General features: G+C 36.6%; 1 pseudogene; it reads right to left on the bottom strand.

The window, feature by feature from the left end:
- Window positions 1-59,608: 59,608 nt before the first annotated feature.
- Window positions 59,609-123,847, bottom strand: LOC132424387 (large ribosomal subunit protein eL18-like; annotated as a pseudogene).
- Window positions 123,848-144,179: the final 20,332 nt, after the last annotated feature.

Here is a 144,179-nt window from a genome sequence, read left to right as displayed (position 1 = left end):
CAGGCGCTGTGTCCTGGGTATCAGTGCTATGGCCTCCTTAGTGCTCTTGTCTCTACCCCAGCTGTAGTTCTCGGTATAGGATGCATTTCTGCTCCTCCTCCAGACGTCAAGATTTTTTCCCTCCTTCCTTCCCTTAGCTGCAGTGGGTCTCTGCCAGTCCACTAAAAGTGACAGATTTTGTTCCCCTTTCCCTACAAATTAAAGCTTTTTTTCTACAGGGATGATGGGTGGAAGGATCCCAGTAGAGATCTGTACCAACCCCACTCCCACTTCATGAAGGACATCTTCTTAGGACTCTCAGCAAGTGAGGTCAATGGAGCAAAAGTCAGCAAGAGAATACAAACTCCTATATCTGCAGCCTGATGGGCTCCCAAACTCTCTTAGCAGCACACATTCACTCCCCCAGTTTTTTAAAACTATTCTAACTGAATTCTAACTGGTGTTGAAATGTGTCTGCTTCAGACAAGCAAATGTTCACAGGCTGTCTGTTCCTGCAGGCTCCTGTCTCTTTGCAGCTATGCATCATCCTTCCCTACCTGTCCCAGCAGAAACTGGAAGCCCATCTTGATATTTAAAAAATATATATTTTTTCTATTCTTGAAGTTCAGATGCTCAATATAGTATATATCTTGGTGTGATCATTCTGTTTCTAATTTTCCTGTTTGCTCCTGTAGTCTATAGTCTTTCCTATTTTTTTTTCCCAAGGAAATTTTCTTGAACTAACTTAGTTAATAAAGTCTGTTACTTATTTGTTCATTTTATGAGTGGGTTTCTTACTACAGAAACAGCAATTATTATTATAATGGAGCATCTTTTTTTAATCATTTTCTTTTCTCTATTCTCTTGACACTCATTTTCTTTTAGTTTTATGATAACAGTATTTCCTCTGTCTCAGTTCTTCAAATTCTAAGGCTCTTTATTCTGCTGCTTTCTTTGTTCTAATCTAATTTATTTTGCATTTGTGTAGAGATGGTTTTAGTCTTCAATTGTTTTTCTTGGGTCTTAAGTCACCCTTTCTATCTTATCCTTTTATTATCCACCTTTGATTTTTTGTTTTACTGGATCAATGGGTTTATTAAATTTTTATATAACATGGAGCAATTATGAGGAATTCCCATCTTTCCTGTAAGATTTACTTTGTTCTAGTTTAGGTTCTATGTCTATTGCTTGGTACATTTTTTCTCTCTTTTTTTAAATATGATGTACTTTTATAGTATATTGTGCTCTCTAGAATCCAGAGACCACATATACCTGCACCATCTTCCTCCACGCCACAATGGCCAATACCTATTTTCTTTCTATACAGATATCTTGGTTAAGAGCACTACCATTTATCTACATTCCCAATGCAGAAGCCTAGGAGTCGTTCATGAATGTTCCCTTCCAAGAAGCTTTTGCTGTCATTTTGGCAAGAGATGTTGGGGTCTGATCTTAGGTAGCGATAGTCTGGATGTACAAGAAATGTAAGTTTGGGAAGGATTTGTGACTTATTTGTTGCATGAGCTTGGTCAGTTAATTAAATTAATTTACTTTTTTATTTTTGCTGTATTGCGCCTTTGTTTCTGTGCGAGGGCTTTCTCTAGTTGTGGCAAGCGGGGGCCACTCTTCATTGCGGTGCGTGGGCCTCTCACTATGGCGGCCTCTCTTGTTGCGGAGCACAGGCTCCAGACACGCAGGCTCAGTAGTTGTGGCTCACGGGCCTAGTTGCTCCGCGGCATGTGGGACCCTCCCAGACCAGGGCTCGAACCTGTGTCCCCTGCATTAGCAGGCAGATTCTCAACCACTGCGCCACCAGGGAAGCCCGGTCAGTTAATTTAAATACACTAAGCTTTATTTTCTTATTTAAAAATAAGAGGTACTGTTAATCCACATATCATATTATGGTGAAGTTTAAATTAGATGATAACTCTGGGCTTTTCATAGTGCCCTTTTTGTAGAGACCAAGACTTCATAAAGTGTTTCATAAAGGAGAGTTTTTGTTATTATATATTTTATGTGGATTAATACAACAAAAAGTTGCATAGCTCAGAAGTGGCAGATATGGAATTTGAAACCAGGCCACCTGAGTTCCAACATTAAACTTTTTTTTTTTCTTACCATGCCACACTGTTCCAGAGGTAAACTGGAGGGGGCAGCAGACTAGAGGACAGACAAGTGCCGGTCCAGCAATGGGTCAGTGTACTTCTGGATTGGGCACACAGGGCTTTTCCCTTTGTCACAAACCATAGGAGGATTCTATCATTGAACTTCTGAGCTTTTTCTGGTCGAGACATCTGAGTTTTTGATTTACACTTTGTCTTCTGCTTCTGTGCTATCCACTGTAAGAAAGCTTGTTCAAAATGCATCCCTTTCACCTTCATCCATATTGATAAATCAGGAAGCCAAGGCTTGTTGTGGTCACACATTTTATTTGTCCCACCTGGATTAGTGGGCAGACCATCAAATACACAGTGCTTTCATGCCCAGGAAGCCTCCAGAATCATAGAGCAGTTGGCAGACAGACTGAAACATGCAATGTTTATGATGATCTATGTTGTACAATCATATGAGATCGATTGCATATGTAATGCTCATCAGTGTGGAGTCATCTGGGGAAGCATCTGCTGAATTTTGTTTGCCAGCTTGAGGAAAAGATATTGCCAAAAGGTTGGCAAAGGCATTTATGTTCTTAACGTATGAAGCAAATTTACACTTTTTACTGTGACTCCTGGAGTGGAAGTGAAGCAGCTCCTCACCTAACGATGATATCGCACCTGCCATTCTATCTTCTGCTGAAGATGTGCCGTATGCCAGCAAATCCTCAAGGGGTTCGATAGCAGAGAGTTTTATATGACTGGAATCATTTTCTTTAATGCAAAAACACAACTGGAAAACATTCTTCTTAAGCAATAAGAGCATCAAAGTGTGCTTATTACATATACACCTAAGGACATGAGTCTACAGCTTTGGTACTTGCACTGACTTTTAGCGGACCACACAAATCTATTGATAAAAAGAGAAAGAGATTATTAGATAAAGACTAGGCTAGTTTTTTTTTTTCCTGTTCATCTTTCCCATAAATTACATACATCCAAAATAAATTATTCATTGTAAAAGTGTATGTCTGGAAATGTATTTTTAAAGAACCTTATCAAAGCATAAACTCTCAAGCTCAGATAGAACCACAGCTCATTATAAATTACTAAATTATGGCTTCTGTTTCATCCATATGATTTAAAGAAAATGTCCCATCCCCTTATGGTTCTTAGTACAACATAGAAAATAAATATTCTTTTTTGTCTGGCTATTTTTATCTTGAAAATCTCTCACACAGTTTCATCAACTTGGAACAAGTCAGGATCTTAGATAGGAATCTCATGTTTCAAAAATGTCAACGTTTTCCCTACTTGGGAAGCACCATGAACTAGGGAAATACTCTTTAAACCATATTATAACTTAGTATGTGCCATGAGGACAGTAACTTTTGTTTATTTATTTGTAGCAGTGAATTTCCACAACATATTAAGCCAGTGGCCTATTTATGGCCTCACAATTGGTGTCCTGATCAGATCAATTCAAACTATTACTGTATATTCATCTTAGTACAAGTGTACTTTTTCTTTACCTTGTAGGATTTTTCAAAGCTCATTGAAATGATCTCCTTTAATAACCATTCCTGTGTTCCTTACCAGGCCAGGGAATATAGTTTTGAGTTTCTCAATGTTTTCAATATTACCTCATTCTTCTTTACATCAAAATTTAGAGGAAATTTGCTTTTCCCTTGGCCCTTATTGCTTTAACAGAGACCGTAAATTTTCCCATTCTCTTTCCTCTCCTTAGTGATGTCTCTAACCATATTTTCATCATGAAATCCACAATCAAGATTCTTATTTCCCGTAATAGTATGACTCAGTTTGGAAACTTCTTGGTCATAGATGAAATAGGCAAATGTTTCTTCCAGGTTTATCATTGTGTTATAAATTTCTTGTCATGAGCCAATTGTTCATGGCATAATTGTGCTCTACCAGTGTTTTCATTGTATTCATCTTTCTTATTACTGCAATTTACACATAATACAAGGTGATGTCATAATTAGTTTCATCTTTCTTGTAATAAACTTAGGCTTTATAGAATCTGACTTCATTTCTGAGAGTTTCATAGAAACATACGATATTAGGCATAATACTACATTATAAAATTCTCTTCTTGTTCCCATATACAATCTCTTTTGAGTCAATTACTATTTAATTAAGTATGTTTAGAAGTTAAGAATTTTAAAATTGCTATATATATGTAAAAGATTGGCATGTACATTGTATTAAGTGAAAGATTTAGAGACACGTTTTGAGTAAGAGGCTAATTAAATGACTGGAAAATACCAGATAGTTCATCTGCAGTCTATCAAAACATAAATGCTTTGGGGCAACTTGAAGGTCTAAAGAATTTTATTTTAAATATGACAAGGTCAGCAGATGCCAAATAAATAATTTAATGTTTTAAAGAATTGTAACCTTTTGGTCAATTTGTGGAGAAAAGTTGAATTGTAAACCATTTGGTAGCAATTAGTAAATTACATCTTAAAGCTTATTCAATGATAACTAAGTAGTTAGTCTAAAAGCAGCAAATTGCTACTAATATAATGGTTTAACCTTTTACTTTCCTGCTCCTAGATCATTATTTGCATGATCTATTATGCAAAGGTACTTATTTGTTAATGTAATTGAAAGTGCTGTAGATAAGGTGCTTAAAGAGTGCTGGATATAAATATATATATGTGTGTGTGTGTGTGTGTGTGTGTATAAGCTAAAAGAAATCCAAAATTAATACTCACTGGGAAAGAAACCTGTCTAGTTTGTAGTGTTTTCATTCAGATTGGTTTGATCTAGAAAGTTTTTAAAAGATGAAGATTTCTTTTCATTTCCACTACATTAACTTCCGGTTCAGATGGATTACAACTCAGCTTCTTTGTTGTATTATGTGGCTATGATTTCACCCAAAATAAAAATGAATTTATAAGCAGTTGTAGAAGTCAAAGCTTCAAAGATTAGAGGATTCATTATATAGCCCTCAATAGGTTAAAACAACAGCACGATGACCTTCTATTATAGAAAGAATAGTTCTTAAAATGTATACCATGTGGTTATATTGCCAATGAGTATACTAACTAAATACAAAAAAATCAGATGACATCATCAGGCAGAATCAGTGTATTTAAGATCGTGGAGGAACATGAAACCCTTAGAGAAGCTCATGTTCCTGATGTTCCTCTTAGCCTCCTTACAAATTAAATTTTTCTTCACCAAGCACTCTTCCCATCACTCCTCCCTTCAAGCCAAAATTAGCAGTTAAAAGATTATTGTTTTCTCCACTCTCTAAGCAAAAATGAGCAGATAAGGGATTATTATTTTCATAAAAGTTCTAGGTTTAAAACATTTTTTTTCATAGTACCCACTCTGTATAACCCTGTGAACCATCTGAAGAAAAGGCAAGGAAAGAATCTGGTGACAGGTTACTCTGGGAAATCCTTGTTGAGTGTCCATCCACTCTGTGCTAGTCATGGTATAATGAACTGTAATATGCAAAAAGAATAAGTGATAGTTCTTTTTTTTAAGGAACTTACAATCCATTTCATTTTGCAGAGTAATCCTACTTGTATGAGCAACTTTATTTGGGTAACAATATATAGGCAGCAAACCAAAAAACTGTATAGTCTAAATGAGTAATCCTGTCAAAATATTCCATAGGAATTCATAAGAGCAGTGGGTTCAAATGATAATAGAAGACATCATGGAGGTATAACTGGGAATTGGCCCAACGAAGTGTCATTTGCTGGTTTTCCAAGGGCAGGGCTTGACAAACTCTAGTCTATGGGCCAAAATTGGCTCACTCTCTATTTTTGTAAATAGTTTTATTGGACCCAAACCACACTCATTCATTTATGTTTGTCTATGGCTGCTTTCATGATACAACAGTAGAGTTGAGTCCTTGTATCAAAGACCCTTTGGTCTGCAAAGCCTATAATATTTACCATCCAGCCCTTTTCAGAAAAAAATGACTGATCCCTTTCCTAGGGGATTAAAATATTAAAATAAAAATCTGATTAGTCAGGAAGCATAAGTTTAGGTTAAAAATGGGTTCATTTCTTGACATAATGGCTTTGAAGTAATTGTGGGACATCCAGGTAACATATAATTGGTAGTTGATGGGGCTGTAGAATTAATAAAAATGTTCCAGGTTAAGTCACTTCCAGTAGAAGTGCTGTAGTTGACGTTTTGTCAAATAATATATATATTCTGATTTTGTAATGATAAAAAAGAGAAAAGAAAGACAGACATCTAAGGACTGTTGAAATATTCTTTAAAGTATATTTCAGAATACTGAAAACAGCTTAGATTATAGGAGGTTAAGGAATGAGAGTTGAGAAAAACATGTTCAGGAAGTTTGGTTGTAAATGGATAGAAAGAAATATGAGTGTAATTTTAGGAGAGTCTCATAAAGATTTATTTCAAGTTAAGGGATCCAGACAAATGAATATTTCAAGGCAGACAGAAGAAGTCACTGAAGTAAAAATGATGAAATATTTTGGTGAGAGGAAAGGAAAATTGAGTGTGTATACATGTGTGTGGGAGATCCCAAAGGAATTGGTAGTAGATAGTATTTAGGAACACAGATGGAGGAGTGTATTAGAACTCTTTTGGTTACGGTGACTGAAACCCAATTTGAACTAGCTATGATTCCTGTAACCAAACTCTCCTCTCCTCTACACCCATATCTTTGCTTCTGTCTATGTGTCAGTTTTATTCTTGGCGACTAATTCTATTTAAAAAATGTAGCAAACCAGGAACTGCCAGCTACTTTGGGGCCCAGATATTTGCAAAGTCTCATCCTAAGAGGAAAGACTCTATTTGGGAAGATTACAGGAAAATTCTGTTTGGCTAAACTTGATTCACATGTGAGTATCCTAGAATAAACACCTAGACCTATCCCCTAACTAGTAAGGATATGATACCTTCTTTGTCCCATCTTCAATCACATGTTCACCTCCCCCCCACCTCCGGCCCCCAAACTAATCACTGTTGCTAGGACAGTGAGGCAAATGATTGGCTCATCTTGGATCAGGAGTCCTCCTTAGGTGTATCATTGTGTCCAGGACAATGGCAGAGCTACAATTCAAAATCCTTCTGAGAACAATGTGGATAACACAGTCTGGGAATTGAGGGAATTGTTATGAACTGGCAGCCACTGTGATCTGTGACTCTACAATCAAGGCTGCTAGTCACTAGTATGTACCTGTTTGGCTGGACTGATTGATTGGGGCTGATGTTCGTACTAATTGGTTGTGGCATCTGTCATAACTGGTTGAAACTGTGTGTTAAATACTTTAAGTATTACCTCTCCTTATGAGAGGATAGTCTTAGAAGTAAATTTTGTCATCTTATACGCTGAGATAGGAAGGAAGGAAGGAAGGAAGGAAAAGAATGACTATTGAGGCAAAGCTTTAAAGTGGGAGAGAAAATAAAATGACAAACTTCACTGGATTGGACTAACTGGCAAGATAATGTTATTTTAAAGATAAACTGCAAAATTACAAATGAATACAAGACTAACACTTGGCAGTTACTGCTTTAAGCACTTTACACACTGTATTTCATTTAAAACTCATCAGAATCTTTGAAGGTATTATTATTATTATTTTATAGACAGAGGACCAGAGGTTTGGAAAGCTCTTGTGTCAGGTCACTAGGAAGTGGTGGTAACCTGAGCTCTTACCGCTGTGTTCTTCTGATTTTCCTAAAAGCAGAAAAGAAAAACATGGTACTTTAGGCAAAAGCAAGAAATAATCATTGCTATATTATTATTAATGAAACCACAGACTTTATTTGGATTTTACCATTTTCCCAGTAATATCCTTTTTCTCTTCCAAGATCCAACACAGGATACCATGTTGTATTTCATTCCTCTTCATTTTTGCTCTTTTCTCTCTCTCTCTCCCCCCGCCCCTTGTGCAAACATGTGTGTTCATTTTGCTCCAACTTTCCCATCCTCTGATTGCATCAGTTTTTTTCCTTTTCCAGTTTTCCTTTCCTATCCTCCCGTCATTGTTTTATTTTATCTGATTATTTCCTGCCAAACTGATACAATTATAAAAAGGAAATTTTTGGAAGTGTATTGAACTTAGCTCAGGCAGTTTCATAGTGGCCTGGCAAAGGGTTCTTTAACACAGAGTTTTTGTTGTTTTATTATAATAAATTGAGAAAAAATGGATTTCAAATCTGTATTGGTTCATCTCCCTTTAGAACCATGACCTAGAGGAGTATTCTTGCATTTGCTATCATTAGTTGAAATCCAAGTCCCTGCAAAATAAAATGTATATTTAATAAAAGCGAATTTAGAAACCAACTTCTAGAATGTTACAGGATTTTAAATGAAACTCTATACCTTTGAAGATATTAATGCCTGTGGTTACATAGAATGGCTGTTGGACTAGGGTATGTTTGTTTTGGTACTTTGTAAGGAAGAAGCAGAATGCTGCAATGCTAAGAGACGGTCTTAATGTCAAAGCAACAGGCATGAAAGTCAAATTCTGAGAGGAAAGTGAAGGCAGGAAGCATAGTGTATGTATCAGTAAGCAGATATAAAAGATACTGCATGCAATCAGCTTGAAGATGAAAGACAATTTTTACTGGAAATGTTTTTGAATTTTCCAAGATAGAGAAAGGTGTCAATGTGAAAGCGATAGTGGAGAGAAGGTGAAGAGTGGAAAAAAATTGTAAGGAGAGAGGTAACTTCTAGAACCAAATCTCAGTTGAAAATAAGAATGAAGACTAGAGAGAAATAAGGACAAGTGGGTGGAGAAAAAGAAAAACTATATTGGACATTATAGAGACCTTTAATTTTAATTATGGTTTGTTATGATCAATGTGAAAACTGAAGAAAAGGGATCCCGGAAACTTTAAAAAGTAACTATCACCAAAGGAGCAAACATTTTAAAGCAACCTTATTTTCCCTTAAAGACAGTGGCAAAATCACAGTTAACTTGTTTAAGGTGACATACATAAGGGATGATGCAGCTCCCAGTGAGCCGGGAGGGACGTGGTGAACTGTAATTAGATTGGCACCTTCACAAAGTCGCTTTCTCGCTTTCTTGCGCTCTGAATCTTTTAATTCGGTTAGCTTATAAGTTGTCTAAAAAACCCCACACGCATTAAAAATTTCCTCATCCTGTGAGCCCAGCAATTTAATACACATGAAAATTACCCCTATCTTTTGCTTATGTTGTTTTACTTTTTTCCAAGACACTGATTTTCCTTTGTTCACGCTGATGGCACTCACAAACTGCTCTACCATTGAGTATACCACATTTATTAATTTTATGGATGGGTTTCTGTGACAGTGTGGTTGCTGTTAGTTTTGGAAGGTGCACACTTCTCTTGGTGTGATGTATTTCAAGCGCTATTAGTGCATAGCAGATAGAGAACTTTTTTTCTTCCAGTTTTATTGAGATATAATTGACGTACAGCACTGTTTAAGGTGTGTAGCATAATGATTTAATTTACATACCTCATGAAATGTTACCGCAATAAGTTTAGTGAACATCCGTCACCTCATATATTAAATACAAAGTAAAAGAAAAAAACATATTTTCCTTGTGATGAGAATCCCTAGGATTTACTCTCTCATCAACTTTCTTGTATAACATACAGCAGTGTTAATTATCTTTATCATGTTGTACATGACACCCCTAGTACTCATTTATCTTGTGACTGGAAGTGTGTACATTTTGACCACGTTCATCCAACACCCTTCCCCCCGCCCAATACCTCCAGTAACCACAGATCTGATCTCTTTTCCCATGTTTGTTGTTGTTTGTTTTTTGAAGTCTAGTTGACCTACAGCACTATGTTAGTTCCTGTTACACAACATAGTGATTCTATGTTTCTGTATGTTACAAAATGATCACCATGGTAGAGAACTTTTAAATATACAAGGTGAGGGGTGGGTGACAACAGATGCCTGAGAGAGACACAAAGAAGCTTTTAGGTAGACAACAAAGAAGCTTTTAGGTAGGCTGAATATTTACTACATAGGATCAAAAGGCAAGCAAAATTCTGAAGAAAAAAAATGGAAAGTAATTCATCTGGCTGTACCTTACTTACATTGCTCTCTATATGCAAGGAAAGGATGCGGAATAGCACAAGACTTCTAGGAAGTGAAAAAAGGTTTTCCATTTGATCTAGATGTTGTTTAATGGAAATTGTCAGTGGTACCACTTGGGAATGAGAATGTGTGGTATCTGTTGGCAGCATCTGAAGGGAGACAGCTTTCATTATGCAAAATAGAGCTGCCTGTTTCCCATCAGGCTTGCAGCTTTTATTCTAGTGAACTCTTTTCATCATGTTGGCAGTCTTTAGCATTCATTGGGCCAGTCTCCAGGGGGAAATGACATGCTTGAGGCTAGGGGTCAAGGCACAGGTAGTAGGAATTGATCCTAGGAGCTCACTTGAGCTTAGAGAAAACTTCATAATAGAAGTTATAAAAATATCTATAGCAACATCCTAGTAACCAGTTGTAGTATGGCATAATAAGAAATATAGTTGGTCTTTCCCCTGTTCTTGGAACAAGTCTTCTAAAACCCTTGGAATTCCTTGAGTGATAGGAGTGCCCTTTGTTATACACAAGGAGTCCCTTTTTGATTATTCCTGATTTTATGCTAATGAGTTAGCTTAGAGTAGGTTCCCTTGATAGCCTCAAAACAGGGCTAGTTGCCTCACTCACTGACCTCTGGGAATGGGAAGAGACAACTGGAGATTAAACTCTGTAAAAACCTTTGAGGGCTTCCCTGGTGGCGCAGTGGTAGAGAGTCCGCCTGCCGATGCAGGGGACACGGGTTCGTGCCCCGGTCCCGGAAGATCCCACATGCCGCGGAGCGGCTGGGCCCGTGAGCCATGGCCGCTGAGCCTGCGCGTCCGGAGCCTGTGCTCCGCAACGGGAGAGGCCACAACAGTGAGAGGCCCGCGTATCGCAAAAAAACCCCTAAAAAAACCAAACAAAAAAACCCTTTGAACAACAAAACTTGATGAGCTTCTAGGTTGGTGAACACATTGAGGTGCTGGATGGTGATACAGCTGGAAAGGGCATGGGAGCTCCACACACCACCTCCCCCATCCCCATGCCTTTCGCTATGCATCTCTTCCATTTGGCTGTTCCTGAGTTCTGTCCTTTACAATAAACTGATAAAAGTAAGTAGAGTGACTTCCTCGGTTCAGTGAGCCATTCTAGTCAATTATCAAACCTTGGGAAGAAGTCAAGGCAGCCCTCCACTTACAGCCAGTTGATCAGAGATACAGGTGACACCCTGGGACTTGCAACTGGCGTCTGAAGGGGGGCAGTCTTGTGGGACTGAGCCCTTAACCTATGGGGTCTGCACTAACTCCTTGTGCTCAGTGTTAGAATTGAATTGTAGGATGGTTGGTATCCAGAGGATCAGATAATTTGTTGTTGGTGTTGGAAAACACTCCAGACGCGTTTTTTGTTTTTCCAAATATCTACCACATGCCAAAATATAGGAGATATTAGGACTTGGGTACTTAGATCAGTAGTATCAGTCTCAGCTGGAAGCTTCTAGAAATGCAGAATCTCAGGCCCCACCTCAGATTTACTACTTCAGATTCAACCTTTTACCAAGATCCTCAGGTAATGCATCTGCCCATTAAAACTTAAGAATCACTGTGGGAGAAACTACAAAATTCACCTTAAGATTTATTACCCAAATTAAGAGCCCACATTTATCCCTAGAATGAAGACTAAGCAGGTAAGTCTCTAAGAGATTCCAAAGTAGAATTGAATTCACTTGTGAGACTTGGAGATTTTGGTCTGTATCCTCATTACTCAGAAAAGCATGAGCTGTTAAAATTTGAGGATGCTTACTCAGTATTCTGATCTCGTACTTAGTGTAATATTCAGAGGTAGGGTATAGGCTGGGTAGTATAGGCTGCTCTATCCCTGTGCTTGAATATTTTTGTACAGGCAAACTTATGGGAAAACAATGAACTGTGGATAGAATCCCAGAAGGAGAGATTGAAGGGAAGGCAGCTGAAGTGAGAGGGAACAGAGAAGATACATTATTTTGTTTTGGAGACAGTAATGGGTTTAAGAGCAGAGTATGTACATCTGAGACTGCAGATATATTTTAATACTAGCTGGCAAAGCCATTATTCCCCTTAGTGACAGCGTGAGTCACTGCTACTTCTATAGCACCTAGTGAGTGTGAAATGGTAGGTGGGAGGGAGGAGGTGCTCTTACAGAGAAAACAACCTGAGTGATTTTGTTTGTTTAATCTCTGTCTCCTCTGCAGACCAGGCTGGTTGAGTATATCTATTCTCCATCCAAGCTGAACACCTTTAGATTTGCAAGAAACAGATTTCTTACAGTGCTTAGTAGTTTTTGAAGAAAAAGAGAAGGAAAATTCTCTGCTACCTCCTCGAAGATATTCTGTTTCTACAGATTTAATGTTTTGTTCACATTTCCAAAGTCTCTTGGGTCACTTCTTTCCCAATAATGAGACCATTTACATATATATGCAGAAGGCAGTAACAAAATCTCACTCTTATCTTCAGGTACAAGCCCTGGGGGAGGTGGTAGGAGGGCATTGTATGGAAGGAAGGAAGACAAAATGATATTAGAAATGAAATGAGGTGAAGAGACAAGTAATGAAAAGGGGCAGGGATATTTGTCATCTTAGCTGAGGGAAAAAGAGGCTACAAAAATTGGTATGTGTTCCCAACATTAACTCTTTCATATCTGAATGTGTAAGGATTTGCATGCCTACTTCTGCTTCCATTCTTGTCAATGGACAGAACATAGAGTGCTCTTACATTGTAGCAGAGATAAAAGAATATTCTAGGGCTAGTTCTCCTTGCTAACAACCTTCTTTCTAAAGAATAAGCTGAGCATCACTACAAAGGCGATTTTGGGGAGGGGTTTATCAAACACTTTTGTTCTAACTGGACTCAGGCCTGTAATTTGGACTTCATGCTGCCATTAAGGAATGCACAAAAATAGGGCCAAACTGAGAGAGAATTTGACTAGTCAGCAAACCATGATAAGCTCACATCTTCACATTTATGAAATGAAACCATTTTCTGCATCCTGTCTGCCCTGATATAGTGTCATAAATTTGGATTATATGTCAATTATCCAAATTTACTTCTCTATACTTTCTCCTTTGAATGTGAATGTGAATTTTAATTTAAAGCTTTCTTATGCACGAAAATTCCCATCAGAACTATATTTTAACCATCATCCCGGGCTATTTCATATTTGCCAAACATCTTCTCTTTCCAAGGTTATCTGTTTCACTCCATCACTGGAAATGAAGTGGGACGTATGGTTCCGTTTAATCAAATTTCATGCCCTACTGTCGCTGTCTTATGGCCTCTCTGCTAATTGATCAAATTTTCAGTTAAAGTCTTCCATCTTTGTTTTAATTCTTTGTTAAGGTCTTTATTCCATTAGATGATTTCATGAGATCTGAGCTGCTCAAAGCCCTGTGATCTGCCCCTTTTATCTGCCCAGGAAGGAGTTTTTTCCATTGAGGAAACATGGTTCTCTTTTCCTCTCTGACTTCACCCCATTTCCCACAGGTAAATTTGTCCTTGGACTGGGTTTATCGACTAGATTCAGAATCTTTAAAATTTTGGTTTATTGTTCAAGAGGGGACTCGTTTACTTTGTGTGTTATCAGGGATTAAAAAAACAAACAAACAGCCTTTGTACCTTTTCATCTGTCTCTTTCAGTAACAATTTAGCAAATTGGAAGTATAGTCTCTTAAGCAGCAGCTAAAAGATGACTGTATTAATAAGTGGCCAGCACGTGACATTGTCTTTTATGTGGGGCACTTCTCTGTGAGGTCTTTCTAATGAGCTGTAACACTACTTGATTACCAAACGCATTTATTGTTTCTACAGATCAATTAAGGTGCTAAAACAACAAATATATGTAACACTGAATCTCTCGGGCTACACTGATTCCTCCTTTTTATACTTGATAAGCAAAGGGTCATCCCCAAAGCTGCAGTAAATCAAATCTGCCTTGAAATTCACTAACCAATGTTATAATAAAATTTAATAGTTATTAAAATCAATATGTTTAACAAAAAAACAGGAAAATATGCTGACGGGCTCAATGTAAATATGCTTTGTCTGGGAGGGCTTTGCTCATTGCAAAATAATTCTTAATTTCAAAATGTGGAATTTTAACTCTGATATTTTCAATGCTGTGGGAGACATTCAGACAACACTGTTTCCTAGAAGCCTTTGCAAAGCATGAGAGGCTGTATTAAAGGTTTAGTGTTTAGAGGTTTTGCAATATGAAATTCTCACTTTATGGTAATCTTTAAATAAGGTGCGAAAGCCCATAAAATGTATTTCTTCTGCTTTCTTAAGATGCAAAGAGCAGGTATACTTTCTCACCTTGGTTACCTGCATCTTAAGAGCAGAACTCAGGCTTAGATTGGGTCAGTGGCTCTTGGCAGTCTCTCAAAGGCTTGCTGTTCAATCCTACAAGCAGTGGTTTCTGGAGCACAAAATATTTTGCTCCTACAAATATGTTTTAAAGATTCAGAACCTAGTAGTAACCTTAACAAGATTTGTTTATACTTTCAGAGCTTCTTTATTTCCATTCACTGCTTGAAAATGATGTAACTTCTTACATGGTTCAAAATGCCACAGAACAATTTTTAGAGTGTGTTTGGGTGCATGGGATATCACCCGCCTTGCAAGTTGAAAAACTAAGAACTCCAACGTGTGAAATAATTTTTAACCACATTTGAGTTTGCTGAATCCACAAAACCCAATCCCAAGCCAGTGTGCATTTAAGGATATTTTCTGAAAGGGGCATAGAAATGTAATTAAGGAAGATGTTGTTTAACCTTCTCTGAATCTTCCCTATATTTTAGGTAGATAAGCCCTTAGAAAATTAAAAAACTTTAAGTGAACATTTTGCCAAGAGTATAACTGCCAGTTTTACATGACTATTCTAGAGTCTCCAGATATAAAACTCCTCAACTGTCCCAGTGGTTTCTTGTCTTAACAAAAATCATTTTGTTTTAAAAATTTATGATGTGTTGTGGCTGATCAAATTGAACTATGCCAATATCATAAATTCAAAACCAATGTTGTCTAAGAATGCACACTATCAGTTAAATGGCATTTTCCCTTGCTTCTTTTAAGGCAGGGGCTTCCCACATTGAGGGTGTAGGAGAATCACTTGGGGAGACCACAGCCCTGCAGATTCAGATTCAGTTGATCTGCAGTAGATTCAGGAATCTGCATTAGTCATTCCCCCCTCCCCCATGTCATTCTAAAGCCGCTACTTTTTTTTTTTTTTTTTTTGAGGTGCGCGGGCCTCTCACTGTTGTGGCCTCTCCCGTTGTGGAGCACAGGCTCCGGACACACAGGCCCAGCGGCCATGGCTCACGGGCCCAGCCGCTCCGCGGCATGTGGGATCTTCCTGGACCGGGGCACGAATCCGCGTCCCCTGCATCGGCAGGCGGACTCTCAACCGCTGCGCCACCAGGGAAGCCCAAACCATTACCTTTTAAAAAGATCCTTAGAGCACACTGTGAGGAACATTTTTTTTTTTTTTTATCATTATGACTACTACATCTACCATTGTTATTTGTTTGCCATTTGTAATATTAGGATTAAATGTTTATAATAACCAGGAAAGGTGGATAAAGTGCATGGATTAGAATTATTCTAGTTTTTTTTCCTTTTCCCTTTTTTTTAAACATCTTTATTAGAGTATAATTGCTGTACAATGGTGTGTTAGTTTCTGCTGTATAACAAAGTGAATCAGCTATACATATACATATGTCCCCATATCCCTTCCCTCTGGTGTCTCCCTCCCAAGGAACATGGTTTTAACAGGTCAATACTTCAGCTTCTTATGAAGACCTCGAACTTTACCTGTTGGCTGGAAGGTGTCAGAACCTCAAACATTTTAGTTATTTTTGGACTGCATGGCCAAAACCTGCAGAACGTTATCTCTCCTTTTCATCATAGTTCCATTTAGTATTTGTTAATACAAATCTGGAAAGGCAGCCTAACCTGCATATATTTATTTGAAAAATGTCTGGACAGCCATCTTCTCTAATTTTAACTTAAGCGAATCTGTTTTGGGGGGCTAAATAATCTGTTTTCTGGGTTGAGGTGATTTCTTGCAGTGATCCTCATTAGATAAAAAATGTTATACCTCGGAGTGAAACTACTGAATTTTTCATCATTTAATCTCATCAAAGGAACAAATAACACTTCTAAGACTTATTTAATGTTAGCTGTAACTTTGTTTCTATTCCACTAAGGCAGGCTCTTTTCCTTATGTGTTTCAGTTTAAACTGAAGTGACAAAACTGGAGATCAGTTGTGTTAAATCTGCTGGGTTCTCGTACTTGCTATTTCATTGTCAGTTGGGGAGGTAGCAAATGCTACCTCCTTCAGTGTCCATGGGTAACACTGGATCATTGGAAGCCCAAGTTTAACTGGAGGGTAGAAATGAGAGTGGTGGTTAAAAGATGGCCCTGATTTGTGTCCAGATAATACAGAGTTGCATTTAGTAATAGCTGGAAAATTCCAGATTCTTATTCCTGATAAAATTCCTGACTCTGACAGTGCAATGCATTCATGTTATCATTCTGTTTCTTTACTGCTGTATACAGGTCAACCTTATAGAAAAGTCTATTAGCGTAGGTCCAAATTGCTCTGTGCATTCAAGTACATGGCCATTTATAGTCCTTATCTGTTAGCTGAAGAGTGCACATGGGAGCTTCCCTACAGTACTTTTTTGGTTGAGACTTTATTTATTTATTTATTTATTTAGCTAGCTAGCGGTACGCGGGCCTCTCACTGCTGTGGCCTCTCCTGTTGCGGAGCACAGGCTCTGGACACGCAGGCTCAGCGGCCATGGCTCACGGGCCCAGCCGCTCCACAGCATGTGGGATCCTCCCGGTTCGGGGCACGAACCCGCGTCCCCTGCATCGGCAGGCGGACCCTCAACCACTGCGCTACCAGGGAAGCCCGAGACTACCTTTTGAAGATCTTTTTCTTCATAATAGTATTTCTGGTTAATTATGTTCTTTTAGGGAGATTTTTAGATCTGTGATGGCAGGACACTTCAAGGGAGAGTTTGATGATAAATCCATTATGTACCCCTTTTCTCCCGATCCTAGGACAACCAACATGATTTTTCTAATTCTAGCCCCAGGCATAGCAACATGAATCTTCAAATCCCAGGCTGGAGTGTTTCTTCACAGTGGAAAGGGGGCGAAGCATGAATTTGAAAAGGAATATGAAGCTTATTCATTTAAATGCTCCCCAAGAGAAGATGTGCTCAAACCTTCATTTCCTTTTGAGCTATTGCAACTCTTTGAACTTCCTCGAGAAAGGAAAATATATATATTGTTGGAGGAGAGCAAGACTAAGAGAGAAAGAAAATGTAAACATCAGAGAGATTAGAAGACTCTCAGAATAAGGCTCTCTGCCTTTTTAAGGACGGTGGTTTATTTCCTTCCATAGTTTCCTGCTTGAAGTGATATGGGAGAAAGGTGTTGGTAAATAATAACATTCTTCAAAAGGGGTTTTTCATTTAGCAGCTTGGGAAAAGCAACGAGATTAAAAGCTGTGTTACCTACATAACATAAGTAAGATCAACTTGTCCTATAATGCAATGGAATTAGCAATGAACTTGGAATTGGAATATAGTCAAGGCTGACTATATGGGAACAGAGTGGGGCAGGTCAATTTATTTATGCAAACTCCCTTTCTTATCTATAGGAATGTACTAGCACGATCTCTCAGGGTTCTTAGGCTTAAAATTCTAAGATTTTAAGTAAGGACTGATTATATTTCTTCTACTTCTGGAGTTGGTAAATGTTTCTCCAGGATAGGTGCTTGCTTACATGTTTCCTCTGAGGGGCCAGCCCTAACACAGAGTACATGCTAAGCTTCAGGTCGTTTGTGAACCTAGGAGATTTTGTGCAAATTTAATGGACGAGTTCTTGTATATATTTTCTGGAGATCACAGGGCTTTGGTGTTTTTTTTTGTTTTTTTTTTAAATCAGATTTTCAAAGGACTTTATGACCCCAAACAGTTGCCCTAAGGAAGGGAAGTGTAAGAGAAACTATACTTGTACAAGTCCTGAGAGAAACTTGCAGAAAAGGTTGGAGGGAACTGTAGGCAGCATACACTTCCTACCTCCTTTCCAGGATATGCAAGTATTTAAAATAATGACTTGGGACTTCCCTGGTGGCACAGTGGTTAAGAATCTGCCTGCTAACGCAGGAGACACTGGTTTGAGCTCTGCTCCGGGAAGATCCCACATGCTGCGGAGCAACTAAGCCCGTGCGCCGCAACTATTGAGCCTGCGTTCTACAGCCTGTTAGCTACAACTACTGAGACCGCATGCCCCAACTACTGAAGCCTGTGCACCTAGAGCCCATGCTTCGCAGCAAGAGAAGCCACCACAATGAGAAGCCCCTGCTCACCACAACTAGAGAAAGCCCACGTGCAGCAACGAAGACCCAACGCAGCCAAAAATAGATAAATAAATAAATACATTTAAAATAATGACTTAATGGGAGATATCATTACTTTAATAGAAATTTAAAAACATTGTGCCAGAAGTAAGAAAGTGTTCAAAAGAAAACAAACAAAAATAAAACAAATCTCACAATGATGGCTGTGTGTCAAAGGGACACAGAAGCCAAGTGAAATAGCTTCCAATGGCCAAAATGAAACCATTTTAGCAACAAAATAAACGAGTATTGGATTATAACCCAAAGTATAAAATAAATATCCACAAGTCCCATACAGACTAAATAAATGATTGAATACATGAATAAATTGGGAAGAATAGACAAATATTCCATACAAAAGAATTCCGAATAATTTATGTACATGCTCTGCTCTTGAGGAGATAGACAATATCTCGCTACTCCTTAAGTGTGGGCTATGCATAGTGACTTCCTTCCAGAGTGCAGTAAATTTGGCAAGGTTGGGAAAAAATGGTGACTTTACAGTAGAGAAACCTGACAAATACTCTTTCAAGTCAGATAATCAAGGTTGATTTCAACAGTGATAAATCCTATTGATAGTTTGGACCCTTGATATGATGTGGTGAGAATGGCAATTTACCTCTATGATCTTCCTCCCCAAAACGCATTTTTCCTGTCTAACTATGAGAAAACATCAGAAAAATCCCAATTGAGGGATATTTTCCAAAACACTGGGCTAGTAATCTTCAAAACTGTCAGGATCATAAAAAATATGGAAAGTCTGAGAAACTGTCACAACCAAGAGAAGCGTAAGGAGACATGACTACTAAATGTATGTTGTGTCCTGGAAGAGAGGAAGGACACTATGAAAAACTCAGATAAGCTGAATAAAGTATGGACTTTAGTTTAAAAATATATGTATATTATGGATTGTTTGTACATGTGTGTGAACACATCCTTGCAATTGTAACGGAATTTGGGGGGAATGTAATACTGTACAGTCATTAAGAGCAGACTCTAGAGCTTATTTCCAGTGTTCAAATCCAGGCTCCGCCAATAATTAGAAGCTGTGTAGCTTTCAGTAGTTATTTAACATCTCTGATCCTCATTTTCCTTAACTCTAAAATCAATACATGTAAAGCCCTTAGGACAGTATCTGACCCACAGATACATAATTACTATTAATTGGAAAAACGAAATGATGTAGAAACATGAGCTCACATATTAGCCTATGCAGGTATACTTGTGTTTAATGATAACTGTTATAACTGACATTTGTATAGTGTTTTACAGTTTATAAAGCTATCACGTGTACATAAATTCATTGGAGCCTCACAACATCACTATGAGCTATTTTGATATATTATGATCCCCATTTTACAGATGGGGAAATCAGTTCAAAACAATTGAACTTGGAGTTCATAGATAAATGCCAGAACTGGGATACAACATATTCTAATCTCAAAACCTGTGTTATTTCAACAGTATAAAGCTGTCTCTTAGGCATTTTCTATTTGCAAACTCTCCAGAAATGTTAAATTTTAAAAAAAGGTCCGGAAGATATTGCTCTAAAGTTTTATTCTCAGCATTTTATTACATTATTTCTCACAGTATCCTTAAGGAGCTAGAAGAATAAACACTGAATTCTATATTTTGCAGAGGAAAAGGCAAGGCCCTAGGAATTTTCTTCTTTTCACATCAGGCATTTGTTAGATTCTGGGAGAAGATCCACATTAAATCAACCTAACTTTTATTTTTTGCTCCAGTGTGATGGTCTGTGCTAGATGTTGTGGGCAATACAGTGATGAATACATTAGGATTATTGCCCTCAAGGATTTGGCTATCTATTGTCTATATCTTCTTTTCATTTAAACCTAAATTAGGCAATATACTCCTCATATAGGCATTTCATGCTTAAAAGTTAATATGTCATAGCATGATCACATTTTACAGCCAATTAGACAAAAGATAACCATAAATTTTTCTTGCGTTTTACAAAAGACACATCCAATTTAAAAAGTGAACAAATTAGTGTTATTAAAAATAAAATTAAGTTGCATAAGTTTGGATTTTATGGAATTATATATGTTAGCATACATGTATAAATTCAATAAAAATATACGTGTATGTAGAGACATAATCCTGCAGGCATGTGAGTATGGATATTTTGCAAGGGGGGATAAAGGGATGATGGAAGGCCAAGCTGGCAATGTCACAAGTTTATTATTGTAAAACAAATTGTCCCCAAACTTAATGATTTAAAACAATACATATATCACAGTTTCTGGGGATAAGGAATCTGGGGGCTTCTGGCTCAAGACTTTTCAGGAGATTTCAGTAAAGGTGCTGGCTGAGACTGTGGTCTCACCTGAAAGCTCAACTCATTTGCTTCCAAGATGACTCACAGGGTTGTTGGCAAAATCAATTCCTCACTGCTTGTTGGATGAAAACCTTAGATCTTCCCAGCAGTTGGTCAGAGACCTCCCTTGGTTCCTTGATCCGTGGGTCTTTTCATAGGGCAGGGCACAACATGGCAGTTGACTTCCCTTAGAGCATGAGAGCAAGTGAGGGCCCGGGGAAATCAGTCTTTTTATAACTTACTCCTGGAAGTGACATTCCATCACTCTGCCATTTTCTTTTTATAGCAGTTAGTCACTAGGTCCAATATACACTCAAAGGGAAGGAATTACACAGGGCATACATAGCTGGAGGTGGGGAACTTTTGGAGTCATTTTATGGTCTATTATACAGCATAATTTTTATGAGAAACACTGAAGGAAAGTTGCCTTATTTTAGCCCAGGGATAGATGAGGTTAAGGGGCAGGCCTAGCTCTATGGGCCCAGCTGGTGTGTTGTATCTCAGATGTCTAGGGGAATGTGGGAAGTACTGCCTCTGTTCTGCAGTTGCAATATAAGGAGTTGACAGATATTTCGATTGTATATTTATCAAACTCATTTTCTCTTCTCCTGGGCACACAGCTAGACCATATTTGCAAGCATTCTTTGCAAGTAGGTGTGGACGTGAGACTGAGTTCTAGACAAAGTTATGCAAATAGAAGTTATGTGAATCACATCCAGGTGGGACACAAAAGACTCCCATGCATAATCCTCCACCTCCTTCTCCACTTCAGGCTGTATAGGATGGGGACAAACTCAACGGTGACTTTGTAAAGCCCACGTTGAACATGACAGATCTCAAGATGAAAGGAAATATGGTATATGAACACATAACTGGAGGGAGCCACCCACTGATCAAGAATATTCATTTTGAACATTATGTGAGAAATAAACTTCTACTGAATTAAGCCTCCAAGGATGTGGCGACCATTGACTCTAGAAGCTAGCACTACTGTAACTACTACAAGAGCCAGATATCTGAAGTAGTTGTCCTGAACCAAACAGTTAAGCTCTAACAATGCAAAGGCAAAGCAGAAATGCAAGACCATAACTTAATTATTCTTTAAACAGGATGCTTAGCACAGTTCTTGTTACAAAGTGAGTTCTTTGTATTTTTGGTTAAATGGTAGATGCTGACCCAAGTTAGTCAGAAAATAAGGGAGCTGATGTACGTAGGTTTTTTTTTTTTTTAAATCCCAGATCAAGAGGGCATTGTTTATTAATTCCAAGCTAAGTTTTTTTTTTTCCCCACATCTTTATTGGAGTATAATTGCTTCACAATGCTGTGCCAGCTTCTGCTGTACAACAAACTGAACCAGCCATATGTATACATGTATCCTCTATCCACTCCCGCTTGAGCCTTCCCCCAACCCTCCCTATCCCATCTCTCTAGGTCGTCGCAAAGCATCAAATTGATCTCCTTGTGCTATGCAGCAGCTTCCCACAGGCCATCCATTTTACATTTCGTAGTTTATATATGACAATACTACTCTCTCACTTCATCCCAGCTTCCACTTCCCCGCTGTGTCCTCAAGTCCGTTCTCTGCATCTGCATCTTCATTCCTTCCCTGCCACTAGGTTCATCAGTACCGTTTTTTTTAGATTCCATATATATGCATTTGTTTTTCTCTTTCTACATTACTTCACTCTGTATGACACATTCTAGGTCCATCCACCTCACTACAATAACTCAATTTCATTCCTTTTTATGACTAAGTAATATTCCATTGTATATATGTGCCACATCTTCTTTATCCATTCATCTGTCGATGTACATTTAGGTTGCTTCCATGTCCTGGCTACTGTAAATAGTGCTGCAATGAACATTGTGGTACATGTCTCTTTTAGAATTATGGTTTTCTCAGGGTGTATGCCCAGTAGTGGGATTGCTGGGTCATATGGTAGTTCTATTTTTAGTATTTTAAGGAACCTCCGTACTGTTCTCCATAGTGGCTATATCAATTCGCATTCCCACCAACAGTGCAAGAGGGTTCCCTTTTCTCCATGCCCTCTCCAGAATTTATTGTTTCTAGATTTTTTGATGATGGCCTTTCTGACCGGTATGAGATGATACCTCATTTTGGTTTTGATTTGCATTTCTCTAATGATTAGTGATGTTGAACATCTTTGAATGTATTTGTTGCCCATCTATATGTCTTCTTTGGAGAATTGTCTATTTAGGTCTTCTGCCCATTTTTGGATTGGATTGTTTTTTTGATATTGAGCTGCATGAGCTACTTGTATATTTTGGAGATTAATTCTTTGTCCATTGATTCATTTGCAAATATTTTCTCCCATTCTCAGGGTGGTCTTTTCATCCTGCTTATGGTTTCCTTTTGCTGTGCAAAAGCTTTTAGGTTTCATTAGGTCCCATTTACTTATTTTTGTTTTTATTTCCCTTACTCTAGGAGGTGGGTAAAAAAGGATCTTGCTGTGATTTATGTCAAAGAGTGTTCTTCCTATGTTTTCCTCTAAGAGTTTTATAGTGTCTGGCCTCACATTTAGGTCTTTAATACATTTTGAGTTTATTTTTGTATATGGTGTTAGGGAGTGTTCTAATTTCATTCTTTTACACATATCTGTCCATTTTTCCTAGCACCACTTATTGAAGAGGCTGTCTTTTATCCATTGTATATTCTTGCCTCCTTTGTCATAGATAAGGTGGCCATATGTGTGTGGGTTTATCTCTGGGCTTTCTATCCTGATCCATTGATCTATTTTTCTGTTTTTGTGCCAGTACCATACTGTCTTGATTACTGTAGCTTTGTAGTATAGTCTCAAGTCAGGGACCCTGATTCCTCCAGCTCCATTTTTCTTTCTTACGATTGCTTTGGCTCTTCGGGGTCTTCTGTGTTTTCATACAAATTGTAAAATTTTCTAGTTCTGTGAAAAATGCCATCAGTAGTTTGATCGGGATTGCACTGAATCTGTAGATTTCTTTGGGTACTATAGTCATTTTCACAATATTGATTCTTCCAGTTCAGGAGCATGGTATATCTCTCCATCTCTTCATGTCATCTTTGATTTCTTTCATCAGTGTTTTATAGTTTTCTTAGTAGAGGTCTTTTGTCTCCTTAGGTAGGTTTATTCCTAGATATTTTATTCTTTTTGTTGTGATGGTAAATGGGATTTTTTCCTTAATTTCTCTTTCTGTTCTTTTGTTGTTAGTGTATAGGAATTCAAGAGATTTCTGGGCATTAATTTTGCAGCCTGCAACCTTACCACATTCATTGATTAGTTCTAGTAGTTTTCTGGTGGCATCTTTAGGATTTTCTATGTATAGTATCATGTCATCAGCAAACAGTGACAGTTTTACCTCTTCTTTTTCAATTTGTATTCCTTTTATTTCTTTTTCTTCTCTGATTGCTGTGGCTAGGACTTCCAATACTGTGTTGAATAAGAGTAGCAAGAATGGACATCCTTGTCTTGTTCCTGATCTTAGAGGAAATGCTTTCAGTTTTTCACCATTGAGAATGATGTTTGCTGTAGGTTTGTCATATATGGCTTTATTGTGTTGAGGTAGGTTCCCTTTATGCCCACTTTTTGGAGTTTTTATCATAAATGGGTGTTGAATTTTGTCAAAAGCTTTTTCTGCATCTATTGATATGATCATATGGTTTTTATTCTTTAATTTGTTAGTATGTGTATCACATTGATTATTTTGCCTATATTGAAAAATCCTTGCATCCCTGGGATAAATCCCATTCAATCATGGTGTTGGATCTTTTTAAGGTGTTGTTGGATTCTGTTTGCTAGTATTTTGTTGATGATGTTTGCGTCTATGTTCATTAGTGATATTGGCCTGTAGTTTTCTTTTTTTGTGACATCTTTGTCTGGTTTTGGTATCAGGGTGATGGTGGCCTCATAGAATGAGTTTGGGAGTGTTCCTCCCTCTGCTATATTTTGGAAGAGTTTGAGAAGGATAGGTGTTAGCTCTTCTCTAAATGTTTGATTGAATTTGCCTGTGAAGCCATCTGGTCCTGGGTTTTTGTTTGTTGGAAGATTTTTTTTTTTTTTTGTGGTACGCGGGCCTCTCACTGTTGTGACCTCTCCCGCTGCGGAGCACAGGTTCCGGACGTGCAGGCCCAGTGGCCATGGCTCACGGGCCCAGCAGCTCTGCAGCATGTGGGATCCTCCCAGACTGGGGCACGAACCCATGTCCCCTGCATCGGCAGGTGGACTCTCAACCACTGCGCCACCAGGGAAGCCCTGTTGGAAGATTTTTAATCACAGTCTCAATTTCATTACCTGTGATTGGTCTGTCTATATTTTCTAATTCTTCCTGGTTCAGTCTTGGAAAATTGTACCTTTCCAAGAATTTGTCCATTTCTTTCACATTGTCCATTTTATTGGCATATAGTTGCTTGTATTAATCTCTTATGATCTTTCATATTTCTGTGGTGTCATTTATAACTTCTCATTTTTCATTTCTAATTCTGTTGATTTGAGTCTTCTCCCTTTTTTTCTTGGTGAGTCTGGCTAAAGGTTTATCAATTTTATTTATCTGCTCAAAGAACCGACTTCTAGTTTTATTGATCTTTTCTATTGTTTTCTTCGTTTCTATATCATTTATTTCTGCTCTCATTTTTATGATTTCTTTCCTTCTACTAACTTGGGGTTTTCTTTGTTCTTCTCTATCTAGCTGCTTTAGGTGTAATGTTAGGTTATTTATTTGAGTTTCTTTTTGTTTCTTGAAGTGAGCTTGAATTGCCATAAACCTCCCTCTTAGAACTTCTTTTGCTGCATCCCATAGGTTTTGGATTGTCGTGTTTTCATTGTCATTTCTACCTAGGTGTTTCTAAATTTCTTCTTTGATTTCTTCAGTGATCTCTTGTTTATTTAGCAGTGCAGTGTTTAGCCTCCATGTATTTGTGATTTTTATGGGTTTTTTTTCCTGTAATTGATTTCTAATTTCCTATCATTGTGGTCAGAAAAGATGCTCGATACAATTACAATTTTTAAAAAATTTTCAAGGCTTCACTTCTGACCCAAGATGTGATCTATTCTGGAGAATGTGTGTGCCATGTGCACTTGAGAAGAAAGTGTATTATTCTGCTTTGGGGTGGAATGTCCTAAAAATATCAATTAATTCTATCTGGTCTATTGTGTCATTTAAAACTTGTCTTTCCTTATTTATTTTCTGTCTGGCTGATCTATTGGTGTAAATGGGGTGTTAAAGTTCCCCCCCTATTATTGTGTTACTGTTGATTTCTTCTTTTATGGCTGTTAGCATTTGCCTTATGTATTGAGGTGCTCTTATGTTGGGTGCATTAGTATTTAGAATTGTTATGTTTTCTTCTTGGATTGATCCCCTGATCATTATGCAGTGTCCTTCTTTATATCTTGTAACAATCTTATTTTAAGGCTGTTTTAAGACTTTAAGACTCATATCTGATAAGAATATTGCTACTCCAGCTTTCTTTTGATTTGCATTTGCATGCCATACCTTTTTCCATCCCCTCACTTTCAGTCTGTATGTGTCCTACGTCTGAAGTGGGTTTTTTGTAGACAGCATATATAAAGGTCTTGTTTTTGTATCCATTCAGCAAGTCTGTGTCCTTTAGTTGGAGCATTTAGTCCATTTACATTCAAGGTGATTATCTATATGTATGTTACTATTACCATATTCTTAATTGATTTGGGTTTGTTTTTGTGGGTCTTTTTCTTCTCTTGTGTTTCCCGCTTAGAGAAGTTCCTTTAGTATTTGTTGTAAAGCTGGTTTGGTGGTGCTGAATTCTCTTAGCTTTTGCTGTAGAAGGTTTTGACGTTGCCTCCACCACAGGAGCTCAGGCCTGAGCTCCGGCTTGGGAACCAAACCCTGCAGGAGCTGTATCTTTGTGTAGTTCAGTCTAGAGAATTTAAGGAAAACAGGTTATCTTTATAACATGCTTTAATGTGTAATATCTAAGGTGTAGCATTAACAACATAATACTTGCAAAGAAAATATAAGTAGAATACTGCAAATTGATATTAACATTAACCTAAATGTCCTCTTCATTTTTGCATTCCTTGCTCCCAAACTCTATACGTTCACATACATCAGATATTTTTTTCCTTTAGAATTATTTTCCAGCATATTTTCTCATACATTTTTCCACTTGGCTTGTTGCTAAAAAAGAAGGAAACTAATGCATGCTACATGCAGCAACCCTTTCTATATCATTTGGATAAAATGTTACAACTCTACAGTCAGCAGGATATTGCTTTCCTTTCTGTGGTAAGTGATAAATCTCAAGGGGCAAAACATCTGGCTGGCAGTTTGGAGTAGAGCAGGCCGCAGGATCTCTGTAGCCTGGGAAATGGGGGACAGGGAAGTGGGACACTTAAGAAAGGAAGGCTTCTCTCTGAACTTAAACATGTCCTATGGGTTGGCAGAATAATCAGAATCCTGCTGAGGACTAAGGTTTAATGGAGTGAAGGAAGGCAGGCACGGTTTGAGGATTGTTTTTCTGCGTTTATGTCAATCTTAATTTTTTTTCTTAGTGCTACTGTTTCCTTTGCTGCTCTCTTGCTTGCACTCAGGTAATAGCTAGTGCTCTGTGCACTTATGCCATACCTGGCACTGGTCTAAGTGCTTTACTTAGCATTATCTCGTGTAATACTCAGAACAACCTTATGGGGCAGGCATCACTGTTATCTTCATTTTATCAAAGGAGAAAGAAAGTGAATGTAAGCCTAACTGTTGCAAGTCTAGTAAACGATGTGGCAGTCTGACTCTAGTGGGCTGCCTGTTGATAACTTTATTTTATGAATATTATGAATGCATGTAGCTGACATCCGCTGGGCCTCTCTTATATGGTAAGTCTTACAGATAGAGAATGTTGTTAGATTCCTTCAAATTTCAAGTCACAGATATACATTCAGGCTAATTCAATTGATGATGTTTCATGAATGTGTGTAGAACACCCGTAATGGATAGAGCTCTCCTGTCAGGTTACCTTCAGGTAGGGTGAATTTATCTCAGATTTGCTCAGATAGTTTTTGTTCAAGCTTATTGATCCAGCATAATTATTAGCAGCATCTTTTCTCACTATTAAAATTTTCCCAGTTTGGATGATAAATCATATGATTATCTTGTTCGAGGCCACTGACAAGCCAGTAGAGGACTGTCAAGTTAGCCAGTAATAGTTCTCAGAGATAGAAAAATAAGCGAAACTGCCATAATAAGATTCTCCTAATTAGACTGATAAAAGAAAAGCAAATAATTAAAAAAATTCTGCCTGAATAACATGATAAGTAGAATAGAATTAACCATTATTTGGAGAGAACATAGAGGCAGAATATGAAAATGCTCTTCCTTTTCAAGTGTACTAGGATTGTTTTCAAAAGGATCACTTGCTGGAACAAAAAAAAAATGTATGCAAGAAATTTTTAAAAGCTGATCTCCTACAGATTACATTTTAGGCTACAATACATGAAAAATAGAAACAAATAATGAGAATGGAATTAAAATGTGCCAAATGCATAAAAACTTCAAAAAAAGTGGTTTTTAAAAGTGCCTAGGTCAGGGAAGGAATCCAGAATGTAATAGCAAGAAAATGCAATGAAAATATACATACAATATATAAAAAAGTATGGAATGTTGCCAAAATAGCACTTAGGAGAAAATTTATCACTTAAAATACCTCTTTTTTAATGGAGGAAAAGGGAAAAACAATGAACTAACTCTCTACCTAAAGTGTTTAGGAAAAGAATAAACATCATGCCAAAAGAAAATAGGAAAAAAGGAAATAAGTAGAAATATGTGGGAACAGTAAAAGGAAAGGAATATAGTTCACAATAAAGCAAACATTAAATAGTTAGGAATAACTTCAAGAGCCCAAAAGGATGCATAAACTACCAACGTTTATTGAGAGAATACTGAAATAAAGGAAGAAGCAAACTGTATTTCTGAATATGAAGACAATAATATTCCAAAATGTCACATGTTCCCAACTTCCCTTACAGCTTTGATATAGTCTCAGTTAAAGCATCAACATGATATTCTTATAAGTTGAACAAAAAAAATTTCTAAGAATGCATCTGAGAGAATTTAATAGGTCAGAATAGCAAAGATTTTTCTGAAAAAGAGAATTGAGAGTTATTAACTCACGTGTATTAAAGTCCAGAGTAAAATGATAAAAATAGAAACAAGGTTTACTTTTTGTGGAAATAAAACAAAATGAATAAACTTCAAATATATTAGAAATTTAAATGTAAAAATTCATGTTACAGAAAATAAGAAAAAAATGACTAGTGACTAGAGCTTTGGAGTGGTCACTTTGTAAGCAGAGGTGATAGGAAATATCAAAATGGAAAAGAGCCACAGATTACACTATAATTTTTAGCTTCTGTACAAAGGAAAGATTGCAGCTAAATTAAAAGAACAAATGCAGAAGCAGTTTCAGAGAACGTGAAAACATTTTAAATAAGTCCAATATAAAATCTTCATTTAGCATTTTAAGAAAATTTTCAACAACAGAGCAAATAATTAGAGGATATTTAAAAATAGTTACTTAGTTCAACAGATATTTATTGAGCTCCTAGGTTCTCAGGATACTTATAAAAATATTATCACTGCCCTCAAGGAGCTTGCAGCTGCTAACCATATAAACATATGGTAAAGAAATGCAAATTAGAAAACTCTTAAACCATTTTATACCTACTAAATTGGTATAATTAAAGCTAAATATAAATCCTTAGTATAGACGATTTTTTAAAAACTAATTCATTCAAATTGCAGGTATCAATTCTTAAAATCCACGTACATTTTGTACTTTAAAAATTTTACCATAATTCATGTTAACTTTTGAAATATTCAGAAACTTATATTAGTGCAAACATCACTTATAACATCCAGAAATAACTATAGTTGATATTTTAAGGTACATTCTTCTCAACTTTTTTCTATTCATATTTATTTACCAAAATAAAATTAAACAATATTTGTAATCTCTTAGTATTTAATTATATACTACACATATTTTCCATATTAATAGTATCCTTTCAAATTATAATTTTCATTTATTTCAAATTCCATTGTAAAGATATACCATACTGTATTTGACTAATCTCCTTGTTTTGGCTTTCTGTTTCTAGGTTTTCACTATTATCTAATTCATTCATTCAGTAGATAATTATTTCATTAATTGATGTCTTAGGTTCTGTGGACAGGTTGATGAGCATAGTAGATGTGGTGCCTTTTCCCATGGGGCTTGTATTTTGGGTTGCTGTGTTGATCATGCTGTTCTCTTTGGGCTCCAACTTGATAAGGAATGCCAACATGAGGATTACATCCTACTGTTGCAGTATTCTACCTTCTGAAGGATAGAATGCTACAAACAACTCCCATAATATGCTGTTAAACCCTGCTCCCTAGCTGATCCTTGCTGCACTCCTCCCCATAGACAAAGGGAAAAAAATCTGACCCTACATTAGAGCCAACTGTCCTTTTATTCCAGCCTAGAGTTGAATTCTATAAATGTGGATTGCTTCCTATCTGCAGGATACCGTTAAGGCCAAATTCATCATGCTTAACTTCTTTTTATCCTTGGGCATCACCCAAAATAAGAATTCTTGCAGGCATCTAGCTGATTCCTACATGTATATCTCAAATGCCTAGATAAGCCTTTCTCTTAAATTTCTATCTCTCTGTATCCTCCCAAACTTTCTCACAGTGCCCTGTGAAATTTTCCCTGTATACAAACAGGTTTACCTATATCTACAAACATTTTTCCTTATTAAATCTTTATGTCCTCTGAGGAAATCGCTACTAGCCTTTTGCCTCTCCCGTTGCGGAGCACAGGCTCCGGACACGCAGGCTCAGCGGCCATGGCTCACGGGCCCAGCCGCTCCACGGCATGCGGGATCTTCCCAGACCAGGGCATGAACCCGTGTCCCCTGCATCGGCAGGCGGACTCTCAACCACTGCGCCACCAGGGAAGTCCACTACTAGCCTTTTATAGGCTGCTCATTTTCTTCAATACCCAACTACCTTAAGGTTGGATAAGAAATTCGTGTTTATAGGGTCATTACCATGTATTATTTTACATTTTCTTTTATATCTCTTCCCCTAGGCAGTTGTTCTAGTTTGTTTAATTTGTATATTTGTGTTTGTAAGTATTCTTCCAAACATATGCTTTTTGTGTGCATCAATTTTTAATACAGGCATGCCTCATTTTCTTGTGCTTTGCAGATATTGTTTTTTATTTGTTTGTTTTGTTTTTGTTTACAAATTGAATGTTTGCAGCAACCCTATGTTAAGCAAGGCTATCAGAGCCATTTTTCCAACAGCATTTGCTAACTTCGTGTCTCTGTGGCACATTTTGATAATTCTCAAAATATTTCAAACTTTCTCATCATTGTATTTGTTATGGTGATCTGTGATCAGTGACCTTTGATGTTCCTATTGTAATTATTTTGGAGCACCATGAACCATGTGTAAAGAGGATGGCAAACAATAAAATATTATGTGTGTTCAGACTGCTCTACTGACCAGCCGTTCCCATCTCTCTCCCTCTCTTGGCTTCCCTATTCCCTTCCCTATTGGGAAGACACAGCAATTTTAAAATTGGGCTTCCCTGTTCCCTGAGACACAGAAATATTGAAATTAGGCCTATTAATAATCCTAATACAATGGCCTCTAAGAGTTCAAGTGAAAGGAAGAGTTGCAAGTTTCTCACTTTAAATCAAAACAGAAATGATCAAGCTTAGTGAGAAAGGCATGTCGAAAGCTGTGATAGGCTGAAAACCAGGCCTTTTGTGCCAAACAGTTAGCCAAGTTGTGAATGCAAAGGAAAAGTTCTTAAAGGAAATTAATAGTGCTACGCCTGTGAACACATGAATGATAAGAAAGCAAAACAACCTTATTGAAGATATGGAGAAAGTTATATTGTTCTGAATAGATCAAAGCAGCCACAACATTCACTTAAGACAAAGCCTAATCCAGAACAAGACTCTAACTCTCTTCAAGTCTATGAAGGCTGAGAGAGCTGAGGAAGCTGCAGAAGAAAAGTTTGAAGCTAGCAGAGGTTGGTTCATGACGTTTAAGGAAACAAGCCATCTCCATACAACAAAGTACGTTGTGAAACAGCATGTGCTGATGTAGAAACTGCAGCAAGTTATCCAGGAGATCTAGTTAACCTACTTAATGAAGGTGGCTACATTAAACAACAGCTTTTCAGTGTGGGTGAAATAGCCTTATATGGGAAGAAGATTCCATCTAGGACTTTCATAGCTAGAGAGGAGAAATCAAAGCCTGGCTTCAAAACTTAAAAGGACAGCCTGACTCTCTTGATATGGGCTGTGCACCATTCTGGAAATCTTAGGGCCTTTAAGAATTATGCACAATCAGGGGAGATTGGTTCAAGACAGCAGAGTAGAAGGACGTGCTCTCACTTCCTCTTTCGAGAACACCAGAATCACAACTAACTGCTGAACAATCATCGACAGGAAGACACTGGAAATCATCAAAAATGATACCCCACATCCAAAGACAAAGAAGAAACCACAATGAGATGGTAGGAGGGGCACAATTACAATAAAATCAAATCCCATAACTGCTGGGTGGGGGACTCAAAAACTGGAGAACAGTTATACCATAGAAGTCCACCTACGTGAGTGAAGGTTCTGAGTCCCACATCAGGCTTCCCAACCTGGGGGTCTGGCAATGGGAGGAGGAATTCCTCGAGAATCAGACTTTGAAAGCTACTGGGATTTGATTGCAGGACTTCTACAGGACTGGGGGAAAAAGAGACTCCGATCTTGGAGGGCACACACAAAGACAACCCTCAGAATGGGAGAAAATATTTGCAAATAAATCAACGGACAAAGGATTAATCTCCAAAATATATAAACAGCTCATGCAGCTCAATATTAAAAAAGCAAACAACCCAATCCAAAAATGGACAGGAGACCTAAATAGACATTTCTCCAAAGAAGACATACCAAGGGCCAAGAAGCATATGAAAAGCTGCTCAACATCACTAATTATTAGAGAAATGCAAATCAAAACTACAATGAGGTATCACCTCACACTGGTCAGAATGGGTATCATTAGAAAATCTACATACAACAAATGCTGGAGAGGGTGTGGAGAAAAGGGTACCGTCTTGCACTGTTGGTGGGAATGTAAATTGATACAGCCACTATAGAGAACAGTATGGAGGTTCCTTAAAAAACTAAAAATTGAATTACCGTATGACCCAGCAATCCCACTACCGGGCATATACCCTGAGAAAACCATAATTCAAAAAGACACATGCACCCCAATGTTCATTGCAGCACTCTTTACAATAGCCAAATCATGGAAGCAACATAAATGCCCATCAACAGACGAATGGATAAATAAGATGTGGTACATATATACAATGGAATATTACTCAGCATAAAAAGGAATGAAATTGGGTTATTTGTAGAGGCGTGGATGCATCTAGAGACTGTCATACAGAGTGAAATAAGTCAGAAAGAGAGCAACAAGTGTAGTATATTAACACATATATGTGGAACCTAGAAAATGGTACAGATGATCCGGTTTGCAGGGCAGAAATAGAGACACAGATGTAGAGAACAAACGTATGGACACCAAGGGGGGAAAGCGGTGGGGGTGGGGGTGGTGATGTGCTGAATTTGGAGATTGGGATTGACATGTATACACTGATGTGTATAAAATTGATGACATAATAAGAACCTGCTGTATAAAAAAATAAATATAATTAAATTTAAAAAATAAATTAATTACAAAAAAAAGGATTATCCAAAATCAACTCTTCCTGTGCTTTATAAATGGAAAAACAAAGCCTGGATGATGGCATATCTGCTTACAATGTGGCTTACTGAATATTTTGAGCCCATTGTTGAGAACTACTACTCAGGAAAAAAGATTCATTTCAAAATATTACTGCTCATTGACAATGCGTCTGGTCGCCCACGAGCTCTGATGGAGATGTGCAGGGAGATTAATGTTGCTTTCATTCCTATTAACACATCCATTCTGCTTCCCATGGATGTCAACTTTCAAGTCTTATTATTTAAGAAATACATTTTGTAAGCCTATAGCTGCCACAGGTAGTGATTCCTCTGATGGATGTAGGTAAAGTAAATTGAACATCTTCTGGAAAGGATTCACCATTCTAGATGTCATTAAGAACATTTGTAATTCATGGAAGAGGTCAAAATATCAGGAGTTTGGAAGAAGTTGATTCCTACCCTCATGGATGACTTTGAGGGGTTCAAAACTTCAGTAGAGGAAATAATTACAGTTGTGGTGGAAATAGCAAGAGACCTAGAATTAGAAATGGAGCCTGAAGATGTGACAGAACTGCTGCAATCTCATGATAAACTTTAATGAATGAGGAGTTGCTTTTTGTGCATGAGTATAGAAAGTGGTTTCTTGAGATGGAATCTACTCCTGGTGAAGATGCTGTGAAGATTGTTGAAATGACACTAAAGGACTTAGAATATTACATAAACTCAGTCGATAAAGCAGCAGCAGGGTTTGAGAGGATTGACTCCAATTTTGAAAGAAGTTCTAAAATGCTAGATGCTGTAATGTTCTAAATACTCTCAGGTAAAATGCTATCAAAAAGCATTTCATGGTACAGAGAGATCTTTTGTGAATGGAAGTGAATTGATTTGGTGAACTTCATTGTTGTTTTATTTTAAGAAATTACCATAGCTACCCTAACCTTCAGCAAACACCACACTGATCAGTCAGCAGCCATCAACACTGAGGCAAGACCTTCCATTAGCAAAAAGATTAGGACTCACTGAAGGCTCAGGTGATGGCTAGCATTTTTTAGCAATAAGGTATTTTTTAATTAAAGTATGTACATTGGTTTTTTTTTAGACATAATGCTATTGCATACTTAATAGACTACAGTATAGTACAAAAGTAACTTTCACCTGTACTGGGAAACCAAAATATTCATATGACTCACTTTTATTGTGGTATTTGCTTTATTGTGGTGGTCTGGAACCAAACCTGCAATATCTCCATGGTGTGCCTGTATATTAAAAGATATTGAACAGTGACATCAGTAAGATGGCAGAATAAGATGTCCCAGGCATTGTCCCCCCTTATAAACACACATAAAACAATGCTATTTGAGCCAAAATACTTTTCTGAGAACTCCGGAGACCAGTTAAGAATTTGCAACACCCTAGACTGCACAAAAAAACCAGAAAAACCACTTTGAAACAGGTAAGGAGAGCAGTTTCACTTTACCCATGTCAGTCCCTCCCCCGAGTACGCAGAGTTCAGTGCCAAGAGAGATCCACTTGGCCCGAGATTTCTCCCTTGGGGAGAAGAGTGAGTTAGGCATGCATTTGATATCCCCTGCCTTTTGGGATGCTGCCCAAGAAATCTACTTCTGTATGACCTCTCATACAGACTGCTGCTGAGGCAACCAGCAGTTAGAATGCCTGAAGGCAGCTGAGAACAAAGAAAAGGGGTGGGCGGCTCCCTGGTAGCCTGCAAGGCCCTGTGGGATTGAGAGAAGGTGCACAATTATGAGATTTCTCTTTCAGGAGACTAGGAGAAAAGTGGAACTGGCACCCAGCCTGCTGGCATTCCAGCCCAGTGCCTTAGTGAAAAATGGTGAGTGGTTCTCAGCAGCCAGCATGGTGCTGCAGGATTGAGAGAAGGTGTGCAATCTTGAGACTTCTCCATTAGGAAGGAGAGAGAGAGTGGAACTTGCATGCAGCCTCCCACATTCCAGTTCACTCCCCCAGAGAAGAGGAGTGGGTGGAACTCAGCAGACAGCACAGCTTTGCAGGACTTAGAATAGGAGTGCCATTCTGAGACTTCTCCTTCAGGAAGAAGGAAGAGAGATGCAGCTCACACCCAGCTCCCCACAATTTCAATGCACTCCCCTAGGGAAAGAGAGTGATGAACTTTCAGCAACCAGCACGATTCTGTGGGGTTAAGAGAAGATGCACAATCCTGAGATGTCTCTTTCAGGAGGCAGGGAGAGAAATGAAGCTAGCTCCCAATATAATGGCATTTTAGTGTATTGCCCTAGGAAAAAGGCCTGGGTGGCTCTGAGCAGACAGCACAGCTCTCCAGGGTACGGAAAAGCATATAACCCAGCATCTTCTCCTTAAAGAGGAAGGAAAGAAGTGGAACTTACACCCAATATCCTGGCATTTTTGGAATGAAAGAAAATATTTGCAAAACATAAATCTGATAAAGGGATAATACCCACAATAAAGAACTCATACAGAGGAGATCTTCAAGATAGCAGAGGAATAAGACATGGAGATCACCTTCCTCCCCACAAATACATCAAAAATACATCTACATGTGGAATAACTCCTACAGAACACCTACTGAACGCTGGCAGAAGACCTCAGACTTCCCAAAAGGCAAGAAACTCCCCACGTACCTGGGTATGGCAAAAGAAAAAAGAAAAAACAGAGACAAAAGAATAGGGATGGGATCTGTACCAGTGGGAGGGAGCTGTGAAGGAGGAAAGGTTTCCACACACTAGGAAGCCCCTTCGTGGGCAGAGACTGCGGGTGGCAGAGGGGGGAAGCTTTGGAGCCACAGAGGAGAGCACAGCAACAGGGGTGCAGAAGGCAAAGTGGAGAGATTCCCGCACAGAGGATCGGGGCCGACCAGCACTCACCAGCCCGAGAGGCTTGTCTGCTCACCCGCCGGGGCAGGCGGGGTCTGGGAGCTGAGGCTCTGGCTTCGGAGGTCAGATCCCAGGGAGAGGACTGGGGTTGGCTGCGTGAACACAGCCTGAAGGGGGCTAGTGCACCACAGCTAGCTGGGAGGGAGTCAGGGAAAAAGTGTGGACCTGCCGAAGAGGCAAGAGACCATTGTTTTGGGGTGCATGAGGAGAGGGGATTCCTGCTCTGTGTACCCACAGAAGGCAGAGCACTGCCTAAGCAAGCTCCTGAGACAGGCACAAACCATGGCTATCAGCTAGACCCCAGAGATGGGCATGAACTACTAACACTGCCGCTGCTGCCACCAAGAATCCTGTGTGCAAGCACAGGTCACTACCCCCCTCCCCACCCCCTGGAGCCTCTGCAGCCCCCCCACTGCCAGGGTCCCATGATCCAGGGACAATTTCCCTGGGAGAACACGCGGTGTGCCTCACACTGTTGCGATGTCATGCTGGCCTCTGCCTCCACAGGCTTGACCTGCATTCCAGTTATGACTACTGTACTCCTCCCTCTCCCCGGCCTGAGTGAGCAAGAGAGCAGTAATCAGCTGCTGCTTTAACTCCCTCCTGTCTGGGCAGGGAACAGATGCCTGAGGGTGGCCTACATGCAGAGGCAGGGCCAAAACCAATGGTGAACCCTGGGAGCTGTGTGAACAAAGAAGAGAAAGGGAAATTTCTCCGTGCAGCCTCAGGAAAGTGGATTAAATCCCCACAGTCAACTTGATGAACCCTACGTCTGTGGAATACCTGAATGCACAACAAATGTTCCCAGAATTGAGGTGGTGGACTTTGGGAGCAACTGTAGACTTGCGGTTTGATTTCTGCATCTGTTTTGTTTCTGGTTTTTATGTTTATCTTAGTTTAGTTTTTAGTGCTTGTTATCATTGGTGGATTTGTATTGGTTTGGTTGCTCTCTTCCTTTTTTAAAATTAAAAACATTTTAAATTATTTATTTTATTATTTACTTTTTATTTTTTAATTAAAACAATTTTTATTCCTTTTTCTCTTTTTGTGAGTGTGTATGTGTATGCTTCTTTGTGTGGTTTTGTCTGTTTAGGTTTGCTTTTACCATTGGTCCTAGGGTTCTGACTGTTCATTTTATTGTTGTTTATTTTCTTTTTATAAGTGTGTGTGTATGTTTCTTTCTGTGATTTTTTTCTGTTTAGTTTTGCTTTTACCATTTGGTTTGGGATTCTATCTTTGGTTTTTTTTCTGTTTTTCTCTATTTTCTTATTTTACCTCTGAGCATGTGCTGGCAAGGTCTTGGTGCTCCGGCTGAGTGTCAAGCCTGAGCCTCTGAGGTGGGTGAGCTGAATCAAGGACATTGGACCACCAGAGACCTCCTGGCCCCACGTAATATCAATCAGAAGAGCTCTCCCAGAAGATTTCCATCTCAACACCAAGACCCAGCTCCACCCAACGGCCAGCAAGCTCCAGTGCTGAATGCCCCATGCCAAACAACTAGCAAGACAGGAACAAAACCACACCATTACCAGATAGGCTGCCTAAAATCATACTAAGTTCACAGACACCCCAAAATGCACCACTGGACATGGCCCTCCCCAACAGAAGGACAAGATCCAGCCCCACCCACTAGGACACAGGCACCAGTCCCCTCCACCAAGAAGCCTACATAAGCCACTGAACCAACCTCACCCACTTGGGGCAAACACCAAAAACAATGGGAACTATGAACCTGCAGCCTGTGAAAAGGAGAACACAAACACAGTAAGATAAGCAAAATGAAAAGACAGAGAAATATGCAGTAGATGAAAGAGCAAGGTAAAAATCCACCAGACCAAACAAATGAAGAGGAAATAGTCTACCTGAAAAGGAATTCAGAGTAATGATAGCAAAGATGATCTAAAATCTAGGAAACAGAATGGAGAAAATACAAGAAACGTTTAACAAGGACCTAGAAGAACTAAAGAGCAAACGAACAATGATGAACAACGCAGTAACTGAAATTAAAAAGTCTAGAAGGAATCAGTAGCAGAATAACTGAGGCAGAAGAACGGATAAGTGACCTGGAAGATAAAACAGTGTAAATAACTGCCACAGAGCAGAATAAAGAAAAAAGAATGAAAAGAACTGAGGACAGTCTCAGAGACTCTGGGACAACAGTAAACACACAAATATTCTAACTATAAGGGACCCAGAAGAAGAACAGAAAAAGAAAGGGTCTGAGAAAATATTTGAAGAGATTATACTTGAAAACTTCCCTAACATGGGAAAGGAAATAGCCATTCAAGTCCAGGAAGCACAGAGAGTCCCATACAGGATAAATAAAAGGAGAAACACTCCAAGACACATATTAATCAAACTATCAAAAATTAAATACAAAGGGGCTTCCCTGGTGGTTGAGAATCTGCCTGCCGATGCAGGGGACATGGGTTCGAGCCCTGGTCCGGGAAGATCCCACATGCCGCGGAGCAACTAGGCCCATGAGCCACCTACTGAGCCTGCGCGTCTGGAGCCTGTGCTCCGCGACGAGAGAGGCCGCGACAGTGAGAGGCCCGCGCACCGCGATGAAGAGTGGCCTCCGCTCGCCGCAACTAGAGAAAGCCCTCGCACAGTAACGAAGACCCAACAAAGCCATAAATAAATAAATAATTAAAAAAAAAAATTCCATACTTGAGACAAAAGGACAGCATCAAAAATTTCCCTGATAAAATGGAACAGTTCCCTGTATTTCTTCACACTTTGTTTTAAAAAAAGAAAAAAAAAGAAAAAAAAAATTAAATACAAAGAAAAAATATTAAAAGCAGCAAGGGAAAAGCAACAAATAACATACCAGGGAATCCCCATAAGGTTAACAGCTGATTTTTCAGCAGAACCTCTGCAAGCCAGAAGGGACTGGTAGGACATATTTAAAGAGATGAAAGGGAAAAATCTTCAACTAAGATTACTCTACCCAGCAAGGATCTCATTCAGATTCGACGGAGAAATTAAAACCTTTACAGACAAGCAAAAGCTAAGAGAATTCAGCACCACCAAACCAGCTTTACAACAAATGCTAAAGGAACTTCTCTAGGTGGGAAACACAAGAGAAGGAAAAGACCTACAAAAACGAACTCAAGACAATTAAGAAAATGGTAATAGAAACATACATATTGATAATTACCTTGAATGTAAATGAACTAAATGCTCCAACCAAAGGACACAGACTGGCTGAATGGATACAAAAACAAGACCTGTGTATATGCTGTCTACAAGAGACCCACTTCAGACCTAGGGACACATACAGACTGAAAGTGAGGGGATGGCAAAAGATATTCCATGCAAATGGAAATCAAAAGAAAGCTGGAGTAGCAATACTGATATCAGACAAAATAGACTTTAAAGTAAGGACCATTACAAGAGACAAGAAGGACACTACATAATGATCAAGGGATCAATCCAAGAAGAAGATATAACACTTGTAAATATTCATGCTCCCAATATAAGAGTACCTCAATACATAAGACAAATGCTAATAGTCATAAAAGGGGAAATCAACAGTAACACAATCATAGTAGGGGCCTGAACACCCCACTTTCATCAATGGACAGATCATCCAAAGTGAAAATAAACAAGGAAACACGAGGTTTAAATGACACATTAAACAAGATGGACTTGATATTTATAGGACATTGCATCCAAAAACAACAGAATACACTTTCTTCTCAAGTGCTCATGGAACATTTTCTACAATAGATCATATCTTGGGTCACAAATCAAGCCTCAGTAAATTGAAGAAAATTGAAATTTTGAATCGAAAGTTTTTTTTTGTAAAAGATAAAAGAAAATTGGCTTTCAAAAGACATAATTATGAAAGTGAAAAGACTAGCCACAGAAGGAGAGAAAATATTCCTGTTATATTTATCTGGCAAAGAACTTGTGTAAAGAATATGTAAAGAATTCTCAAAGCTCAAACCTAAGAAAGCAACCTAATAAAAAGTAGGCAAGTTATTTAAATGAACATTTCACAAAAGAAGATACAGAAATGGCCAAAAAGCACATGAAAATATGCTTATCATCTTTAGTCATTTGGAAAATACAAATTAAAGCCATAATGAAATACTATTATATACATATTAACAGAGCTGTAACTAAAAACCCTAACAATAGTAAGGTTGGTGAAGATATAGACGAACTGGAACTCTCATATACTTCTTGTGGGAATGGGAAATGGCACAAGCACTTTGGAAAACTATTTTATAGTTTCCTTATAAAGTTAAACATATGCATATCATACCATCCTGCAGTTCCATAGTGAAAGCATATGATATGACCACACAAAGACTTGTATATCAATGTCTGCAGCAGCCTTATTCAAAGTAGCCCCCAAATGAAAAACACTCAAATGATAGTACTATATTGAAGCAATGGAATACTATCAGCAATAAAAAAGTACCAGGCTACCGATACACAAACATGTATAAATCTCAAAAATATTATGCTCAGTAAAGACCCAGACAGATAAATGTATGTACTATATAATTTCATTTATACAAAATTCTGGAAAATATAAACTGATTTATAGTGACAATAAGCAGATCATTGTTATTCTGGAGTACTGGGTGAAGGAAGGAGTTGACTGAAAATGAGAAAATGCTTTTAGGAAAAGGAAATGTTCTGTATTTTGATTGTGGTAATGGTTTTATAAGTGTATATAACTTTCAAAATTCACTGAATGGTACTCTTTAAATGAATTCAGCTTATTGTATAAAAATTATACAGCAATAGTTTAACTGAAAATAATCTTTGGGAAAAAATTAAATGTCTAATAATAGAGGAATGTAAATATATTGTGGTATGTTCAAATATGTGTTTGATCATTATTTTACTATTAGAGTTGTTTCTAGGGAAACTTTATTCTTTTATAAAATAAAATTTAAAATATATAAAGGAAAAGTTAGTAATCTCCTCTTATAGAAAAGATCCAGAAGGATATACTAATAAATGTAAATAATCTGATGGCCTATTAAAAAATGGTCAAGTACTGGTTAATCATTTTAATGGAATACTCGTGGTGCAATTTCAAGTGAGTAAACAGGCAGGTCTTAAACATATATGATATTTTTACATATATTATTTTCTATATTTATTACAATTCCACAAAATTGATGTCCTTTTATTTTTACAGATGAAACATGAAAAATTAGAGTTAGTAACTTTTCTCTGAATTGATGCTTTTATATTTTCAGTTGGAGACTCAATTGCTACAGCCTTTTTGGAAAGGTCTTTTTAAAGAACTATCTATTCAAATAAAATAATACATCAAATCTTTTATCAAGCAATGCCACTTTCCATGAATCTATAAATATGAATATTTTGAGGATAAATGTACATGAATATTTATTGCAGTATTGATTATAGTGGTAAAATAATTGGAATAACCTGAATGTTTAAAAGGGAGTATCGACATAGTGCAAATATGTATTCAACTACACTTGAATGTGGTGTATTCATACTATGGAATATTAAACTCTTGTTAAAATGTGAGTTAGTTAGCTCCGCCTGTGTGTATATAAAATGTAAAATCCGTGAATAATGAGGATCGACTATATATAATCAACTCAGTATTTGTGAATTCTCCTCCTTGTTAAAATGTATTTAGAACACTCAAATCAATACTCACGGCACTTTCATAGTCATTTGTGGACACATGCATGTGAAGAGCAGTAAAAAATTTGAATTGCCCAAAGCACATGTTTCTAGTGGATACTAAATAAGAGGATAGTTCTGCCTTATTGTTTAAGCTCATACTGTAAACAAGTGTCTTTTTTGTGCTCTATTTAGAGCCATGTTTTTGACAGTCGTGTATTTGTGCTGTATATTGGTTTCGATCTTTAAATGGCCCCCAAGTGTAGTGTAGAAGTGCTGTGTAGTGTTCCCAGGTGCAAGAAGTTTGAAATGTACCTTATGGAGAAAGTACCTGTGTTAGATAGGCTTCTTTCAGGCATGAGTTACAGTGCTGTTGTCTGTGAGTTCAGTGCTAATGAGTCACTAATATATGTATATTAAATAAGTGGTCTTTAAACAGAAACACACATAAAGAAAGGTTATATATTGATTGGTTGATGAAAATTTTGAGATTAGAGGCTTTCAGTAACCTAACTTGTATTGCACCTAGGACAATGATTCAGTATTAGCTAAAGCAACATTCAGAGCGACATTATAGAATGTAACTACCGTGAATAATGAGAATCTACTGTATATATTTCTGGAAGGTTGACTAAAGTGTATTTGTGAGATAAGCAAATACAATCAATTCTTTCTTTTATTTTAAGTAGAAATAACACAATTTCTGCCAATGTTGTTTATATATTAGTACATATTTGTATAACTATGAAGAAAAGCATGGACAGATATGCATGAAGATATTAATATCATTTGCCTCTGAACAGTGAGAATGGCGTAGGTGAGGAAAGATTATTAAGTTTAAAAAACATATACATTTCGGGCTTCCCTGGTGGCACAGTGGTTGAAAGTCCGCCTGTCGATGCAGGGGACATGGGTTCGTGCTCCGGTCTGGGAAGATCCCACATGCTGCGGAGCGGCTGGACCCGTGATCCATGGCTGCTGAGCCTGTGCGTCCGGAGCCTATGCTCCGCAACGGGAGAGGCCACAACAGAGAGAGGCCTGTGTACCGAAAAAAACAAAACAAACAAACAAACAATATACATTTCTGTAAATTTTCTTACCACATATTACTTTTACTATAAAATAGAGGAAATTTTAAAAAATTACTTGGCCAAGGTCAGAAAACTAATAACTAAAAGCAATATGACTATTTTCTTTTAGTCACTAATTTATGATTCCTAATCTAGGATTCTTTTTACTGCATCATGTTGTCATTAACATTAATACATGTGTGGATTGTATTGATATCTAAATACAATGAACAAAAAATAATGTTATGTTCTGATGTTCCATAGGTGATATGTAGATATGCCTGTAAAAGGGAATTTTAAGTTCAGTTATATATTCATCCATTTATTTTCTCCCCTCTAAAGTTAAATATAGAATAATAGTAACAGTATACCAAGGAGAATCTGAGGAGGGTAATGCGATATCATTATATGGATTCCAAAAAATATTCTGTCCCTTTGTATAATACACTAGACTAATCAGTATAATAATTTATAATGAATACTTATTATTGGGTACTTATTAAGTCAGCTACTTGACATATATAATTCCATAAGACGCTAACTTAAGCTTCATTTCTTCCTGAATTTTCTTCTATATCTATTGGTGGAGGAGGCTTTGTTCCTGTTTAGTGCCTCAGAGGAGATAGGAAGAAGGGCAGGAGGTAGAAATTGTCTACATACCTTTCTGATTTTTATGTTCCATTAAGTCAAAGCCTTGAGGAATACTTAGATACTTTTCAGACTAGGTCTTGGGTCATATCAGATACTATTAATTCTCCCCAATATCTCTTTTTTCCTTCTTCCACAGCAAGAGTTCCACTTTTAGTTCTAGATATTTCTGCCCTCCAAAATAACTGTTTCCTAGCCTTATTTGCAAACCAGGTGTGGACATGCAAAGAAATTTTGTCTAAGCTAGAGTGTCATACCCCAGATTTGGGCCTCTTTCCTTCAAAGTAGGTCTGTGTATTGCCTCATTTATCTTGTCTCTTCTGTCTTCCTGACACTTGGAATGTGGCCCTGAAGGCTGAAGCCCGTGCAGCCATCTCAGACTATGGCAATGGTGATGGTGGCTATGGACGATGGGACAACATGATAGAAAGATTCAGTGTAGCAGATGCGCCTTTATCACTCCTGGACAGCCCACTTCTGACTTTTGCATGAGAGAGCTTGTACTTTTACTTAACCACTGTCATTTTGGGTTTCTGTTATCCACAGCTTAGCCTATTCCTAACTGATACAGGGGTGTGTGGGGGGAGGAGGGTAATGGGAAACAAGCAGGGAGAGCAGGCACTTCTCACACAGACACCAGAGATATTTTCTACAGCTAGGAACTCAAGGGGGAGCAGATGGAACCTGCATTCTTTCTAAGGCAGCAATGAATGACTGCATGCTATACCTATGAGGGTGGAACCTGGGCAGCCTCACAATAGTTGCTTGTGCTTGACAAAGAACAGAGAAACACTATAAAATATGTACGCGTTCTATATGATGTAATTCTGGGAACAGTTAGTCAAAGACTTTTAAGTATTCAACTGATAGTGTTTGGTAATTCTTTTCTCTTTTAACAGAATAACATCAACCTAGTGCTACCACCTGCTAGGTGTTTTGCATAAGCTATTTCATCTAATATTTATAATCCCTATAAGATAGGACTTAGTATTAGTAAAGAAAACTGAGGGTTAGAACTTCACTGGCGGTCCAGTGGTTGGGACTCCACGCTTCCACTGCAGGGGACATGGAGCTAAGATCCTGCATGATGCGTGGAGCAGCAAAAAAAAAAGGAAAAGAAAAAGAAAGAAAACTGAGGGTTAAAGAGTTTAAGTAACTTGCCCAAGGTCACATAGCTGGAAAAATCATAAGCAAGCTAGCTTTCAAACAGAGGTCCAATTCTTTCTAAGCATCTACTATAGTTGAAAATGTGAAAACACAAAAACCAAAATTAGTTTCAACATGTTAGAAATTATTAAAGGAAAATACTAACAAAATTCTAAATCATTGAATTTTGAATACCCGATTGAAAAATGAAATAACGTATCACTTTATATTAAATGTGTATAATGTGTATGAATACAAATCACTTAAAGAAATCTAAAGAAGTAAAAGTATTTTAATATTTTACATGCATTTTAGCAAGTGAGACTCTAGTAGATCTAGTAGTCTAATACCATTAGTACCAGGGAAAATAACACTATATATCATATTTAGACAGATACCTGGTAGGAATATACTCTGTAACATGATAATATGTAGAAAGAATAAATATCTTATATCTTGATGTTTTTCTAAATTAAAAATAATCTGACTAGATTCCCCATTTTTTCAGTTTTTATAGGAAATAAAATCTCAGTCATGTCTGTTGGTGGGTACTGTTCCTTTTCCAGGATTATTCATGAGCTCTGAGAGATTTACCTAGTCCAAAAAATTTGGGAAAAGACTTCTAGTTTTCTATATATTTTGATTGCCACTGTGATCTTCATTGCCTGTACCAGTGTGGTCCATTCTGGGGAAGCAATTCTGCTCCCACTTGCTCAGGTAGTTACTTTCTATTCCCAGCTCACAAAGCTGTTCGACTTAGTGTAGACACCCTAATGCCAACATATTCCTCCCAGACCTCATTATATAGCAATATTATCTCCTAGTTATGACCAGAGTCACTTGCTTCTGGTATGATAACTCCTTTCTTTGACTGCTGATCTACTAGAATAAGTGTCCTAAGCCTGGTAGCAGACATGGCTTTTTTTAAGCTGGATTCCTACTGTATGCTCTGGTGGAAGATTATTCCTCTAGAAACCAGGGCTTCTAGCTTTAAAAAAACCAAATTTGAGAGGATGGAAAGCATCAATTCCAAATTGGTTGTTGAGGCTAAATATGAGTAAGATGAGTGATGTCACTCCTAATTCCCCATCTTGGTTCATGAACCCATGCATTCTATCTAACGGGGTACTGTACCATACGGTGACCATTGGGTTATGCATCCTGAAGGATATTTCTCTATCCTTGCAGGGTGTTATTTCTAAGCTAATATATCACCTGCAACTCTAAGAGTCCACTTCATCACTCTTTCTGGCCAGCCACTTAGGAATGGTATTTGATGTGTAATCCCTCCATGTGCCATTTCCCCTAATCCACTTATATCCAATATTCCCATCTTTCTCCTTCAGATCCCAGACCAACCAGTCAAGTAATGAGGCACTGCCCATGAATCTATGCAAGTCCTTACCATGGGACAGTTTTACTTTTACAAAAATAGCTGATCAGGTACACAGACGGAAGCTCTGTGCCTTGATTTGTCTTTCAGGGTTACTCCTCACTGGGGCTACAGTACAGTAGCAGTCATCATTCAGCTCGGACTTGTATGTCCAGAAGACTCAGTCCACGAACGAAGCTTGTGTTTTTTCTTCCTCTGAGACGTGATCATAGGGAACTCTCTATGAAGCTATAGGTATGAGCTAAGGAAGAGACAGAGAGGTAAAATTAGTAGGCGACATGGAGATCTGGACCACTTATTTGTGCAACTAACTTAAGCTCTTTAGACCTGCTTAAGCTCAGTCCTAGATGTACTATTTCTGTTTTAGGATGTATTTCTTTTTGGCTTTTGCCAATTTATGACTTTGTACAATTTGGGAGCGCTCAGTTATCCTGGATTCCAGTGTAAGTTTCATCAACTAATGGCATACCCATTCTGACTTCCCAGTCAGAAACTAGAAAGCAATTATAAGTCTGTGTAAAATAGTCTTGGGTCAGGGCTCCTTTTATTACATAACCCTATATACCCTCACCCTAACAGATGGGTCATGATGGAGCTTTGGATCTTTGAAAATCCAACAATCTTCCATAGGAAATTGGGTATTCTTCTTTATCCAGTTATATTTACTGAATAAAAAGTAGGAGGACCCTTTGGGAAGGGCTAGGGACTGTATTTGGCTTTTCCTCACCTGGTCTCTTTTATGATTACATGATGACTGCTGTGATTCCAGGCCTTAGATACAGATATTACAAGGTCAACATATATGTCCTCATTTATATCAGTAAAGAAACTTTCCTCAGAAGTCCCCAGCAGACTTTCCTTCATGTTTTATTGGCCAGAATTGTGTCAAATGCCCTTACTTAAACCAGCTATTGAAAGGGGAATGGGGGTTTCATGATTGGCTTAGTCCAATCAAGATTTATCCCTGGAGTTGGGGACAGGGCCAGTTTCATCTGAATTTTAAAAGATTAAAAAAGAAAAAAAACATTTTATAACACATCTAACTTTATTCAAGTCTTCTCAATATTATCCTTAAAACAACACCACAAATCACCAGCCAGTTTTTATATCCATATATGACCTGGGATAAAACCACAAGACTTTTTACCCTTTTATGCACCAGTATATACTAGAAGGCAGGATAATGAATATTTCTGTGAAAAGAAAGAAAAAAATAAACCTGACCATGTTTTAATGCTCGTTAATATGAGAACAAAATGATAAAATAATAATCATTTATATATTTGATGGGAAGTTTATTGCAGTAAGCTTTTTTAATGCTGTTCCCAACAAGTGAAGCAATCTAGTTAAGAAAGTTAATATATCTGAGTGGATCTGTTAGCATCATTTGACAGCAAAACAACAACAAAAATTGTCTGGAAATTGCTCAGAGGGTATTATTAATACACTCTCCACATACACACATGCACACACTCTATTGCAGGAAAGTAAATTTTCTGTACGAGACTTAGAGACTCAGCTGACCTGAATGTGTTATTTTCACATGGACTTAGAAGATAAGGACACGATAATAAAGTGGCTCAGCATCCTTAATACTGACTGGGTGACTGTACAGCTATCAGGCATCCTGAAGACCAAGTTTCTTTCAGCCTCCTTAAAGTGGAAAGGACTCTGGTATTGTTTTTATAGTATTATTTAGCTTAAACCAGGTGCTAAGTGCATGAATTTGTCAAAGACTGACACTCGAGAATATTATATTTTAGAAATACTATGTTCTGCCTTTATGAATAGCACAGTCATATGACTGGGTCTTTGTGAACCTTTTCTAAAGACATAAATAAACCGTTTGTGACTTCAAATTACAACCATTTTGAAAAACCTGAAAGCTCTTTCAGAAAGGAAATGCCAAATGTATTGCAAGTCAGCACAAAAGGAAACACTTGTCTTTTGAATATGTTTCACAGAACTGAATAGTTAGTAGTCTTTTCAGGTATAAAATAATAGCTTGATGTTTTTGTACATTTTATCTTGATGGCTGGTTATCTGTGGAGCCAATAGAAAATCAAATAAGGCTTTGTGAAACCGCAGGTTTTCAAACATTCTTCTATTGGATGACTGAAAACAAACAAATAAGCAAACAAATAAACACACAAATAAATTTAAAAATGAAGTGATTTGAGAATTGCGGATAGTAGTTAATGCAAGTTATTTTCCTTCTTGCAATAGGGTTTAAAAAACAACCTACAAGTCCACAGTTTTATAGATTTCATTTGCATTATACAAACGGATATATTATTATTAGGCAAACAAGTAAATTGTTACCTATATCCCAGGTAGGGCAAGATTCGCTTTTTCTCTCATATAATGCATATCTTGAAAAAAAATCAGTTAACAAATTCAGTGTAGGCCCCAAAGTATCTGCGTTACTGCAGGCTACATCAATTAAATGAAATCTTTCTAGGTTTGTACCGTGAACCTTTATTCACATGATTGTTTGTAAATTGATGATTGCTAAATGAAAGTAGAATGGGTGTTCAAGATTTATTCTACTTGGTTTTCTTCATGAACTGTGGAAAATATGGCCTCTGTGGCTTGAGAGGGAAGGATACTTTCCTCTGACTTTTGTAATATCTTTTCTATGGAAATCTTGTAATATCTTTTCTATGGAAATCTTGTAATCTTGTAATATCTTTTGTAATATCTTTTCTATGGAAATCTTGCCGGATCAAGGAGGTTTAAAATGATTTATTTTCAGGGCTAGTGTCCAACTAAGTTTCTGTAATACCCCATTTTTTTCTCCCTGTGAGAAGGAGAATAAAGATGGTGAGAAGAGGATTATAAGCAAATTAGCTACCTTGAAAAATGAATGACCATTCCTGTGATTTGGGGGTAGACCATATTAGTACCAATTGGCAACTACTGCCATGGGTCTTCTGAGAGAGAATAACAAAATTTAGCATGTGGTTACCTTATGCATCATTACGGTGGTATATCAGAATTAAAATCAGCGTGAGATGGAGGGTCTCGGTGAGCTTAAGCCACAAGACAAGAAGGTGAAATAGTAAAGGACCGAAAGATTAATTAAGGGAAATCTGGCCTTTTTCTCAGTCTCCGGTAAACTTTCCTCACTCTCCCACCTTTGCCCTCCCCTACTCCTACTCCACACTCGGCTAAAGTAAAGCCATCCGTCATTTCTTGCAGGTCTGCTTCCCAAATCTAGTCATAGGTGACCAAGATATCTTTTTGTGTGTGTGAGCAGCAACATTATCAGTCCAGAAGAGCAGATGGACAGCTCAGTTTGAACAAAATGTCAAGCTAGCTGTGGAGCTTGACCCCATTACCTCCGAGAATGGCTCGTCTTAGACACAGCTGCTAGAGTTATTCATCTGAAGTTCAACCAGAATCTCTTCTGGATCTCAATGTTTGCAGTCAAATTTAAAGCAAAGACAGGGATAGAAAAGTTACTCTGACTTAAGGTCTACTTGGCATGAAGCTCTAAATTAATTCTCTATCTGCTTTACAGCTGCCTATGAATACCTTCCCGGCAAAGTTCTTACATCTTCTTAAACTCTGTGTCCAGACAACTATCATTTTTCACCACTAATTAACCCTTCTCTCCAAGTTCTACATTTGTGCCAACTACACTATTATCCTCCCCATTTCCTAAGTCAACTATTTCGACGTTATTCCTTCTTTCACTCATTACATGCATATTTTCCAAAGCCTGGATAATCATCCTTTATAAGAACTTTTAGACTTATTCCTCCCCAATCTCACTGTTAGCACTGAGTTGTAGGCTTCTAACTCACAGGTACCAAACCCTTCTGCCTGGTGTTCATCTCTAGTCCCTTTTCGTTGTATCACATTTGCTCATAGAATAGGCACATCTAATATTTGATGATGTTAAAAGTTTGGGCAGCAAGAGACATCCTGTGGGTTTTATTAATCTGTTTTTATGAGAGATCATATGGTGACGATGATCAAGTTAAGTAACCCTATGTGCCCCAGTTTCTTAACCTTTCACCTGAAGTTAATGATCTATCTCAGAGAGTTTCTATAAGGATTTTAAGGACACTTCTTTAAAGTATTTCTCATATGAGAAGAATTACATGTGTTGGCTCTTTTGTTGTGTGCTATCCCCCCAAAAATCCTACTTTTATACTGACTGATTAAAAGTCTAGTAGTTTTCTGCCAACTTAGTCTGGTTGTATAGACCTGCTATTATATCATCTTTCCTTGTCTAATTATTCTTAATCTTTTTCCTCAGCTCCAGGTAAACACTCAGCTGCAGTGTCCGTTCTTCCCTAAAAAACCCAATACCCAACCCCAACCTTGTGAATGTTATCCCTTGTTTAGAAATCTAGCTCCGTTCTTTTATAACTGGGCTTTGCCTCAACTACTTCACACAACATTTTTGGAGGAATCCACCCCACAGTGGTTCCTGTATCATTCCACAACTTAAAAAAAAATAAATTAAACATACAACTTGTGCTCCAATTCCTTCTGCTGATTTAGAGATTTGTGATAGCATTGCTCTCTAGTTTTTGCATTTATACAGATCTTCTCAAATAGGTTATAAGTTCCCTGAGGGTAGGAACCATGCCTTCTGCCGCCTTTTGTAATTTTACAGTGCCTGTAAATAGTAAAGCAGACAGTAAGTGATTAATAAACACTTGTCTGAATTTAGTTGACAGTTTGGAAGTTTTCTATCTAGCTTCCTTTGTATACACATTCTTGGAAAAAGTCCAAGACGAAGGGAAAATAAAACTTCAATTCACTTTGTCTTTGACTTTTTACAGCTTAAAATAGCTAATTAAAAATAAAATTCCCGGGCTTCCCTGGTGGCGCAGTGGTTGGGAGTCCGCCTGCCGATGCAGGGGACGCGGGTTCGTGCCCTGGTCCGGGAGGATCCCACATGCCGTGGAGCGACTAGGCCCGTGAGCCATGGCCGCTGAGCCTGCGCGTCCGGAGCCTGTGCTCCGCGACGGGAGAGGCCGCAGCAGTGAGAGGCCCGCGTACCACAAAAATAAATAAATAAGTAAGTAAGTAAATAAATAAAATTCCCTACTTAAGAAACTGGTAAACTAAAGAGAATGGTGTCTGACAAGAAAAGAAGATTTTAGAAGATTTTTTAACCTTGTGAAAGGACCATTTTCCTTTTTCCCCCTATAGTTCTCAACCACTTGCCTGATCCACTCTTTTGTCCCCAATTCCCCCTCTAACCAAACCCTTCAGTGGGGTTCCTTCCCAACTTCCAAGCTCATCATGCCACCCATTCTCCCTTTTCCTGCAGCCAAGCTATTATACGTCATATCCTTTCTATTCCCTAAACACATAGTTCTTTGCAGGGACTTTAGGACTTTTGCATTTACAGTTCTGTTTGCCTAGAATGCTCTTCCTCTGACTTTTCTATCTAGTTCTTCCTTACATTCTTCCAGCTAAACTCAAGGGTACCTTTTCAGGAATCATCTACATGACTGCCCTATTCAAGGGAAGGTCTTATTCTCTCCCCATCATCCTCTGTCATATGACCCTGTTTATTTCCATTATAGCACTGACCACAGAGTGAACTCATCATGTCCACCTTTTCCTTCTTGTTGCTGTCTTCCTTTACTGAAGTGTATATGTTCCGCAACGGCTGGGACCTTAGTCTCCATGTTTATCATTGTGTTTCTTGCACTTTATAAGAATACCTGACATACAGTGGGCACTCATATAATAATTGAATGAATAATGAACTTATAAGTTTAAGCTGCAAAATATATATTTTATCTAATGAGGTATAAAATAAATATTCTTAAAAGGGCTGTAGTGAGGTGGGAATACAAAACGCTGACTGCTTACATATTCTCCACAGAGAGAAAAGGGGTCTGGAGTGAAGTTAGTCTCATATAATAACCCAATTACTTTGACAAAGCAAGATTTCATTTCTCCTCAGCTGTGAAAGGACTAATGGATCCTGGTATATGTGTTTTTCTCCCATGCGTTTCCTGTCTATTGTATAACAGATGAAATGAAGAGAATTATTTTAATAGCTGCTAATGTTTCCAAGCAAAAGTAAAATATGTCTTGCCCTCAGAGCTTGCCAGTGTTTCTGACTCACTCTGCCGGTTAGTGAAGAGAGGAAGTAAAATTTACCTCTGCAATTTCTTCAGAAATCTATGCAACTTCTGCATAGATGTGGAAACAAAACAATGTCTTAGTTTACAGTGTAAGAATTTACGTGATGACATTTAATATATAAATTATGTACTCTTACTAATCTAGGAAAACTTGTGTACTTCCTTCTTTGCCCTCCTAACTATCCATGTTTATCTCCTGCTGTCAGCTCTCCAGTTCTCCCAGCATACAGTTCTCAATCTCCAATAAAAGTCTGATATTTAGTCTTTCTTTTCTCCATGTCTTGGCTGACGTTACTTCCCTGGCCTGAATTCACCAATTTTATTTCAAGGTCCGGTCCAAGTCCTTCGTCTTCTCTGAATTATTCTCTTCTAATCTTATCTTTTGTATTTTTTGCTTGTGCTCTTAATCATTTAATGTTAAAAGTTTCCCACTTAAAAAAAGAAAGTCTTTATGTGTTCCTCCTCTAATAAGGATTTAAAAGTTCTCTAGGGAAGAAACTCTTCCATATATATCTTTTTCAACCCCTGTAACTCCTAGCACTGTCTGAACCCATCATGTGTTGGTGCTCAATAAATATTTGCTGAATTGAATTGGCTTGTAAGAGACCATGGAGAGAATGGAAAACAGAAATCTACAGTGTATAGTAAAGCTCAGTTAGGCCTGTGTTTCTTCTTGCCCACTAAATCTTTGAGGAGAGTTTCAATAAAGTTATAAAAACTAACATTTTTTTACTTCTTATAAAATCAAAGTGTCAATAAGAATGACCAAAGGACAACAGTGTGTAATAGAAGAAGGGAAAATTTTAGATATTAGATCAGTGAAATTATTCTCATTAATTTGAATCTCTAATTGTGCTAAATTTGCTTTCCATGGAGAAATATATACACACAGCCCAGGAGACAACAGCAGAAGCTAAAGAGATATTTGGCAATAGCTCATATTAAAGAAATGTGGTCATTTGGATTACAGCAAAGACCGTAAGATGTCTGTCTTAGTATATCTGAGAAACCCACACTCCTGTGCTTCTCTCTGCCCCTGTTCTGGATTCTCAGAAAAACCCTGTGTTTATCCAGAGAATGAATTATTCAACTACTGGTTCCTTTCAGTTCTCCTGTATAGGGAAATGTAGTCTCTCGTCAGATAAGCATACCAAATTTTGGTGATGAGAACTATATTTTCCATCCTTTCTCTTGGTAGACAGGAAGTTTCAAACTGCCACAGGACTTGTACTGAGCTTAGGTTTTATGGCACGATATTTTTATTTCTCCACTTCTCATTTACCCAAGTCAGTTTTTCGGGTCAGTTTTTTTAAAACATATTTTTAATTTCACTATTTCTCTAATTTTAAATTTGATAAAACTTTTTTCAAAGTAGGTGAAACAAATGGTATTAATTTTTTAAAGATCTTGACCTATCATTACAAGCAAATACCCCATTCTAAATAAAAGTACACTGGAAGGTTTTTTATTTTTTTTAAATTAACATATGTTCCCTACTTTCCTGCTCTAGGCCATGCACTAAATGTTGCTATCCCCTGAGAATGTGTAACTGTACTGGAGTCCCATAGTTACTCTGCTCTTTAGAAGGGGAGGTAGGAAGTAACCTCCTCTTTCTGTGTAGCACCATGAGGACAAACTTCATCAAGTTAGTGATTCCAGCTGAAGGGGAGCAATGAAAACATTAATGCAATGCCATTAAGGGAGATATAGTTTTATTTCAGAGATGAGATTAAAAAATATGCATTTTATGAACTGTCTGAATCCAGAGACTCAACTGGGCAGGAGAGCAGGATACGTACTTCCGTTCTCTTGACATGCAACCTTGAAGAGAGGGGTTCAGAGAAGGGGAGACAGGGGAAGACTGGTGAAATCCTCACAGCTCATGAGTAACTCCCATTCTGCAGTATTGAATCAATCCTGGAGAAACACAAACTTCACCTCTGGGAGCAGAAACATTATAGTATCTTCATCTAACATTATGTTTGCACCATTCAGAATCCCTTTTGCCTGATTCAAACCAGTCAAATATGGATGAGTCTATTTCAGAAGAGGAAATACCATATGGAGTCTCTTTAGAGATAGAAAAACCTATATTGGAATGGACATTATGATAAGCGTTATTATGCTGATTCAGCAGTAATTTATACAATATAATGGAATACAAATGATTTCAAGCCAGTAAATTTTCTTGATAACCCAAATTATTCTTATTCATTGCAGCTTTATATTTTAAACATTTGGGGTGGAAGTTATTCTAAAGTGTATTATATAATGATTGCCTCTCTAAACAGAGCATAATGATCATTATATACTCATTTTATTAATGACCAAGAGTCATCAGAATGAAGAATAATTATTATTTGGTGTTATAACATAGAAGTATTATTTACAGTCTGAAGTGAGCAGAATCTTCTCAGTGACTCATTAATACAGTACAAAGGGGAACTCAGTATTCTCATGGCATGAAGTGAGAGAATACCATTCCGTAAGGAAGAAGTTGAAAGGTTAAATCATTAAAGCCTGGAGTCAATATTGAGGCGCAAACAACTTTTAGAAATACTTGCCTTATGAAACCAAAACTCAGTATTACTCTGTTGATTCAAAGTGCCTCTGAGGTAGCTTCACACTTCCCCTTAAAATGAAAGTGAATGGTTTGAAGTGGGCATAACTGCTACACAAACAACATTCCCTCCCCAAAAGATAGCTTTAGCTTTTCTATTATTTTCCATCTTTGATTATGTCCAAATGTGGCATTCAGTGACAATATTCTGCCCTTCTCAGAGTTGCAGTTATTTTTCAGTTATTCTTGGAAGGTCCCTGTATTGCTCGTCAGGATCATTAAAGTTGTCTTGGTTAAATGTTAGTTGTGGGAATGCTTCCTATGTTATTTAGCTCCAGTGTAGTTTGGGTGATAAACAGACAGTTTCATAATGGGTAATAAACAAATGGCTCCTTTGAAGGAAAGGACATTGCTTTGCTAGATGAATTTCTCTCCTCCCAGTAGAACTGAAAAATTTAAATAGTTGTGTACACTAGTGAAACTTGTTATGATGCTTCCCCAACAGATTTGCTGCAGAATCCAAACTATTTCTAATTGTAATTTTTCACAGTTCTTCTAACACAGTATATTTATTCAGCGGTTAATAACATAGCATTCACATCTCACACACTCATTCACAAATGAAGAAGCATTGTACCCTTTACAGATTGCAATCCTCTTTCCCTCTTTATATCTCTGATCTGATTTACAATGTCAAGACATTTCTGGAGAGCAAAACTGCTCTCCCTTTGTACTTAATGGGAGATAATCTTAGGGAAACAAACAGAAGTAACAATTTGATCAGAGACAACTATAACACGACAGCTAATAGCTCCTAGCCCTTTATCACACTCCAACTTGGTCTTTGCTAAATATCTAGAATCCTGTGCATTCCTCTTTTCTCAAAAAGGCTTACCTTTCTAATAGCATTGAAAAGTGGCCTTGCAGAGGAATGTTCTGTGGCACTAACTAGTAATAGCTTTTTCTCTGAACTCCAAGCCCTCTTAGCTGAGAGACAGATAAAACCCTATCATTTACTTCATTTTCTCTAATTCTTTTTTCCCCTTGCCTCTAGGGAAAAAAATTTAGAAAATAGTTGGCAGCACATTAAGGACACAAAGCAGAGAAAAATGTAGGTTCCTGAATGTTTAAGGGAGATGAAAATCATCTACTTTAGGAACTGCCTAACAGAATTTAGCTGGTGCATTAGTTATCCAAATTACCTCTTGCTTTTATCTCACAGACAATATACAGCTGAATTGTTAAATGATGTGCACTTTTTTTTTTTCGAAGAGCAAGATTGGACACTTAATCAGGTCAATAATTATTCACGCATTAGCACAGTCTTCTTCTTAAAGTGTAACGGTGACTCACTGGGTATATAGTCATTATTACTGATTAGCAGGAAATTATTTTCGCGCATCAGTGGTTCATGTGAAAACAGCTAAATTTATTATGCTCAGTTATTTAACAGTTGGACCATATGAGAACTCTGGTGTTACTGTTGTGATTAAGTCTTTATACATATACCGGTAGATAACTATGGAAAAAACTATACTGCAGACTTACTGTTACAGTTGAAATTTGTTAACAGGTCCAATTTTCTGAAGTTTGATACTCACCTTGGACATCCATAATGCACTTCCACAATAAAGGTCCTTTATTAGTAAATTTATTTGAGAAAGAAAGGGGGAGCAATAAGGTAAATAATATGAAAAAAGAGTAGAAGATAAAATATGAACATAGAGAATAAGTATAAAAAAGAGAGAGAGAAAAGTGAATAAGAGAGGAAAGAATGAGAGAGAGAAAATTTCACTTAGTCTGAACTGTTAATTGGATGATATTTGGTAAAATATCTGAAATTCTCCTTGGATTGTACAATTAATTTTTAATATTATAAATGAAAGACAAATCCTATATTTCATTTCAATTATTTTTACATAGAAAATATTCCAAGAATATTATAAATATATTCCAAGAATATGCTGTAAATATATCAGTATATATTGCTAAAAGGTAAGGATTCCCTTTTAAACATAGCTACAATATTATCATATCTAAAAAAATTAGAAATAACCCATTAATATTATCAGATATCAAGTCCATGTGCAAATTTTCCCAGTTATATAATAGCTTGTTTACAATGGGTTTGTTTAGATCAGTATACAAATAAGGTCAAAACGCTGTATTTATTTTGATGTATCTCCTTAGTACCTTTTAACCTATAGGTTGCCCTTCCTACTAATTTTTATTCCTGCAGTTTAACTGTTAAAAAACAGATTATTTGTATGGCTTGATCTGATTCAGGCTTGTTACTTCTGGCAAAAACACCTTATATGTGGTGGTGTATCTTTCATCAGCAGTCACATAATATCTGGTCGTCTCTCTTTTGAGGTTATCAGTCAAGTATTTTGTTAACTTGTGCATTTGTTTTATGTGGGAGAGACATGTTAAATGCTTGGTTGTTTCCCTTTATTTACTACTTTCTAAATAATGAATTAGTTATCTGTCATCATCTAAAGCGATTAATATATTTTTAAATATAGTTTTGAACTTGTGGATTTTAACATACTTGCTTGTCATCAATCCATTACAGTTTTAATTTTTTTGGATACACAAATCTATAATGCTACAATAAATAGCATTTTGCTTTATTGAATTTTTCTTCATGATAAATTGTCATGATTGGAATTTCTGAGTCATAACATATAAAAATCTTTATAGTTTTTGCTATATTTTGACATACACTTTTTCAAATAATGCAACTTTAATGCCACCATCAAGTAAGTACTTAATTCTTCCTAGTTACAGATTTTAAATTTACAGATTAAGTGTGCCTTTATCTCAAAGTAATTCTTGGAAATGGTTTAAAAATCAAAATGTAATAAGATGTAAACTGCAGTCTCCTGTCCATCCCTTCCAACAACAGTTCTCCATTCCCCAGCGGATGCCACCTTTAAGGTTTTTAGTCATTTTCTTTGGTATCTAGCTAGGTTCCAAAATAACTCATTTTGAATATCTTCCTAAATTTTGGATATTGTGTATTGAGTTCTACTATGGAAACTGAAGATTTAGCTCTGTTAAACTCCTCTCACACCCTGATGTTCCTCTCACGGATATGTATATCTCCTCTTCCCATCTAACAAACCCAGTTTTTAGCATTTAAATTGAATCTTGGTTCAGAGATTTTAGTTATTATGGCTTTGTGTATATTGTTTAATTCAGAGCAAAATTGAGCTCTATTATTAAAATTCTTTTCTTGTACAACTTGTTTTCATTTGTGGAGTTAATTGCCCTTTATTATTATTGCTGTTATTTAGTTTTCTTATAATCTCTGGCTAAATTTTCCATGCTCTTTAACACTTCTCAGTCCCATTTTTCCACTAAGTCAAAGTTGTCAATTTCTTGGAATACTTTTTTTTTTTTTTTTTGCGGTACGCAGGCCTCTCACCGTTGTGGCTTCTCCCGTTGCGGAGCACAGGCTCCGGACGCGCAGGCTCAGCGGCCATGGCTCACGGGCCTAGTCGCTCCACGGCATGTGGGATCTTCCCAGACCAGGGCACGAACCAGTGTCCCCTGCATCGGCAGGCGGACTCTCAACCACTGCGCCACCAGGGAAGCCTTGGAATACTTTTAATTTAATTTTAGGAAATCCCTCCCAGAACTTTAATTCTTAAGTGTTCAGCTTCTGTCTGTCTGGTTGTTCTCTGGCTCAATGAATAACCACCATCCTCACACTCCATGTTGTCCTTTAGGAAATGCCCTTCACCTCTTGCTAGTGCTGGAGCCACTATTTCATGGATAGTATATAAAAAAAGAAAAAAAATACAAAAACAAAACCAAACATTTGTTGTTTTTTTTGTATACCCAGCATCTGAAACCTTTTTGTGATTGGGAAAATCCTCACTCTTATGGACACTGTAGGGAAGTAAAGAGTAACTTATGGTATAGTAGCTGAAAATGCTAGATTCTCATTTTCCCTGATACTGTTTCATCCAGGGCACAAACATGTGAGCTAGGATGTCTCAGTCAAATATGTCCACGGCTGACTTTAACTTGGCTCATGATGGATAAAGGAAGGGACAGGGAGTGCTCTCCTCTGGTGGTCACAGAAGTAACACTGTTTGTAAGGTGAAGTTCTTCATATAGGCAGAGGCAGCTTAAGGCCCTCAGCCAATACTTGGAGGGGCCTCTGGTAGTTAACTGCCCTCTCCCATCCCTGTTCTCACTACTTCCTTAGAGCTGTTATGGAGGCCAATCATGACCATCTGGAACCCTAGCTCTGTAATCACGTGATTCACCCAAACCATTGTTTTTCTCACCTCACTGCCCACCAAGTGGCTGGAGCCACGTGTATCTACGTTGCGATCTCTGAGGTGTCCACAGGCATGATGCCCAGTGGTTTGTGTATAAAATAGAAAGGTCTCAATGATCCCTTTTTAAAATCATTTCATTTCACTTCGTTTCATTTTACTTTCTTAATTACTTACATCCAAAATCTTTAATAACAAGGTAGGATCTTGGGTTAGTTTTTGTAGCTGTGTCTGGCCCGTTGGCTGTTGGCATGCTCGAACCTCTCTGGTCCCACGAAGGGTTTAGTGTGGCTGTGCTGTTCCCCGGGTGGAAATGCCCATACACCTCTCCGCCTTTGCGAGGACCGGAGAGCAGGACGGTGTTACAGCCCTTGGGGGAGTCCAGGATCTGCTGGTTGAAAGTGACGATCTTGCCCCGCGGCCTTGAGGACGCGGTTCTACATGCGGATGCTCATGCGCATCGCATACCTTCAGTTTGGGCACTTCCTAGACGTGCACGTTGTCGTCGGCTCTAGTCCCTACAACCACAGCTGTTTTGTCTTCCAGGCCAGGATGCTTCATTTTACGGATCATCAGGGAAAGGGACAGTGGGCGGGCCAGTTGGTATGACTCTTGAACGATCTCTTCAGCACAACTTGGTTGAAGGTGGTGTTGGTGCTCTGGCCGGAAATCTGTACAGTTTGACCAACAGCCTTCAGTAGATGTCCTGGATCTTGGGTTTCTTGCGCTGAACCTTTCAGTGCTTGTGGCGACCCATGATGGTTCCTACCGGCCCCTGCCCCACCCCCATCCCCACCACTCCTTGAGAGATGTAAAAAGTCACATTTCTTTGGGGACAGTGCAGTGGCATGGCTTGTTTTTCTAGCCCTTCCAATGATTCTACAAATGACCCATATCTTCCAGATATGCTCTGCATCTACATAATCACCTAGAATTCTCTTTAGTTGTTTGAAACTAGGAACTCTGATTGATAGAGAGCTCAAAGACATATTGCACCTTCCTTTCTTATTTACTCCCTTGTTTTGCTGGAGAACATTCTCCAGCAGTTTCAGGTGATTATGTGGAGGGAGTAATTGTTTGAGAGCATGTATATTGGAAAATGTTTTTCTATTCTCACAGTCGATATAGTTTGGACTTAAAGTTTTATGTAGCAAATCATGCTTCATAATTTTAAAAGCATGTTTACCTTGTTTTATGGTTTCATCATTGCTGTTGAGAAGGCTGATGGTACTATTTTACATGGTCCTTAGCATGTTAATTTAATCTCTTTCTCTCTGTAAATTTTCAGGATCCTCCTTCATTCTTCAGGTGACATTTGCAGTGATGGATTGATGGATTTTGATGTGAGTTTATTTTGTTTTGTTTTGTTTATATATTTCTGTTGTATACTGTACACTTTTTTCACTGTGGAGATCCATGTCTATCAGTTGAATTTGGGGAATTTTTCTTGTTTTATTTCTTTGATAATTTTTTCCCTCCCATTTTCTCTGCCTTATTTGGAATTTCTATTATATAAATGTTGGGCTTCCTGAATCAATCTTGTTTCTTTGTTTCTTATATTTTCTGCCCTATTTGTATTTGCTTTTTTAATTTTCTGGGAGATATTCTCAACTTTATTTTCCAATCTTTCTCTTATTTTTACTTTTTTGCTATTATATTCATATATTTTAATTTTATTATTTTTTATTGAAGTATAGTTGGTATACAATATTATATATTACAGGTGTACAATATAGTGATTCACAATTTTTAAAGATTGTGCTCCATTATAGTTATTATAAAATATTGGCTATATTCCCCATGTCATACAGTATATCCTTGTAGCTTATTTTATACGTAATAGTTTGTATCTCTTACTCCACTACTGCTATCTTGCTCCTCCCCCCTTCCCTCTCCCCACTGGTAACCACTAGTTTGTTCTCTAAATCTATGAGTCTGCTTTTTTGTTAAATTCACTAGTTTATTGTAGGTTTTAGGTTCCACATATAAGTGATACAGTATTTGTCTTTCTCTGTCTGACTTATTTCACTTAGCATAACACCCTCCAAGTCCATCTGTGTTGTTGCAAATGGCAAATTTTCATTCTTTTTTATGGCTCAATAGTATTCTAGTGTGTGTGTGTTGTTTTCATACATTGACAATTGTAACTAATGCTGCTATCAACATTGGGGTGTATGTATCTTTTCGAATTAGTGTTTTTGTTTGTTTGTTTGTTTGTTGATAAATACCCAGGAGTGAAATTCCTGGGTCACATGGTAGTTCTATTTTTAGTTTTTTGTGAAACCTCCATACTGTTTTCCACAGTGGCTGCACCAATTTATATCCCCACCAACAGTGTATGAGGGTTCTCTTTTCTCCACATCCTTGTCAACATTTGTTATTTGTGTTCCTTTTGATGACAGCCATTCTGATAGGTGGGAGGTGATATCTCATTGTGGTTTTGATTTGCATTTCCCTGATGGTTAACGATGTTGAGCATCTTTTCACGTGCCTATTGGCCATCTACATGTCCTCTTTGGAAAAATGTCTTTTTAGTTCTTCTGCCCATTTTTAATCTGATTTTTTTTGATGTTGAGTTGTATGAGCTGTTTATATATGTTGGATATTAATCCCTTATTGGTTGTATCATTTGCAAATATATTCTCCCATTCAGTAGGTTTTTTTCATTTTGTTGATGGTTTACTTTGCTGTGCAAAAGCTTTTAAGTTTAATAAGGTCCCATTTGTTTATTTTTGCTTGTATTTCCTTTGCTTTAGGAGACATATCCAAAAGAATTGCTTCAATTTATGTCAAAGAGTGTTCTGTCTATGTTTTCCTCTTGGAGTTTTATAGTATCTGGTCTTACATTTAGGTCTTTAATCCATTTTGAGTTTATTTTTGGGTATGGTGTTAGAAAATGTTCTAATTTCATTCTTTTACATGTAGCTGTCCAGTTTTCCCAGCACCACTTATCGAAGAGACTGTCTTTTCTCCATTGTATATTCTTGCCTCCTTTGTTGTAGATTAACTGACCATAGGAGTGTAGGTTTATTTCTGGGCTTTCTATTACTGTTCCATTGATCTATAGGTCTGTCTTTGTGCCAGTACCATACTGTTTTGATTACTGTAGCTTTATAGTGTAGTCTGAAGTCAGGAAGTCTAATTCCTCCAGCTCCATTCTTCTTTCTCAAGGTTGTTTGGCTATTTGGGGTTTTTTTTTTTGTGTGTGTTTCCATACAGATTTTAAGATTTTTTGTTCAAGATCTGCAAAAATTGCCATTGGTCTGAAATAGTCTTTTTTTGGTAGCATTCTGATTTGGATTCATAGGTATAATAGTTCACTTATGTCTTTAAGGACAATAAGATATTTAAAAATATTAAATTTTGCTTCTTAAATTGCCTTGGTTGCTTTTTTTCCTGTATGTTTTCATCTTTATTTGTATTAGGGACTTTCCATAATTGGTTGCTGGTCCTTGACCTCCCATTTATATTAAGAGTAAGGAGCTCTGTTTTCTCAGGTGAGGCTGCTTTATTGGTGAGTTTTACCCATGGGAGGACTCAGTTTTTTCATTATGTTTCAGGGGATCCCCTATTGTCAGATTGTTGGGATTTTTTTCTTTTGATCTGTTATTTTCCTTTCATTTCCTGCCTGGAGATTTAAGCCTGGGTGTTAGTAGTCTAGGCAGCAGGAGGGAGAAGAGGCTGGTGAACTCAATGTTTAGTAATCGAGTTATCACTTAAATTTCATTTTTAGTACCTTAATTACCTCTTCCCCTCACCTGTGCCTTATATTCTTAGATGAGATGCTCTATTATTCAACTTTCCAGAGGATAAACCCTTCATCTTTAGCACAGGTAGGAGAGAGATAATTACAGGACTGTTAGGGATGAGAGAAGAGGATATAGCAGCTCTTATTAAAGACTCAGCTACTTATCCAGCTTTCTGCTCTGCCTTGAGTCTTCACTGAAGTAACTGAGACCTCCAGTTCCTCAGGCTCCTGCAGTGTGAAACTGCTAGAGTCTTGTTGTTAATCCCTCCTTCTCCTCACATGGAAGCATCTTCCGTTCAGGTATCCTAAATCAGTAATAACTGCCTTTTTGGCTTCTGGTTTCTAAAATTTAGTTAACATCTCTATGTTGTTCTATTTTTCTTTGGCATTGTGAGTCTATCCTATTTTGTGAGACTGACGCCCTGCCTACTGCTCTAAGGAGGCAGGTGCTGCTGTCTCCCTGCATTTTGAGTGTTTTAGATGGAATAGAAATAAATGCATGTATTACATTCACAATGCTTAACCAGAAGATTCTAGGTACATTTCTTTCAGAAGCAAAAATCAGGTGCTAAACAATCCTTCCATGGACAGTTTGGATAATAAAGCCTATAGTGGAATGGAAATTCTGAATTTTATTAACTCTCCCTGGGCTTTTTCATATATCTGCTCTTCATAGATTGGCACTTACTAGAACTGGTTTATTCTAGGATTGTATATTTTTCTGCTTTCCCTCTCTTACTGTACTCAGTATTAAAAATGTGCTGATATTATTTTATCTTATATACTTCACCTTTAACTCACTTTCCATGGGCAAGACCAATATAATCAAAAGGTTATAAATTGTGTTGCTTACATTCCAAAGTCTAGTTCTGTACTCTGTAACTTGGCTGAGTACATTTACTGAATCTGTGCTCCTGAAGCTACTCTACCACCATATCTATGTTCAAAAATACCTCTTTTTTCTCTTAGAAATTTTATTTCCTTTCTAATATAATTTATTTTAAGATTATAAATATGTGTTAGGGCTTCCCTGGTGGCGCAGTGGTTGAGAGTCGGCCTGCCGATGCGGGGGACAAGGGTTCGTGCCCCGGTCCGGGAAGATCCCACGTGCCGCGGAGTGGCTGGGCCCGTGAGCCATGGCCGCTGAGCCTGCGCGTCCGGAGCCTGTGCTCCACAATGGGAGAGGCCACAGCAGTGAGAGGACCACGTACTGCAAAAAAAAAAAAAAAAAAAAAAAAAAAAGATTATAAATATGTGTTAAATAATATTTATGTAACTAGTGTTTTATTAGTTATACACATAAGCACATAAGGCATTCTATCCCCATATTTTCCTTTCTACCTAAGAACAAATTGTAAGTGTTTAGCATGTATTAAACATTGAAGATAGAAGGAAAACAAGAATGTGGAAAGATTAGGAAATAAGGATTTATCAGGCATAGAGATACACAGAAAGAAAAACAGAAGAAAACTAACAGGGTAGTGAAATTATCCTCTGATGTAAAATTACTGGAGGTTTGTATTTATTTAATTCTATCGTATACCATATAAAACCTGACTCTTTTTTTTCTTTCAAAATAAGCTATGGGAAAATTATTGCTAAATGATATATGTTGGTACAAAGTCACCAGTGAAATCCAGAACTTCATACCTAACAGAGTGCTTCCTTAAGAAGTTAATCTAAATGAGACCAGTAGACAGAGTATATTGCATATTCTGTTTCTAATGTCCATGGAACACAAGTAAGGGCATTTGCCAAATGTAGAAATACCAAATGGATTACTTGTAATGAAGAATTCCTTCCTGTAGACGTTTATACAATTTTATGCTGACATCCCTATTCTTGTGAAGTTCTCTGGAGGGAAAAGAGTTCACAAAATTACCTATGGAAGTCTCTTTAATGTATTTGTCATTTCAACTTTCCTTTCTCTGTGGTGCAAACAGAATACAAACAAAGATTACAAACAGAATACACTGTGGTAAAGAGAATGAAGTCAGTCTGGTTTGATAGAAATACATCTTGCAGCCATAGTGATGGGTTAAACTGTAGAACTTTCTAAAGGGATAGATATCTACTTCTCTGGCACATAAACTGTTTCCCTAAAGTGTGAACTGAAAGAAATACTAGAAAACTACAGAAAACAAATCCCCAGAAACCTCAAAAATATATATATATATTTGTCATTTAAATTTTTCAATGACTTGCTTTGTTATGAAAAACACTAAGTAAAATGCCTATCTATCCTATGATAGCTTTAAAATAAAACAAAACGAGTCATACAGGTAGAAGAAAAAACAAATATATTCAGGTATGCATTTAAGTAAATAAAAGATTACTAAATACCTTCTCACTCTGTTGCTAGTCCAGTATTACCATAAGCACTGTCAGCTAGTTAGAGAATGCCTGCTTGTTCCTGACTGAGATGACAGTAAAACATTAAAGCATGTCATTTTTGTTTCCAGATTGGAAACATGTTCTATGGCTTCACCTTCCACCCCCTTTTGTTTTTGGACAAGCAAGTCTATTTTCTTTCCAACATTTTTGTTTGTGTACATCAGGAATCAAAACCCTAGATTCTTGAAGACAATAAGGCTTGGGAAATGGATATTTTAACTTTCTACTTCTTTTCTTATAATGCCTCTTATTCTAATCCTCGTGTCACCTTGCCCCGGTCACTGAATCATTTGCTTCATATTCATTCAACCTAAGATACTATGTTTTCATTTTATACATATAAAAATTTCCAGAATGGGTACTGAAAAGTGTTCACATTTTTTAGGGTTTAATATTCTATTTTAAGAAAAAAATAACATAGTATTTTTCTCCATTTTGTTTTATCAAATACTTCCTTTACTCTTTATCTTCACTAAATTCTATCAGTGCTTTTCTTCCCTTCTAGGCTGTCTGTTCCAATATGAACAGGGATTCTCTTTTACCTCACTGTTTTATCTCAAGCATCTAACATCCTGTCTGTCACATAGTAGACAGTCAATAATCAACCCATTATAAAATGCATGCATTCTGCCCTTTCATAAAGGGCACATAGTACTTGCTTTTTACTTTCCACATTGTGTAATATTGATTTAATATTTTTTAATTACTGGAATTGGAGATGAAAAATGATCGCTGAGTTGCCTTTTCAACCACAGTGGTGTATGTTCAGTGAATAACAATACCAGTAATGTCTTATTTCACAGATTTAAAAAGTACTTCACCATCTCCCCCCACCCACATTTTAACATCTCTGTTATTGGAAAGCATCTACAATAATGGCATACCATGATTTAATTATAGACTCTTCTTCCTTCCTTCCTACCTCCATTCCTTCCTTCTTCATAACATAGTGAAGATATATCTTAGAATCAAGGTAAACTTTTATTTGATTAAAGAGCATAACTACAATTAGTTGAACTATTGTATGTTAACGCACATGAGGTCTTATTTTTTTTTTCTATTTTACAAATGAGGAAATTTAGGTCCAAAAGTTAAGCAACTCACTCAAATTTACGTATCTAGTAAATGGTGGCATCTGAGCTGATATTTTTCTAGTCCAAAGATTGTGTTTTTTATATAACTTAAAGATACATCTATTCAGCATATGTGGAGTATACTTGGACAGGGCCCTTAAGTTGTAAAAATAGAATCATATATGCTAGAGTTGGAAGAAATTTAGAGCATCTATTCTAATTCCCTTATTTTGCAGATAAGAAAAGAACTCCAGATAGGTTAAGTGCTCTGGGTAATAAATCTAGAAATTTGCAGACATAGGACTAGGACAAAATCATGCATACTTGTAGTAACAAGTTGCAATACTACAGAAGTGTATGATGAAAAAAAAAATCTCACTCTATCCCATTTTGGACATATTCTACTTTTCAGAGATATACCATATATACATGTGTGTGTGTGTGTGTGTGTGCGCGCACTTATTTGTATGCTACAATTTTCTTCATATCTTGCCTTCTTCTCTTTGTGTCACATACATGCTATTGGTAGTTAAATTTATAATTTAGTCTTTAGGTGACAGAATATTCAGTGGGCCTCTTACTGAATTTGAGGAGAAATTAATATAGCCAGTGATGGATACAGTGACTTTTTGGACTGTTTCTCATTTAGGGGAAGGAATAAAATCTCTTTTAAGAAGCATACTATACATTGTTATGTAGTGATATACAGGTGTTTTGCTGTATGGGAGTTAAAATGTGAGCAGCAGGGACCATGTGGAAGTTGAGAGACAAAGGAGTGGACTGTACTCCTTATCTATTTATTGCCTATGGGCTCCAAATGAACACCTTTTGCCTGCTCTGTGAAAAGGGACCTTGGCCCTTTGACAACTGGCACAATGTTAAGCTTTGTCAGTACAGAGGGATGGAGAAATAATGCAGAGGAAGGGCTTTGTTTTCTGGTTTTGGAGTGCTTGATCAGCAGCCTCCGATAGCATGGATGCCTTCTTCATTGCTTGGCTTCTGCAGCCCCTGAAGTGGGCAACTGCTTCATTAGTCCCAGCTTCTGCAGTGCATCCCAGCAGCATCTAGTGATCAGCAGCTTCCACGTGGGTGGTTTTGCAGTGACAGGCACCTCCCTGTGAACAGCTTTCACAACCACATTAGAGCACATACTTCTAGCAAGTTCTGCCAGCTAGGCACCACAGCAAAGTCTCCGCCATTCAGCCAGTCATGGCTGTGCCCTCTCCTTTAATGCCTATTTCTTAGTCTTGGCAGGGGCGGGCATTCTTTAGGGTGTTCTCTCTCAGTTCTAAGGGTAGTGACTGCTTCTTATATCTGCTATTCCTATAATTTTTAGAGTTATCTTTACTGTTTACTAGCGAATACCTCCTTATTCCAATCCCTCATTATAGCTAATAATTCACTATATTAAATTTTCCCATTTCAAATTATTGTGTGGTTTCTCCTGATTAAACTCAAGACTGTCTGATCTCAATTTCTATGCTTTTAGACCACTACCCTGTACTACCACTGCTCCTTACCATTAACAGGGATAAATTAAAATTGATAATAATGTGGCTTGGCATAATTTTAAAGATAAATAATTAATACTTCAGGTAGTAGAATCATAGAATTTGAGGGTGGGAAAGAACATTAGAAATGATGCAATATCATGGAAGCAACCTAAATGCCCATCGACAGACGAATGGATAAAGAAGATGTGCTACATATATACAATGGAATATTACTCAGCCATAAAAAGGAATGAAATTGGGTCATTTGTAGAGATGTGGCTGGACCTAGACTGTCATACAGAGTGAAGTAAGTCAGAAAGAGAAAAACAAGTATCGTATATTAACGCATATATGTGGAATCTAGAAAAATGGTACAGATGAACCGGTTTGCAAGGCAGCAACAGAGACACAGATGCAGAGAACAAATGTATGGACACCAAGGGGGGAAAGTGGGGGTGAGGTGGGGTGGTGGGATGAATTGGGAAATTGGGATTGACATATATACACTAATATGTATAAAATAGATAACTAATAAGAACCTGCTGTATAAAAAATAAATAAAATTAAATTAAAAAAACAAAAAGAAATGATTCAGTACATTATTATTTTATTGAGTTATGGAAACTGAGGTCAAAACAACTTTAAGAATGCTGAGATCCATGTTTTGTCTGTTTTTGTATCACCATTTTCTATCACAGAGTCAATGTTCCGTGAGTGTGAATTGAATTGAAATAAGTGAATTAACTTAGAAAATATTTATTGAGCACTGTGCTTGTAGCTACAGATGGAGTGATGATTTAGACAGACGTAGTTCTTCCTCTCCAGAGATGTTCAGACAAGTAGCAAATTTGAAATCAGAATTATAACTTTGGCTAAACCTAAGCCCTCATCATTGTGGTTATTATCACCAAGCAGAATTGGTTGAAATCAGAAGCTGGTTTTCTCTGTACACTCTTTGTACTTGTGTCTAAATTTTCATAGGAAACAGGATCATGTGAACATGTTTAAACTTTAAAGTTAATTTAACTCTGACATAGTTACTAAACCTGCTATCTTCTAGAATAAGCTTTGTATAGTTACCTCTAAAAGCTCAATTTCCAAAACACACACTTACGGTTTTACTTTTTCACTTATGGGAATATTATTTTTATACAAGAATCCCAAACTTGTTTTAGATTTTAATTTGTCAGAAACCTTCTATTCCACTTCCTAGAATGATGGGTGACAGGAAATAAGGCCATAGTCTAGTGGGGTAAGATTGTGAAATACCTTGAATAGTTAGCATATGGGATTTTAATAAATCTTGGCTGAATTGGTTTATGAATTCTGATAACCATTAGAAGTTTAATAGATGCCTATCTTTGGCATATCTTCATGGGTATATTTCTTTGATAACACAGTTTGTGATAATCTAGACCATTTATTTTTTTAATGTTAATTCACCACTCTCCCCCATTTGCAAGAGAGATTAGGACATATTTAAATCCATTAAGTTTATTTCAAACAAATTTCTGTTGCATTTTAATCAAACATATATTTTAAAACTTCTGGGCATAGAGATAGGGGCATTATAATTTTGTCATCTTCATAAGTGGTTGTGCTATCCTGTATTTCATGTAGATATCTTGCCTCTAATCACTGGATGTGGGGGTGGGGATTGAGTATCAGAACATTTCAGAAAACTTGGAATAACTCATACCTTTAAAAAAAATAGAATTTCTAATAATTGATATATTTTAGGTAGAAGATTTGTCTGGTAAAAAGGTTTTATTCTTATGTAAAATTCATTAGTGAATAGGCAAACTGAAGGAGATCAGTAAGTGGCTCTTGTAATTCCATTTAATTATTTTAAAATAAACTGAAGAGCTACGAAAAGTGAACAAGCAATATCTTTATCAAATAGAGGTTTTAATATCTCTTATTTCAAGTAATAGCTTCCTATGAAATCATAATTATAATCATTCACTTTGTGTCCACTACCATCATTTTATTTACATTAATACTTAAATTGGTGATATAAATTTAATATCTAGGACATCACGAATGTTTTGGAAGATATCACCTTTTCTGCTTTCCCTTTCACTTCTGCCTTATATTTCTGTGTCCATCTTGATGATTCTCAGTTCTTAAACTCAATTCACCTCACACATACTTATTCCTTGCTTGTTCAGACCTTCTGTTGACCTCTAAAAGTCATGGCATACAAATTCTACATGAATATGAGACTAAGGACTTGGCCCTTTGCTTCTACTGGTCCCTCCAGAGGTCATTTCTTTTATGATTGTATTTTTTTTTTCTCACTACTTTTTTTTTTTTTTTAAAAAAACATGATTTAAAAGTACTATGGGGGCTTCCCTGGTGGCGCGGTGGTTGAGAGTCCACCTGCCAATGCAGGGAACACGGGTTCGTGCCCTGGTCCAGAAAGATCCCACATGCCGTGGAGCGGCTAGGCCCGTGAGCCATGGCCGCTGAGCCTGCGCGTCCGGAGCCTGTGCTCCACAACGGGAGAGGCCACAACACTGAGAGGCCCGCGTACGGCAAAAAAAAGTACTATGGGTAGGGACTTCTCTGGTGGCGCAGTGGTTAAGAATCCGCCTGCCAACACAGGGCACATGGGTTTGAGCCCTGGTCCGGGAAGATCCTACATGCCGCAGAGCCACTAAGCCCATGCGCCACAACTACTGAGCCTGCGCTCTAGAGCCTGTGGGCCACAGCTACTGAGCCCACATGCCACAACTACTGAAGCCTGCGTGCCTAGAGCTGGTGCGCCACAACAAGAGAAGCCACTGCAATTAGAAGCCCGAGCACCGCTCGCCGCAACTAGAGAAAGCCCACGTGCAGCAACGAAGACCCAACACAGCCAAAAATAAATAAATAAATAAATAAATTTATTTTTTAAAAAAAGAAGTACTATGGGTAAGATGGTTTTATTTTTTCCCTAGTAATAATGGTAGGCTGAATTCTCTAGCTGGGTTTATTATTTCCAGTAGTGTAATCGTGTTGGCCAACAGGCATCGACATGGTACAAAACAATGGAGGCTGGTGACTATTTTGAAGTCATCTATTTTGCATATTTTAATATCTCATAATAAAAAGGTCTGTGACTAATTTTTAGATTTGAAAAGTCTTTTTATGTGAGAAGATTAGTGATTATTTCTGGCCTTAGAGTGCACAAATAGATAAGCTACTTTGAAAGTAAAAGTTAAATGAAATGTTCACGTGTCTATTTAGATGATGGGACAATTTAATGGTTTTCATGAAACATATTTGAAATTATTGTTTTGAGACAATGCTCTATATTTATATAATGGTGATATTACATCCTTAATAAACACTTGAGCTATTTGACTCCTGGTGAGCATCTTTTATTGAAGTTCACCCAGATGTCTAAATTTAGCAATTGGAGTTTTTTTTCTGGAGTTGCAATCAGACCTTGACTGTAATTTCGGTTTAACTATTTTTGCATAATTATTTTGAAGTTGATGTAATGGAGGAAAACAAAGAGCACATGTGTGTGGGAGAGAGACAGAGAGAGAGGAAAAGCAAGGCCATATTTTAAAATAGCATTTGATGGTTTACTAGGCAAAAAAATAAACTTGCCCATTAATGTTAACAAACAGCAATAAACAACTCATGCAGGGTTTTAAAAATTATTATACATTTATTCTTTATCATTCATATAGTTTGCAATAACTTTAACAGATGTACGTGTTTGTTGGTTTTATGCAAGATTCAATTTGGGACCAGTCATTTCACTGCAGCAGTGAATCTCTGTTTTTAAGGTATGTGGTCAGAGTAAAACATTTTTAAAAATTTGCTTTGCATCTGAGACTAATTGCAATCTTCAATTAAAAGAGAAAAATAAAAAGCAAAACAAATAAGATTTTGCTAAACTGCTATGTGAACTATAAACTTTAGAGCTTGAATGAATTTAGCGCTCATCTAGTCCAATACTCTTCTTTTTACAGACGAGGATTCTTATGTCCAGAGAGGTGGTCTGACTTTCATAAAAGCTCCTTGGAGACATGGTTGGGAGTGAGGTGTGAGGCCTTTGTAGTCTTGGGCAGTTCCTTAGCTAACACCCTGTAAAGATGAATTTGTTCTCATTCTTTTGTTTATTTTAAGTCCTCGTGTATTTGTAGGTCCCACGCAAGCAAGTGCTTTATCTCAACAATTTCATTTATTATCTGTTTATAATGTGCATGACCAACATTTATAAATATTTTTATTTTCTGTTAATTAATTTCTCTTTTACATTGTAATTTAAAAATACAATTTTTCTAAAACAGTGTCTTTTAAGTATCAACATGAAGAAATAGGAAGATTTTGTTGTCATCCAAGAGCAGGCAGCATTACCCTGTGATTATAACAAATAAGCAGTTAGGAATGCTGATCAGGTCCTCTTCTAAACACCACTTGAAATTTTTTAAATGACTTGGGTAGGTCCCTTAAGCTATTAGTACTTGTATTTCTTTATTGCAGAAAGGTGGTAATAGCTGTCCTCTGGCTGTTAACCTTTAACCAATATATTGTGCACACACTGATTCCTCGTTTATTCAAGTATTAAGTTCCTTGATGTGTTTGTGTTCATGACTGCGCTGAATATTTTTAATATCCTCCCAGCAGTACTGTTGAAAGAAGACTGAAAAATGGATGTAAGTTTCTTCTCAAATTGGAATTTTGATTATTGCTGTGAACTTTTCCTAAGAATCATTTGATCAACTGCAGCTAGCTGAAGGCAAAGGTTACCCTAAAGTAGAATTCTGTGATTATCTAAGTCCGTGGCTTTCAAACTGTGGTCCTTGACCTGAAGCACCATCACCTGGAAACTTATTAGAAAGCCAGTGCCTGGGTCCCACATCAAGGTGTACCCAATCAGAAACTCGGGTTGAGGCCCAGCCATCTGTGTCTTAATAAGTTCTACACATAATTTTGGTGTATGCTAAAATTTGAGAACCACTGGTATAAACTGAAAGAAAAATAAGTAAATAAGATAAACTCTTGAAAGTCAAACCATCTCAGACTTGATAGCAGAATTTATGCTGTGTTGGATGTACAGTTTTTGATATTTCCTCAAGGGGACAAGAGACTTTGTGTTAAGCCCACTTGGACTTCTTATTCTAACTTTAGTTTATCACTGAAAATGTTGAAAGAAGTCAGAAGTTTAAAGTTTTCATAGCCAAGCATTAGGTCATTAAGGAAAATACGGTTGCTGCTGAAATGTTGGTATCAGGAATCTAATAATTTGTTCTGTGTACAAATAAAAGCAAAGAAAGGGGGCACTCTAAAAGATTTATCATGTGTCAAAAGAGTATGGTCATCTGAGAGTGCTACTTATGTTAAGCATTTGTTTTTACAAATAAAAGTTTGGTTTGGTATTAAAATAATGATGGTCTTCAGGTTTAATTTAGTTCTTTGAGATTAAGGAAATTAAAGAAGCTAGAAGGATTTGTTTCATTACAAAGATATTAAAATTTTATATACTTTATACTGGAAGTACATTTTTTTTGTAGTGGAGATAACTTTTCTTTCAGGGAAGAGAAATTATAAAATAAAGCTAATTTAGTGCTGGATACAGTTATTTTTTATAGTTGTGGTAGTTTGAACAGTTTTTCTGATACTAACATGGAAGAAGAATGATACTGGCAAATGTGTCCAAGGCTTGGTTTGAACATTTATGGCTGTATACCAGTGGTTCTCAAAGTAGTTGTTTTGAAGTGATCAAGGGTAAAGTGGTGAGTTTGTCAGAATTACCTGAATGTCTTATATTGAGCTGTTTATGTTCCTTAACATCTCACATTCTCCTAACATCCATTTAAAAGGACATCCATAAAGAACATAATTCTTAGATTATGTTTAATCTAATATGATTGGTCTTTAAGAATAAGTCTTAGTTATTTGTGCTGTTATTTCATCTATAATATTCATATTTCTATCCAACATAGGTGGAAAATATTACCTATCAGCTAAACTTTAATATCATGTGTTTCTGTGCAAATGGAGGAAGAAGGGAAGCTTAATAGTTTCAAACTGATTTCTTTTTCTCTCTTTTGTAAGCTATCAGGACTTTTCTACCTATAATGTATAATTAGATCCATTTGTGTTTTTTTCCAAATACTTCAACCTTTATGTTCTTCTAAACAAAGCCATACAAGATATTAAAAGTGAGACTGTGAGTGTTGGGGAGGTTGGAAGGCTTGCCTTAGCCAATCAATAGATCTTTGTGAGAAGGATGCCTACAAATATGAAGTCACCTATTGATTGTTTAAAACCCTACTATTGCCCCTAATCCCTTAGATTTATTATCATTAATGGAATGATGTAAGTTTGTTAATATCCAGTTTTTCGAGGATGCTGATTTTGTGAAAAGAAAGTGAAAGTCATCACTTTAGACTTTTTTTTAAAAAAATAATTAATTAATTACTTTTTGGCTGCATTGGGTCTTCGTTGCTGCGCATGGGCTTTTCTCTAGTTGCGGCGAGCGCAGGCTACTCTTCATTGTGGTGCTCGGGCTTCTCATTGTGGTGGCTCCTCTTGTTGCACAGCACCAGCTCTAGGTGCGTGGGCTTCAGTAGTTATGGCATGCAGGCTCAGTAGTTGTGGCACACGGGTTTAGTTGCTCCGCGGCATGTGGAATCTTCCCAGACCAGGGCGAACCCATGTCTCCTGCATTGGCAGGTGGATTCTTAACCACTGCGCCACTAGGGAAGCCCTACCTTAGACTTTTGAATTTGGAAAGCTGGTTATACGAGAGGTGGAGAGCCTTCTTAATCTGATCTTAGGTGAGCTGCTGTCAGTGTTCTTCAATCTCGATTAACTGCTTCCTGGCTGTCAGCTCCATGGGCAGTTCTACCCTGTCTTCTCTGCTTCAACCCAAATTACTGCTCTGGCCAGATGTAATAGACATATACCTTGAACGTGAGGAACACAATACACTTTCAGAAATAAGATACATATCACACAGTGGCAGAACATAAGATCCCTCTGAAGAAATCAAATCATCTGTATGTAGTGTTCTCTTAGCACTCAATGTGTCAGTTTCTCATATTCATTGCTGTGAGGACTTGGTTAATGTCTCAAAAGTATGCTTTATAAGGGCATGGTCTGTAGATGTTTGGTGTGCTATATGTGGACTCTGATCTTAGTGCCTAACTCAAAAGTGCTTAAGAAATATGAATTGGAGGAGTTCTGAAGAAGGAAACGTCACTGAGAAATAGGGGAGTAAAGAAAACTTTATCATGTGAATCTGAATACAGCGTAGAACTATCGGTAACATATGGAACTGTGGGGAGTATCTAGATAGAGAGCTGGTTGTCCTGTGATCCCAGTGAGGGGAGCAGCATGGACACAGGGAACAAGGTCAGCATGTTATAGATGTTCTGATTTAGCTTCAGCAGAGAGTTCCTACGTGGAATAGCAGAAGAGGAAGTTAAATGTGTGAAGTGGATGGATGACGGAAGACTTGGCTTAATGTTCGTTAGAACTGGTTTGAACAGGTTGCTGGGAGCCTATCTCTTCCCACCTTTGGGAAATCAACTATGATGAGAGTATTTACACTGTAGAAATAGGTAAGTGGTACAAATTAGGGCTCTCCCTCTTCCAGTAAGCACCGACACAGAACCAGTTACTAAACATTTATAAGCAAATCACTACATTGGATGTTCAGCTTCAAAGGTGGTGCTTGTTTCTAGGTTCAAGTAAGAGATAGCAAAATGAAGCTGAAATATTTGTAAGATTAAAAGCTGCTACTTAGCACCATCATAGTGTGGAACTATTGTAATGAATAGAAACTAAAAATACTGAAGCTAGTAATTTCAGTTAGAAAATAACATGACAAAATCGATGGTTTGGGAAGATCTGCTTCTTCTGCCACTCTTTCATACTAATCTGTTGCCTTGATTTCTATCCTTAACTTTCTTCAGGTCAGTGAAACTCTTCCCATTCTCAGAAAATTATCTTGTTTTAGGATAACATCAATCCAAGAAAATTGTGACCCTGAAATTTTAAAATTTTATTTGCTTTTATATTCTATATCTGTATTTTTCCTTATAAAAAAGGAAATGAAACAATTTCTTTTATGAATAATGCATTATAAAAATTGGTAATGTATAAAGGTATAAAAGAGAACCCACCCATACCATATAGATAGATAGCCATTGTTAAACTTTTTTTTTACTATTCTTCCAAGGATAATCCAGTAATTCCAATTTCCTTTCCTTCTTTCATTTTTCTTTGCAGTACTTACCACCGTCTAATAAAAATACTTAATTTTTTGTTTATTCTTTCTCCTCTTCTAGAAAGTATCAAAACAATATAAATCCACCTATTTCTTTCCTCCTAATTTCAAGATTTTGTTGTTTACCTTAATTTTAAAATCCATGTATGGGTTAAATGAAATTTGAAATAAATTATGAGATTGGCTTCAATATTTCTTTTTAACATTCTTCCTCATTTGCCCTAACACCATTCAATGACTGTTGTCTTGAAATGCCACTGTTACCATATCCTGTATTTCCCGAGGTACTTAGCTGTGTTTCTTGTTTTATATTAATTTCATTTAATCATTCATTGTGTCATTCATGCAACAAATACTTACTAGCTATTACTACGTACCAGGCACTGTACTAGTTGAATGGTATTGGGACAATGAGTTTCATCCCCAATTAACTCAGGGTTCTTTTTAAAACTCTACATAGTCCAGTCTATCTTAGTCTAACGAATCAGATTCTTTTCAAGTTCTTGCCTATGAGTCGAAGATTTAAGCAGTGCAGAAGTGGAGGTGAGTGTGATAATGAAAACCAAGGGGGAAGAACAAGGAAAACATGCAGAGGACCCAAGAAGGGAAAAGTTAAAATTTTGACATGGTACAAAGGTGAAAAAACAAAAAATTGTCTCCGACTTTAAAGCCTTAAATCACCCTGAAAAGAAAAATCTATATTCAAACTCTGTGTTAGAGATAGAATTACCCTAAGTGAAATTTTTTTAAAAAATTTACTCTTTCAAAATTCACATTCATTCACTTATTTAGGGAAAAAGTGAGGGCACATATAGAACAAATTTTAGTATAATAAAAATTAAGAAATTAATAAGAGAGAAGTTCCTGTATATATGGAACTTACTAATTTGTCAGTTAAGAAGTCAGAAATAACAGATATAGCACTGTGGATGCGGTAATAGAAGCGTGCAAAAGGGAGTTTCATCAACGCCCAAATAGAGAATGGACAGGCTTTCCAGAAGAGGACAAGTGAACTTGAACTGTGTCTTCAGATTTGAATATGAGTACTTAAGAAGCGGAAGTAGAGAATGTCATGCAAGTTCAAAGATTTCTCTAAATCGACATATAGAGAGTGAATTTCAGGAAAGAAAAGAACTTGAGCAAAAGTTCAGAAAAATAAAATCACTTGTGCTCGAAGAAGGGCTAGTTGCCTGATGCATCTAAATAGTCCTGTTGTGTAACTGCGAGTAGAGGAGACGAAAAAATATTGGCTTGGGTCATATCTTAGAAGACTTTGTGTGAAAAACTGTTGGCTACATACACAATATTCATTGCAACCTGTTTTCCTTACAAATGGAACCCTAGTTTTTTCACAACAATGATATACACAAGAAAATGTACATTTCCAAGGCTTCTGGGCAAGGTCAGATTACACAATTTTTCATGTGTTTTATTTATTTGAACAGTTATTTATTGGTATCTGCTCTAAGCCAGGCACTGTTCTAGGCACTGGAAATACAGTAATTAAAAAAACAAACAAATAAAACAGACAATCTCTAATCTGGATGAGCTTAATTCTAATGGGGGAAAGGGAGGACATTCAACACAACCCCCTCCGAAATGTAAAATATAGTATGCTACACAAATACTATGGGGAAAAAAACAAGAAAAGTGTTTTATTTTCAAATAGGATGGTCATAGAGAGCCCCATTATTGAAGCAAAAATTTAGAGGTGAGGAAGCACTCCTTGTTGATTTCTGGGGAGAGAAAATTCAAGGCAGAGGAACAGGAAGTACTGATACCCTGAGTCAGCAATGTGCCTAGGGGGTTCAAGGAAAATAAAGAATAGTAGGAAAGAAGGTCAGAGAGGAATTCAGAGGGTAGATACTCTAGAATTCTGTAAGCACTTCACTCTGCGTGAGATTGGAAGCCGTTGGAAATTTTGAGCAGAGAAATGACAGTCTCTGACTTGGCTTTTAACAGGATCTCTCTGGCTCTTGTGTTGATAGTAGACTGTAAGAGATCAAGGTTAAAGGCAGAGAGGAAAGTTACGAGGTTATTAGAATCATCAATGAGACATATTAGTGGCTCAGACCAGGATGGTAGTAGGGAAGACGAAGAGAAGTGGTCAGAGTCTGCGTACTTTGTATTTTGAAGATAGGGAGTTTGCTGAGAGCATATGAGTGTGAGAATAACCTAGGAGTTGAAGAAAATTGCGAGAGTTTATCCTAAACTAATGGTAGGATGTTATGACTATTAATTGAGAAACCCAGATGGGAAAGATTTGGGAGAAACAGAGTTTTTGTTGCTGTTGTTATTGTTGTTCTGTTTTTGTTATTTATTTTTCTAAGGTGTAGACATCAGGGATTTGGTTTGGGACTTATAAAATTTGAAAGGCCTATTAACATTTGCATAGAGCTGTCAAAGTGACACTTGGATTTAGGCAGGGGAGAAATCTTGTTGAGAGATACTTATTTGGATCCTGTCAGCATAAAGGCAGTGTTAAAGCATTGAGTCTACAAAAGGTCATCAAAGGACTGAATGTATACAGAGAGTGTGAAGGGAAGAGCTGAGTCCTGGGGCATTTCCTTGCAAAGAGTTTGAGTGGGGAGGGGCGTTAGCAAAGGAGATGTAGAAGGAGCAGCCAGTGAAGTAGGAAGAAAACCAAGAGAGTGGGGTGTTCTGTATGTCAAGAAAGTCTCAGAGTGGATAGAGAGATTAACTATTTCAAATGCATGCTACAGTACAAGCTGGAAGAGAATGGAAAATGGCCATTGAATTTGGCAATGTGGAGACTGTTGGTGAGCTTAGCAAGACATTTGAGTAGAGTAGTGGAAGTTAAGATCTGGTTTAATTGAGGGCAAGAGAAAATGGGAAGAGAAGTATTGGAAACAGTTGTGATGCATAAGTCATTTCTTCAAGGAACTGTGCTATAAAAGTCAAGGGAGCTGTAAACCTGAGATTGTTTTGAAATTAAGATGGAGAAATGAGAAATAAGCATGTTTATTTGCTTACTGGAAATAATAAGTGACAGAGAGCAATATTCACTGGTGGATGAAATAAACGGAGATCCTGTATACAAGAGAAAGTTTTGGAAAAATATCTAGTCTTGAAGCTGGTAGATAAGAAGATGTGGTGATGGAAGCTTATGGAAATTTTCTATTGCTTGCTTCAGGTTTCTCAGGGAAATATGCAGGAAGGTCATGAGCTGAACGTGAAGATGTGCTATGGAGATATGGAGGCTTAAGTAGAGGAGAAAGTATGAACTAGGCCTTGTTGGACAGTGGGGAAATGAGTGAACTAGGAAAGATTGATGGGAAGCAGGAAGGCTCCCTTCCACTCTTTCCCACATGGATTAAGGATGCAGTGATGAGGGCACAGTAGCAATCTTGCAATCATGGCACAAGAATTATGAGGACAAAAGTTTCACGTGAGTAAATGGAAAGAACCTTTAATCTGTTCTGTCATTTTGGAGACGTTCTACATTTCCTTTACTTACTTCTAGACTTCATGGTATATTAGAAAAATAAAATGTCTGTTTGGTTAATCCATGGTAGTTTGGTCTCTGAATATATGCTCCTGAACTCTATCCTAACATATACTGTAAGCTTCGCCTTATTTGTTAGATGAAGCAAGTCACTGAAGTTTTCGAAGAAGGATAGGGCATGACTGCTACTGAGATTTAGGTGATCACTCTGTTATGGCAGTTGGATTTTCCCAAAGTATGCATTACCTCCATTCCTTGATAACACTGGTTTGGCTTAGAGTCAAATCATCGTATAGAATCTACTGACGCTTGTGGCAGGAAGGGGAGTTTTTCAGTAAAAACTCATTGAAATATGGTGTTAACAGGTTGTTTTTTATCTGTTGTGAAATTATTAGGTGAATGCAGTGGTGTTAAAGATGCCTGTGAATAAATTGCTGTAATTCTTCAAATTTATAACAGTAGACTTTAGGTTCCCATCATGAATTTTGGAGATACCCTGTCAATGTCTCCATGTAGACAACAGTCAGAGTGAAGTGTGGCCTTCAAAATATCATAAAAGTTGTATTTTATCATTGAAGGTCCTATATTCATTTTGGGTTGGTAAATATATGTCCCTTAAATAATCATTTCTTATTAAATAACAAAGATAGATTTTTAAAATTGGGATTATTTTGGCATTATTTAAAGGTTAGCAAGTAATAATCTTTCATTAACTCTATTAAAAGCCTGTCAGATATCTTCCAACTCAGGGTAACATCTGCACCCTGAGATATGTGTGGTGGTATTCTGGGAATACCTAGACAGTCAATTTGTATCATGGCAATAAATTAAAAATACTTTTCTGTTCAAAATAACTACCAATTTGTTAAGCGACAAAATGCTAATTATCATGATTTTGAAGATCCATGAAAAAGACTACATAACGAAGCTTTCTAACGCTAAATCCATAGATGACCCTCTTATTTCATTGATTTGTTTACTTATGTATTTTGATTTCTTACTTTGTGCCAAGCATTGGGCTAGGTGGAGAGAAAAAAGCAGCAGACAAGAAAGGCAGGCCTTGTCAACAGAGAGCAAATCTATTTTATGAACGAAAGGAAGAGAACTAAATTTACTGAGCACGTACAAAGTGCCAGTCACTTTGGACCAGGACCGTGATGTATATGTTACCTACTCACTGCTCTCCTGTCCTATTGCTTACTGCAGGGCCATGCAGCTGTAGTGCAATCAATAATTGAATGTCTTTCTAGTTTAAAACAGTTGAAGGGATTGAGAAATGAATGCAAAGTAAGAGCCTCTTGTTGAAAGGTCAACAATGAACTATATTTGAAATATATTCATGTAACTTGAAAATTGTAGCACTTAGAAATTTCAGTATAATGAAATTTTATTCTAGATTTTACCATTAGCTACTGTGTAATGAACATTTTAGAAATTATTGCCATTAAGAGAAAACTGGATGTAAAATTTAAATATCAGGGAGTTCTTTAAACTTAAATAAGTCATATTCATTACTAGAAGATAAATAGTGTCTCTTTTTTAACATTTAGAGGTTGCTTACTTAGTTTGTGGACTATTCTGGCTTCATCAAAGTCATTTTCTTTAATTTTCCTTTGCTTGACTTACAAAAGTTTCTCTATTTCTTACCACTTTTTCTTCAGAAAGTTCTTCAAAAATTTGATGAACAAGACAGTTGACAGTTGAAATTAATGATTAAATGAGGTATTTTGTTGATGTTGTGTTCCAAGTACCCAAATTTTATATATATATAATAGATATATATATGGAAACTTGCTGTAGTTGCATAGATTTTTGTTGTTGTTGTTTTGCTCTTTTACTCAATCTCCTAGCTTTTGCATTGTTGCTTCTACTTTAGAAGGTTTATCATGTCATGTGCATATTACAAAGGAAATCTGCTTACAGGGTAGTACAAACCTTCTTAGTGGGGGAAGATGGATGATTTTATTCTATTACCTTTCCTTTTCAGTAATTTCAATGTTTTTAACCCATTAGAATAGTATTAATTTGATTAACAAAAATTATACGTTTAAATTTTTAAAATAAGTCTTGGAAATAAATAATTAATGTATACCTCTTTAATTCTCTGCTAAACCCATCTGGGCAATAAACATAAACTTCAGACAATATTCAATATTTTAAAAACAGTATCAAAATACCAGTTTAGTTATTATATCACTGAATTAACCACTGTTTTGATGCTCAGTAGTGTTAACATTTATGCACTCACACTTAAGTGACCTGAGAATGGTTTTTCCTTCATGAAAGTTCATGACCTCAACTACAGAGGAAATGACATTTCCTAAACTAGACATATGCTTGTGAAGAAAATATTTCCTAAACAGTTGTCAGATGGAGTGACTGGGAGAAAACACCCAAAATACCAGATAAGAGTAGGTGGTAGAGAATATCATTTGCACATGAATAGATCAGAATTTCCATCAAGCTTAGAAACCTGAGTGGTTTCCATGACACAAGAAGATCCTAAACAAGATCTTTATTTTCATTAAACAACCCATTGCTGACATTTTTACATGAAACACACTGCTACTTAGCTAAAGAGGTAAATGTCTCTGAAGATTTTTGATTTTTTTTCTATTTACTTTTTTGTAAAATAATTTGAAAATATATTAAAATCCTGGAGTTTCGTGCATTTATTCTTTAAAAGAAAATGTCTATCAATAAATGCAGCAGTTAAAATTGTAGTGTGTCCTTGGTAAGGTGCATTTATTGTTGGTAATTTTTTTTTTTTTTTTGCGGTACGTGGGCCTCCCACTTCTGTGGCCTCTCCCATTGTGGAGCACAGGCTCCGGACGTGCAGCCTCAGCGGCCATGGCTCATGGGTCCAGCCGCTCCGTGGCATGTGGGATCTTCCCAGACCGGGGCACGAACCCGTGTCCCCTGCATTGGCAGGCGGACTCTCAACCACTGCACCACCAGGGAAGCCCCTATTGTTGGTAATTTAATGTCATGAATTAGTAATTTATATTAAAATTTGTATTAAGATCATTGCTGATATTTCTGAGTATATGGACTTCCATACAGATTTTGTAGTTTGAATATAATATTGATTATACATATGTGTATATATGTATCTTTTTTGCAATAAGCTATATAGGGACCCTTTTTTTGAGAAAGGGAGTCTTGAGAATTATTTTAAGGCAAAATTTGCTTTGTAAGAAACATGGAAGAAATTTAGTCTATAAAGACATGGAAATTTGGGATAGATGCACTATTTTTTTAAATTAATAAGTGGTATACAATATTCTGCACATTGATTTCTTGGTCTATAAAATGGGGCTTGACAAGGAGGAGGGCTGGAGAGGGAACTGAATAATATTACTTGAGCTTATTGTCTATTTTTACAGGATTATAAATTTCTGAGGGATATTTTAAACTGAGCATGAATTTATCCTTTTTTCATAGTTCTCTAGGTTTACAAATTGGTTATCTGACAGCTTCTTGCTCTCATGAAATATACATTTTCCTTCCCAAATGGAAAGGCAGAGAGCTTTTTTATTGATATAATTAAGATTGTTATTGCTAGAAAACAAAATTTTAAAGCATTGCCTATGTAATGTTCTAATAATTGGTAAATTTATAAATAAGTAAAATTTAGATAAGGAAATTAATTGATAAACATTATCTTTTTAAGAACTACTTTTACCATATTGTTAAAGAGGTAAAATGTTCTAAAAAAGTTTTGTATTTTCTTTTTGTCTTTGTTTTCCTTTTGCAAAATGACTTGATAAATGTATTATATCCCTAGATTTTTTGGGGGGGGGGTATTTATTGTTCAAAAGAAAACCTGTGTCAATAGATGAAACAATTGAAAATCTTCAAGTGTTGTAAAAAAAAATAAAAGAAGCCAAAATTACTAGAATCAATTTAGTAAATTAAAACTTTAATCTAATAAATGGATCATATATTCCAGTGACTGCTTTGGCTGGTTTTTCTAATAGTGCTTTTCTAATACTGTCCAGACACAGAGTCCAAAGATTCAGGGTGGACATGATCCTGGTGAGACAATATTATTTGTTTCCCATGTTCCTGTGCTTAAATAAAATGAATGGGAGAGAATATAGAAAAGAGAGAACTAAAAAAGGGCGGAGAATACTACACATGAGTAAAGAAAATAGGTAAAGTTGGAATATTATGGAAGAAACAATACATGAGTACACATAGGTATCATTAAATATTTCAAATTTAGTAAAATATTATTTTGAAAATATTTAACATTCAGAGATGATGATTCACTTACCTAAATTTATAATAATGGTCAAAATATACTTTATTAAATATTTACCAATGCAGGGAAATGTGTTTTATAAAAGGAGTTATATAAAAACTGGTACAGCCATCTGAGAGGTCATGATTTGGGACTAACAGTGTGGTTAGGAAATGAATAATTACAGACTAAACACAAAGTAGTGACAGGGAAATCAGTTATTAGAATTAAGAGCTACAGACATTTTGTTGGTACAAAACCATAAAGAATTTTGATTAATAATGTGGACTCTGAGTCAAATTGCTTATGTTTCAAATACAGGCATCACTTGCAAGCTGTGTAATGTTGCACAACTCTCTGTATCTCACTTCCTCATCTGAAAAATGCGGATGATAATAATAGAACCCAAACTCATATTTTAAGAGGATTAAATTGTATACATGTGTGTAGTTGTATATGAATGTTATTGTATGATTGTGTAATTTGATGTGCATAATTGTGTATGTGATTATGTATAAGTGCTTGCATATGTGATTGTGGACTGCATGTAATTGTGTATGTGAAGGTGTGCATATGGTTATGTGTACATGTATGTGTACATGTATATGCATGTGTGGTTCACATGTATGTGATTGTGTACATATATAATTGCATATGTGATTGGAGTATGCAAGTAAGTGTGAAGCTCTCTGAGTATTTGACACATAGTTGGTCCTCCATGGAAGTAAATTAAAGCTATAAATGATAATTGCATTGAAAGTGGGGGAAGAAAAGGAAGAAGGACAGGGGACAGGTTGAAAACATTTTAACTATCGACATTTTGAATGAAATTAGCATCCTTTTGTTCGTGTTCAGAAGGATGAAGTCTAGTTAGGAAGATTAATGGTGAGGGATTAATTTACTAGCTAGTGAAAAGAAGACAAAGGGGCACAAGGTAACACCTCAGAGGGAAGTGAATGCTAGTCTCAAATGTAAGCAGTTCATAAATCAATAAGTGAAAAAATTATTTGTATCTCTCTATAAAATTTCCTTGATTTGATTCTAGGTTCTCTACTCTGACCTTTCTAATGTAATTTTAAAGGGTAGAGTTTTTCTCCATTCTGCTTATATGTTTCTATGGGTACATATGCTCATGTCCCCAAAGCATTTAGGTTATATGGACCTAGGGAAAAGTTTCTGAAATTTTTCAGCAGTGCTTTACAATGTTTTTATTGTTGTTGCTGTTGTTATTGTTTCCTTCTGATATCACATTAAAATTTAGCTTATTTTAGGATTAAGATACTGTGAGTTTATTCTGCTGGCTTGTGAGCTTTAGAGTTAACCTTGGGCAGTATTTATTGAATGTTTGCACAAGAAGAATTTATGTCACTAGGAGGATGGTAAATACACAAGTTAATTATACCAAGGGTGACACATGGTAGATAACTATCTTTACTTATGTTTGCTGCTAACTTTACATATTAAATATTATCTAGATTCTAGATGCAGAAACATGTTCTGTCAACATGTAAAAATGCTCTCCACTTTGCTTTTATTACACAAATTTCTATCCTATTCGAATGCAAATTACAGAGTAAATTCTCGCTTCCACAGAAAACTTATAAAGGTGTTCAAATGAATTCAATAGGTCTATTTACAAAGACAACCACTGAGGAATAAGTTATAACAATGATAAACTTATATTTACTAAATTTTAAAATTTCTAAAACATGTTAAATCCACTGATCAATTAGCTCACATATTAGTATCTCGTTGGTAGTGTTATTCTCTAAATCTTTTAGTTGAAAGCAAAGATTTGTGACTATTTAAACATCTTTCTTTTGAAGAACACAAAGTATTTCTGAAAGTCACCTGAGCTCCATATCATTTCCATGAAATCCAGAAAATGGGAAGCATTAATATTTTCATGTTACAGCTAGAGAACAGGAATGAACTTGAGGTAGAGTGACTTGCTCAAGGTTATACATATAATGAATTGGTGAGAGAATTGGTGAATTGGGTTGGCAAAGTCAGTGACCACCAGAGTTGAAAAGATATTTTGCTTGAGAAGGTCACTGAGAGAAAAGGGTTCATTCAGGTATACTTAGTGTAGCTCATACCAAATTTTACTTTTATTCCTTTATAATTTTCCCAAAGATGGAAAAATATTATCTAGAGATTTTAGAACTATATAGCGATATTTAACAATATTTTCTCCATTTTAATCTCCACACACTCAGGAAAACATATTCCTTAGCATTTTCCAGAGATGCCAGAATGAAAGTCAAATTCTAATTCCTTAATTTCAAAGGAACCAATGTGTGGCCTCTGAATATTTAAGCAAGTTATATTTGCCTCTTCTATTTTAGACAGACTAAACTTCTAACCATCCTTACAATGGAGACTTCTCTAAAGAAGTGTTCCTTATGTTGCTTTACTTAATCTGTCTAGAAGGTTGGAAGTTCAGGCTGATATGTATAAAATGAATCAAGGGCAATTTAATATACAAATCATTTATTACCATTGTCTGTCATGGTAATTTCCTTAGAATCTCATCATTAATGTCAGGGAGTATTAATTGAACATTGAATGTCAGACTCCAGAGGTGTAAAGAGCATGAGAAGCAGGGCTTCCCTTGGTTGGGCTTATGATTCATTTACCGAATGAGAAGATATATTTGAAAATATAGCTCACATAATGAGGTAGGATGTGCTAAGTACTAAATAAGTGGTAAAGTCAGTGAAGGACACTGGAATTTAGTAGTGGGAGGTTAAAATAAGTTGAAGTAATCGGGAGGGAAGTTTCATTAAAAATTTAGAAATAAGCTGGTTTTCAAAGGAAAAGAATGTGATTTCTATTTAAGTGAGAATTCCAATTAATAGGTAATGGCTCCCCAGATCAATGTTAAAGATTATGAGACCAATTCAATGTATCAAAATATCACCTTTATTGATCAGAAAATTGGTTTGCAGAGTATATCTCTTATTCAAGGCCAAAATTTGATTTCCTATGACTTTCCTCTTAAAAATTAAGCCTTGGGGGGCTTCCCTGGTGGCGCAGTGGTTGAGAGTCCGCCTGCCAATGCAGGGGACACGGGTTCGTGCCCCGGTCCGGGAAGATCCCACATGCCGCGGAGCGGCTGGGCCCGTGAGCCATGGCCGCTGAGCTTGCGTGTCCAGAGCCTGTGCTCCGCAACGGGAGAGGCCACAACAGTGAGAGGCCCGCGTACCGCAAAAAAAAAAAAAAAAAAAAAAAAAAAAAAAAATTAAGCGTTGGGATTTGCCTATGGAGATATGTGAGTGAACAGAACAGATCCTTTTCTAACCAGTTGCTTGGAAAACCTCAGGATACTTCACAACCAGTTGATGTGGGATAAATAAATAACATATACACACTACTATATATAAAATAGATAACCAACAGGGAACTACTGTATAGCATGGGGAAATATATTCAATATTTAATAATAACCTATAAGTAAAAAGAATCTGAAAAAGATATATATATATATATATATCTTTATATACATATAACTGAATCACTGTGCTGTACACCTGAAACTAACATGACATTGTAAATCAAATATACTTCAATTAAAAAATAAATTAATTAAAAAAAGAAATAAAAAGAGAGCAAAAGTGGGCAAAGAATATGTTCTACTTTCATGTGGACCTAGAGGGCAAGAATAGGAAAGGAGCATACTCTCTTTATAGGCAGGTGAATTCCGGAGGGATAGCAAGAGTCAGTACGCTTGACCATGCATGAGTAGTGCCCTGTACCTCAGTCTCACTAAGTTATTCCTCTGCTATGGGAACGAGTAAACAAGGGGATTGGAAAAAACAACCAAATTTTTCCTTTTATTCTCAAGATGTTGTATATAAAGATGGAAAATTTCCAGCACTTCTTGTGCTATTTTATCAGCCTAGGTAAGAATGCAGAAAGAGGAATGAGTTCCATTGTGTCTGCTATAGGTGTGGGGTGAAGGATCGGTGGCATATCTGTTGCACATTTTCATCCCTAAAGATGACCATGAAGACATTTAATCAGAGATAATGGTGAGAGAGAAAGACATGGAGGCAGAAATAGGTGATTTGACCCAGATAAAATAGAAACAATTTTGCCTTGATTATGAGGCCAATACTGGGGGATGCTAGAGGACACTTAGTTATAAGTTTTTATAATTTTCTTCTCCCTCACCTTTCTTATTCTCTGTTCTCATTCTTCTTTTACATCTTGGAGAACACCAGCAATTGGACACTTTGCCGGGAAGAAGAGGCTGTTTCCTTTGGCTGATGAAGCTTGTTCTGGATGTTCCAGACAAATTTTTGCTGCATAGCAGTTTCTCTTTGTGAGGTGTTCAAGTGTCCAGTGGGTTTTTGAAAGTAGAAATATAAGTTTGGGAAGGGGGCGAATAAGTCATGCAAGCTCACAGCAAAATTATTTCAATAATTCTCCTTGTCATTTTATGGTTCCCATGTACTTTTTTGTATTATAATTGTTTATTAAACCATCAGTGTTTTGAGAGCACCTGGTAGAATTTCTGACTCATGATAGGCTCTTATTTATACACTGAGATATTTTCTTGGGGCAGGAAATCTGGATCAGTCTATTAATGATTGTACCTAATAGAATGTATATTTGCAATCCCCAGTAGTCTTGGGATGATAGGCAGGGCAAGGATAATAACTGTTACCCTGTTATGATTTTTGCAAGTTCATGCTGTTATGTTATTATGACCTGGATTCAAATGCTGACTACAACACTGAAAAATCTGGAGACCTGAAGCAAATCATCAGACCTCTCTAACCTCAATCTGCTCACCTGTGCATTAGGGATAACACTTTCTGCCTTGCCTACCTTACAGAATTTTATGAGGATAAAATAAACAATAGAAAGCTAGAAAGTGCTTTACAAATATACATAACTTTTAATAACATCTCTGAGACAATTAAAGTGAGCTCTAAGATACTTCATTACCTAATCCTTAATTTAAATTGCCCTTTCCTGTAGAAATTTATTAAACTCCATTCTGTATTCACCTCAAAACCATCTAAACACACAGCCAGTGGGCCCTCTAGCAACACTGGCTGATGATAATTTGTATACACCATTGTCTGTGATCTTGGCAAACATAAAATATTAAAGAAAAAGACATGCTTATTGGGGGCCAGTTGTCCTTAACTGTTAATATATACAGAAGTATTACAAAACTGAAGTTTGTTTTTAGTAGTTTACATTTTCTGTTTTTAAACTACAGAAAAATATTTTGAGCTTTACGAACATTAACCTTAGTATGAATTCTTTACTGGTTAGATATCATTATTTGATAACCTTAGAGGATAGAATTCTATATGAGAAGTTAGATGTTGGGGTGGAAATGGAAAACATAGCTCATTTGTGTGTTTCATAGCATGCTTGTCATTATCCGTATTGGTGATGTTAAGTGTCAGTGTATCAGCGCTGACTGCTTTCGACATGAGCTGTGTGTTCTTTCAACAGCTAGCTTTATTCACACCTCTATTTTTAGTAGATATTGTTTAATCTTGAAGTGTAAAAAACCATAACACAGTCATCATTAAGTACAGCTTGAAAACACATTCTTCTGAAAATACTCACTCTCCCCCAGAGTATACTTTGGACACTGAAACATTGACTTGGGAACAGATTGATAATTGGCATTGTTTTGCCCTCACAAATGATTATTTTGGAACTAAATAAGATAATGTTGACTGTGTTGTATAAACACAGCAGGATCCTAAAGTCTTACTTTTATTTTGTATCAAAATATTTGTCAGTAACTTGACTAATAAATAAAGTTTTTAAAGTGGTAATACTTGGTCAGTATAATAATCTGTCAAGCATATCTATTTTATTTATTTATTTTAATTAATTTTTATTGGCGTATGGTTGCTTTACAATGTTGTGTTAGCCTCCACTGCACAACAAAATGAATCAGCCATACACACACAGATATCCCTTCCCTTTTGGACTTCCCTCCCATATAGGTTACCACAGTGCATTAGGTAGAGTTTCCTGTGCTATACAGTACGTTCCCATCAGTTGTCTATTTTATACATAGTATCAATAGTATATATGTGTCAATGCCCGTCTTCCAATTCCTCCCACCCCACCCCTCTCCCCCTTTGTATCCATACATTTGTTCTCTACATCTATGTCTCTATTTCTGCCTTGCAAATAAGATCATCTATACCATTTTTCTAGATTCCACATATGTGTATTATTATATGATATTTGCTTTTCTCTTTCTGACTTACTTCACTCTGTATAACACTCTCTGTGTCCCTCCACATCGCTACAAATCACCCAATTTCATTCCTTTCTATGGCTGAGTAATAGTCCATTGTATATATGTACCACATCTTCTTTATCCATTTGTCTGTCAATGGACATTTAGGTTGCTTCCATGTCCTGGCTATTGTAAATAGTGCCGCTATGAACATTGGGGTGCATGTGTTTCTTTGAATCATGGTTTTCTCTGGGTACATGCCCAGTAGTGGAATTGTTGGGTCATATGGTAGTTCTATTTTTAGTTTTTTAAGGAACCTCCATGCTGTGTTCCATAGTGGATCTATCAATTTACATTCCCACCAACAGTGTATGAGGATTCCCTTTTCTCCACACCCTCTCCAGCATTTACTGTTTGTAGATTTTTTGATGATGGCCATTCTGACCAGTGTGAGGTGATACCTTATTGCAGTTTTGATTGGATAATTAGTGATGTTGAGCATCTTTCCATGTGCCTCTTGGCTATCTGTATGTCTTCTTTGGAGAAATATCTATTTAGGTCTTCCACCCATTTTTTGATTGGGTTGTTTGTTTTTTTGATATTGAGTTATATGAGCTGTTTGTATATTTTGCAGGTTAATCCTTTGTCAGTTGCTTCATTTGTGAATGTTTTCTCCCATTCTGAGGGTTGTCTTTTCATCTTATTTATGATTTCCTTTGCTATACAAAAGTTTTTAAGTTTAATTAGGTCCCATTTGCTTAGTTTTGTTTTAATTTTCATTACTCTAGGAGGTGAGTCAAGAAAGATGTTGCTGTGATTTATGTCAAAGTGTGTTCTGCCTATGTTCTACTCTAACAGTTTTATAGTATCTGGTATTACCTTAGGTTTTTAATCCATTCTGAGTTTATTTTTGTGTATGGTGTTAGAGAGTGTTCTAATTTCATTCTTTTACATGTAGCTGTCCAGTTTTCCCAGCACCGCTTATTGAAGAGACTTTCTTTTCTCCATTGTATATTTTTGCCTCCTTTGTCATAAATTAGGTGGCCATAGGTGCGTGGGTTTATCAAGCCTATCTATTTTAAATGCAGACATACATACACATACACATGTGCCCATATATGCTGGGCATTTATTGTAAAATGCTATGATATAAATGTTAAAAAAAAAAAAGAAAGAAGACTACAAAGATACAAATATTGTGCCCTTTGTGTCATTAAAGATTATGCTTTTGGAACTTGGGAAATGGACCTGGTTCTCAGACCACCTTCTTTATCTTTATCAGAAAATATAAAGAACAAGGATCTATTTTCCCTTAAACTCTGTTTCCTGTTAATTCTAACTCCTTACTTTCCAGGTCTGTTTGTGACCCAATCAATATTTTAATTAGCAAATCCTTGACTTTCCTTACTCCCTTGCAGAGGTGACCTTGACACCTTTCTTTGCTTGCTACAGATTAGAGGAGCAAATATACCACACCAGTGAATATGTGACAGGAGACTCTATTTAGTACAGCCTAGTTGTTGTGCAGAAGCCATATGACTGGCAAGAGCTGCTAGGGTCACCACCACAGAGAACCAGCTCTTTGCTATATCCTGAAGGCAAAATGTTCAGACTGAAATGGTGCAGCAATGGCAAAAATGTGAGATGTTGGGTAAAATCTTTGCATTCTTCAGAGGCCATAATAGCCATGGATCCAACTCTGCCTTACATATTATTGCATTGTTACAAGTGTTCTTAAAAGTAATAAATGTTCTCAAAGCTAGTGGGAAGCAGCTGCATAGCACAGGGAGATCAAGTTGGTGCTTTGTAACCACCTAGAGGGGTGGGATAGGGAGGGTGGGAGGGAGACGCAAGAGGGAGGGGATATGGAGATATATGTATACATATAGCTGATTCACTTTGTTATACAGCAGAAACTAACACACCATTGTAAACAATTATACTCCAATAAAGATGTTAAAAGAAAAAGTAATAGATGTTCTCAAGTTGAAGCAATTGGTAGAATTTTACTCTTAATTTGAACAAACTCATAAAGAGTAAGAGTGAACCCATATTTTTTGGTGAGAAAGAAATTAGTCAAAGATAAGGATGTAGTTTTTGTAACTGGGTAGCAGATAGGAGAAGCCAAGATCAGAATCATCCAGTCTCTAAAATCATGACGAAGTTTCTCCTCAACCAGCTGTTACACAAAAATTACTATAAAAATAATTTTCTTGCTTTTTTTAAAGGCAGAATTTTAACTCATCCTGAGAATGTATTTACAGAGCAGTTGGTACAGAAGAATGATGGTAATATCCAAAATAATCAAAATATTAGCATTGTAAGGATTGGATTTACTAGTGATATTCTTTTTTTCATTTAAATACCATTGCATATTAGCAGCATTCTTTACGAGGCTGGGTTAGTTCTCAGAAAACTATAATTTATTTTATATTTTATTTAGCTAATGTTTGGTTCCCCCTTGGAAATATTTTGGTATAACTCAGTTTTTGCCATTCAGTGTTGATATCTAATCTACTTTGTATAAAATCACAAAATACTTGTTGTAGTTTTATTACTGTCATCGTTAATATTATTACCAGACCTTGTGAGAAGATCTGAAATCTACATGAAATCTTATATATTAAAATGACTGAAAAATGGATTATTTAACTTTTAGTGTTAATTCACTTAATTAATTTCAGAGGAAGGTCACGTTTTAATTCTGGGTGACACATTTCTAAGACTGCTCAGGATGGATCTTATTTTGAAAGCCACACAATTAAGTTGATCCACATAGATCCATGTGAATCTACAGTTTACTCAAAGGTCACTGGACTCTTAAGAATACAAAATAAGATACAGCATCATTAGCACAGGAATATCTGAGTCTGGTGAGCCTCAGACAAATTGGGAATGTTATTCGCTCACTGTGATGTTTAAAGCCTGTGATGTCATTTTAGGACTATGTAGATAGTGGCCAGACAAGGACAAAAAAAAAAAGAGCTGATTCATGCTGAAGAAAGAAAATCCTAAATAATAAGGCAATGGCTTCAAAGCAGGAAATTACTTTCTGAGTAAGATGCTCCAGGGCAAAAGTCTTTCTTTAACAAATATTGTTTAAGGCAGTGAAATCTGTTTGCCATCATTTTTTTCCTCCTAGGTGATTAAATGCAGAAGAAAAACAGTCATTTGATAGCCACGGAAGCTATTTACTGAAAGTATATTCAATCACCATAAACATTATTTTTACAGCAAGACTAGCAAAAGATACTATGGGGAATCCCATAAAACATGTTTTAAAAGAAAAAAATGATAGTACTATATATTTTTGTGAGGGTTTCAGAGTGATCTGTAGGCAGCTGTTTCCTCCAAGTACTGCCTGACATTGCAAACTCTAGTTTTGGAGCCAGATGGCATAAAATTCAGTTCCCAAATGAGAGAAATTTCATAGGCTAAAGGATAGGTTCAGGGCTTGTTTTATTCTGTGACTAAGGATGATTCCTGATTATTCGCTCTATATTTCTTATCTATAAAATGAGGTAAACCTATTGTAATATAAGCACTAAATAATTAGAAAACATTTCATTGCCCATACATTTTAAAGACAGAGGAAATAAACAGAGGAAGCCAATATGTTCTCAAATTGAAATTTTCTTTTTTTTCCTGTCTCCTCCTTCTGAAAATTTGACATAAGTTATTCTGAAGGAAAAGACTATCACATTCATTCTCTAGGGTTTACAAGTAGAAGTTGCAGGTTTAGTTTGAAAGAGAAAGGGCAGACCCAAACTCTCAAGGTCTAGACAGGCTTTATCCAGGAAAAGTGTGAGGTGCTACAGAAGGGAAGTTGCCAATGGATGTGATAGGACAAAACAGCTAACGTAAGCCCTGGTGTGAGTGATTAAGGGGTTCACTTATGTGGAGCTGTGACGCTTTATCTAGTCTGACTTAAGTGACTGTACAGTCCCCTAATGCTGGGTCAGTACTTACATTGTCCTTTGGCTGTGCCTTGTCCTCTTTTTTCTTAACCTTCTCTTCCAGGAACCCTTTCATCTCTCTTATCATTTCCCAGTGCAAGGGGAGGAGTTGCCTTTTTTAAACCTTCCAACTTTTCCTTAAGGATGTAGACTACGGAAATACAAAGATTAGAAAGAGACTCAAGATTTTTTTTTTCAGTTCTGCCATATCGCCTTCTTGAGATAATAAGTATAAAATCACCCAAATCAGTTTTTCTCAACATAGACTGCACAAAAGCATCATCTCTGGGAACTTTTGAAAAATACCAGTGTGTGAGCCCCACCCCCAGAGGTGTATTGCAGGCAAAACTATTTTTTAAAAGCACTTTAGTGTAGTCAGCTTTGAACATCTGGTTAGGTATTTGAATGGGGAAAGGCAAAGATGAGAGAGGAAATGAAGACGAAATGGTGAGGAACTACTAATTAATATTTTTAAATTATTTTGTGTATATAGTTTTAAACTACAAACTGTGTTTACATCATTGTCTCAAAAGATAAAGCATACCTCCAAAAGGAAGTTTATCACTACTCAAAGTATTCAGAAGATTATGTTATAGGCTTGGAAGACATTTTAAGTGTATTTTGAGTCCTAGCAGTGTGGCTGGAATGCACGTGATGTCTATGAATATAATTATATTGAAGGAGAACTGTAGAGCTGGAATCCACACTTCTGGCATGTTAAAAAGAGCAATACTATAATTTTAGTAAGTTCAGTTCTTGTATGGTTACTAGACATTGTCCAAAAAACCCAAAGTAGCATTTATATGTAAAAATCTATAATAGAATCAATGATACATCTGCACTTTTTTAAAAAGGTAAAAGTGACAATTTTCCTTAATCTTCCTCATAGGCTTATTGTACTGTGACTTCTCATGGAAGCCTGGTCCCTGAAAATTTATCTGAAATATCAAAAATTTCATACATATTCTGACATATGCATGACTCAGGTGACATTTCCCAAGCTTTGCACATTGGCCCAATGATTTTCTTCTATGATGTCTTCCTTAGAGTTCTTCTTCCTTTTCCACAGTTTTAATTTCCCTGTTATTTGGATAACATTCAAATCTGTCACAGCCCCTTTATCCTCTTAAATGGTTTTACATTTTCAGATAATTGTTGAATCATTCCAAAGGAAATGTGTTCATGATGCTGTATAAGGGCAGTCATCTCTGATTCCTTTTCATATGGGAAGCTTAAGAAAATACATATTGATTTTAATGGCCCCCATTCCTTATTTTCAATCTATTTGTCAATAAGAACAATGTGAGATCACAATTCAGAAAAAAAAGTAATAGCCAGGATGATATAATATTCTTAATTATACCAAAGAAGCCCTGGGATATTCCTCAGTTATATTTTGAAATATTTAAGACAGAATTATATTATATTCTTTCAGTATACTTAGAATTGTATGTTCAAGTACAAGTAACTACAATTAAATAATAAAATCCATGCATTTAAAAAAATTAACTATTTCTTTTAATAAATGTAACAAATATCCTGTATAATTTTAATAGTATGTTTTTCTCTTGAGAATGTGCTGAGCTACTGGAAAATAACTGATAATGGACATAGTACTTTATTATCTGAATTTAATATACAGAGAATTAAATTTAAGAAAGAACATTAAATGTGAACTCTAGGGTACTGAATTGAAAGAACTTGTTCCCAAAATACTTAAATTATTTTTATATAGTATATCACTCTCCTCTCTCTCTTCCCCCAAAGCCTACCTACTGTTATATGGAGAAAAATACTAGATTAATTTCTAGGATTTTAGTTACACCCAAATGCATGTAATTAAAACAATTTAATATGGCCTTTAAAATTATACTGAAGTGTGTGTATGTGTGTAGTTACATCTCTAGTGCCTAATAAACCAAATAGCTTTTAAATAATAATAATGATAATAATAATAAAGATAAAACTAACTCTTAGGAACTTAGACCTTGATATTACAGCGTTCTTAAATGTAAGCTATATTTATTTGAAGAGCAAGCCATTGTACAAAAGCATACTTGTATAAATGAAAAGTTAAGATGGGTTTATTTTTATAAATAAACGGACTTTTCATGTTTTATTTGTCTTGAAAACACCACAACGTATTTCCGGCACTATTATGACCAGAGGCTGTTTTGAAGTTATGCTGCGCACATAGCCAGTGTGCAAGGATAGGCTGGTATGTCTGCTATTTGCTTTTTGTATGAAGATTTTTTTCAGATGATTGAACCACTTTTGATTTGATAAGCACTGACCTGAACAATGAGGGTGTAGCTTTCCTTGCCCACCCTGGAATGTTTTTTTAAAGAGCTAGGGAAACAAGATAGCTAATTGTAAATTTCCTATGGGTATTTGGTTTTGTTTTCATCACAGAAGTGTACATGCTGAGGAGCTGGCAATAATCTGAAATGACTTCAACAACTTGGACCAATTTTTTTCCTCCGTTTGCTCAAATGGATATGTGTCCCTCTGGGTTGTCCACGAACATTATCTTTACATTTGATTTTGTTGGAGTATTTCTCTGATCATGTGGTCAGAGACATTAACTTACATTTCAGTTCTGCTGTAAAGAGAAACCCATGTGACATCTGGAGGCAATGGAAATGTCTCAAAGACTGTTTAGCTAGAGGAAATATGAGATATTTTACCTTCTTCAAAGAAATAATAATAATTATAAAATAGGAAAAAAAACTTTTTAGAGCTGGGGCTGTAGAAACTGATTTATATTAAACTTGTAGAAGATCGACCATAGTTGGCGCACTGGAGAGCCCTTGTCCAGTTGTAGGTGCAGATGTGTGCTTCCTTTAACTAGGTGTAGCTGGACCCATGTGAATGGATGAGCATTCTCTCTGAAAGAATTAAAGAAAGCCCCAGATGGAGTCCAAAGCAAACCCCAGAAAGGCATTCTAAGGGAAACTGGAATAAGAAAAAAACATAGATAACAAGTGAATTGCATACAAGAACAAAGGTTACTAGTAGATAATCAGGAATGGTTTCAGCCTTAGTTATGTGTTTAATCTGTGCAAGAAAAGGCACTTATACTAAAAACATATGTTTTGAAGTAATTCCCATAATCATTGTGGGGGGTGATCTAATATAATTCTTTATGTACAGACAAGGAAACATAAAACCATAGAGGTTAAGTGATTTTATTTTTGTCTGGAGGAGTCGTTGCTTAAGCTTCCTGTTCCTATAGATGGGCTTAGACCATTTCAGAAAACCACTTCCTCAATGATCACAGTTATTTTTAATGTATACTTAAAAGAAATTGTATTCCCCATTGTCTTTTAAAAAATTATATTAACAAATACAAAGAATTTGATAATTGAATATCCAATAAATAAGCTAACTTACATTGAATTCTCATTTTTTTAAGGGAAAATTTTCGCAAGAGTTTTTGTTCCCTCTTCTTTTACTTCCTTTTTTTGAGATTTTTCCAAGAATGAACATTTTAGTAGTGCTCTTAACATGATATGGTCCTGAAAAAAGACATATGCTATGACCATTTTTCTGTTGAAATTCAGTGAAATAAAATGTTCATAAGGTTTTAATTTTTGCTTTTCGTTTCTTATCATCATAATTCAGTCTTTCTGAAAATGATGCTTGTATTAGTTTCCTAGGGCTGCTGTAACAAAGTACTGAAAACTGGGTAGCTTAACCAACAGATATTTATTTTCACAGTTCTGGAGGCTAGAAGTCTGAAATCAAGCTGTAGGTGGAATTAGTTCCTTCTGCAGGCTGTGAGGAGAATTTGTTCCATGCCTCTCTCCTAACTTCTGGTAACCTCAGGGGTTCTTTGGCTTGAAGATGATATTCTCCCTATGTGTTCACACCAGCTTCCCTCTATGAATGTTGCCCAAAGTTCCCCTTTTCAAAAAGATGCAGTCATATTGGATTAGGCCCACCCTAATGATCTCATCTTAACTTGATCATCTACAAAAACCTTATGTCCAAATAAGGTCACATTCAGAAATACTGATGGCTAGGATTTCAATATATTTTAGGGGAGGACACAATTAAACCCATAACAATGTCCTAAACAGGATTAATGTAAACTTAATGGTATCTTATATTCTCATATTTGTAGAACATTTCATTTGTTTATTTCTGTCAGTATTTAAACATACTCAAGACCAGACCTATTAAAAAAAAAAAAAACTTCTTTCCACATTTTAATATACCACCTCTAGCTACAATTTTTATTTTTCTCTTCTTATATTTGAACCTCTTTAAAAAAACTATTCTGTTTGTGATCTTCATTTCCATACCCCACATTCACCCCACAATATGTTTTTACATTACACCATACTGATGAAATAGCTCCTAATAAGGTTGAAGATGATCTCCATTTTGCTAAATCCATTTGAGAATTTTTTTTCTGCCCGCTATTTGTTTGTCTTTTCAGGGCCATTGTTGGAAGATGCAATTTCCAACAGACCTTAGACGTGCCTGTATGTTCTTCCTGACTGTGCTAAGCAACCAAGTTTCTGACTATTCTTTACTTGGGCCATTTCTCAGGATTGTGTTTCCAGCAAGCAACCCTGAGGAATAAGGTAACACTTTCTTCCAGATAAAGAGCATGCTTGCTTCCACCTTATATAAAAATGGTTAATCTTCCATGCTCAGTGTTCCTCTCCTATAATGCAACCCACTACATGTGCAGGTATCCATTGTGGGTACTTCACATCACTCCATGGGACTTAGGACACATGGGGAACCAGCAAGGGCATCATGCTACTATTTTTGCTGTGAATAATAAATGTCTTCTGCCAGCATTCATAAAGCAGAAACAGACTAGCTTCTTAGCTTGCACATAGAGAAAACTCTCAGACTCTTCATAGCTCTTCATAATCATTTGACATTATTGGAGTTTCTTCAAGTGTTACCATTGTGGCCATGCCTTTCAGATTTCCTTTGCAAGCAGTTCCTTTTCTACTGGGTTATCAAATTCTGGAGTTTCTTAAAGGTCAGAAAGAGTCCTTTTTAATAGTGTCTCACCAGGAAATTTCAACAAATCCACAGTTCTAGTTATCGTGGGGATGCCCAAATTTATTTCTGTAGCCCAGAACTCTTCTCTGGTATATCAGTATATCCAACTACTGACTTGACATATCACTTGGATAGTTTGAAGATATCACAAATTTACGACGTACATGACCAGATTCGTGGTCTTTCTCTTCAAACCTTGTCCTCTTTCACTATTCCTTCTCACAGTAAATGGCATCATCATTTATTCACTAGCTCAGGCCATTCCCTTTTGTATCCCTCACTCCTCCTATCTAATCTGTCACCAAGACCAATTGTCTTGTCATCTCAGTGTCTGTGGAATCTGTTTTTCTCTTCCTTGTTACCTTCACTCTGTTCTTAGCTATGATTATCTCTCAGGAGATCCTCCTTAACATGTCCCTCTACATTCATTTTGTTCTCCCTCCAATCTATTCTTCAACAGAAGTCAGAGTGAATGATCACTTTAAAACTCACACTGAATCACGTCATCCTGCTTAAAATCTTCATCTTACTTAAGGTAAAAATCAATTTACTTCTACTCATTCTTTTGATCACAGCTCATGGAAAGGTTTCTATGACTTCCCAGTCAGATTTGTATCCTTTGTTGCATGCTCAGATATAACCCTATTCCGTTTCTTCAGAGCACTTTTGCAGATGGTATTTATATATCCTTAGTGTGATTATTTAATTAATAACTATGTCCCTTCTCAGTCAGTAAGACCCATGAGAATAAGGACCCATATTAGCTCACATTGTATCTCTAGCAAGGAGTACAGTGTTTGTCCCCAAACTGGCACTCATATTTTGAAAATGAACAAAAGAGAATGACCACTTTGAAGAAGCAACAATACACTTTTCCTTATCCTTAAACTAACAATTCACACAGAAACCAATGGGCTGTTTTAAATGGGTGACACAGTGGTTAGGATTCCATGCTCCCAATGCAGGGGGCCTGGGTTCGATCCCTGGTCAGGGAACTAGATCCCACATGCATGCTGCAACTAACAGTTTACAGGCCACAACTAAGGAGCCTGCCTGCTGCAACTAAGACCCAGTGCAACGAAATAAATAAATAAATATTTTAAAAATATATAATTTAAAGTCATATTAACCCTTAAAACCCTTCATGACTTCCATCACAATGAGGATGAATCCAAATTTCTTATCTTAGCTAGAAAATCCTATATGACTTACCCTCTGGCCAACTCATGATATTTCTTGTACAACTTTTTCTCTCTTCCACTACAATCGAGCTAAACTGGATATTCCTTCCTCATTCCCACCCAAAAACCCATGTGCCAACTCTTCCTCTTAATCTGTGCTTCATTGGCTCCATTTGTCGTTTAGATCTTGGTTTAAATATCACCCAAGTTTCCTGTCTGTCAAATCTTAACTGGTGATTCAATCATTCTCTCAGTACTTTTCACAAATTAGTGTTTTTCCTATTTGTTTATTTATAGTACATGTTCTGTAACTCCTATACACATGCACACACACACGCCTCACCCCACTAGAAAATTCCTTACATGTAGACTTTCTTCTTTATTGCTGTACACCCAGAACTTAAAAGAGTTCCAGGTACATTGTAGTCACAAATAGATAATTTTTGAATAAATGAACACATTTTAAAATTTAGGGGTCAGGTAATTTCTAGCAATGCCATTGGTTTAAAAAATTAAAACTGCTTCAGATTACCAAACGTGAGAGTGATTATGATTTCTAACATGGCTCAAAATAATTTTTTATAATTTGAAGTTTGTCTCCAAAGCAGTAAGGAATCAGTCTAGAGAATCAGTAGGTCTCTGATTTTTTCTGTTTTCTTCATCACTGGTTTACCTTGAGAACAAGTTGTCTATTCCTTTTAACAAAGTAAGTTGAGTGAAGATTTAAATTAATGTGACAGAATGTACAGATATGTAATTTGAGGTTAGTGTAAACACAGAGGAGCCAAAGGATCCCCTAACAATCCTCTGATCTTAAAATATACCTCGCTTCTATACTCTTCCAGTATTTGGATTTGAAAGCAACAGGATGTACAGCCACAAATACTACAACACCGTCAAAAGTTGAACTTAATTATTTCAATTATTTCAACCTCTTCACCTTTAAGGTGTGGATGAACACTTTCTTTTTCCATTTTTTTTCTAGTTTTCTGAAGGTACTAACTTAATAAGAGCAAGATAGCTCGTGCATGAATTAAAGACTGAAATCTTTAAGACTCCTAAACAGGCGGTATTTAGACATATTTAGAAAGAAGTTAGAAAAAATTTAGCATGTGTTTGATACATTCACAAACACTAGAGGAAGAAAATATACCTCAAATGCAGCTCAGCACACCTCCTTTTACTTGCTTCCATTAGGTAGAAATTCTCCTATACTGTTGACAGCTTTTCTGAGATACGTTCTTGTCTTTCAGGGTTAACCTTAGGCAAAATTTTGAAATATTTAGAATTATTCTTGTGGATGTTGTATTAGTGCTTCCCTTTATTTTGACATTGCCAGTCCACTGTATTCAGAGGTCCAACATTTTAACTCCTTATTTTTATCTTTCCTTGGCATACTCTGTAACTTTTTCTTCCTTTTCCCTCCTTTCCCCCATCAATGGCTCTGTTGAATCTGATTCACAAATTCAAACTACTTGGGAAGAGCTAATTATTTAATGTATCACCCTTTCAGGAGATTTATTTCTGTTTAAGCCAGGGGCTATCCTATCATTCAAAAATGTGACTTTAATTCTCTTCCTGTTTAAGGATTTATAGGTTATTTTTTGGTAATCAAGTATGAACAGCACAGTTCAGCTTGAATTAACAAAGCTATATTAGGGACCTAAGTCCAACAATCACACGGTGCTGTGAAAAGAAGATTACGATTTGGCAAATGCCTTTAATAAAAGCTCTGACAATGTTTGAAATACGCAGCCTCCAAAACGGCAAGAGACACATCATGATGACACATAATCAAGTTTGTCACTTCAGACTTGTGAAGTGTAATCCCAGACCTGGTGGCAGGGTGGTAAGGAAAATAAAACCCAAGTCCCTTTTTCGAATATCAGTGAGCCAAAAAGAAAACAAATAAGCCCAATGCCAATTGCAGGATGCAATCGTGAAGACCAGTTGTAAACAGCTCTCGTGTGTGGTTGTCCGAGAACAGTTTCATGTTTCCCAATTAGGTGTCTTTTCAGGAACCAAAATCCACATGTGCTTATTCTAATGTACTTGGGATCTGGTATTTTGGAAAAGGAGGGCCCTATGGAGAATCTCATTTACCAGTGGGTAGATGCAGAAGTCCCTTGCTTAAAACTCCAGATCCAAGATTCTTTAATGAGAGTTAAAATGTTCACTATCTACTTTTATTCCTCATCTTTAATTTTCTACTACAACTCAAGCATACGTGAGCATGAAATGATTATATAGCAACATCTCCATCAGTCAAGAAGTAACCTGGATAAATTATGCAAAATAATATTTGCTCAGTGTGGAGTATTCTATTTGTCAACAGTAAGTGGCAGCAGTTACCTAAGCATAGTATTATTATTAATAATAAAATGATTCTCTGCAGCTATGGGTCGGGCAGTGAGATACTGTTTTGGTTTTCAAAGACAGTTAGCAACTGTATTTTTATTAAATGGAGAATGGTCTTCTAGTTAGCATTCAGTCTAGAGGATACTTTTTTCACTTAAAGCTATGGAACTCAGTAAGATAGGGACTTACTGAAGTGAATGATAGCAGAACTACTTTGCGTTGATGAAAAGCTTGAAGGACAGAGGTGACTGATCTGGTTTGAAACAATATGGATTTAGGGTAAGTAGGCAGTGTTTAAGGTATACTGGCTAACAGATGTGTTAAGTGCCTAATACACATACATATGAATATAGATATATAGATAAATAAATATATGAATCATCTAATGGATATACTGCTCTATCTCTGCATGTTCCCTCTAATCTTTATAATGCCTCTCCATGATGATTATTTTTCTCATTTTATATATAAGAAAATTGGGGCTTAAGTAACTTAAATGAGTAAGTAACTTAAATGAGTCCTAAAGTTGTATATTGCTCTACATTATATTAAGGTTTTCTGACTCTAAAGCTTGAGTCATGGACTACTTTCAGAAAGAAATCAGAAGATAATGCAGGATAGAACAGGGTGCAGAGATATGGTGTAGCAGCTTGGGTATTAGACCTTCCTGGGTTTGATGATAGCTCTGTCAGGAACTACCTGGGATATCTTGGTCAAGATAATTAACTGTTGAAAGCTTCGACTCCTTATCTTTGATATGGGACTAATGATACTTCTTAACAGATTGTTGTGAGAGTTTTATGAGATAAAATATATGAATTGCTTAATAGAGAGTAGTAGGCTAGTCTGGTATGTAAGAAGCCTGGAAGTTGCCACTCTGTCCTAACAAGTTAAAATCTGAACAAATTGGAAAATCAACAACTCTTCTTAGATCTGTAAGGGAAATGAGGTCACAGGACAAATCACTGCCTTAAAAATTGGAGAGACTGGCAGGCAAATATAGTAAATCAGTACTTACTGGAGCAGAAACCCACAAGTAGAAACATTAGTGGGAACCAGTACAGGGAGAGGAAAACCTGAACTGTAATTGATGAATTGCTGGAGGCTCGGTGTGGACAACTCTGAGAATTAAAAAGTTCAGTGGGGGAGTTTCTGGTGGCCTAGTGGTTAGGATTTAGCAATTTCACTGCAGAGGCCTGGGTTCAATCCCTGGTTGGGGAACCATCCTGCATGCCACCAAAATACAAAAGAAAAAAAAAGTTCAGGAGACCCAGTCAAATCCCATGGCCCCTGCCATTTTCATGACTCTTATCTCCAGGAGTTCTATCAGGACCCAGGTTCTCAAAGTGAGTGTATATATATATATATATATATACCCTCATGCTTCTGGCAAGGGGAGGGGAAAAGGAACCATGCCTGAGCACTTTGTTCCTCTTAACAAGGTCTGCCCTCAGGAGAAACCATTTAACCAAAGCCTAACTCGCTGGGATTTTATCAGGCCCCAACTGACCTGGGAAAAAGAACAGCTCAACTCCAGTCCAGTTGAGTCATCCTGTCCCACCAAGAGGGGGGGAATAAAAAAAAAAAAACTAAAAAGCACTTGTGAAGTCCACAGTCCAGAGGCATATACTCACTACAGAACTGAGACCTAATCATAGGTCTGTAGAGTGCTTCCCCTCCCCCACACCTCACCACCACAATTCCTTTTATCTAGTGCATCACATCCAGCTATAAAGAAAATATTACAAGGCATACTAAAAGGCAAAAAAGACAGTTTTAAGAGACAAAGCAAGTATTGGAACCAAATGCTAATATGGCAGATGTGAACATTATCAGACCAGCGATTTAAAACAACTATGATTAATATGCTAAGGGATCTAATAGATGAAGTACACAGCATGTAGGTGAGCAATGTAAGCAGAGAGATGAAAATTCTGAAAAAAGAACCAAAATGAAATGGTAGAGGTCAAGAACACTGTAACAGAAATGAAGAATGCCTTTGATGGGCTTACTATTAGTAAGCTGGACACAGCTGAGGGAAGAATCTCTGTGCTTGAAAATATCGCATTAGAAACCTCCAAAACTAAAAAGGAGCCAGAAAACAGACTGAGGAAAATAGAAGAGAATATCCAAGAACTGTGGGACAACTACAAAAAGTGTAATATATGTGTAATGGGAATATCAGGAGGAGACGTAAGAAAGGAAGGAAAAGAAAAAAATACTTGAAACAATAATGACTGAGAATTTTCCCAGATAAACATCAGATACCAAACCACAGATCCAAGAAGCACAGAGAACACCAAGAAGCAGAAATGCAACCCCCACCTCAAAAAATAAGAAAACAAAAAAACTACACCTAAGCATATCATATTCAAACTGAAAAAAAATCAAAGATAAAAATGAGTAGTAGGCATTAGATGATTAAAAGACCCCAAAAATAGTATGTAGCTTTAACATACCTATTGATATAACTGCTGCTTGGTAAATTGCCTGTCGATAATACCATAATGAGTCAATTATAAGAAACTGATTATTTTGCCATATTTATTTTACTGCAAGAGAAAAAGAGTTTATCATTGTTAGGGAGAGATATAGAAACTGATGGACTCTCTAGACTTTTCTAGTCCCCCTTGTGTGGCCCAGCATTTTTTATAAATTATTGCCTGAATGGATCTTCTCCTTGGTTACCTTACCAGATAATATAGATCCAAAACAAACATTAGTGTTAGCATATAGATTACTCTTCACAGGGGTCTACAGGAGAAATCATTCAAAATTGAAATAAAAAAAAATTTGTATTCCAGTGGTTTAAAATCAAATTATGTGCAAAATGTGGGAGACTTTTCTATATAATGAGACGTTAGCAAGTAGTACATACTACTTCAGATAACTCTGTCACTTCAACCTCTACCTCAACCTTTGGACGGTATTTCCCTCTTGGTATTAGAAAATATCTAGGGCTAATTTAGTGAATTATTTTAGATCATGAAAGGACAGAAGGGTTTACTTTCTAGTCTTCATACCTCCTGTCATATGACTGCTCTTCCTCTGTTACCAGAACATTTACCACAAAGGACTTCAAAAAGTTCTTGTTCTCTAGGAGACCTGCTGGCTCCATCTCATTCTTGGGTATGTAGCAGGGGTAACACTTTACCGGCAGAACAAAAAATGTGGAAACCTGCCTAGGTTCCTCTTCTAAAAGGAAGTAGGGTTGAAGTCTTGACAAAAAGAGAAAGTAGGAGAATTCCACGAAACAAAGTGAATTCTTCCATTTAGAATCCATGATAATTCCACATCTTATTTTCTATTCTTTTACATTGACTCTAGAATTTCAGTAAAGCCTTCGAATTTTGTCAATCTTTTATTTTATTAATGGATGTAAAACCTCTGACTATTTTTCCAAGTCAATATTTTTAGTTGTGGAAAACCCCTGTAAAATTTTTTAATAACAAAAACCTCTTAGTTTCTTCATATTATGTTTTCAACCTGTAGTTCCTGGAAAAAAATGTTTATTTTACCAAACATATGAACAGAGGAAAATATTGCAATACAACATAATAGGGAAGAAATTTGTACTCAAATTTGTACTCAAATGGATTCACTTGCATAATTAGAAGCATATGCCCTGGGTCAAGGACTGATCTCTCTTGTGTCCTGCATGGCATTAAAGAACAGGCTAATATTTAATAGATAATATTACCACTTGACTGGAGTTATTACATTTGGGTGGAGGTGTCAAGGCCTATTTGCCTTCATATGTGCCTCCTTTTAAGGTCATCACTAAAAATTTGACTTTCAAATTCAATCTTGTTCTGAGACCAGGTGAGCTCTAAGTTCTGTGTTTCCTATCTTGAGAAGGAATATTTAGGAAATGAATACAGAATTTGGAACTTGGATTCTTCTCATTTTAGTAGACATTTTATAAAAAGATGATTATTCCTGGATTTAGGAAAAAAGAGATGCCAGATTGTGAAAGTAAAAAAGCAACGTTCAATTTAAAATTACTACAGTAATAGAGAAATAAAGGAAGAGCTCTCATAATAAAATGTTTTAGATTTTCTGCTTTAACTATTTCTAGCATTGTCCAGAGTGAACGTTCTTAAGAATATGCATTTTAACTTCAGACTCTTAAGAGGTTATCACAAACAAAAATAAAATATAGTAAAAATATAGTAATAGATACCTTGACAGGATGCTTCCTGAACTGAAATCTTGAGTTTCTAATTTCTGTTGTTTTTATGAAGAAGTCTGTGTTGTACATCCACTAAAAATAGGTGAATTGTCTTGTCTGATGGCTTTACTCATCAACAGTTGACTGGGTAAATGGTGTAAGTTCCTCTGAGGTATAGGTAGGTTAGGACAGTGGTCAAGACTTCATTCCACAAATGTGTATAATCATATTTTATGATCAAAGCATTGTCTTTAGGGATTTACTTTAAGAAATAGGGGCAGGGGGCTTCCCTGATGGCACCGTGGTTGAGAGTCCGCCTGCCGATGCAGGGGACACGGGTTCGTGCCCCGGTCCGGGAAGATCCCACATGCCGCGGAGCGTCTAGGCCCGTGAGCCATGGCTGCTGAGCCTGCGTGTCCGGAGCCTGTGCTCCGCAACAGGAGAGGCCACAACAGTGAGAGGCCTGCGTACTGCAAAAAAAAAAGAAATAGGGGCAGGGAACTCTGAGGGCAGGGTTGTGTTGGTGGTGAGAGAACAAATTTATTGAACTGCCTTAGACATAGATTTTCAAAAAGTAAAAATCTTTTCATATCAGAGTGGACCATGCATCAATCCAAAGATGTGTACTTATGTATATTTAGTCAAAATTCTGGATTCTCCATTTAAAACTTGATCTTTGAAAATATTTGGTGATCCATCCTATGCATATCTGTGTCATGTCACCAAGTATGTATGTCAGAGGTTAAAGATGGATTCAGAATGTCTCCATAATATTGGTCTGTGCTTTCTCTTAGAGCATGAAATAAAAAAGAAATGGAGACTCTAATAGTTAGTTCCCTAAATTTGGAAGCGCATTGTGTGTCTCTGCTTGTGTGTGTGTGATTAGTCTGTTTCTAATTTTTAAGCATGTTATAAATATTAGGATAAACTTTTAATCAGTCCTGTGGTAGATTACCTGTAATGATTTCTGCAACAATTCTCCTTACCTTTCTGTGCATGCCCCCTTGCAATGTGACTTAAGCACTTTTCCTATTGAAAGGTGAATCTCTTTCCCCACCCCTGGAATCTGGGCTCATCTATGACTTGCTTTGAATATGGCAAAAGTGACATTGTGCAATGTCTGAGTCTGGTTCCAAATAGACCTTGCAGTTTCCACCCTTTCTCTCTTGGAATGTTTCTACCATCATGTGTGTCTAGCCTACTGTAAGATGAAAGGCCACGTGGAGTAGAGATAAGCCATCACAGTAGACGTGTTCAAGACCAACCAGCTAACAGCAACCATCAGAAATGTGACTGAGGCTATCTTATGTCTTCCAGCCCTCATTGTGCCACCAGATGACTTCATCCATTTGAGTGACTGTAGAATAGACCAGCAGAAGACCTGCCCAGGTGAGCACCTAGCCCAATAGAATTATGACCCAATAAAATGGTTATTGTTTTAAGCCACATTCTGTGGTGGTTTGTTACACAATACATGATTCAAATACATTCATAGTATTTACTGAATCTCCTTCATGTGGTTCCTTGAGCAACAATCGTACCTTGATTTTTACTTAAAATTACTGTCATGCTGGTGCAATAAGTAGCGATATGTATTGAGTACTATCTGCAGGTGGCGTGTGAATACACACCTCTCACTTTCTTGGGCTTTACAATAGGAAATAATCAGAAGAGTTTTTGTCCTTATACACTGATACAGTAATCCAGTTCTATAGATTAAGGGTACTTAAGAATCTATAGAATAATTTATGTTTTACTCTGCACACATACATGGACATATACACCAAAGACAACATTAGAAAGTGATGAAGAAAAGCAAAAGAATTTATCAGAGAGGTAATTCTGAAGGATGAGTTTTGACATGGACCTGGAGAAAGGAAAGCTTGGTGTACTAATGTCATATTAAGGAAAATAAGAATTTGTTCTCAGGAAGACTAAGAAGCCACAAGGTTATTTGAAGTTTCTGTTAGCAAGCTTTAAGCACTATTGTGCAGTAGATAAATTTTGTTGTTTAAACTATTGTTTCTACGATAAAGTGTTGCCAAAATCCCAAACAAATGTTTTTAACTTGAAAAAAATTCTTTTCTTTTAATATGTCTCTCTCAATGTTCATCTTAATCATTGAAGAAACAGTTATGTATTTTAAATTGTTTTAAATTATTTTCTCTTTATTTTCTGATTCCTTCTCTCCCACCTCCCTTTCTCACTGTCCTTCTACCATTTCAATTTATTTACTCTTTGTTCTGAGAGGTATTTGAAGAGTGATAGGATATTACAATTAATCTTATTAGTAAATAAATGTCTCTTTAGAAAGCAACTGAGATAGCATGTTAATTAAATTAGAACAGGAAACGAGAGGCAGAAACAATAGTTATCACCTGATATCAAAATCTAAAACACATCCAGGGTAGTTATTCATAGGTTATAGGCCTGAATTAAAGAGATCTTGTTTACAAAGGAAGAAATATAAATGGAGCCATACTAATTCACCCGGTTTACTTCCAAAGCCAGCTTTTACCCTTTTTTTTCCCCCTGATTCAGGCAGAAGTTGTGAACATTTAAGTCAGAGAATTGATTCCAAGGTGGGAAATAAGTGTTGCTCTTAACTGTATCAGACATTAATATCTTGCACTGCAAATAATTGCTATTTTTCTTAATGCTTCTTGTTGGGACACTCCAATTTGATACTTTGGCTCCTCTCTAGAAGCAATGTGCTGCTAGGCCTTGCTGCTAAGCAACATCACACTGTGAGAAGAGCTGAATTCTGAGATTTTAGTGGTGGATTTAAAAAACCTCAATCTTAATTTAATATTAAATGACATGTATGTATACATGATATCTTTAAATTATATGAAGCAGAACTTGTTTCATACAATCTAGAAAATTTCCTAATCAAGATATGTTTTCTTTCAAGTTACAAAAGACTTTAAAGTGCATAGCATCTGTCATCTTCTAAAAGTTTAATAAGCAATTGCATTACAAACAAATCTAATATTTTATTGTTGTGCAACTATTAGCTATATCCTGTTGGCATTTTCATGGAGAGGGACACTCCTGCCAAACATTTATGGAATGAAGGTGTGTGGAGACAATTCTCTATGGGTCTCTGGTGTTTCTGCATGTCTTGTAAGCAGAGACACTGAAAGCATTTTATCCAGCCTCTCTTTTCAAGGATGCTTGTATAACAAATAATTTTAGAAGGTAGAGAAATGTCTCCCTCCAGAGAGAAAAAAAAAAGGCAGATTGGCTTACACCTTTGAAAGGTAGAAATAGTGGCTCCTTCTGGAGTGAAGAGCAAGCATGTTTACTGCCCATAATGAAAGGTTCACATTTTCTCTAAGCTCAGTGCTCCTCTCAGGTAATGCAATTCACTGTGTGTGCAAGTATCACCTTGCTCTCTGCATCACCCTGTGGGAACTGGGGCTTGAGGAACCTGCAAAAGAAAAAGCTAATTCTCTGGCTATTGTTATTGCTGTCAGTAGTAAGGTCCTTTGTCTTGTAACTCGTCTCACAGAGTTGCAGGCTAATTTGTTAGTCTAAAAGTAGGGTATATTCTCAGACCCTTCATGGTTCTTGACAGAAGGCACACTTTCATTGACAGTTAATGTTACAATAAGTGTATCTAATTAAATGACACTTTAGGAGACTTCAGTTCTTAAAAAGTAAGAAACAAAAAGTACAAAAAATATCAATTATATGTAGCAGCATGGAATGTGGGTTCTAGGCAATGTAAGAATGTAAAATTTGTGCCTTAATTTTAATTGTATGAAATAAATTTTTCTTTTTAAAAGAAGTTTAACCTTGAGCCAGAAGAAATTCTTTTGTGTAGGTACAGCTCCCCAGAATCTTTAATATCATTCCATTTAGGCATTTTTCTGCTTTGTCCAAATATATATCTCTAATCATGCCACATTTAAGGAAAATCAAATTACTAAATCTGATCTTAATGTTAATATGTGCTATTGTATTGTGATTTATAATAAATATATATTTGGTTTTCATCCCAATTTCTGGCAGAGAGCTCCTAAAACACTTGGCATTTTCTAAACGAGGAGAGCAACAAGTGTCTTTTGTTATGTTAACTAGGTGACTTTTGGAATACTCACCTAAAAAAGAGAGCTAGTTGCCAGGGGAACCAATCCTGTGATTGGAGGGTTGGAACTTTCACCACCACCTCCTCCAACCCCTTCTCCCCCGCCAAAGGGAAAAGGGGCTGGAGACTGAGTTCAATATCCAATTGCCAATGATTTAATCAACCATGCCTATATAATAAAGCCTCCATAAAAACCCAAAAGGATGGGTGCGGAGAGCTTCCAAGTAAGTAAGTGAACACATGGAAATTGGGGGAGAGTGGCTTCTAGAGGGCGTGGAATCTCCACATCCTTTCCCCATACCTTGCTCTCTGTATCTCTTCATCTATCTGTTGATTTATATCCTTTATAATAAATTAGTAATCTAGTTGGTAAACGGGTTTCCTGAGTTCTATGAACTGGTTTAGCAAACTAATTGAACCAAAGAAAAGAGTCCTGAGAACTTCAGATTTATAGCCAGTCAGTCAGAAGCACAGGTAACAAAGCTGGACTTGCGATTGACATCTGAAGGGGAGGGGGCAGTCTTGTGGGGCTGAGCGCTTAGCCTGTGGAATCTGATTCTATCTCCAGGTAAATAGTATCAGAATTAAATTGGATTGTCGGAGAATTGTTTGGTGGCATGGGGAAACTCTCTCTCTCCCACTGCCACCATAGTGAAATTGGGTGCGAAACCCCTTAATACCACTGGCTGTCATTTTATAATATGCATCAAAATTACCTGGAGGATGTTAAAACACAGATTGCTGGAGACTGTTCCTAGATTTCCTGTTCCAAAAAGTCAGAGACAGGCCCAAGAGTTTGCATTTTAACAAGTTCCCAGATAATGCTGATGTTTTTTATTATGGGGAACAAACTTTGAGAATCAATATAGAATGACTTTTGGAAATGGTACAACATATTTAAAAAGTTCATCATTTAGAATCATACTGACCTAGGTTAGAATCCTGGCTTCAGCACTTCCTAGCTGTATAACCTTGGAAAACATATAATTTCTCTGAGACTCAGTATTCTCATCTGAGGGATGAGGACTACTGATGGGACTGCTACTACTAATACTTGTCTCAAAGGGAGGTTTTAAGTATTAAATAATTTATTTAAAGTGCTTTGCATACTGGAGGCATAGCCCTCCCAGATTTCAGACTAAAAAGCTACAGCCATCAAAATAGCATGGTAGAGCTTCCCTGGTGGCGCAGTGGTTGAGAGCCCGCCTGCCAATGCAGGGGACACGGGTTCGTGTCCCGGTCCGGGAAGATCCTACATGCCACAGAGCGGCTGGGCCCATGAGCCATGGCCACTTAGCCTGCGCGTCTGGAGCCTGTGCTCCGCAACGGGAGAGGCCACAACAGTGAGAGGCCCGCGTACCGCAAAAAAATAAAAAATAAAAATAGCATGGTACCAGCAAAACAACAGACATATGGATCAGTGGAACAGATTAGAGAGCCCAGAAATAAACCAACACACCTATACCAACTAATCTTCGACAGAGGAAGCAAGAATATACAATGGAGAAAAGATAGTCTCTTCAGCAAGTGGTGTTCAGAAAGTTGGACAGCCGCATATAAATCAATGAAGTTAGAAGACTTCCTCACACCATACACAAAAATAAACTCAAAATGGCTTAGAGACTTAAATATAAGACATGACACCATAAAACTCCTAGAAGAGAACATAGAAGAAACATTCTCTGACATAAATCTTACCAATGTTTTCTTAGGTCAGGCTTGTGCAAGTTTCCTGATGGGAGGGACTGGTGGTGGGTCAGCAGAAAGGTTTTTGAAAGGCTACTCAATCCTTGTAAATCAATGTATGGGCCAAAGATAGAAACCGTTAGCATCACTGGGGAAATTGTTAGAAATGCAGAATCTTAGACCCTACTCCAGACACACTGAATTATAATTTGAATTTTAACAAGATCCCTAGATGATTCTTACACACTTGAAAATTGGAAAATCACTGATTTAATAATGTCTGTGATGGTGTGAATTAATTTCCTTTTCTTCCTCTGATATATACTTCTTCTATTAAAAGCAATGAGTGGTTTGTGATGCTATAATAGGAAGCAACAAAGAGAACATCCTTTCTTTTCTCAAGGAATTAATGTTACCTAGCTATATTAAAATTATATAACATTGGGTGAATGTCACCAGTTATCCTCAAGCTCACACAGAAGAGGACATAAAATAGTTAAAAAAGCAAGTTCTTAATCTCTTACACTGCAGGGTAAGTTAAGGAGAGGGATAAATGTTCATCACTCTGTCTCCCGCTGCCTATATTCCTGCCCAATGGGAAAATTTGTTATTCTTCCCAACAAAAAAATGATCAGTGTAGACACACATACCCTCACATTGCTTCAGGCTGGTGAGGACAGATCTTTGCAAAGAGGCAGAGGCCAGAAAACAGCATGCACTCAGTTGCAAGGATTTAGCAGGGCTTCAGTTTGACCCACAGAGAGGTCATCCTCAAGGTCATTGGTAAGAGGTGGCCGGTATTTATTAGGGAGCCTTCCAAGACAACAAACTTTATGCTACTGACAAGAATAAGGATCCAGAAGTTTCTGTGATTGGTAATGAGAGTCTTGATACAAGCTTTAAATAATTCCAGGAAGAATTTCATGGAGCATTTTCAAGAGAAACAATAGATCACAGATGACTAAGAAAGTCAGGCTGTCTTAGACATGGGGAGTTCTCCAAATCTTCTAGTGGGTTTTCACTAATTCTACGCAGGAGGAATTAGAAATTAATGATAATAATAACAAAAACTTTATGACTTAGAGTTTGATTATAATTATTAAAAGTGCATCCATAATGAATTTTCGGTTGTCTCCATAAAGTCTGCAGATACATTTTCTCTCTGGTATTGCCAGCAACAGCAGTAAGAGTCTGTGAATCACATTGACAACTCTAGTACCCAGAATGGTCAATATCAGGAATGTACTACCCTGTTAACAAAACTCATTTATGGATATGGGAGGTGCATTTTGCAGTGAATTTTGAAACAGTTCCGGTAAAAGTGATTCCTTTTAAACTCTTGCCAGTTAATTTATCAACTTCAAAAACTTTCCTTACTTTCTCGGCTATGACTTAGCAGGAAGTCAGAAAGTTTAGTTTATTTGTCACTTTTTCTTCCCTTTCTTCTTCCAGTTCCTTGTTAGTAATGACATTTTTATATGTTTAAAAAAACATAGTCAGTGTATGTCCTATTCGATCGCCCTTATTCATCTTTTTGTTGAAGTTCTACAGTTAAGTATAATCAGTGCTCTTTCTTGGAGCTTATGCTGAAGCTCCTCCTTTGATTCCTGTCCAGGAATCTATATGTTTATGTGTTTGTATATGTTTATGAAGGATTCCCTTGTCATGTCTTTGTGCATTTCAAACAGACTGATACCATTTTAGAAATATTTATTCTTATAACTTGAATATTATTCTTTGCTCTTGAATTTATCTGTTCAGCTGTGACATTTTTCTATGTTAATTTTTTCACTTGCTTCCATACTAACCTCTCGAATTGTTCTAATTTTTTCAGTTAATTTTCCTGTTTTCCATGTATATTTTCTTTTTGTTTAAATGACCCACATAGTATTTACTCATCCTATTTTATTTTACTATTTTTAATTACATGGGCGCTAGCATTTACAGAAATACTTTAAATGAGTGGAGATATTGTGGACTCTTGTCCCATTTTTTAAATCCTAACAGAAATTTTGGGGAAATTATATTTTATTTTAGATAGTTTCCTCTGATTATATTTTCACCTATTACATTTACTGGAAATATCTGATGAATTTGTTTGATAAATTTGGGGCATATATTGGGAAAATGAAGTATGTGGGTCCTTTGACCTATGTATGTAATGAATTGTTAATAGATTAATAATAAAACACTCTTGAATTCCTGGAATAAATCCTCAGCCATGACATTTCGGAATATTATGTACTTCAATGAGTTTAGTTCGTTCTTTTTCCTAGATTCAAGGTGTTCAATATGCCACCCTGTCAGATCAACTCTATCTGCTCCCAAAAGCCTAATAATTGGTACTGAGATAGAACCTTGAGGTTGGTTGCTAATGCTGAACTATTTGGTTCTCTGGAGAGGTGATAGCCAAGTCATCTTTATGGAGGGAGATTCTCTGTGTTAAGTTTTTGCATAGGCTTATTTTCTGCCACAGGACTACTTTCACCATTAGTTAACTGAGCATGTACTGGTGTGGCTAGGGGAAAGAATTGGCTTATTCACCTTGTTGATTTGGTTATTAAAAGGTTCATAGGGGAAACTGGGGGCTTCCCTTGTGGCACAGTGGTTGGGAGTCCGCCTGCCGATGCAGGGGACATGGGTTCGTGCCCCGGTCCAGGGAGATCCCACATGCCGCGGAGCGGCTGGGCCCGTGAGCCATGGCCGCTGAGCCTGCGCGTAAGCTTCACTCATTACTGGTGGCTTCTCAGTGATCACTCATCTGGGACACAGGAACCACCTTATTCATGAGTGGTGGATAATAATATTCTAGAAGGCTTGGGATTTGAAAGGAGCAAGACTGAAAGGTGGGTTAGAGGAAGGTTTGGAGAAGATATCTATGGCTAAACCTTTCAGAAGAGCCAAGGATGCAAAACCATTTTTTAAAAATACCTTTTTCTTTCTGGATTAATGAATTTTAAAGGCATTATTAATTTACATTCAAACTGCCCCCTCTTGGTATATGGATGTGTGTGTAGTTTATATATAGCTTTATTATTTTTCCGAATAGCTCTTTGTCTATATCCTGTAGGATTTTTATGTAAAACTAATTGATCTTCACTTATATATAATCTGTCATTTCCACTAATTACTTTTTTTCCCAGAGTTGTCTAGAAATGTTATAAATTTCTGATTTGAAAGTTGATTTTTTGACTAAATATTACTTGTAAATAGATTTCTAATGATATTGCATTGTGTTAAATAAAAGTGACATAATTATTTTCTGCCATGTGGAATTTATTGAGATTTTGGCTGTTCCATAGGACTGTAAAAGTTATCTGTGTGCAAATACATTTAATGGTGTTACCCAAATTGTCTATAGTATTAGTTATTTTTATCCTGTTTGTTTCATTGAGCTCTGGATTTTCAGAGATGTGTATTAAAATCTCACGTTGTGTGTCAATTTTTAATTTGTTTTACCAGTCTTGTGTATATTACTGCAAGTTATATTGTTTGATGAATATTGGGCCATGACAGTTTTTATTTTTAATTTTGCTTGACTTCTTATCCTATTTAAGATTTTCTGTTTTTGTTCCACTTCATCTGATATTAGCTGTGTTGCACTTAATTTCTACTGGCTGGCATTGATCTGTTAAATCTTTTGTACCACCTCTTTATTTTAAACCGTTCTGTGTCATATTTTTCCCCTATGAACAGTATACTGATGATTTTTTTAAAAAGAAGTAAAACAAACACTTAATTTGAGAGTCTTTTAATATAAAATATATTTCACTCATATTTTTATTATGATGAATACATTTGTTTTATGCTTACTGTATTTTAATGATTTTCTATTTTCTATTATTTCTCCTTTTTTCCTTCCCTCTCTTTGATTGAGCAAGTTTTCTTTGTTCCATTTTTCACATTGAGTTTTGCACATTTTTAATTTTTCTGGTGATTGTCCTGTTATATATTTATTTGTAATGAAAAGGTATTTATTAAAAAGGATTTCAGTTAGATTTAAATGTTTATTGAGAGTTTATCATGAACTAGTCACTGTGTTCAGTGCTCTCACAAAGCTCTGCGTTTCCAGCACCACTGGTAAAATGTGAGGTAATTTTAGAAACTATTCTGGTAGTTACTATTTTAATATTTTAAATTTTAGTATTTATTAGAAGTATAGCTAGAACATAAAAATCACAATCTCACGTATATTTTTGCTTATAATGAGGCCAAGCAAATAAAAATGAGTTAATCTAAAATTGATTAAAATATTAAGTAACTTGTAAAGGAGTTATGACAATACATAAAAATCTTGAAGGTAAATACTGATAGGCATATTATACCTTTGCAATAATATATATTTTTTAATATTGGAGATGAGAAAATTTGTGCTCAGTGGCTACCATGTGCCAGGCTCTGATCAAGGCTTTGGGAAAATATCAGTAAACAAAAGAGAAGAAAATCTTTGCCCTCATGGAGTCTATTTCTTAGTGGGGTAAGACAGACAACAGGCAAAAAAATCATGAATAAGTAAATTACTTAGTAAAATAGTTTATTAGAAGATGATAAATGCTGTGGAAGAAAGAAATAGAGTAGGATAAAGGGGATGGAGAGTAGTGGGGGCTGCTGGTGATGCTGGTGGTGGTGGAGAGGGAAGTTGTGAATTTTTCTCAACATTTTGTTTTAAAGGATTTTAAAACTTCAAAAATAGTTGTATGGAAAGTATATATATCCTTCACATAGAGTCACCGATTGTTAAATTTTTCTCTCTATCTAGTGTTCTATGTCTCTCTCACACACTCTCTCCACATACCCACACTTTTAAACCATTTCAGGGTGAGTTTCAGGCACTGTGACACTATACCTCTAGCTATTCAGTAAGTTTAATTACTGCTAATCAAATGCTGGCCCAAGGAGTACTCCCATGCTGGCTACTTCAGTGGTAACCAGTATGCATGCTAAAAGTAAGTAGTAGCTAGTGATTCTGAAGTAAATTGGGGCCCAGCAATTTATACTTTATTAAATCTCTTCCAAGTGATTCAGGTGCATAAGTATGTACAGGAACAAGTGGCTCAATTTAGGGTCAAAGAGCTTGTAAGCAGGCCACCTGAGACAATAGTTTCCTGAAAGGCAGAGCTTGTGGAAGGGAGGAAATCTTTTCATATTTCCTGCTATAGTGAAAACTGAAACTGAAAATCATGGCCTGTCAAGTTTCCAAGATTTTTCCAAAACAGTTTACGATTCTTGTTACTAAGACTGGGTTTAATTTCTTTTGTGTAATATTTAGGTATAACTCACTTGAAAAACAGGAAGTATTCAATTAGTATTTGTTAATTGAAGGCTTAAATTATAGAAAGAGTTAATTTTTTATGCTTTTGTTTCTTCATCTAAGATATTGTATCTGAAAGATTTTTACTTTTATTCTGTATATTCTTCAAGTAAAATAAAGTACAAAGATATTTAACACTCTTTAAGTTTCTTGGGAATATAAGTAATATCAAAAGCTAATACATCATTGTTTAAAAAAAAATGGGTTATGGGAATTCCCTGGTGGTCCAGTGGTTAGTACTCCATGCTTTTACTGCCTAGTGCCCAGGTTCAATCCCTGGTCGAGGAACTAAGATCCCGCAAGCTGCACGGTGCGGCCAAAAAACCAAGAAATTTTTTACAAAAAACGGATTATATTATGACAAAGACTCTCTCCTTGACCTAATTCTAGTCAGATTCCTCTGAGTCCTCTTTCTGACTAGGCCTCAACCTTGAGCTCTGTCGCTGGCCCAGTTTTTCTAGATTTTTGGAGAATCCTGATGAGCCAGTTTAGGGAAAATCCTCCACCCTCGGTGTATAGTGGCCCTGGCCTGACTTCAGCAAGAATCCTATTAAGTTGTTTAGCAGAAAATTACCCTACCTCTTACTAAGTTTTCCACCCACTGACCCTTTACCCTGCTCCTTGGCTCTAAATCCCTACTTCTTATTATTGTATTTGGAATTGAGCTCAATCTCTCTCCCCAACTGTAAAATCCTGCTGTAGTAGTACCAGTGAATAAGTCTGCCTTAGTATTCTTTAACAAGTGTCATGAATAATTTTTTCTTTAACTGTGGCCAAAAAAATATAGAAACTGTCTTCTCCTCTATCCCTAACTTGGAGACTCATAATCTCCATTAGCATCTTTGAAAATCCTGAAGTTAATGTTTAACCTAAAATTTCTAAAATTGGATTATTAAGTCCTTTGGAAATGGAGTAAACACATTCAACTTTTATTTTCAGTGTGGAGAGGCAAAATGGTATACAGTGGTATTGGTAGTTTAAGTATAGTCCTGGGACCATCAGAATCAATATCATCTGAGCATTTGTTTATAGTACAGGAACTTAGGCTGTACCTCAGACCTTCAGAATCAGAATCTGCATTTTAACAAGATCCCCTGGTAATTTATGTACACAATGAATTTAAAAAAACATTCATATAGGTAATGTAAAAGAGAAGATATTATAATATTCATTTTATTGACTCTGCAGTGTATAAAATGCTCTTTTGTGTTAGTTAAATGATCTGTATTCCTTGATTAAATACTGCTGGATTAAAAGAAATGTGTCTCATATTATGAATGGCATGAAAAAAATCCCCTAGGTTTAAGATTTTCTTACAGAGGGATGTTCAAAATAGATTAAAAAAAAAAAAAAGTAACCTCAGTTGGGCACAGTTGTACTAAAGGTTTTGCATGACACTGCTGGGTCTTTTTTCTAATTTAATTTTATCCAGATAATATATGTCCACAGTTTAAACAAAGTCAGATAGTCCTACTAGTCCTATAAAGATAAACAGGACTCCTTTATCCTATCTCTTCCAACTCTCAAATTCTACTTTTCAGAGGGTACCATTTTAAATCATTTTTGTTCTGTAGTATGTATGTATGTGTATATATATACACACACACACGTACATATATATCTTGCTTTTTCAAACTTTGATATTATATTTTGACTTTAAATTGACACTGAGATTTTACTTTGCTTGTATCACCCTCCTGACCACTTCCTGCTGTCCCCTTACCCCATACTCCCAAAACATATCACAATTTTTGTTAAATTAACATTCAGGGTTTACATTTATAACTATAAGAATATTGTTCCTTTCTTATCCATGGAATTTTCAACAATTACATTATGTTATTGTGCATCATTTTTAGGGGGATAGTAATCCCCTCTTTTTTCATCGTTTCTTGTTGTTCTTTTATGCCTATTACTAATTTATCCCAAATTCCCCAGAAAAAAACCTGAAACACAACTTAATAGTCCAATATCATGAGGATTCTATCAGTTCCATATATATTCTGTTAAAGTGATTCCTCCTGAAGACTTCTGTCTGCCTAGATCTGGACTTTCTATCCTCTAGGATAGATGAACAGATATTTTCTGAGGACTTCACTTCACCACCATCCTGGGAATTCTATTCCCCTCCTTCTTTCTTTGGGCCCTCTGTTTTCAAGATGACTTTGTTTGTTTGTTTCACTTTTTTGTTCCTTGAATCATCTTATAACTTCCAGATGGGTGAATCTAGTAGCTGCAGGCAGTAGAAGTACATTTTTTGAAAACTTGGATAGACAAAAATGCTTCTTTCTTCTCTCATGCTATATTGCTGCAATTTATTCCATATCCTGTATAGATTATATGCTTTTCTACTTCAAAGTTTTTGGTTCTTCACTCAACTACCATTTCTGAAACATTTTGATAATGTGACTTGGTGTGAGTCTCTTTTCATTTATTGTTCTAACATGCACTTTAAAACTAAAAGATTATCTCCTTCTTGAGAATTCTGGGGAATTTTCTTGAATTATGTCTTTCTTTACTTCTTTACTCCATTGTCTCTACTTGCTTTTTCTGAAAATCAACTTATTTATATGTTGCACCTCCCAGATTGTTCTTGATTTTAATTATCCTTTCTATTTTCTTTTTTCCTCTTTTCTTTTACTTTTTCAGTGGTGTTGTCAGGTTTATCTTAAAACTCTTTTATTCATTTTCTTTTTATTTCTGCTTTCATTATTGAAATTCTTACAAGATATTTTATTCTTTCATTGTACATGTATGTATTGTATTTGTATATACAATAAAAGAATAAAATATGTACATTACATATATTTTTAAAACATAGCATTCCATATATGTTTCATGGATATTATATTTTCTTTTACCTCTTTGTCCATAGTTAAAAGATTTTTAATCTGCTAGGTTTTTATACTACATTAGGTTTTTATCTATTCCTTGTTTTATCTCAATTTCTTCCTGCTTTTATTCTTTTCATTTTGATCTCATTTGTGTTTTTATGTTTCAGCTTAATTTTCAAAGCAATTTTAAGAGATAGGAACTATTTTAATCTTCACATTATATATAAATAAATTACCTTAAAATAAATTTCCCGGCAAAAAAAATAAATAAATAAATAAATTTCCCCATATAACTTGGCAGCAAAGTTATCTAGCCAAGCTAAAACATGACTTCACCCTTAGCACTCCTAAGCTACATTAACCCTACCTTTTCCACATCAGTACTGGAGGATTGATTATTTTAGAAAAACTATTTATGAAAGAATAACCCTTGTGCATAATCAGAGAGAACTGTAAATATGATTTACTGATCATATTTTAAAAATTATGTAAGTTCTCAAAACGTTTATAAATTTTTAAAAAGATACAGTTATTCTTATACATATTTAGATGCTCCTTATTTATAGTAGATGGACAATTTATGTATTGTAACCTTTGGTTAAAATGTTATGTTTTTAGTATATATCCTATAAAGAAAAATAACTGAGTGACTGGTAAGGTTTTCTTTCTTGTGTTTCTTCCCTGAAAGTTGAAGTGTTCATGACAGGAAAAAAATTATTTTTGGTATAGTTTAGTGGTTGGAAATTCATATATGCATAAATGTCTTTCAAGTTTGATTTATTAGAAATTACCAAAAACAAACACCCATCCTACCTGAACAATATAAAAATTAGCCTATATTCTGAAGCATTTTGACTTTTTTTTTTTTTTTTTTTTTTGTGGTACGCGGGCCTCTCACTGTTGTGGCCTCTCCTGTTGCGGAGCACAGGCTCCGGATGCGCAGGCTCAGCGGCCATGGCTCACAGGCCCAGCCGCTCCGCGGCATGTGGGATCTTCCTAGACTGGGGCATGAACCCGCGTCCCCTGCATCGGCAGGTGGACTCTCAACCACTGCGCCACCAGGGAAGCCCTTGACTTTTTTTTTAAAGCTAAATTTAAAACTGAAGGAACCCTTGTGTTTATACATGTTTCTCAGAGAATGTTCAGGAAACACCAGCCCATAGAGAGTTGACAGTGTTATATGAAAAAGGGCCATGGACAGATACTTGTGCAGATCCTGGATTAAAGTTTCTACAGGACTCCACAGAGGTTTAGATGTGCTGATGTGCATAACAACTTTCCAAAACAATATACTGAGGGTATTTTCAAAGATACAAAATATATTTTACCATTCAAGGTACCTGTATTTTGTGGAACACTAAAGGTTACAATGTATAATTCACCAACCAACTTTATAGGTGAAGAAATTAAGATTTTGAAAATATCATGTGCCTTGCTTAAAGTTAGTTTATAATATCCATTATTATTTTATCTTAGGGGTAACCATGCCAGGTTAAAAACTCCACAATTTTTGATGAGGAGAATTTAGAAGTTAGTGAAATAAATGAGATAGCAAGAATAGGTGGAAATGAATTAAAATATCTGTATACAGGGCTGAATACACAATTTGTAGGCCCCATACGAAATGAAATTCAGAGACCCTTATTCAAAAAGCAGAAAAGGAAAAGTTCAATAGAATGCTAAAATATAAACCTTTTTTGTTTTAAAAAAATTTTTATTGCTTATAAAATGTAATAGCTAAAATGTAGTAGAGATACATAAGTAATAACAAACTTAAAAATTACAGAAAAAATAAGTTGTCTTACAGCTTATGATAATGAGATATATATAATGAGACTTTATTATATGTGATAAATATTGATAATATTTTATTAATGTTGTAGCTTAATTTTTCTGACCTGCTTTTCTAAACTTTATTAGGTCATCAAATTTGTACTTTTAGCAACTTCATTTTTAATCTATATAAATGAAAGTAATATCAGTTATAAATAGTCATCAAGTAATTTTTGATAATTTTTATTTTTTAGAAGAATCTTTTTGCTGATACAACTGTTACTAGAGCTGGAATAACTTTCAAATAATTATTTTAAAATAAAAACTTTACTATATCTAGAGCTGATGATTCCTGAAAAATAATTTTCCTAAAAATATTTAACTCTTCATGAGAATCGATTTCATGTAAGTCTAATTTTAACTGCAATTTGTAAAATGGCTGTTTAATGTATCTTTGACATTTCCTGTAACTTGTGGAAGTTACCCAAAAAAACAAAAGCAACTTCATGCTTTGTTTATAATTCAAAATGCCTGTTTATGCTTTCTATTACTGTGTCTTCAATTACAAGAAAAATTAATTTAAAATTATCTTCCTTGTAAATAATTGGTTCATTTGAAGCTTCACATGAAAATAGTGTTCTTTTTCGTCAGATGTGACAATCTTTAAATACAATTTCTATGCCTATGGATATTTGCTTTGCAATGTTATAGCAGTTTTCACAGCCTGAGTCTAAACCCTTTGAAGAATTCTAATAGTTTTCTGATATGCTTTATTGCAATGTTCGTGTGTAGAGTTGTAAATTGTTACAATTTACTGACAAAGTTTACAGCATGAGCACTGGCAGTTCTTGTCTCAGGACCTAGGCTAGAGAGTTAATATTTGTGATTTGTGCAGATGTGGCAGGGACGGGCTGTGGGAGTGCATGGAAAAGCTGGTGTTCCATCACTGCTGCCACCGTTGCTGCTTCAGCCGCCATTGCTGCTATTGTTGCCACCAATCTGGATCCAGGACCCAGTCCAAGTGGCTCCCTTGGAGCTCTGTAGTGCCACGGACTGGCCCAGACATGAGCACCATGTGGCCAGATCACCTGCTTGGTGTGCATGCTGCCCACCAGACTCTCTGCCCTGAGCCTGTGTTTACACTTAGTGTATCTCCTCTGCTCATGTGCATGCTCCATGGTCCCATTGGACTTGACTTACAACACAAGTTTAAGGTTAAAGTTATGAATTTCAAGACAGTAAGAGCAGAACATTGAACCAAATGCAGGACCCTTGAACGACTGCACAAATTACATGTTCTGTTGCCAGCTCTATCTCTTCGTATGGAATTCATGTTATCACCATGTAATCTTAGGTCCCAGTGTACTGAAATCTTTGAACCTTAATCTGAAGGCTCTGAGAATGCCTAGACCTCAGAGTTGAAAAATAGACTGTAGTATTCAAATTTCTCTCTATAAGCACTTAAATTCTATTTTTCACTGTCTTCCTGGGCATCATTTTACCCTCCTGTCGGTAGTTCACTTAGGTATGGTTTGTAGACACTGAATACACAAACATCATCGATCATGTGAAATCCATGCTTGTTGATTTGTAAATGGTGACACTTTCAGGGACTTATAGTTAGTGATCATTTGTGACAGTTGTTCATTTCTGAAAATTTGATGACATTTTGACATGGTAATATTACATTTTTCAATTAATTTTACCAGAATTGATTAGCTACTAGTTTTCAAGTACATGAAAAGATGAATGAAATGTGACCTCTGTTTTAAAGGAGCTTGAAACTCAGAAAAAAAAAAAAACCTTGATTAAAAATGATCACAAATTTACTATAAAGAAGTGAGCATTTGCTGAAATCCAGCAAAATTTCACAACCAATAACCTGTAATCTAATTTTCTGACTTACTGTTATACTTACTAATATGCTCTAAGCTGACTACAGCATTTAGTAGGTGTTCTATGAATGCCATGATTATATACAAGGACTTTTTTTACACAAGTTACCTTATGAAAATTGTGTCAACTCAACGAGATGCATTTCATTGTCTCCTCCATTTCATAGATTCGGAAGTTAAATCTCTTTGAGAGATTTAAAAAACATCCTCAGGTAATTCAGCAAGTAAGTTGTATAATTGAGAAATGAATTCAAAACCAATTCTGTTTGACTCCGAAGTTCCACTGTGCTGCCTTGTGCTTATGGTGTTTTCTTTGGCATATCACACTCTGAATGTTCAGTCTAGAGTAGATTTTCTTAGCTGTGTACAAAAGAGTTTTTTTCTAAGAAAGCTTTCTAGGGGTTAGGGGGTAAGGGCAACACATGGGAGAATGAGGGGGAATTGTGGTCAAATATATTTGGCTGCATTCTCTTCCTCGCACTGGAAATTAGAAAATATATTAGTGTATTCAGTGATCTACAATGCCTTACAAAAAGTATATCAGTTGTGCTTACTCAGCACATATACCTAAAACGTGCAAAGGAACAGAATAATAGCATAGTCCTTGTATAGGCATGACACATAATTTTGAAGCACTGAACATTGAAGCACTGCATATTTCTATATGTCTTACCTATTCCAAGATAAATTTTAAAATATATAAATCTGATAAATTTTGTTTCACTGTAACAGTATTTCTCATGTTTCTTTCTTTCCTTAATACCAATTAGCATATTGTGAAAGTATTGTTTCATCAAACAAGTTTTTGAGAAAAATGATGTGGAGCTATAGCTCCAGAGAGATGATATATAGTTATTTAGAAGCATTAACCACAACATTATGGACTATAGAGAGAACATCTAAATCAGTTTCTCACCGTTAGGGCCCAGTTTGTTTGTTCTTCTTTATTGTTGTTCTTATTGCATGGAGAAATTTCCTAAATTCACAAGTAAGTTAATAAAAATTATATTTAAAATAATCAGCATGCAAATTTGAGAGGACATTATTTTTACAGAAGGTGAGTAGGTGACTTTTGTTAACTGATCTATGGAATTGGCATTGGAGTATTGATGTAGCATAGTAGGACAGTAGTAAAATGTGTAGGGGTGGTTGTGTATAGGAGATTTGACCAGTGGAAAAAAGGGGAGTTGAAACTGATTAAAAAAAGAAAAGAAAGAAATAAAGCCAGAACTACATTTAAATCATAAAAGTCTGCAATCTAAGAAAAGTACCAATCACAATTAAAAGAGAGGAGGAAAAATACATCAAAAACAAAGGGTAAAAGAAAAAACTAGTTCCTGACGTTGTAAAAAAGTATACAGAATAGTAAGAGAATGTTAGCTGTTTTAATCCTCAACTTTATTTTGTCTAGGCCTGCATTTTTAAAAACTATTTTTAAAAACAATTTTTTTTCGGAATGTGGGGAAATAAGTCTTTAATGTTTGGTATGTCTGCTGTATTCTTTCACCTTGCTTGGGCTCCTGACTGATTATATCATTAATTGCCTTAAACTAGAAATTTCTTTTTTTAGAAAATCAAGACACCAGAATAGTATGGTTCTTAACCCCAGCTGGAAATTAATGCATAAAAATTATGACCTGTGGTTTCATTTTGATCAGGTAGCTACCTCTTTCAGAACAAGGATCAACTCAGTGGAGTCTTAGTAAAGTAGGTCTTTCTTAATATACCCATAGTTGTCATCTCAGATAAGAATCCACAGGCTGAAGATTTGAAGGGCATGTGTAGGTAATGTTCTGAGAAACCCCCAGATTTAGTAAATAATAAGTTTTTAAAATGAGCACTTCTTTAGCAAATAGCTCATGTATTTGCTTACAGAATATCATGCTGGGCACCAGAAGGGGTGTGATAGGGGCAGCAGGGCTTGAAAAATTTCTATTGATTTGGTGCCCTGAAGCAATCTTTCGAATGGGACAGGTATTTTCAAAATAACACTTGCCTAAAAGAATCTATAGTCTTTGTAGGAGTATCAGCAGCTTGCAAACTTCTTGACTTGGGTTTCATTACTGGAAAAAAATCCAAATGAAACTTCTGTTAAGAGCATATAGCCACAACAGGGGTCCTGATGTGGGTCTCTTTATAATAGAAATGAAGGTAGGCTGCATTTTATATCTCACTAATTTCCCAACATCTGTTTCTTATTCAGTTTCCTAGATCTGGGATTCTTTTCTGTAATGCTAAATGTATATTAACTTCGTAAAATAATCATGAAAAATAATATTCTCATGTATATTTTATGTGGGAATAAAAATAAACATGGCAAATGGAATAGAAAAATTAATTTAAACAACATTTTTGTTTTATTGTATGAGAAAGAATTTCAGTTATTAAATTTGAACATAGATGCCTATATATACATATATTCAGAAAGTTATTAGCTCTAAATAAATATCTTTTTTCATCCTGAAAAATAAGTATGCATTTGAATTACATGGAGCATTTCCCTATTTTATTATCACAGTCCATTAGAGATACATACTTAGATATTCTTAGTGTTCTCAGAATACTTAGAGTAATACTTCTTAATGTATGATTCAAGCATCTCAGCAATGAATCACCCAGTATTGAATCACCCAGTATACTTTGGTCTTCATATTTCTTAACATATAGATACCTGGATCCCACCCAAGATTTATTAAATCAGAATAAATGGGAACTTTATTTTACAGAAGATTTTCAGTTAGTTTGACATGATAAGCTTTGACTGTATCTGCCTTAATGTTGAAGCAGAAATAATTTCTTGTACACTAATTCTGAAGTGTTTTTATTTTCATGAAAGGTATATGTATTAGTCTTCTCAGGCTGCCATAACAAAATACCACAAACTGGGTGTCTTAAACATGTAAATTTATTTTCTCACAGTTCTAGAGGCTAGAGAGTCCAAGAGCAAGATAGCAGTAGGGTTCAGTTTCTTGTGAAGACTCTCTTTATGGCTTGCAGACAGCCACCTTCTCATTATGTCCTCACATGGCCTTTCCTTCTTGCACATGCAAGGAGAGAGTGAGTGAATTCCCTGGTGTCTCTTCTTATATGGACACTAATCCTATTAAATCAGAGCCCTATTCATGATCTCATTCAACCTTAATTACTAGAAGCACCATCTACAAATACAGCCACACTGGGCATTGGGGCTTCAACATACGACTTATGGGGAGAACCAAACATTAAGTCAATAACAATGTACAATATATTTTGTCAAATATTCAGTTCCTTGAACTTATGGTTACTGAGGGGGAAGGGTGGGGGGAAGGGATAGATTGGGAGTTAGTGATTGACATGTACACACTGCTATATTTAAAAGGGATAACCAACAAGGACCTACTGTATAGCACAAGGAACTCTGCTCAATATTATGTAACAACCTAAATGGGAAAATAATTTGAAAAATAATAGGCACATGTATATGTATAACTGAATCACTTTACTGTACATCTGAAACTAACACAACATTGTTAATCAACTATACTCCAATATAAAATAAAAAGTAAAAAAAAGTCAGTTCTTTCCTTAAAAGTGAAAAAATGTAACAGTAAAAGGCATTAATTCTGTCCAAAACTTGAAAGAAACTCTAGCTTTGAAAATTGCTCCTTTCCAGGACAAAAACTTTATAAATAGTTATGGTACATTTTGCATCTTAGAACAAAACGAGTTAATAATCTTTCAAATTTATATTCTGTGATTGTTCTAAGTACAAAGGGTAAGCCATAAAAAACCATCTGTAATAGTTTCAGATTTTAGCCAAACCAAAAGCACCCAAAGCTTAATCCCAGGCCTGGGCTCAACAGACAGTTATGGAGAGTAGAGGTGGAGGGTAATGTCTTGTAAAGTACAACTGAAATTTGAGAAGCTGGAGAAAAAGCAAGATAGTTGTAGGAAACTCTGAAATTGGGGTTTCAGGGAAAAGTGCAAGTGTTTACTGCCGATGTTTGTGTAGATAAGAATTGAAGAAACACAGACTTGGATACTGGACAGATGTAGATTTGATCCCTATTTCTAGATGGATGAGGATTCATAACTTATCTGATATTTAAGTCCCATTACAAAATAGTATGTTGTATTATCTTTTTATTAATGCATAAAAAAAATCACAACTTAGTGACTTACAAAAGCACTCGTTTATCATCTCACAATTTCTGTAAATCAGGAGTCTGGGCCCAACTTAGCAGGATCCCTTGTTCAGGGTCATACAAGTCTGGAATTAAGGTGCTGGCTGGGCTGCATTCTCATCTGGAGGCTGACTGGGGTTGGTAGCAGAATTGATTTTCTTTAGGTTGTTTGAATGAAGACCATGGATTTCTGTTGACTATTGGCTGTTAACTGTCCTCAGGTCCTGTAGTTCCTAGGGACTGCCCATGAGTTCTTACCACAGGGACCCCCTCAACATGGTTGCTTCCTTCATCGAGTAAGCAAGGAGATACTCTAGGTCTATTCTACTGAAACAGAATCGTATATAACATAATTATAGAAGTGACATCTAACGTAACCTAATCAAGAGAGTGACATCCATCACTTTTGTTGCATTTTATTGGTGAGAAGACAGTCATAGATTTCAGCTGTACTTAGTGGAAGGGGATTATACAAGTGCATGACTCATTGGGGGTCACCTTTGAGTGTGTCTGTCACAGATGGTAATATCCACACAGCTCTCTGAGGACTAAAAGAGTTTATAGACATGAAGATCTTGGTCCATACATGTTCTGCTTATATAGGAACCATTACTGTGTTCTACTGACATGTCTAGTAAAGAAAGGTTCTTCTGAGGTAGTAACAGATCTTCTGACCCTGCCTTGTCTCCTAGACTCAACCCAGAGCAACCAGCAAATATACCGTACCTATCTTGACAGGTGTTACACGTGTTCCTTATGATGAATTTATGTTAATATCTCAGTCTGGAGTGACTCTCACTAAAAAAATTTTTAAAAAACTATGAAGAGGGAATAATGGCAAAGTACTTCTCCTTTCTGCTCCTGACCTCCTCCCTTAACACCCACCTTGATAATATATCTATATATCTCTCGTCAGCATTTAGGGGCATTATGCCATTCTCTTTATACTCTGGGACCCTCTTAAACATTTTCCTTGTGTCCATTCCCCTTAGAAAAATAGTCTAGTATATCAAACTAACAATAAACTTTGTTTCATCCCTATGCCACTCCCTACTCCTGGGCTTTGCACTTACCTAGCTATTGAAAAGCTTAAACTAATTCAACGTATTCCTTAATGTGTTACCTCTCCTAGTAGACACTAATAGATTCAGTGTTTGTACACAGATAAAGGCAAGCAAGGAGAGACTGAGCAAGCTTTGAAACATATCTTTTCCTAGTTGAGCCTTCAGATGAGAATGCAGCTCAGTCTCACTGGATTGCAGCCTTGTGAGAATCTGTGTTGAGGAGTCAGGTAAGTCATTCCGGGACTTCTGAGCTATAAAAATTGTGTTCCTTGTGATAATGTTTTAGGTATGGTACATAACCTGTGGGACAGAATCTTCATCACAAGGAGACCTTACCACAACTCTCAAACAATAGGAAACTTCATCCTTTTTTTTTTAACATCTTTATTGGAGTATAATTGCTTTACAATGGTGTGATAGTTTCTGCTTTATAAAAAAGTGAATCAGATATATGTACACATATACCCCCATATCTCCTCACTCTTGTGTCTCCCTACCAACCTCCCTATCCCACCCCTCTGAGTGGACACAAAGCACCGAGATGATCTCCCTGTTCTATGTGGCTGCTTCCCACTAGCTATCTATTTTACTTTTGGTAGTATATATAAGCCCATGCCACTCACTCACTTCGTCCCAGCTTACCCTGCCCCCTCCTCGTGTCCTCAAGTACATTCTCTACATCCGTGTCTTTATTCCCATCCTGCCCCTAGGTTCATCAGAAACATTTTTTTTTTTTTTAGATTCCATATATATGTGTTAGCATACGGTATTTATTTTTCTCTTTCTGACTTACTTCACTCTGTATGACAGTCTCTAGGTCCATCCACCTGACTACAAATAACTCAATTTCGTTTCTTTTTATGGCTGAGTAATATTCCATTTATATATGTGCCACATCTTCTTTATCCATTCATCTGTCGATGGACACTTAGGTTGCATGTCCGGGCTATTGTAAATAGACCTGCAATGAACATTGTGGTACATGACTGTTTTTGAGTTATGGTTTTCTGAGGGTATATGCCCGGTAGTGGGATTGGTGGGTCATATGGTAGTTCTATTTTTAGTTTTTTAAGGAACCTCCATACTGTTCTCCATAGTGGCTGTATCAATTTACATTCCCACCAACAGTGCAAGAGTGTTCCCTTTTCTCGACACCTTCTCCAGCATTTATTGTTTGTAGGTTTTTTGATGATGGCCATTCTGACCAGTGTGAGGTGATACCTCATTGTAATTTTGATTTGCATTTCTCTAATGATTAGTGATGTTGAGCATCCTTTCATGTGTTTGTTGGCTATCTGTGTATCTTCTTTGGAGTAATGTCTATTTAGGTCTTCTGCCCATTTTTGGATTGGGTTGTTTTTTTTTTTTATATTGAGCTGCATGAGCTGCTTGTGAATTTTGGAGATTAATCCTTTGTCAGTTGCTTCATTTGCAAATATTTTCTCCCATTCTGAGGGTTGTCTTTTTGTCTTGTTGATGGTTTCTTTGCTATGCAAAAGCTTTCAAATTCCATTAAGTCCCATTTGTTAGTTTCTGTTTTTATTTCCATTTCTCTAAGAGGTGGATCAAAAAGGATCTTGCTGTGATTTATGTCATAGAGTGTTCTGCCTATGTTTTCCTCTAAGAGTTTATAGTGTATGGCCTTACATTTAGGTCTTTAATCCATTTTGAGTTTATTTTTGTGTATGGTGTTAGGGAGTGATCTAATTTCATTCTTTTACATGTAGCTGTCCAGTTTTCCCAGAACCACTTATTGAAGAGGCTGTCTTTTCTCCAATGTATATTCTTGCCTCCTTTATCAAAACTAAGGTGACCATATGTGCATGGGTTTATCTCTGGGCTTTCTATCCTGTCCCACTGATCTATATTTCTGTTTTTGTGCCAGTACCATACTGTCTTGATTACTGTAAATTTGTAGTGTAGTCTGAAGTCCTGGAGACTGATTCTTCCAGCTCCATTTTTCTTTCTCAAGATTGCTTTGGTTATTCGGGGTCTTTTGTGTTTCCATACAAATTGTGAAAAATTTTGTTCTAGTTCTATGAAAAATTCCAGTGGTAGCTTGATAGGGATTGCATTTAATCTCTAGATTGCTTTGGGTAGTATAGTCATTTTCACCATGTTGATTCTTCCAATCCAAGAACATGGTATATCTCTCCATCTGCTTGTGTCATCTTTAATTTCTTTCATCAGTGTCTCATAGCTTTCTGGATACAGGTCTTTTGTCTCCTTAGGTAGGTTTATTCCTAGGTATTTTATGCTTTTTGTTGCAATGGTAAATGGGAGTGTTTCCTTAATTACAGTCTGGCTAATGGTTTATCAATTTTCTTTATGTTCACAAAGAACAAGCTTTTAGTTTTACTGATCTTTGCTATCGTTTCCTTCATTTCTTTCTGATCTGATATTTATGATTTCTTTCATTCTACTAATTTTGAAGGTTTTTTTTTTTCTTTCTCTAATTGCTTTCAGTGTAAGGTTAGGTTGTTTCTTTGAGATGTTTCTTGTTTCTTGAGATAGGACTGTATTGCTATAAATTTCCCTTTTAGAACTGCTTTTGCTGCATCCCGTAGGGTTTGGGTCGTCGTGTTTTCATTGTCATTTGTTTCTAGGTAGTTTTTGATTTCCTCTTTGATTTGTTCACTGATCTCTTGGTTATTAAGTAGTATATTGTTTAGCCTCCATGTGTTTGTGTTTTTTACAGATATTTTTCCTGTATTGATATCAAGTCTCATAGCACTGTGGTCAGAAAAGATACTTGGTACAATTTCAGCTTTCTTAAATTTTCCAAGGCTTGATTTGTGGCCCAAGATATGATCTATCCTGGAGAATATTCCATGAACACTTGAGAAGAAAGAGTATTCTGTTGTTTTTGGATGGAATGTCCTATAAATATCAATTAAGTCCATGCTGGTTAATGTATTATTTAAAGCTGATATTTCCTTATTTATTTTCATTTTGGTGATCTGTCCATTGGTGAAAGCGGGGTGTTGAAGTCCCCTACTATGCTTGTGTTACTGTCAATTTCCCCTTTTATGGCTGTTAGCATTTGCCTTATATACTGAGGTGCTCCTATGTTGGGTGCATAAATATTTCCAATTGTTATGTCTTCTTCTTGGATTGAACCCTTGATCATTATGTAGTGTCCTTCTTTATCTGTTGTAATAGTCTTTATTTTAAAGTTTATTCTGTCTGATAAGAGAATTGCTACTCCATCTTTCTTTTGATTTGCATTTGCATGAAATATCTTTTTCCATCCCCTCACTTTCAGTCTGTATGTGTCCCTAGGTTTGAAGTGGGTCTCTTGTAGACAGCATATATATGGGTCTTGTTTTTGTATCCATTCAGCCAGTCTATGTCTTTTGGTTGGAGCATTTAATCCATTTACATTTAAGATAATTCTTTATACATATGTTCGTATTACCATTTTCTTAATTATTTTGGGTTTGTTATTGTAGGTCTTTTCCTTCTCTTGTGTTTCCTGCCTAGAGACATTCCTTTAGCATTTGTTTTCAACCTGGTTTGGTATTGCTGAATTCTCTTAGCTTTTCCTTGTCTTTGAAGGTTTTAATTTCTCCGTCGGATCTGAATGAGATCCTTGCTGGGTAGAGTAATCTTGGTTGTAGGTTTTTCCCTTTCATCACTTTAAATATGTCTTGCTACTTACTCCCTTCTGGCTTGCAGAGTTTCTGTTGAAAGACCAGCTGTTAACCTTATGGGGATTCCCTTGTATGTTATTTGTTGTTTTTCCCTTGCTGCTTTTAATATATTTTTTGTATTTAATTTTTATTTTTTTGTGTGTGGTATGCGAGCCTCTCACTGTTGTGAGCTCTCCCATTGCAGAGCACAGGCTCTGAACACACAGGCTCAGTGGCAGTGGCTCATGGGCCTAGCTGTTCCGCAACATGTGGGATCTTCCCGGACCGGGGCACGAACCCGTGTCCCCTGCATCAGCAGGCAGACTCTCAACCATTGTGCCACCAGGGAAGCCCTGTATTTAATTTTTGATAGTTTGATTAATATGTGTTTTGGTGCATTTCTCCCTGGATTTATCCTGTATGGGACTCTCTGCCCTTCCTGGACTTGATTGACTATTTCGTTTGCCATCTTAGGGAAGTTTTCAACTATAATTTCTTCAAATATTTTCTCAGTCCCTTTCTTTTTCTCTTCTTCTTCTGGGACCCCTGTAATTTGAATGTTGGTGCATTTAATGTTTCCCAGAGGTCTCTGAGACTGTCCTCAATTTTTTTCATTCTTTTTTCTTTATTCTGCTCTACAGTAGTTATTTCCACAATTTTATCTTCCAGGTCACTTATCCATTCTTCTGCCTCAGTTATTCTGCTGTTGATTCCTTCTAGAGGATTTTTAATTGCATTTATTGTATTGTTCATCATTGTTTTTGCTCTTTAGTTCTTCTAGGTCTTTGGTAAATCCTTCTTGTATTTTCTCCATTCTATTCCCAAGATTTTGGATGATCTTTACTGAATTCTTTTTCAGGTAGACTGCCTGTTTCCTCTTCATTTTTATTGTCTGGTGGGTTTTTACCTTGCTCCTTCATCTTCTGTGTGTTTCTCTGTCCTCTCATTTTGCTTAACTTACTGTGTTTGGGGCATCCTTTTCACATGATGCATATTTCTAGTTCCTGTTGTTTTTGGTGTCTGACCCCAGTGGCTAAGGTTGGTTCAGTGGCTTGTGTAGGCTTCCTGGTGTAGGGGACTGTTGCCTGTGTTCTGGTGGGTGGGGCTGGATCTTATCTTTCTGGTGGGCAGGACCACATCTGGTGGTGTGTTTTAGGATTTCTGTGGCCTTATTATTATTTTAGCCAGCCTCTCTGCTAATGGGTGAGGTTGTGCTCCTGTCTTGCTAGTTGTTTGGCATAGGGTGTCCAGCACTGTAGATTGCTGGTTGTTGAGTGGAGCTGGGTCTTAGCATTGAGATGGAGATCTCTGGAAGAGCTTTTGCCATTTGATATTATGTGGAGCTGGGAGGTCTCTGGTGGACCAATGTCCTGAACTCGGCTCTCCTACCTCAGAGGCACAGGCTTGACACCCGGCCAGAGCACCAAGACCCTGTCAGCCACACGGCTCTTTTGGGAGGTCTGAGGTCTTCTGGCAGCGTTCAGTAGGTGTTCTGTAGTTGTTCCACATGTAGATGTATTTCTGATGTATTTGTGGGGAGGAAGTTGATCTCCACGTCTTACTCCTCTGCCATCTTGAAGGTCTCCAGCTTCATCCTTTTTATTGTTCAATGCAGAGCTTATGTTACAATATACAAAATAATTACATGACTTTAAATAAGCTGTTCAGTGTCTAAGTTGACATTTCTTACAAATGCATTTTTCTGGGAAAGGAAATAAAAATAATTACTCTTAGAAGAGCAATCAATGTTTTATTACTCTCCACAACTTTCAAGGTATTCAAAATGTATTCTTTCCATCCAGATATCATATATGAAAGATGTTTAATTAGTCGTTCTCTACGAGAGTTCTATGAATTTCTCTTAAGATTCTTAAGATCATCAGATGGCATGTACAAAAATACAAATAAAAATAGATTTCCTTAATTTAACCCAGAGAAAATGGGTTAAATGTATTTTAATCTGTAGTTAAATTAAATTACAATTGTTGTGAGAATAAATGTTCCATGACTATTTAGGTGGTGTATGCAAGAAAATGCAGACTCTGTTTCGTTTACTGAAGTGGTTCTTGTATTGGAAAGTTTAAGAAAAACTGAATTAGCATAAAGTTTCCAATGCCCCCTAAATTAATAATATCCAGGAAATAGTTGTTTAATTGGGCATATAGTGTTTTATTTCAGCACTTCAGGGACTGTGAAACACAAGTAGGTGGATTAAGCAGCTTTGGCATGTTCAGATACAATTAGTAGGCCTTGGCCACCTGCAGAAGATAACCTATCAAGCATGAAGCCTCTCTCATCAGATTGTGTTTCTGTGTGTGACAGGCAGTCTTCAGGACCAGAAGGGAAACAGCTTAGTTGAATCTTCTTTTTTCATGGCTTGAATCAGCCTCACTGAAGTGAATCAATTTTCCATAAAAATGGAAGTATCAGTTTGATGAAGATTAAGGCATTTTCTCACCTTTAGCATGCATTGGATTAAAGGGATGAAATGGGTTGTAGTAAGCCGTATGGATGGCTGGACAGTGAATGGTACCGTATGGACAGCAAAGGGTCCCCCTTCTTACTCTCTATTGCTACCCTCATCACTAAGCTGGAATATGTAATGTAAATAAAACTTAATAATTCAATTTAAATGAAGAAAAAAAAATAGGTAATACATGAACTTCAAACCGAGACCCAAGACTGGCTACAGAATTTTCAGTGCACATTGTAAAGTAAAAATGTAGAGCCCTTTTCCAAAAACTATTAAAATTTTCAAGATGGCACAACAGAGTGTTAAAATTGCAGAATCCTTCTGAGCATGGTCTCAGGTCTCACACTGTAAAGCTGGTCCTGCAAAGGTCACCCCCTTTGACTCTGCAGTCTCCCAAAGATCAGTAGCAGGGTTGTCCCTAAGGTAGAATAAGCATGTACCTCCATTGCATTTTAGAGGAAATATGGGATCCTGGGAGGCTTGGAGAATGCACTGTTGATGTTATCTGTGAGCTGGTTCCCCAAACACATGATGATCTTGTTTTGGCTCTGACTGTCTAGCCCATACACCAAATCCACATACACTGTTCTGTGTTTTCTTCTTTCTTTCTTTTACCATTTGATACTTATTTTCATCCTACTATACATGAATTAAAACACTGGCAGGCAAAATGAGTTTTTTCCCTTTCCCTATTCTGCGTCCCATGTATGGCTCTGGGCCTTCAAGGAAAATTCTCATTTCTGTTTGTTTCTTGAAAGAGGCTACATGATCACGTCTTTATGAAATGTTGTAAAGTGTAGTCATGAAAGCACCATCTTTGGAGTCAGACTTGTGTAGGTTTTATGACAAGTTCTTCTACTTCCCAGTTTTCTGATCTTTGGCAAATCATCTATCTTTCCTGAGTCCCTATTTCCTATTGTAAATGACAATAAAAATGTCTGCTTCATAGGCCTGTTTTGCATATTAAATGAGATAGTGTTTAGAAAGCCAACTGCCCAGCTTACTATAAATACTAAAAAAAAAATTCATTTTTGTACTATTATAATTTATAATCATACTTTGCAGAAAATATCAACTTATTTTATTTTGACATAAAGAGTTTAAAATTCAGAATCATAGAATTAGGGAGAACTTCATAGATTTTCTGGTTTAGTAGCTCTTAAATTTGTTGGGATCATAGATCCCTTTGTATTCTGATATAAGGCAGTGGACACTCTTTCTCCCCAAAAGTTACATGTGCATTCAGCATTCTGTTTCAGGGGATTCTTTCACCACCTGAAGCTCAAAGTTGAAACCTTTGAATGCAGTTTTAAAGAAGTGTATCAAACCTTATACTTAGTTTCCTATGCACAAAACAGTGGTGGGATTGCCCTCTAAATATCGAGCTTCCATTATTGAAAGCAACCCTCTTTCCTGAACATGGGTCTTTTTTCTTTGTTTTTTTCTTTGCCACAGAAATGCTGAGCACAGCCTAGAAATGAATGAGAACATCAAATAATGACGCCAGGTTTTATTTCAAGGAAAATCACTACAATAACTTTCCTTTTGAATGTCTCTGTCTTCTGAGAGACCCTCTATGCTGTGAAGTTCTCTCTTTTAAGTGGCTACATCTAATGTGTCGCTGCTCGCAACACTAGCGGTTTTATACTTGGGCAATGGAGTAGAATAGCAGCTCAGGTTTTGAAAAGTAACAGAGCTATGTGGGCTTTTTAATATGACCGAGGGGTTGTCACATTGATCCTTGTTTTATTTTTCCTTTTTTGGTTAATTAATTCTATTTATCTTTATTTATTTATTGCTTCCTTTCCTTTTCCTCCTCTCACATTAAGCTTTGGGTCTAGTTTGCAAAACATTTTAAAAAGTAATCTGAGTGACTAGTTTCCACCTGATTCTCAACATTTGCATTTGACTGTCCGGCAGTTATTCCCAGATACTTTCCTCCTCCTTGGCTACTTCCATCTTCTTTTATCACGCAACAAACTTCTGGCAGCAGCAGATGCACTGATACTTTCCAAAGAGACCATGAAAGTAAAATGAAAAGAGACTAGAAAGACAGAGTTCCTCTGTCAGTTAGGCTCATAGTCTGGTTTTCATTTTGTTCTTTGTCTGGTTTTCATTTGACCCGCACAGGTTCCTTCTCATTCCTAAGCACACATTCCAGGGTTTATGTTCACGGCTGGGAGATGCATGTAGAGAGTATGCAAAGAGTAATTTCCAAAGGGTAAGCCCAAAGAGGGCTGTCAAATTTCTCTTTATGGATATTTTGGCTCCAAGTCATTTTTATATTTCTTTCAGCTCTAGATCAAGCTGATATTGAAAGGTAGGATACCTTGATTGTTTCCACATTTCTTGCAATGATAATGCAAGGCAAAATCCAAGGGGAATTGAAACATCATCTGTCATGTTTAGCCAGGATGAAGTTGTATGACATTTAAAGTGTTAGAGCAGGGAAAGTATCTGCCAACCTGGAAGTTTTTAATCCCCATTTCTGAATACTTACAGAGTTGCCAAGATAATCCCACAGTGCCGGTGCCCTGTCTGCTGCTGACGTGCCATCTGCTCTTGTTCATATTGGATGTGATCTGATATGAACCTCAAACACCTTTTTGAAGTTAAGCCTTATTTGACTTCTGAATCATTAACTTTCACCCAGAGTCATCACATTTTGCCTTCTGCCCACACAGGTTTTGTTTAATAGGAAATTAATTGCCACCTGGCAGGTAAGAAATGCCATACCTGATGGAAAGAAACTTCAAGTTAAGTGCATACTTTTTCAGGGTGATAGAACTTTGACAGAGTTGCTCAGTTTTTCATTACTTAGCATGTTGGTATAATTTATCCATATTTATTTTTAAAAGTTGTATGTGAGCTTGCTCAAATTTTTAATTGCTTCTCCTCTTAGTAATAAAAGAGGAGAAATCCTTCTCCCGTGAGAAATGTGATCACTGGGAAAGGGCATTACGGAAGCCTTGTCAGAGCTGACCTCAAGAGAAAGCAGAATGGGGTCTGAACTATGTTTTAGGAGTTGATGGAGTTGCAGGTAGAAATCATTGTACTAATATAAGTCCCAACACCTTGTCCTTGCCGTTCTCCTTTGGTGTGAAAAGTTTTTAGTTTTCAAATGTGCAGCTATTAAATTGCAAGTTATCTTAGAAAACCTTAGGCAATATCGGTTAATCCCATGGTGGAAAGCCAGTAGACGTTCAATCCTGTAGGAACAGGACATGGCATGGGTATCAGAAAGTGGAGGTTGGAGGGCAAAGTAGTCCTGAAAAGCTGAAGGTGCAGAAAGAAAAATCATCTGCTTCCTGACTTGTTAAAGTTAGACTCTACTTTTAACTGTGGTACTTCAGTCAGAAAGGGTGATGAGATGCACAGAACTGACCAACAGCTGTCTTTGCATTTAAATTACTGATAAATGCTTGAATGTCTGACTGATGCTGCTATTACTTTGTCCTAAGTAAATTAAATAATTAAAGCGTTCTCAGAGCTCTCTACAGTGCACACAGCCCTTTCACAATTACAATTTTTATTTTCAGCCTGTATACATGGAGAACACCTGTTACTTTCATTATCATCTACAGAGGAATCATTAATATTGCACATAGCAAGTATGCATGAGTGTATGGTACTTTATAAGCAAGTATCCTGGAGAAGAAAACTTAAGTTTGAGAACTGAGCTACAAATAGATAAAGTAATTTATCCATAGTTACATCAGAGATGTCTGTGTGAAAGGTACATTTTTATCTTTATTAGCTTTAATTTACATGGCTTAAAATGTATGAGTCATTTCTGGCAATTCCATCATTATGTTTGTAGTTGAGCATGCAATTTTAAAAATTTCTGATAATATTTAAAGTCATTTGCTGAGATGGCTTTTCTATTATAAGTCAATAAGGGAGAATGAAGCATGACAATATATTATTGTTCAAATAGGGAAATAACACGTATGGTGTTTCTTTATAGCAGAGAATTCTTCATGCTTCCCTTATAGTGTTGCTTCCAAGAATATAACCCTGGACAGAAGAATAATCTTAATCTATTTAAGCCTTAGGAGTATAGGGTACATCTATTTTTCCTAAATTTGTTTTTATTGGAACATGAGGAGAGAATGATATATGCATGATTCCAACATTTTCTTAATAAAAAATGTCATTGTGTGACCTGGCCTACACTAAATTTTTATTATTAAAAAAAATATGAAACTTACTGCAAAGTTAGAAAACCTATATCACATTTAGCTTTATATTAATGAATCTCATTTACAAAAGAATCACATGAAAAAAGAATATATAGGACAAGTGACTGCTGTCGATTGTAATAAAGTTTTTTAATTGTGACAGCAAGAAGAAAGTTAATTTAGAAAAATAATGAGGACAATCTAATATTACTTTCTTCCAAATTGTTTTCTTAGAAAATCAAAACATTTTAGAATGTAATCTTGTAGCACAGAATCCAAACTCCCACCAAAAGCACTCAATAAAATTTAATTATTCCTTTCAGATTTGCATGGTTACATAGTAAGTCTTGTTTCACCAGTGTTATTTATCTTATGATGTTTAATTAATTAGAACCCATTCCTCACAGGATTTTGACTATTCCAAACCAACAACTCTTGAATGGCCAGAACACAAAATTCTTCTCAGAAGTTGGCTTAAAATTCTATGCAAAAGACAAAATTTTTATTTTTCTGTGGCCTCTCAAAGACATTTGAAGGACTCTGATATCTGTGAACAAGTGATAAAATAGGATTTCTACAAAGGCAGTAATAATCAATTAGTAAGCCTTAACTTTTCATGAATTGGTGCTAAATAGTTTCACTTGTTTTTTTGAATAAAGTGAGGACTTAGGAGAATGTAAAAGTGAAAAATGTTGTATTAATCTCTTACTTTACCAGTGGTTGTCCATGGGAGAAGCATTTTCCTGTTTTTCATCAAAAAGCATTCACTTTAGCTCTTAGAGAAGTATTATAAGATTAGGGGTATCAGTCATCTCACTGGGCATTCCAGGAGGCACTATGTCTGGGAAATATATCAGGTAAAATTCAAAGGCCTAAACATAAGCTGGTTAGAGATGTTTCATGGCTACTAGAATGTGGTTTCCTGTTGTTTTTAAGGATGGAGTGATAAAGATGGTATATTGTTATAGGGAGGTCAGTGGGTTTAAGAATCTATGGCACTTAAAATCTAGAAGGCTAGGGTTGAAGTCTAGGCTTTGTATCTCACAAATATAACATAGAACAGTTCACTAAATCCCTCTGAGCTTCAATTTCATCTTTTCTAAAATTCATACCTGTGCTATTTCAGGCAACTCAGGTATGAGATATGTTGGAATCCAGGCACCCCAGGACTGGGAATATGTTTCAGTTATTTATTTCTGCATAACAAATCACCCCAAAACTTACTGTCCTCTAACAATACAATTTATTTTTCATGATTGTGTGGGTTGACTGAGTGAGTTTATTGCTGATCTGACCTAGATCATTCATGTTGCCTCTAGCTCTGGGATTGACTAGGGGCAGGGCTCAGCTGGGCTGTTAGCCTGGGAGACTGTTTTCCTCCATAGGGCCTTTCCATGGAGCTAGATTGGGCTTTCTCACTGCCTCCTGATCTCAAGCAGTGTTCCAATAGGGAGGATATTAAGAATGCAAGAATAGATGCTATGAAGCTCCTAAAGGATAATGTTGGAAGTCCTACAGGGTCCCTTCCACCATGTTTTATAGGCAAAGCAAGTCACAAAGCCAGCCCACATTCAAGGGGAGAAAAAGTCAGCGTCACCACTGGATAAGAGGAGTGGTGAAGTCTTGTTGCAGAAGGTATATAATATGGAAGATATTATTATGATCATATTTGAAAATAGTCTACCAAAGCAGGAGAGTGCTAAAGCTGGGACTTGGACTTAGGATGGTGCTGAGATGATAGTAACCTCCCCTGCAAAGGAAACCCAGCGATTCAAGTTGCAACATCCAAAGTCCATGCCCATGCAGAATTTACTGAATCATGGTTAAGAGCATGGATTCTAGAAGCAAAACAACTTTGGGGTTAAATTCTAGCTCACGATTTCCTGACTATTTGATTAAGCTCATCTGTGCCTCAATTTCCTCATCTATAAAATGAAGAGAATAACATTTTCTATCTCATAGAGTTATTTTGAAGATTGAATAATTACTACATATAAACAGCTTAAAATAGTGGCTGGCAAACATAAAAACTTCAAGAATTTTTTATTATTATTACATCATCATCATCATTATTGCAATAGTCTAGGTGCACTTGGTGGGGGTGGCTGGTATAAAGTTGGCAAGGAATTTCAGTCATAGCTACAGCTAGGAATTCAGGAGGGATCCGTTAGCTTCAAGAAGTCAATCTATGTTCTTCAGGGATCTAGTCGGGGACCACATGAGGGGACACACAGTGAAAAGAAGCTGGCTTCTTGGGAGGCGATCTGACAGGAGGTAGGCGGTCTATCAACATCTGGGGTGTAAGGCAGGACCCTGATTCCGGGGTCATAAAGTAGAGCACCAAGTAAACAGAAAGAAATTATAGAGGAGAACCCCATCATGTGCACACACTTGTGAACAGGGCCAACTCTTGGCTGCAGCTTTGTAAGGACAAGGGTATGTTGGGTTTTTCTCCAACTAAAAGCTCCATCAATGTACGAACGAGTCTTGGAACACCAGGAAACCCAGACATCTTGGCTGAATCACTGAGTCCAATATACATAACTTAATTACAACCTCCATTAAAATGGACTTTTGCTTCCCACCACTGCTGGTTGGCTCAGGAACTAAACTCAGTCTTGATCTGTAAGTGGGGACCAGAAATGTACTCAGCCCTGGAAGCCAGGAAGAGAAAGATAAATGCAAGGGCTGTGACAAAGGCTGACATTCTATCACACTGGATGGTTATGATTTTCAAGTTAAACAGCGTATCTAAAAGAACTTTTTAAATTAGCATCATCAAGCATATTTCCGAGGGCAAATAATTAAAAAAAAAATAAATGTACTTGCCAAATTTTCAAACTAAACATCCGCAGGTAGAATCCATGATGTTATGTGTGAAGGCTGAGGTCCTTGTCAGGCAGTCTAGGACAGAGGGAGAGCTGAAGCTGCAACAGTGTGTAAGGACAGAGTTCGGGACTTAAGCAATTGTGAAGGAAAAGGTGACGAATGTATTGGGACTAGAAGATAAGAACCTGAATGCGTGGGCGGATCTCTCAATCGTGTGTGCAGTGGAAATACGGCAGCAAATCCCATGATGGAGTTGATAATCCCTCTGCCCTGGTTTTAAGCAGTCTTTCTGATGTGGATGGATGAAGGCTCACAGGTGTGTGCTGAGCCCCAGAATAAATTCTGCAGGTGCTGTGATTGCAGTAAAGGTCTAAGTCACTTTATAGTACTCACAGTCTGAACAAATGAAATGATTTTGAATGCTCTGCTTGCTACGGGGGAATGTATAAAATGATGGCATAATTTCATGTTCCTTTGGATAGCTTTTTAAAAGAGACCTGGGCCAAGAAAATTTTTCTCCAACAGCCTGCTAACTTTTTATAATGGAAACAAATTTCTTTCTTAATATAAGCAACAATTCTATTTTAAAGTTATGATATGAGAATGGAGGTTTTAATCACCCTGTCTATGCTTTAACATTGGGGCTTTCTTTGTAGCCAGTATCTAGCAAGGATGTCACTGCTGTATTATTTTAAAATAGGAAGGTTTTGGAACTGACATTTTGTTCATTGTATCCATTGTTTTATCTTGCGTTGAGAATTAGTCAAGAGTGTAGTGCCAAGTTTCTTATTCCATAAGAAAACATGAAGTTATTTAAGAAAATGAATTTTATGTAAAGGTGAAACTACTAAACAGTTGAGACTGTATCCAAAAGACTAATTTTCCTCCTTATTTGCTGATCTCTGCTTCTCCTTACCTCCAGTACCAAGAGAATGATTCCTCTAACCTAATCACTCCTAGCTGAACTCAGATAATATTCTAGAAATGAGTTGAGGTGAAAAGTTCACCAGTTCCATGATTCTTTTCCCCCAAAGTGCCGTTAATTCAGACAAAATCAGTTCCAATTTTGTAATTCTGACCTATGTTCAGAGTCATCTTTATAACTGTAGTATTTACAGTGACGTTGTTCTAAAAGGGAATTTTTCTCATAATTTTCCAGCTTTATGCAGTGTCTGTAGAGGAGTAAGATGTTTAACTCCTGAAGGCATTGGGAGACAGAACAGCAAAAGGCAAAAACCACAGACTGGTGGGCAAGGTGCAGAAGTTAGTTAAT

The sequence above is a fragment of the Delphinus delphis genome, chromosome 4 (genome assembly GCF_949987515.2).
Source record: "Delphinus delphis chromosome 4, mDelDel1.2, whole genome shotgun sequence".
Taxonomy (NCBI): Eukaryota; Metazoa; Chordata; class Mammalia; order Artiodactyla; family Delphinidae; genus Delphinus; species Delphinus delphis.
The sequence above is the reverse complement of the archived record's forward strand: the minus strand, read 5'-3'. Positions and strand labels throughout refer to the sequence as shown.